Genomic DNA, 111,501 nt, shown 5'->3' with positions numbered 1-111,501 from the left:
GAATCGAGTATAGAGTTCGTTGACTTTACAATTAATATAAGCTTTATGGGCTAATTTCGACCAATAGACGATACTATTATAATTAAGAATATGGCACTATAGAAAATTATATTCACGTGGATCTTCGTTGTAGCGGCCTTTGCAGATGATGGAAAGCTCAACTGCGAGATTTGATCCACAAAACCTGAACGGAGCTTCCCAGTACGAACTATTAATAGCGATAGATCCAAGAATTAAGTCAATGCACAAGCTCAGTACCAAAATAATCAAATTGAACTTCATGATTTTCTGAAATAATACACAACATTATACGATGTGACTATAATATGTTAAAAACCTGTAGAATAAAATTAATACGTTTTTGATCTTGATTATTATTATTATCATTTGTAAATTCAATTTACTAAATTAATATCATTGATAAATTAAATACTAAAAATAATATTTTTTATCACACAAATATAGCATATCTTAATATTGCAATTTGTATGAAATTATCGAAGATTTTTGTTGTATCAAATTAAATTGCTGAAACCTAGTTTTTTAAAAATTAAGAATAAACTAACTAATAGGTAAGTAACAAAAAATATCATGCTAAGTATCAAAATATGAAAGCCTTTGTTGATAGGTACCTATTATTCATACTTGTATAATTTTTAGGCCGTTGGTAGGTTAATTTATTCGACGAATATTAGAAATATATTTCTACTGCATTCTGTTTATTTTAAGTTAGGTTAGGTTAGACTTCACATAAAATTTTTTAACGTTATTTAAAAATTGAAAACTAATTTAACTGTAATTTTCCATCAGAATTTACATAAGTACATACTAATTGAATATAAATCTTTATTTCTAAATAAATATATTATATGTTTTGTTTGTGAAAAATATTTACATACAACAATATAAGATATTTAACTATATAACTCAATAAATAAAAATATTTATTCAATATGTATCTTGAATTAATTTTATATTAAATTTTACCATTAAAATTACCTAACAATAAGACCAATAAGTAGTCTGTTGATAGTGTATAAGTATAACATACCTTGTTAGAGGTGCAATGTCCGTGTAGGATATAGTAGATAGTTTGATTTATCTGGTAGAAGAGTAACAATAATATTGGACGAACACTGCAGTTAAACTGAATTGTGATCATTCGTAGTATGGTGTAGTACTGAGTCCTGACGCAGCTCTCACTTAAATATATCAAGTTATTATAGATTGAGAAAGTAGTGAAAAGGAGGGGATTGGTAAAACCACACACCTGTATGTGGTGAAAAGGTACATTATTGGCTATAGGCCATGAGTTCCCAAAGTGAACTATCCCCCCCCTCCCTGTTGATGATTCTGAAATTCAAAGAGTCTGTGTCAGCAAACAAAATTGTGAGTGCATACAATATAAATAGAGGTCTATAAGAATTATTTAGTTAAAATTCACGTATCGTAATTTATTCGATAAACAGGTATGTGGCGATATATAACCTAACCTATCAATAAACAATTTTGTCGATAATAAGTAATGAGTCGCGATGGCAAATATTGAAGTGTTAAGGCAAGATTAAATTGCATGGTAAAGTTAAAGGCTCATACATATATTTTATTTACAGTGGAATTTATCAGGAATATCCATAGTTATATCTAGGGGGGGGAGGATTGGGACCAAGGTTCCCCAGAATTATTTTTGCCTACATCGCCGTTCAGATTAATATATTATTGTACTTATCATATTAAATTTGACGTGGTGAATGACAATATAATATTATATCCCTTAATAATATTATAGTATATACCATAAATATTATCACTTTTGTATTTATTTATCATAATTGTATTTCACGTCCGAACATAATAAATAATAGCTATCTATCATGCATCTGAGCAGTGTTTTAGTACTTTTTAGAGATTAAAAATCGAAAATTTTAAGTGTTTTTTTTCGTAATAATGAATGGGATAAAAAATATAAGGATATTCTAAAATTTGTAAGCATTGCTAGTTTTTAACTAAATTTCTAATGTTTTCGATGAATTTTTTTCTTTACCTAAAATAAGCAATTTGGCAAAATTCGCAAAAGTGGAAGTGGTTGGGGAGGTATGTGAGGTAGAGCTCCTCGTGAAATATTACATTAACAATTTTAGAGGGTCTTCAGCCACTTTCCACGAAATATTTGATCACCCTATGCCTATAGGATTATCACAAGAAAGTTTGTTTTAGTTTTTCTGCTATAATACCTCATGGAAAAAGGTTTCAGATCATTTGCCAATCTTATAAAAAAAAAAAGAATTGGAAATTATCGGTAGAGGATATTTAAGGTCAAACCTAACTAATTTAAAGCCAAATATTTAAAATGTTTAATCAATTCATTACATTCATTACTCTAATTAAAATTAAGGTATAAATAATACATTATTGCATTTGTAAATTTTAACATTGTTAAACTATTGAAAGTCTGATACCCGGATTTTGTGGTGTAAGAGTTATTAAGTAAATAATTAAATTCTATTATAGATAGATACTGCCTAGCTATGCAATACTGTTATCTGCAGTGAGTCTTATTAAAGCGTAGTGAATGTCTTATCCTCTTATCCTTACTTAATTTTTGTTACTATACGTTAGAATAGATTGTTTGTGTTTGCAACATGATTCGTGTACCTATTTATCTTGTGTTCTGGATCTGGATGATGTCGATTGTATTTTGTACAATATGCATGAAAGGGGTACTGTGTAGAGTAGTTTTATGTGTTCTTATGGTGCTATTATTATTCTCTCTTTGTATAATTTTTTTATCTATGATATTTTCATTGCTTAAATAAAAGTTATTTGTTGGAAACGAGTAGGTTATGCATTTTGGGAGTGCATTATAATATATAGTCTTACATTACGGAGGATAAATTATATGACATTCTTATTTTTTTTTTTTTTTTTAATTTTTTTCTATTGCGTCATATTGTAATGGTGTTGTGTAGTCTTTCCCATATCGTGTTGTTTCTTTATGCCCAAACATGGTCATAATTTAGAACGTAGACGGTGAAGAATGTTAATAGCTTACTGCGATGATGCGTCCATTTTGTATATTTGTTGTGATGTAATTGTTTAGGAATGTTGGTGGTTAAATATTTCTTATACAGGTACCTACTATGTTTTAATTGTGTTTGATTTTCTACACCTAAATATGTTTGTAATTATTGGTTTCATCATTTTATACTTCTATCTATTTAATTACAAAAGTACAGAGAATATTATCTACTTTTTAGTATAATACATGATAATAATCTTTTTATAGGCTATCTGTCTTGTATATTTTTATATTTTTAAAACATTATTATTTGTATAAGTAGCTACTAATTAAATAAAATTTTAAAAAAATAGAGGAACTCACTATCACTAACTCACTTCATCAAATAATGATTGAATTTTGATAGTTCTATGGATAATAAATAATTGTGCATGTTTCTGATTATGTAAATTTTTGTTTTTATGTATAATACATAAATATTGTAACTTTTAAACTTACTAGTTATTAGTATTTAAAGTACCTATCTATAGAAAGAATTCAAAATAATTATATTGTGATGCATATTCCGTGCAGAAAAATCAAGCATTATTAAAATACTATACCATAGATTATTAAATTATCAATTATTTGACCATTAATCACTACATGATCGCACATGAGTGTTACTAAATTGGCATAGCACATTACTCTGCCACTTGAAATCGTATGGAGCTTAACTATTTGATGTGGTGGTTACTCATATAGGTTTAAGTAGCTCAGTATGTTTTCAATCAAAATATTTCGTCCTTCCCACACAGCATTTTGAAAAGGTTATATTATTGTTTTTTTGTGAATTATTTAATTTGTTTGTATTTCTAACTCAGTGTCCACTCTGCTACTATATATATATAATAATATGCTGTATTATATAGATAAATATTTAATAATATAATACCATGTATATTGTATATAGTTTTGTGTCTCGCTAACCTAGTTAAACTGTTAAAGTTATGGAAATCGAATGGTCGGAAAAAATGTGTATAAAATTATTTAATATTAGTTTTTTACAGTAAATTTTCCTACAACCACTACATGAATTATTTTTTTGGAAACCTTGTCTATTTTGCAGTCAGTGCTAGGACTTATTTAAAAAAAACTCATATCAATAAATGAAAACTTAGACATACTAATGTTTTTATATTCTGAGAATGATTTGTTAAAATCTTTAGACTTAAATGGAGTGCCTATAATAGCTATTAAAGACAGTTAGCTTCAAGTAAAGCATGGAAAAAAAATATTTGATAAAATAGTTTTTGTTTTATGTATTAACTTTTGTTTGATATTTGTTGTAAATAAGTATATATATAATATATATATAATATATACTGTTAATAAATTTAAAAGTTACTATGAAAATTTGAATTAAAATTATTGAAATATGAAGTATTAATTTTTTACTTTTATTATATTACAATTTATTGGTAACCACCAAAATGTATAGACATAAATTATATTAATTTTATAATCTTATAATGCAATTGTCAGTTTGTGAAATATCTAGTTATAAAAATATATTCTCCTGTGAGCGTAATATTGGTAAGCGTATTTTACTTTGTAAAGTATTTTTTGTCAAAAGGACTCAAATGAAATTTCAGCCCCGGGGCCCAATATGTTCTTAATCCGGCCTTGGGTATGCATCATATTATTATCATATCTATTATATGATTTTGTGTAAAAAATTAGCACCACAAACCTAAGCAAACCAACATACCAAAACCATAAATTGTTTATAACGAATATATCTATAGGTATTTAGTATAGCGTTAGTGTGTTACATATTATAATAGCGGATCTGAACAAAGCTGTAATAAACCGTCGTCTTTATTAATTGTCTATAATCGACTATATATTATAAATATAAATATAATATGTTGTATATATACAATAATTTATAAATTAAAAATATGACTTCAATCGGTTAATAAGCTGTTCAAAAGTAACATATGAACACTAATAATAAGTCACTATAATAGAATAGGTAGGTACACTCAAAAATGATACCTATGTATTATAATAATATTATAAATAGGTAATTATTATAATTTAAAAACTGTTTTTTTATAATTTTCATTAAATAACATTTCTATTACTCAATAATGTATTTCAAAAATTGAATTTACCTGTATACAATATAATATAATATATTATACAATTACATAATAATCATTATTGCATGTATTTGCCTTTAAGTTTAAATACATTTTGAACAATTTAAAACAACATTTTGTTTGTCTAATAATTAATATAGTAAACCTATACTAATACTTTGGTGTACTATGTTATATTAATTATTATTTTTATTTATAATACTATATTGTTATAGTACTTTCTTTTTTGTTTCTAGCAAAACTCAGCACACAGCCCTATACTATAATAGCAGCTATTATAAAAATTATCATACATCCTCAATTATTATATAATATTTATAGGTATCGTCGTTGCCAGAACAAAACTATACGTATCTATAAAATTAAATTTTTAGGACTCAGGAGACACAAAAAGATTCAATGTATTTATATAGATGTACTACACTACTACAATACTACTTAATACCATATACCATATATTTTTGTCTATATTTTACATTTGATTTTTTATATCATCACTTGTCGAAAATTCAAAAATTACAACAATAATAATATTATTGCCACAAATAAAGCGTATTTAAACGTTTTTTTGAATCAGCCTGCAGCTTTTGTAAATAGTTTTTTTTTATAAGAGTAATAAATGAAAAAGTAAGTTTTTAATAATTTGATAAATACCATAAAACTAAAATGTTAATGTATCATTTAGTTATACCTGAACGACCGCATGTTTGACAATATTTTGTTTTTGTATTTGATTTAGTATGTGAATATTCATCTGTAAGAGACAATATTTTTAAATGAGTTAGTTTTAAAAAACTTCTAACAATAGGGGCAAAAACTTTAAAGGATTTAAAAATGTTTACAAAATAGTGTTTTAAATTAATTTCATAGTTGTTGGATTCAATTTGTATTTTAAAAAAACATTTGCATACTAATTTTTCATTGTAAATACATACTTATAGATGTACCAACTGATTGAGGGGCTAACGTGTTGGTCTGTAAATAATTTGTATCTGAAATAGTATAATAAAACAAAATTTCAAATAGATTTCGAAAAACATAATTTATTCAAAAAAATTACCATTTATTGTAATTTTTTCTTCATTAGCTTTTAATATTTTGAAAGAAGAAGAGGTTTTCGGGTATAATAACTTTTTTTCTGTCTATTGGACATTACAGAGGCATCAGATGATTCTGATGTTGACATTTCAAACTTTGAATGACTAGCATCTGAAATAATATGATAAAACAATATTTCAAATAAATTTTGAAAAGCAAAATTTAATCAAAGAAATTTCTATTTATAGTTTTTTTTTCATTGGTTGATGGTTTCAATCTTTTAAAAGAAGAAGAGTTTTTCGAGTGTAAGAACTTTTTTTTCTGTCTATTGGACATTTCAGAGGCATTAGATGCATCTGATGTTAACACATAAAACATTAAATCATTATTGCCTGAAATAATTTACATTAACATATTAAACCTAACATTTTGATGGTAAAATATTTATTTAATGTTTACATAATTAAGTTGAAAAAATTACCTTTGACTTTATGTATTTCAGTTGTAGAACATTGTTTACTAAAAGAAGGGATGTCTTTTAGGGACATTCCAAGCTCATCTCCGCTTAGTTTTGATGGATCGCTTTCACCTTCAGAACTATTTTCTTCTTCAATGGTACTACTCTGTATGACAGTATCAGAAAATGCTTTTTGCATATACTTGACACCCTGATCATAATTCCCTAAAATGTATATTCTTAATAAATAAAAATATATAGTACCTATTTGCTCATATTATAAAATATAGCCATTTTTTTGTGTGAATATTCATTTATGTATATTATTGTGTACCTATTTTATATACCAGTTGAAATACTTACGGGCTTCTTTTATTAGTGTAATTTCAAAGCTTTCCCATGACACCTTGTGAATTGATGACATTTTGCTCATTTGGTCAATTTTGTTGTACAGTAGAGTCCCGCTAATCCGGACATCCGGATAATCCGTACAATTTATGTTTCGTATTTAGTACTCATGTATAATATATATATTCGGGAATACCCATAATTAAGATATGGTTTAAACTTATCGTTTCGATTAGGTACATATGTATTGTGATATTATTTCATGTATAATATATATATTCGGGAATAGGTACCCATAATTAAGATAAGTATATTTATTGTGTTATTATTTATAGTGTTTATAATGAGTAAGTTAAAAAAAAACGTCATTTCGTTTAATCTGGATTTTCGATAATCCGGAGAGAGTTGTTGTGAACTGATTTGATTATTATTTTATTATCATTATTATTATTATCATTAGTATGATTATTATTATTATCAATAGAGAGATTATGACTTTTACTTTATGTAGTGTAAAGTGTTCATAATGTAATAAGAAATACAGTGTGCGTTTTTCATATGATTTATAAAATATAATGTGTTTATATTTTTATCCAAATCCATCTTGAATAATAAAAACAAATAAAACATGGCGCAGTCAAGAGGATAATAAATGACACCAATTGTTTCAATAAGTGTAATAATATTAATAAGATCATGGAGTTTAGACCACCTAAAGAGATGTCTTTTGTCGACAACATTTCTGAACAATGGAAAGAGTGGTATCAACAGTTCAATATTTTTCTAATAGCATCGGGTAAAAGTAATGAAACCGACGAGAGGAAAATAAATATCCTATTAAATCTTATTGGCACACAATGTATTAAAATTTATAACAATTTCAAGAAACCTAAAAAGACAACGGATATCACGTATGATAATGTCGTTAAGTGGTTCAGTGAATACTGTGAACCTAGGAAAAATATAATATTCCAAAGGTACAAATTTGGTAGTTGCGTACAAAAAGAAGGGCAAACATTTGATGATTTTGTGACAGAACTGAAGACATTATCATCATTATGTGAATTTAAAGAAGAAGATAATATGATACGTGACCGGATTGTATTTGGTATCAGAGATGCAGAAACCAAAAACAAATTGCTGAGCTTGGACAACCTAACACTGGACAAAGCAAGACGTTATGCAGAACCAGAGAAGTAACGGATAAGGAAATACAAGAAATGACAATGGATTTGGCAAACATTCATTATATGGGCAAAGAACAGAAGACTTGGACAAAAAATAAAGGTGGTAAGTCTATGATTAAGAGTAATAAAAATGTTGTTAAAAAAGAAAATAATAATGTTTAATAGAGATGTATAAGACAGAACTACGCTATGATTGTAAAAAGTGTGGTACAAATCATAAACCAAGAAGTTGCCCAGCTTTTGGTAAAGAATGTAGAGTATGTAATAAATTAAATCATTATGAAATAGGATGTAAAAATAAAAATAAAAAAGTGTATAAGACATCTATAACTCAGGAGATAACTAATAATGAGAAAAATATGTTTGATGAGTTTTCTGTGAATGAAATTACTGAACAGGTATGCAATATAGAGGCTAATCAAAAAAGTTGGATTGAAGAAATTAAAATTGGAAATAAGTGGTTAAAATTTAAGCTTGATACGGGAAGTGATATAAACATTTTACCATATGATGAGTTTACTAAGATAAAGCCACAACCAAAATTAACTATTTCTAAGTATAACATTGAGGCTTATGGTGGTTTCAAAATAGATTCTATAGGTTCGTGTATAATTAATTGTTTATTTAAAAAATCTAATCTAAATTGCTCATTAGAATTTTTAGTTGTGAAAACTGAGAACAATAAAACTTCATGTCCAATTTTAGGACTACCAACTTGTGACAAAATAAATTTGATTAAAAGAGTTAATGAGTTAGAAGTAGATAACAAAAATGTCTTTATTAGTAAGAATATGGATGTATTCACAGGGTTGGGACAATTTCCAGATTTGTATAATTTAGAATTGATTGATAACTATCAGCCTAAAATTGTTCCTTATCGTAGAGTACCTATAGCAGTCAGAGACAGATATGAATTAAAATTAAAGTCATTGATTGATCAGGGAGTGGTGGACTATGTTAAAAGGCCAACGGATTGGACTAATCATGTGGTAGTAATAGAAAAACCAAACAAAACATTAAGAATTTGTTTAGATCCACAACACTTAAATAAAAATTTAAAGGATGAACAGTTCCCTATACCAACCTTAAACGAAATTGTTCCTAAGTTAAAAAATAAAAAAATTTTCACAGTTCTTGATTTAAAAGATGGTTTTTGGCAAATTGGGTTAACTGAGTCAAGCAGTAATCTATGTTCTTTTGCAAGTCCTTTGGGAACTTTAAAATTTAAAAAACTGCCATTTGGATTAAAAATAGCCCCATCAGTTTTTCAAAGATATAATACTAAATACTTTGGTGATATTAAGGGTCTTATAATATATTTTGATGATTTTATAATTGCTGCAGATACTAAACAAGAACATGACAAAATTTTAGAAGAGTTACTTAATCGAGCTAGAAAATATAATGTTAAATTTAATAAAGAAAAAATTCAGTACTGCAAAGATCAAGTGACATTTTTAGGTCATGTATTTGACCATAAAGGAATGTCGTTAAATCCATCTCGTATAGAGGCTATTAAAATTTAAAACCTCCTAACAATAAAAAAGAACTTCAAAGATTGTTAGGATTTATCAATTATGTAAGGAGCTTTATTCCACATTTTTCAGAGTTAACTGCCCCATTAAGGAACCTATTAAAAAAAGAGACTGAGTGGCAGTGGACAAATATGCTAGCTTTAAAACTCATTAAAGATAAATTAATGAATGCACCAGTGTTGTCTTCGTTTGATCCAAATAAAAGTATCACAATTCAGACCGATAGCTCTCAATCCGGTTTAGGATGTTGTTTATTACAAAATAAACAGCCAGTAGCATATGCGTCCCATAGTTTAACATCTAATGAAATACAGTGGGCACAAATAGAAAAAGTGATGGCAGCAATATTATTTGCATGTACTAAGTTTCATGAATATATTTATGGTAGACATGTATTAGTTCATAGTGATCATAAGCCATTAGTTTCGATTATGTTAAAAGATTTTGATAAAATTAAAAATAATCGTCTCAAAAGGATTAAAACTAAATTGGCTGTGTATGATATAGAAGTGCAATATTTACCGGGCAAACAAATGTTTATAGCTGATTATTTGTCCAGAGACTACATTGATAGCTGTAAAATAGATGATGAATCTATAAATGATTATGTTCATGTAATAAATACTAAAAATGTAGAATTTAGCAATGAAAAAATGGAAATGTTTAAAAAAGAAACAATGTCTGATCCGGTACTAGGTAAAGTTATGGATTATTATACATCTGATTGGCCACTTGATAAAACTAAACTTCCAAATTTAGATGAGCTTAGATATTTCTGGAATAAAAGAAATGATATAACTATAAATAATGGATTAGTATACATAAATGATAAAATAATAGTTCCATTTAATTTAAGAAAATTAATACTGAATATTTTACATGAAACTCATTTGGGTATTACTAAAACAATAAAGCGAGCCAAAAACTTTTATCATTGGCCAAATATGGCTAAAGATATTGAAAACTATATTAACAATTGTTACTTATGTGCCAAATATCAAAGGAAAAATAGTAATGAAATACTTAAAAATCATGAGTTACCTAAACGTTCATTTGAGAAAATTGGCATTGACATTGCTGATTTTGGTGGTAACTATTACTTGATAATTTTTGATTATTATTCACGGTGGTTAGAAATTCTAAAAATACATGATAAGTCTGTAAGTACAATTATTTCTACGCTTAAGCCAATATTCAGTAGATTTGGCATTCCAAATTATTGTGTTTCGGATAATGTTCCATTTAATAGCTCCATGTTTAAACAGTTTTCTATTGATTGGAATTTTAAAAGTATAACTACAAGTCCCAATTACCCTCAGAGTAATGGTTTAGCAGAAAAAGGGGTTGGCATAGCATAAGACTTTATGCGCAAATGTTTAGAGACAGGTCAAGATCTTGAATTGTATTTACTTAATTATAGGTCATCACCAGTTGCTGGACTGAAATATTCACCTGCTGAAATATTACGAAATAGAAACATTAAAACTAAACTACCTGTAAATGAAAAAACATTATTTCCAAAAATTCCTAATAATTTGTATAACCAAATGAAAGAGAACCAGCTGAAACAACAAAAATATTATAATAAAGGAAATCAATTGAAAGAAAAGGTATTTAAAATTGGAGATTATATACTATGGCTTAAGAATAATGTTTGGGAGGTTGGTGTAATCATTGGGAAGGCAAATACTCCTAGGTCATATATTATACAGGATGTGAAAGGGAGAAAATTCAGAAGGACTTCAGTACATTTGAGAATTAATAAAACTAATGTGATGATTGATTCGAATAAACAAAAAGAGATTGTGGTAAAGGGAAAAGGGCAAGTTGATATTAGAAAATCGAGATTTGGTCGTGTGATTAATAAACGAAAAAAATATCTAAATTAATTTAATTTGTTCTATTGTTTTTATTGTATTGTATAATTACCTTTACTTATTATTATTATTATTATGATTAATTGTATTGGTAAATTATGTTTGAGGAGCATTTGTATAATTCTCATTATTATTACTATTATTATTAATATTAAAAGATTCAGTCTTAATTATGTATCTAATTACTAAGTATTAATGTATAGCGTATTAGCTTATTAATTTTTTGTAGTCCCTAAGAAGGGAGATGTTGTGAACTGATTTGATTATTATTTTATTATCATTAGTATGATTATTATTATTATCAATAGAGAGATTATGACTTTTACTTTATGTAGTGTTCATAATGTAATAAGAAATACAGTGTACGTTTTTCATATGATTTATAAAATATAATGTGTTTATATTTTTATTCAAATCCATCTTGAATAATAAAAACAAATAAAACAGAGTCCGATCCCATCTAGTCCGGATTAGCGGGACTCTACTGTATTCATTTTTGTTAGGATATTTGCAGTAAAATGTATTATCTTCAAAATAAGTCCATGATATAGGTATTAAGTCAATGGTTGTTTTATCACATTTTTGGATTTTATTAAATTTTATTAAAACATGGGTTGTTTCTTTTTTAAAGTACATATTTGTAACAAAACTGCAATGTTTATTTTTTTATTTAATATTAGGTATATGTATATTTACAGTAAGCTTAGTTTGTTTTTTGATAAAAAAATTTTACTCCCATTTTCAAAGAGAACACATTTTTTTTTAATTTTATCAATTGAAATAATTATTTTTCTGTTACATAATCTACCCAATTTCATAATTCCAACATTTGTAGATTTACAATACATTTTCGATAAAACGTCTAGCCGTATTGCCGTCATTACTGTTTCCATATCCTGGTTTTGGTTTATCAATTATTAATCCAAGTTGATTTTTAAATTTTTCTCTTATATCTTTTTTGGCGGTTTCGACGACTTTTTTGTTTTCTATACCACGAGCTTGCCATGTTTTTAATGGTAATTTGTACGTGTAATAGACATTCGAAAAAACGAATCCAAGCGTGTAGCGTTGACATACCAAATTCTAATGCAGACTCACATATTATTTTTGCTGCTTTGCACTTTTCAATATTGTTGAAGTCTTTCGATGTTAAATTACATAAAAAAACATTTCATGGTTGATGTTGTTTCTGTCAATGAATTGCATATTTTACCATCAACCATTGTAAATAATAATTTGTGGTTTATTTCAATTATTCGGCCATCTATTTCGTATAATGTGGGTACTAATTCAGATATTTGACTTTCTATATAGTCTTTCTCTTTTTTAGCAAGGTCCGTTGTCTCATGAGCAAATTGAAATCTAATAGGACGACAATATCTTGTTGATGAAGACCTCAAATTGTTCCAAAGCACAATTTGTTGCTGTGATGGTAAATCAGGATCACCAAATATGAGCCTTAGAGGTACCAATGAAGACAAAAAAATACTTGCATCATTAGTGGAACTATTTATAAACTTTTGTTTATATTCTGAATGACCAGACGATCCGTCGAACCCCCACTTAGTAATTAAACATAATCTTTGCAAATTGTCTTGTCTTTAAATCACTTCATGTTGAGTTTGCATAAGGCGTAAAACTGTGTGATCTAATAATCCTTGCAGTTTTATATCAACTGTTGAATCAGTAACTGAAATTTATTGCCTTTTTGGATAACATTTTTTTTTGGCTTGTTGAATTTTTTTATATGATGGGAATCGTTTCTTATCTTTGTTTCTTATGATATTATATTAATACTTCGTAAGTTATGCTTCTATAAACATAGACAATGCTTCTTCTGGTGGCAACTCAATACGTTTTGACGTCTCCCATCGATTAAAAGCCTTTTTATAACGAGTAGCGCGTTTTGGCGTTGTACTGGTAACTTCTTTTACCAAATTTGCCGTATCAGTTTTACCTGATGCACGCAAACTCATATGTGCTGCATGACACAATTCATCGGTAGAAGATGAAGCTCTCAAATGTTGAGTTTTCATCCGCTTAGTTCTCTCTGATGCCGAGTCAAAACTAACTTTTGGTCTACCTACTCCAGAATTGCCAGAAGAAAGTTTATAATTTGGGAAACCTAGTGAAGTTTCTAACCAAACAGTGTTTTTAGTCTCAAATCTATTTTTCATCCTATAAGAATTTGACCACTTCTTTTTGAAATCAGATACGAAGTATGATATTTTTTTATGCAGTTCTGATATTTTAGACTCTAAAAAAAAATACAACTTGATCCTCCAATTTAGTTTCACCAGATTCATTCAATTTTTGAAATAAGAATTTACGAGTCAGAAAAATATCAGTACAGCCCGATCCTAAAATAATTAGGTATTAAAAATTAATTAAATTCATCAACTAATTCATTATTTTTATAAGTAAAAAAAAAAATGAATAAATATAACAAAAAATATTATTTTATGAAATTTTAATACGACTCCGACGTCAGAAGCCACTTAAACTAAATAGTGCAAATATGTGCAAAATTTTTTTCGTTGATACGATAGAATACTCTATTACCTATTATATTTCGCAAAAATCAAAGCTCGGAAAGAATCCTAGGTAAACTTAAACTTTATGACAATATTATGAAATCATAAAAGAAGTTTTAATGTAATTTACATATCCAATATAAAAACAAAAATAATTATGAGATTAACATAATATAACAAACCTGTTGCTTGTAACTCCATAATTGTTTGAAGTTTGTGCACATTAAAGTCACAAAGTTACAATAACAAAAGTTCAGTTTTTAATATTTGGTTTATATTGTAAAATTTCAATGATGCACTACCGGGACTAACTTTACGATTGTCGAAACTAAGTAAATTTAAGCATTGACACATGCATTAAACTAGTTTTAGATGGCAAATGAACTCCTCTACCAATTACATAAAATAATACGATAAGATAATTCGATTCGATAAAAGATATTTTTGCCAGCTAATGATGTCATTAGCCCCACTGTGCGTCTGTGTAATAGTGTAATGTACTTATGACGTGTAATATTGTAATATTTAAAATTGTAAATTGTAAAATTCAATTATTATAAATTGTTACTAGTATTGAGTCGTCACTACATTTTCGGTAAGTACCTACCTAACTACTTATTTAAAATTATTATCGTGCTCATATTATTATTATTATAATTTTATAAATTGTAATTTCGTACTAGAACTAACTCTATCTACATGAATTAGAATCAATAGAACAGTATAAAAATATTAAGTTAGGTATATAATACTTTTTATAAACAAATACCTAGGTATTAAATTTTGTATTATCCATATTGTTAATTCAAAGTAATAGGACGTATTTGTATAATATAGTTTCGGGCTAGTGTGGTAAATTTTCAGGGATGAAGTGACCAAATAGCATTAGGTATACCTATTACATTTGTATTAAATAAAAAGTTGTGAAAATTGTTTATTACCTATTTCATTTATCTTTAATTTTATAAAATATGTCTAATGAGTTTTAGTTGAATTGTTGTCTATGCTTTTTGATCCCAAAAATTATTTTGGTACCTTCAAAATAAAAAATACTTATAAAAGTTTAATAGTTTTGAAAATGCATGTATACATCAACAATTGCAGTAAGCACTTTAAAATTAATTAATTAGTCATTGCTAACTAAAAAAGTTAGAGTTGATCCTTTCCCCACCCCCTTTTATGTTATTTTTTTTTCATAACTTTTGGTATACTTTTATATAATATCGTTAAGTCACTTCTCCCTGAGACATAGTTAGGTAATTATAATCAAGATTATATTATATACATATATAATTAGGTACCTATCTAATTTTATTTAAAAGTATATTTAAACTATTAATTAATGTTATACAATGAAACAAATATACATAATATAATATTATATATGATTATTTAATATTAGATTGACTTTAAGGTGTAATTTGTATGTAGTTTACTAACTTTGGTGTAAGTATTTGTTATTATGTATACCTATTAATGAATATGTATAACATATTGTATTATTTATGATATGAAGAGTTGTGAGTTATGTGTTTATGATTCGAATGGTTTAATTTATATATATTGAAGGTATTAATTAGTTATAAATATATAATATATATTGACTTATTAATTATTTAATATCATGACTAATCCTAGTTGTACTTGAACATTTTATCCTATACCTTACATTATTTAATTTAGTTGCAATATGACTACTCCATATGAACGGTTGAAAAAACATCGTCAACTGAGACAGTTAACTGAAAATGCAGTATCATCTAATGATTCAACAGATGTTGAACTTGACAATTCTTACTCATCTGTAAATTCGGAATTAGAGGTTGATGATATTGAACATTATTATAGTGACCATTTATATAATGCTGAGAATATTGAAGACAGCTACCTCACAGATTCATCTGTTTATAACAGATCACCTTCGTCTTTTTTGTCATCATCGAACTCTGATGAAAGCTCTGATGAAGAGAATAACGAAGAAGTGCCTACTATTCGTGAAAAATTACAAAGTTGGGCAGTAAAATTTAGATCTAATCTTACAATTGAAACAATCGATAGCCTCTTAGATATTTTACATTCAGAAGATATTGATGGTTTACCAAAATCAGCAGTTACTTTATTACAAACTAAAACCGATAAAAATATCAAATTAATGATGAGCTCAAAGAACACTAATGGGTCATACGTATATTTTGGTTTAGAATCTGGGTTGAAAAGAATAATTACAAATGAGTTTACTGAGAACACTATAAGATTATTATTTAACATTGATGGTTTACCACTGTACAATAGTTCAAGCCAACAGTTTTGGGCGAACTTGGGGCTTATTCTACACAGTAAATATGAATCTCAACCCTTTATAGTAGCTGTGTCCAGTGGTAATTCTAAGCCACTAAATGCAGATGATTTTTAGAGGATTTTATCAAAGAGTTGAAAACTTTGATTGAAAATGGTATAATAATTAATTAACGGGTATTTAATGTAGAGATTGTCGGCTTCTCATGTGACACACCGGCTAGATCCTTTATTAAAAAATGTAAAGGCCATGGAGGATTTTATGCATGCGAACGGTGTGAAACTAGAGGTAAAACAAGAAATAAAAGAAGAATATATCCTAGTATAAATTCGAGACGTCGTACTAAGAGGTCTTTTAAAAACCAAACACAAGTTGAACATCATTTGGGAAGATCACCTCTTTTAGACATACCTAATTTTGATCCAGTCAAATCAGTATTTTTAGATTCCATGCATTTACTTTATCTTGGAGTCATGAAATGGATATTACAACAATTAATTGGTGCAAATAAAAGGGTTAATAGGAAATGCAAACTCTCTCGTCAAAACATAAGACATTTAAACTTAAAATTAAAACTACTAGGAAGATTTGTACCTAAAGAGTTCCAAAGAAAGAAATTCGATTTTGATGAATTTAGTCATTGGAAAGCCACACAGTTCCGCTTTTTCTCACTGTATTGTGGAGTACTTGTGTTTCGTAAAATGTTACCCAAACAAATATACCAACACTTTTTACACCTAGTAGTTGCTAGAATACTTTGTAATCTTGAATTATGTGTTGAATACACTAATTACGCAAGACAATTATTAGTAAAATTTTTTGAACTCCTTCAACATTTTTATGGTTCAGATTCACAAGTAATGAACAGCCATAACATAATTCACCTAGCTGATGACGTGGATCAAACAAAAACAAACCTGTGTAAATGTATAATATTGTTTATTTGTAGTTTTTGTATATAATATTTTATGTTCTATATTTAAGCAAAAAGTGCTAGGTATCTGATTTCTGTTTGTCCTAAACTGAAGTACTTCGGTATTTATATTACACTGAAAAAAATATTACTGTTCTTATTAACAAAACTGTTCAGTTAAAGTATAAATAGTGAGCGTTAATAAAAAATTGTGTCGATTATAAAACTAACCGGTTCGTATAATTCAGCAATTTGTTGTACGTACATATCAATTACTGTTAATATATTTTTGTTGTATATACTAGTAATATGTGTTATAGTAACTAATAATTGTGAACATAAATAAAGTTATGATCCGTACAGAATTTACAGTATCGTTTACAGTAATAGTTTGAATAGAACAATTATTTTTGAGTTGTTATTACAATATGGATTGTATTTTTTGGTTTAACACTACCTTATTGTGGTGTATATCATCGTCATGTATGACTCGTAATACTTACAAAACGTTTTGTTAGTCTAATATTTTACTTTTGTTCACACAACCGAAGTTAGTTCTATTCTAAGCAACGATTGTGGTAGATAACAAATTTTTGGTAATAACACCACACCATTTTAAAGCCACAACCAAATTGATATGTATCGTTAACAAATTCCAGTTAAAATTAAGTAATAACTGGGTTTTACCAGAGTGCTAGCACTATCACAGCTGCCGCCGCCGACGCCGACACCACCACCATCGCGATTCGCGAATCACCGATTCTTTATTTTATTTGACGCCTGACTGCCAAACTCTGTTAATTCTGTCATCATTATATTATAGTATATCGGTTTTTCTCGTTGAATTTTATAACTTTTTCTCAACTTTAATGATGTCCGATGATCTAGCAGACTTCTTAACAGCGTGGGACTGATCTCAATATATTGAAACGTTTTGAGGTAAGTTTTATTAACATACTTAAACTATATACCTAATACCATTGATTTTAGAATATACAGATAAGCGGTGATATAGGAATATTCAGCGACCACAATTTTGTTCACGACAGAGGTCGTTGTAGTATTCTTTTAGTATTTACCGTGAACATTTAATTATTTTTTTTGCCGTGCTGGCATAAAATCTTATCTACATTATACAACCGGAGACCGGTTATTAGGTACTTTGTTTCCTTTGAAACACAATCACATTCACCTTTACGTATTCACATAATATATAATATTACCAAAATAAATATTAATAAAATAAAGATTAAACTGTTTATTTTTATTTGTAATAATTCATTTAACATTTTTAAATTGTATGTAAACATCATAAATAATTGATTTATAATCAATTTGAAAAATAATTATTAAAATCAAGAAGTTACAAAGTTCAGTTAAATACGTCAAATTTACATAGAGGTACACTTAAAACTAAATATGACTCAGAATTTTTAATTTTGCTAATTTGATTTGATGAGTTGTAGTTGATAATGTTTTTGAAGTCCTAAAAATTTTACATATTAATAATTTTTCTAAAATAAAAACATAATGATCTGTGCACTTGTTATTCTCTTCGTCAATCCAATTTGATATTAATTCATCATTTTTCAAAACTGTTAATAAGTTCGATCTTAATTTTTTCTTATGTTGAAATTTCTCAAATATTGTTTCAAATATAGACAAAGTACGATCTATTACGTGATTTAATTGTTTTGACGGCGCCATGAGTCCTGTATGTTTTTCGATATCAGAATAATTTTTATGAATTAACAGTATTTGATTCTTGTCATTCAAACTTTTTTCTATTATTAGATTTATCTTACATTCGATACAATTAAATTTTTTTAAACATTTATAAGCCAGGTATCCTGAAAAATATGTCACTGAACAGTCTTCCAACGTTATAGCTTCATTAATTTTTTTCGTGTTACATTTTTCTGATATTACTTTGATTGTTGAAGAAGACGATGACGAGCAGTGCCGGATTAAGATCGACCGTAGCCCTAGGCAAACATTATTTTATAGCCCATTGAAAAAAAAAAAAAAACAACAAAATTGTAAAAATGTTTAGATTTATTTAATTATTTTAATTCACAATTTTTTTCTTGCTTTTTTAGAGCTGAAGTCATTTATAACATCATTTAAATCGATTGTATTTAATAATTCATTTTCAATATTCAAAAGAGCTAAAGCGTTTAACCTTTCCTCAGACATAGTAGATCTTAAGTAATTTTTTACCCGTTTTAAGACTGAAAATGACCGTTCCCCGGTACAATTTGCTACGGCTGTACTAAGAAACATTCTCAGGACTATATTTAAATTTGGAAAAACATCATCAAGCTCTTTACTTTTAATGTAAGATGACATTGTAAATGTTACTGAATTTTCAACCGATTTAAACAATTTTTCTTCTATTTTCATTAATTCTTTAAAATGAAGACACTCATCTAACAAAACATCTGAACTTTGAATATCTGCCGGAAATTCTTGAGCAATAGCTTATAATTTATCACAAAACGTTATTGATAATATTATAATACACATTATCGATTATCATATTAAATTATCAGTGATAAACACTCATCAATTACAATCATGAACTACTATAAAAAAGGTTAGGTTAGGTAAATTCATGATAACAATAAAGACCGTGGAACCACTGGTACCTACAAATCAAGGTTTTTAGCACGGTTTAATATAACCGTGGTTTATTGGTATAATTATTATCAATTATCTGTATCGTTATCGTAACTGCTGCACTGCTGCAGACGTAATCAAAAACCATATTTAAGATTAATTATTAATAAGATTTAAGACATTCGCCACAAACGCCCGGATAAACTGACACAGTGCCACTATGAAAAAAAATAGCCCCCTCTGACGGCCACTTTTATCTAGCCCTAGGCACGTGCCTACCCTGCCTATACGTTAATCCGGCACTGATGACGAGGATTCTGTGTCCGAACACGATTCTGACCCTTCATTAATGTTTTTTTCAGGTGTAATAACATCTTGTACTAAAGCAGGATCGTTTATGTTTTGACTATTTTCACAGTTAGTACCTTTTGAAGTTATTAAGGAAAACACGCATGTGCTTCTGAATGAAGTTCTGATTGTTCTCGCCGTAGGATTTTTATTATACCCGCCTTTCTGTCGGAAAATTGAAAAAAGGTTTTCTAGTGTATCCTGATTTAATCTATTTGTAAATAGGAACTGAATATTATTGTTTTTTTCTTCATCGTCAAAAAAACTCAAAACTCCGCTTATAGTTTGAGTGAATCCGCTAAAGCATGGTGGGCGAGTTACTTTGCCTTTACTATTGATTTTGAAAAGATCATTGAAATAATTTTTTGCATTTACTAGAAATTGTTTAACTACGCCGAAATTGGTTAATGCACAATTATATGGATTATCACTGAACAAATTTCTGCTGTTTAGACAGTCAAATAGATTATTCATGAACTCTATAAAATCTGCTGTATCGGATGCAGTTTTACTTTTCAATTCGGCTGTAGATATACATGTTCGTAAAGCAGATGCCACTGAGTGACTAACTAAAAATTTGAGTAGCCAATTTAACACTCAATTTTTGAAATGAGTTAGGGTGTATATGAGCCTCAGTTATTTTAAGAAGAGCGTTACTTTTTTTATTTTTTTTTGTCTATGTTATAAGTTGCTATGACATCATTAAAAGACATCATTTTTTCATTCTTTTTAAAAGTGTTTCCGATAAAATTATTTCTTACACTTTTAAGGAGATGAGGAGTGTCAAATAAAGAAATAATTTTATTTTCATTTACATAAAAATAGGGCTTATTTTCCGTAACATTTAACGATTTCAGGGCACTTTGGTTATTCGAACCTTGATCACAAATTATAACTTTGGGTGAAATACCAATATCAAAAAGTTCTTGCAATACATTTATAATTAGGTTTTTGAGAAGTGCATGTTTAACAGCAGAATGAGCAAGGAAATAAGAAACAGGGATTTTCCAGGGTGAATATATACCTCTTGCCATGAAGACTAAACAGCTATTTGCAGTATTACTTGTCCTTCCGTATCTACCCAGATCTTCGTAACCTTCTATAAAGTCGAAATGTTTAGAATACTCTAAAAATTCTTTTATTGACATTTCATCGAAAGAAATACTACAGGCTTTTTCTTTGTACTCCTTATACTCAAATTTTTTTTTTAAATGGCCGAGAAATATTTTATTGAAACCTGGTAAAAATTTGGATTGACCAATCCAACCTCGGACTGTCGACGGACCTGGTAGGTTAAGGTTCTGTAATCTTAAGAAATTATATGTTGCTGGTGATTTATAAAACATTGTTAATGCTAGATTTTTTTCCTCGGTGGTCCATTGGCGACGTTTATTTCTAAACTGCATTGTAACAATAGCTCTTGAATTATTGGATGGAAAATTATGTGAGGAAATTAAATTTTTAATTGGTTACGGTTTTTTAAATTATTTATTCTATTTTTCAATTTGGAAATGTGTTTTTTTTTTATTTTGCATTATATGTTTTTGATTAAATATTTTTTGTTTTAATTTTTTTTTCCTAGGAGTATCAACGTCCATATCATAATTTTGTTTTCTCTTTGGTGTAATAGGTCTAGGCATATCAATTATATCGGATATATTGGTTGTAGTATCTTTTGAAGGACTAGGAAATACTAGCTCAACACACTCTGTATTTCTGATTTATGTGTAATCTTTTGATTTTTCATATCTAATGGGAGTTGTAGGCGAAAATTCGGAAACAACTAGTCCAACACTCAAACTACTGCCTACAATAAAGTTAAACAATTTACGAAAATTAACGATATTTTTAATTTCAAATGTTTATAAATAACACTAAAAGAGTCAAAATATTTCTCCATGTATAGAAAATTATATTTAATTACAACAAAATAAGAAAATAGTACTCACCACTTGATGTTGGTTGGTCAATGTCATTATATTTATAAGGAATAGCTGATTTTATTAGTTTTTTTGAAACCTGGTTCATAAATGAATCTGGTGAAAAGTGCTCCTGGCATAAATACCGATTATAACACTTTTCATCATCAATCGAAAATAATTTTATGTTTCCTAAATTTAAAATTATATTTACTTAAAATATGTTCATAAAACTTATATGAATAATAATATTTACGTGTATACCTGAATTAATTTTACACGTTTCTAATCTATTGTCTTTTGGAAAACGATAAAATTTACAATTTGGAAATTTACTGGAGGATTTACCGCAGTTAAAATATTGGCACGTACTACCAGGCATTATAAGAACTTTAAATTAAAACTTAAGAGGACGCTACACCAAAAGCGAAACGCATACAACGGCCAAGAGAACGCGCTGTTAAGTGTTTTCGCGATGCGCAGGCACGCGACGTTTAAGCCACGCCCACTACTCGTAGTCAGCGGTCGGCCGAGTGCCGACAATAATTGACAATTGTGCTCATTCTGGAGCGATGTTTATTATTTTCTCAACCTTCGTCAGTGACGGAACTAGTAAATATACGGTGCATACTGCATACATGTATATTGTATAGTATATTAGAATATTACGTCGCATTGTCACTGTACAGTGTACGCGGCTTGTATTTATTGCATTATTTTAATACTTACTAGTTACTTCATAAAAGATATATTCAACACCGTAAATAATATCTAATTTATAACTGTAACCTAAACTTATATTACCTAAAATATTAGTTTTTTAGTAGGTTAATTAATTGAACATGTTATTTTACGTTATACTGCTACCACATAGGTTTATTTTTTAAATGATATTTTTGTGTATTTCTAAACATTATAATTTTTTACACATCAGGCATTGAGTCATCTGTATCTTACCTTTCTACCTATCTAACTTATAATAATTTGAAACCTACGATTTTCTATAATAACTAATAAAGTGAGTAATAACTAATAAGTAACAACAAAGATATGAAATATGAATAACGCATTCATTTAATAATATATTTATTAGTTTGTAATTAATAAATAATATAATGTATACCTAAACACTAGACAAGTAGCAAGGATAGTAGAATATTATTCCAAATGTATTTTTAAGAAAATCCCTGCTTTACTTTTTCATATCTTTTAATCTTATATTATATTACTAAATAGTAAAAATCTATAAAAAAAATAACTTATTTTTTATAATTTTTTTGATTTGTCATTTATATTGTACGTTTAAAATATGTAGTGTATTTTACACAGCATATCTCTAAATTTTGAGGAATATTTAAGGATAAACAACAATTCATTTATGTAGTTTTACTTTATTGTTTTTATTTTTTTTATTTTGAGCATTCAAAATATGTTCTGGCTCTCTTATGTCACTAATCAGCATCATTTTCCCATAAAGTGGATCTACAATTTCGGGCAACAAACATTCGAAATAAAATCTAAAATAATAAAATACGTAATATATGTTATTTATAACTTTATAAGTATACCTACCTTTATATGGCATATTATATTAGTATATAAAGTATATATAATAAGTATCCATTGTTGATAAATAATTAGATTATGATATATGTTTTTTATTACTTACATCTTCAACTTATTTAACATAGTACTTTCCCAAAATGTATTATCAAAATGAATGATTTGTATGTCTGTCCATTGGTTTGTATGAATTACAAAGTAACAAACAATTCGGCCTATAACTCAATTGTCCCATAATTTGGTAATAATAATAATTATGTTCCTTTTTTAGAACTATTTTACCAAAATCATCTATTTTAACTAATATTACCTAAATATTTAAATATAAGGTTTCTAGTGTATACTTTACATTATAATTTTTGTGTATACCTGGCACCTGCTACCAGGTATACTTTTTATGACAAGTTGTAGGTATAATTTTTTAAACATGATATCAAAGCAATCTATTATTTATAAGATCCTAACTTTCTACGTTCTATATCTAGTACCAAGGTACTAAATACTTATCTTACTTCATACTCTTATACCGACGATTTACGAATCACACAGATATACGATTCAAGCGTGCTTACCTATATAGAAGGGGATGCAAAAGTATATAAAATAATGTGAGTATATCTGAATATCATCAACTATATTTAAAAAAAAACTACATAAACATATATATATATATACTGTAGACGTGTAGACTTACCAGTTACCATATATGTAATAAGTATCTTTAAAATTTAAATAAATAAAAATATACGTTTCACATTTATCAAAAATATAGAATAATAATTGATGAGGATCACATATTTTTAAAATTATTATTAGTTGTGGTTATAATTTTAATAAGACGTTCGGGCTCTTTAATATCGGACTTCAACATTCTTATTGGATAAAGTGGTTGAATTATTTCAGGTAGCATACAATCCATATAAAACCTAAAGTTATAAACAAATTAAAAATGTACTTACTTAAAATATTATTAAGTTAGGTCAGTTAATAAATTACATTTTTAACTTTTCTGCCATATTAGAAGTCCAAAATTCTGGTTCATAATAAATTTTTTCTATTGTAATCCAATTACTGGTATATATTACAAAATAGCATAACTTTCTGCGGGTAATATGCAACTGGCCCATTACTTGATAATAATAAATATTATCTTTTTTAAGTTTTGTACAATTATCTACTATGTTACAATATGGCAACTATAAAGTTTAAAAAAATTACCTTATGAAATTGTAATACTACAGGCTTAGTATACGCAATGATTATAATAATATGTAAACAACATGACTTACTAATTTTTTGTTAATAGCATCTATTGCATTTGAAGTGTCTTTTGCAATATATGGACATTTAATTTCAATAATTGCCGTTTTACCAATCAAGCCATCTACATAATATTAAACCCGATATATTTTAAATTGTATATGTACATTAAATTATAAAACATAAATAATATAATATAATACCTAATATTCAAATATTTTACCTGGACTAGCTGCTAAGTATGGCTCATCAGGATCCACTATCAAACCACAAATTTGTATTTTTTCACCAATTATACATTCTGCTTTTTTACGAGCGATAGGCTCCGTATCTCTGCCGTATTGTAAATATTTGGATTGGACATTTCCAGAATAAAGTATATTGTACACGGTGTTTTTACAACTGGTATTAGAACGCATTTTACACACTTGTCCGAATCGAGAGGCAGTAATTCGTTTTTTGCGTTCATAGTACCACTTCTCACTATCGCTTTGATTTCTAGTATCTTCTTCAATTTTTTGAATATCTGCATTCTCCAAGGATGTAAGGAATTCTTTTTTTTTTTTTCAAAATCTTGAAGTGAATATTGGTTTGTTAGCGGCTGTGCCAAACCATAGTCAGCATCAGGACCGTCAGTACAAATAATTTTATTTTGTCTAGCTTCTGGGAATAACTGTCTTCTTTTTAAGGTGTTGGCTCTTATTCGCTCAGAATTTTTTATGAATCTTTTCCCAAATTTTCCTATAAAACAAAATAATTATTTTTAATGTAGATATCTTTTTAAAAATTTTAAAACTTTTTACTACAACACACCTGGACTACAGTTGGAGATCTTTTTGTGTATTTTTCTTAGATACTGTTTAGAGTTAAATGAAACTACGGCTGCTTCTACCCTAGTATTATAGCTTCTTTTACTCGAAAAATTTAATCTTTTACCAGCTATGTGTTTGTTTATTAAAGAATTAAATTGTTCGCACATGTTGTTATTTTTATTTTCTAACAAACTTTCGGCATTTAAAACAAGCCTTGATACATAGTTTTTTATTTCATTCATCATTCCAGAGCTTTCAGCCTCTGGTACTAAGTTTAAATCACTATTTTTCGATCCGTTACAAAAATAAGAATCACACTTTAGATGCTGACCAAGTCTATGATATGGAGCGTTAGCAATATCCCTTTGAATACCTACAAGTTAAAAATGATTCAATTTATAATAAATTGTAAAATATTTTCCACAAAATACCTTTTATCTTTTCTAATTTCGTTACTCCAATTGTATTTCTCCAATGTATAACTGCTTTTGTGATATCACCTCTAAATCGTAAAATATTCGATAAAATATATTTTCGAACACGGAGTGGGTATTTTGTGTTTCTAGCAATCACTGTAAGTTTGGTGGCATAGTTTCGCATCAAATGATTTCGGCACTCAATTTTTCTTATATGAAAATTGGGACCGTACGGCTGAATTTCATTTAAACGTTTAGTCACACTGCTGTCCCCATCACCTATTACATTTTTAAATGCCACAATTTTTTTATTTTCACCGAGTAATTTTTAAAAAAATTTTTACCTATTAAACAATTATACTTTAATCCATGCATTTCCTCGCTTTTCATAAATCCTTCAACCACGCCATCCGCCTCCATACTTGTTGAGGATTTTTTCCAATTGAGGAAGCATTGATGATCAGGTGCGACTTTTTTATTATTTTTCGATTTTTGGCAAATACAACAATATTTATTGCGTATTCCAACGAAAAGCACTTTTTAGATTTAAAACCAATTATCGTAGCCTAAATGAAATAAATAAGATTTGGTTTAATTATCATTATTACCAAACTATATATAAATATATTATAACTAGAACTAGAACTTCATGCTCCGGAAGAATATTAAAATATGCATGCGCATTTATGACCTAAAAATCAATTAAAACCAAAACTATTTAGTTATTGTTTAAATTTTAATTGACCTACTAAGTTAATAATGAAAAAATATAATAGATAGTAAATAATATTATATTGACAAACACCGATTAATTGATATCAGTTCGTATAAGATTTGTTTGTAATATTAGTTTGTATGTAGATAAAATAATATGCAAATATACCAAAATATGTACTAAAGGTAAGAAAAAACATTAAATATACAAACAAAATTACAGTTTTAATTACATATGCAGTATGAATGTAATTCTTTAAAACAAATTTATATATCAATAAGTTATGTTTTGAATGATTAATAAAAAAATATGCAAACTCTAGTCCTAATACTTACTGCTCCAGATAAGGCATCGTATTTTGTCCGATAGCTGCGTTTAGACCACTGCCCATCTGCAACAACTGTGATGACTGGTGTGCCATCTACGTTTATATCACCACACTCCAACGCCATTTTTTTTTTTTCCTCACCAGCTTTTTTTATTTCATCCCATGCTGTTGCATGCACAATATCAGCTACGTTTTCTTGTACTTTCGTATAACCACTAATCGATAACGATGGGATTTCAAGAAATGAAAACAATTCCGATAGCTGTGTGTGACCAATACCGATTGCTTGACAGCCGTGAACAGTTGCTTTATTAATTGGGACTTGTACTGTTTTTGAATTTTCAGTATAAAGTTTACTTTTGATGTTACACACTTTACATTTGAATGTTAAAATTGATTGAAATCCTATAAATGTTTCTTTCTGATACTCCATGTCAATAAATGAACAACTGAACCCACCACTGTGTACTTTTTGGATTTGATTGATAAAGTGCATAATATCAATAATTCTTCGGCCTGTTAAAGGTCTGTGAATTCAATAAAAAAAAGGCGGGTAAGTCGTGTATGTCGCTCTGCTGTACAGTAGGTTACAAGTGGGTTACTGTAATGGATGGAATTAAATTTGAATCCAATGATATTATATCATTGTATACGAAAAACGATTCTGAGCGAAGACGATTTATCTATCTAGGATATATTATAATAGATTATTAAAAATTTTCAAATCTTAGATATAAAAGGAAAATTTTTTATGAATTTATAGCTTAAAATAATTTCAGAATTTTCGTGATTTTAGATTCTGAACGAAGTGATGAATGTATTGATTTTACAATGATGTGTGTTTTTTTTTTTTTGTTTTTTTTTTTTTGTGTGTGTACAGCATAACTAGTCGAAATAATGCTTCGATTTCAAACTTTGGGGGTGGTTTCCGACGTAAAATTGAAGATCCTTGGTGCATTATAAAAGTCAAAAGTAAACATTTTCCAACAGTTTTCAAAAACATCGAGAAAAACAAAAAAAAATGACAGAAAAACGGGAATTTTTACGCAAAACCCGTTTTCGACCAAATCGATTTTTTTATATGGTTGTTATTCAAAAACAAAATCACAAATTTATTGAAAGTTTACATTGTAAAAACGTAGGTACTGCTGCCAATATAGGTCCTATATACAATAGCTTTAGTGAGTCCTTAGCATCTTTTTTGTTTTAAATGATTTTATTGCTTTTAAAAATATTTATTAGTCAATCATAAACAGTATATTATAAATTCTAGTGATAAAATTAGGTTTTTTGTACACACTTACTCAGCAGTTGTAGTATTTTCCGATGATAAACCATCTTCAGATGCAGTATAAATAACACTTAGGTTATGGTCAGAAACATTGTTGTTTCTACAATAATTATTAATTACATTATACACTACTATTATGCCCACATTAATTTATTTGTAAATACTTACTCAGTAATGTTTGTAAATACAGATGATAAACTATCTTCTGTAGATGCAGTGTTGAAGTCATTGTCGTTGCTAATATAATAGGTATTATAAAATAATATGTATAGGTGTGGTTATTATTAAAATTGTAAAAATTAGTTGTACATATACATTACATTAAAATCACCTATACCATAATGGTATTATTCACTAGGTATAAACTTACCAATTTAAAGGACACGATTCTTGGTTCTTTATTGAATCTACACTTATCGATGATACGTTTAGACTTCTTCTATTAGGTAAATCCACAGATGGAAAATCATTTATAAAATAACAAATAGTAATAATATAACGATAGAAATAATAATTATTCAATTAATTTAACTGTACTTACTCTGAAAATTCACTACTCTCTGGACTCGTTACGTCTTTATTACTAAATAATCATATATAATGGTTAAATAGTGATATTTTTAGTAATTTTTAATAAATTAATTATTTAACCATAAAAACCCTTAAAACAAATGACCATATATACATGAAATTTTCAACTTTTTTAGTTTTGTTTTTCTATAAATATCGATAAAAATTTATTTGTTGGGTAGAAAAGCTTGAAAATTTAATACAAGGCTTCTAACACATTGTAACAATAGCAGTTGAAAAATATTAAAAATACATAGGTATGATTTTTTTTATAAGCATTTAAAGTTCAAATTTTGACTAAATACGTAAAAATTACGGCAAGGTTCAAATTATCTTAGATAGAAATTCATAAAAGTTTTTCTTTTTAGATCTAAGATTTGAAAATTAAATACAAGGCTCCTAAAATATTTTTACAAAAGCAGTTGAAAAATAAAATAAATGCATGGTCACTTTTTTTTTGTTACAAGCATTCAAATTTTAATTTTGACAACATACGTAAAAATTGCGAAAATTCGCAAATCATTTTAAGCTAGAAATCCATAAAAAATTTTCTTTTTAAATCTAAGATTTGAAAATTTTTAATAATCTATAATATATCCTGCACAGATAAACCGTTTCCGCTCAGAATCGTTTTTCGTATACAATGATATAATATCATTGGATTGAAATTTAATTCCATCCATTACAGTAATCCACTTGTAACCTACTGTACTACAGACCTAAAAGCTTTTATAGGACTTATAATGGACAATTTCACAGTTCTCATCCTCCAACACATGTTGTTATTCAAATATTGAAAGACGAGATCAATTATACAATTGGTAAATAATGGAATAGTAAAGAAAATAGCTAAAAAGACTTAAATAGAATTCAAAATACAATAAAGAATTTATTATGATGAGTATAAAATCCATAAAAAATGTAATTCAATATTTAAAATTAGTAACCTATATAGATATCAAAAAATTTAAATTCAAGCATTTTTAAAAAATGTGTTTACGATAATTTTATTAAAATAGTAATTGACGATTTTGTTTATTTATTAATTACTTTTTTATTGTTTAGTTAGCCTCATTTTATTTATTATTTATTTTATATACGATAAAATTAGCAAATTTGACAACGTTGCATACAATTTCATACGCAATCGTGTTTCTTTATTATTTTTAAAGGTACTATTAATCCATCAACAAACATACGCAATCGTTTAGCCAAAAAGGACAAACGTACGCAATCATGTTCTACCCATCCACGACTTACCCGCTTTTTTTAAATTTTGTACTGAGTGGAGAATGTATTGATTTTACAATGAAATGTATGTTTTTATTTATATTTTTTTTTGTGTTAGCGTCATCACGTTTTGGAACAGTAATAAGTAATAGTACTCGAATTTCGACTTCAGTAACTTTTTTAAAAGGAAAGTGAATCTATAGTAGGCATTTTAGGGGTCAAAAGTAATTAATATTTTCAATAGTTTCAAAAGCGTTAGGAAAAAACCTCAAAAAAGTAATGATATAATATTTACGGGAATTTTTACGCAAAACCAGTTTACGACAATATTGATTTTTTTATTTATTGAATGTTCATACTGGAATTTTCTATAGTTGATAACATTTTCAAAACATTTCAAATCTTTTTAAGTTACTATAGATATTTGAAAATGTTTAGTTTCTTTTTTTTATAAATGACTATTTTATTCGTTGGGTAAAAAAGCTTCAAAATTTATTAAATGTATCCTAATATATTGCCACAATATGAGAGTTAAAAAATATTAAAAATTGCAGTCAAAATTTTTTATTATAAGCATCGAAAGTTCGAATTTTACAAAATACGCAAAAATCACAAACATTTATTTTGAGGTAGAAATTCACACAAATTAATCTTTTTAAATCTAAGATTTGAAAATTCAATTCAAGATTTGTCATAAGTTTGACTTCTTGTATCAAATAAAAAAATTCTACTTTAAAGTCAAATTAAATTTTTATATGAGTGTTTGAATTACAATATTGGATATTCACTCACATTGAATTTCTATTGTACCGATATTCTTATTTTGTTGTTATTCAAAAACGACTAACTGTAGAAACTTGAAATTTACACCATATATTTATTTTATCGATTCTTATACTTTATAAATTTTCAAAATATTTCAACTCTTTTTATTTATAGACGTTTTCAATTTTCATTTTTTTTTTTAGATTTTTATTCTATAAATGTCAATAAAATTGTATTTGTTTGGTCAAAAAGCCTGAAAATTTAATACAAGATTCCACATAAGTTAGTCTTACATTTATTCCAAAATTATTAAAATTATGAATACATTGCAGGCATCTGTGGTTGGAGGAGCCCTTATCCCTGGACCCCCCATTCAAAATCGTTTTTCGTAAAAGAGAATACATTATTTTATTTATTCAACGGCTAGAACCCAGGATATAATTATTTAATTTACTATATAATCGTTCAAACAAATAAATAATTTCTAATATACAATACTTTAAATACGAGTACTTACTTTATTTTTTGACATCGACGTATTGCAAGAGAACTAGTGTTTTTTCTTTTGGTCGATCTTTTACGTTTTAGCTTATTTTCCTTGTTTGCCATTATCAAAAAAACTAAAACTAATTACTCAAAATTCAAAACTATAATTCACTATAAGAAATTTGAAGACCACGACACAGAAATCCGGAAGATGTGATTACATTGAATAATCCAGGAGGAATGATTGTGTAATGTGATTCATAACTCATAAGTCATAAGTAATTCAAAAATAACTTTTATATTTATTTTTGAACAAATTATTAGAAATACAACTATTATAGGTACTATATCTATATAGTCTCATATTTTGACTTCCGCTATTAAAGTCGTAATGGACTAAAGTATAAGTACCTAATTACTTTTATTCAATTGTTATAATAGCCACGTATATAAAAATAAAAATAAATAAATACTAACACTACAAAATATTATTTTTTACCAGCAATATACCATCATAATTTAAATTTTGTAGTTTTTTATCGTGTATTTCGTGAGAAAATACGGAATTTTTTTTATAAGTGTAGACAATTTAATTATTGCAAATTATGCATACTTTAAGGGAGGTATCTACTATATCGGAAAATATAATAATTTTCGTAATTTCGTATTATAATATAAAATAATAATACAAATAACAGATGGTAGGTCGTAGGTGGAATGTCTTCAATCATCAATGCCAATTATTATAATAAAAATAAAAACAATTTTTAATACATTTATAGCGAGGTTATAATCTAATATAATAATAATGATATTTCGTAGCTAGTAGTCTATATTACAGTTCAGTATAATATTCTTGGAAGCATCCGATAACCATCAATCGACTGTCGTCGCGCGATAATAGACAGTCGTAGTGGAAATGTGGGGGAATATATTGTGGCCGTCGCCGGATAGCCGCAACGGCAGACAGGTAGCAGCACGTTACAGCAATGAAAAATAAAATTCAACAACGTAAACATGTTTACGGAAAACAAACAAAACAGCATAAAAAAACGATTTTAGAGCAAAAATACCTATTATGAGATTTAAAGAAAACAATATTTCGGAGACAACCTCATCGGGATTTTGTTTTATTTCAAATAAACAGCTTGCTGTAAAAGGCACAAAAACATTTTTTTTTCCATTTTTTAAACAACTATAACTTTTTTAATAATTCATATTTGAATAAACACCGATGAGGTTGTTTCCTAAATATTGTTTTCTATAAATTTCATTATAGGTATTTTTGCTATAAAACCATTTTTTGATGCCATTTCGTTTGTTTTTTGTAGACGTGTTTTTACCGCTGAAAATGACCAGTGTAGCGTCCTCTTAATTTAGTTATAAGAAATTTTTTTTTTAAATGTCAATAATTATAACAGAACAGTTGTTCAACTCAACTGTAGTACCTACTTTATAGCATTAATTTTATCTTAAATCATATACTAGTATAATATGACCTAAGGATTTTAGAATATACTATATTATAATATATATTCTAAAATCAATATTTTATAGATACCGTAACAAGTCACATGCGAATACTGTTGTACAGAGATTACGATAGCAATATAATTATATAATATTGTGATCGGCGATCGCCAGAGCCATCCGGAAAATACAGTATAATAACAATACAACGATAATACTATAATATTGGTCAAATTAACGGGCGCATGCGATAACAATGCAAGACATGAGTTTTCAAATATACATCATTACCCCGCGCCGCGAATAACCACTACCCTCTATTCATACTATGATGAGGAACACCACCTTTGCCGTCAGCGACTAGAGCGCTCTATTGCGGTCGCCGTCGCATAACTGGTCGCCACAATAATACACAGTACCGCAGTGTTGCCATATTTGAGGATTTTTCCTTTTTCTGGGGATTTTTGGTGTTGTTGGAGAAAACAGTGAGGATTTATCTACTTTTGAGGAAATCTGGAGATTTTTTCATAAATTTGTTAAATTAATAATTAATCTGAAGAATTTTGAATTTTTACACAGGTATGCAAGAATTTGAGTCGTCATAATATCAGCGCTAATTTCTTATCACCGGGCCGAGTTTTTATCACGTGACCAAATTGTCAAAATTCATATCTCACGAGTCACGAATCACAATATTATCAATTATCATTATCCTACTTAAATACTTAATAGTTAATACTTTCCCATTTTCTTTTTAGTCTTATTAGACGTACTTAGTACTAGTATTTACTACTTAATACTTAATAGTTTCCTACTTATTACTTAAATTGGATATTTTAGGGACTGTTTTAATATGTCATCGAGTGATGAAGATGCATCTAGAGGCTGGCCAAAAAAAAAACAATATGTTCATAAATACAGAAGTGCTTGGGAAAATATCCCAGAATTTAAATGCATCAGAAGCAGCAAGAAAGGAGAAAACTATTTCCACTGTATGGTTTGTGGGGATGACTATTTGGCAGGAAAATCTGCGCTGCAGAAACATATAAAGACCACGAAACATACCAAAAATGCCAAATCCCATGCTAATTTGATTCCAGCAAATAAAATGCCAAGAGTCCTACAAAAAAGTAGTATGGAAAAAAAAACCAAAAGTGCTGAGCTCAGAATTGCTATGTTTATAATAGAGCACAATATTGCGCATAGAACTTCTGATCATCTAGTAAGTCTTATCAAAACGATATGTTCAGATTGTTCCGAGCCCGACACCATAAAAAATATTAAATGTAATCGCACTAAAGCAACGGCACTAATTAATAATGCTGTGGGTTCCTATGGACAAGAAGAACTAGTAAAAAAGATGAATAATCAGTTATTTTCCATTTTAATAGATGAATCTACTGATAAATCATCTATTAAGAACTTGGCCATTATTGTCAGATTGATGGATTTAAAAAATTGTATTGTTCGTGACGAATTTTTTAGTTTAACTGAAATTGCTAATGGAACAGCACAAGGAATTTATGATGCAATTACACATGTCTTTGAAAAACATACCATAGCATACAAGACAAATATGGTTGGATTTGCCTCTGATGGGGCTAATACAATGTTTGGTTCTCACCATTCAGTGAAGACACTTCTACAGAACGACATACCAAATTTATTTGTTATGAAGTGCATATGTCACTCTTTAGCGCTATGTGCATCATACGCCTCAAATAAATTGCCTGATTCGGTAGAAAATTTAGTTAGGAACGTTTATACCTACTTTAAATATAGTTTTAAACGTCAGACTGAACTAAAAGAGTTTCAAGTGTTTGTGGAATTAAAGCCACATAAACTCTTGCAACCGTCACAAACAAGGTGGTTATCTCTACATTTATGTGTCAAAAGAATTTTGGAGCAGTATAGTGCTTTAAAATTATATTTTCAAGGACAACATTTAATTGAAAATAATGCAAACGAAATATTTTGTGAACTATCCAAAGTGACTAACCAATTGTATTTGCACTTTCTTGATTTTGTTCTACCTATTTTAATAAAATTAAATGTTGAGTTTCAAAGTGAAAAACCACAAATCCACAAACTGTATCAAAAAATGTCTTCAGCTTTTAAATCAATATTAGAATGTTACATAAAACCAGATTATTTGAACAACACGGATGTATCAAAATGCCAGTACAGGAATCCTATTCATTTTGTTCAAGTAGAAGAAATATATGTTGGTGGTAAATGTGCTGCTATTATTTCAGATGGAAAATTAACAAATAGTGAGAAAACATTATTTTATACAAATTGTCTAAATTTTTATGTGGAATGTGCATGCCAAATTTATAAGCGATTTCCGTTTAACTCCACCGAAGTATCGTGCCTAAAAATGTTACAGTTTCTGGAACCAAAACAAATTAAGAGTATTCCTTCAATTGGACCGGCTGTAAAATATTTTGAAGTAAGACTTAATATTGATTTAAATGATATTGACAGGGAATGGCGCCATTTAAGAAATTTAGACGTAGATTTTGATGTAGAAGTATGCGAGTTTTGGAAAAATATATCAAATATTAAGGACGGTGACGACAATACTACTTTTCCCTTACTCAATAAATTAGTGTCATTTGTTTTGATTTTACCTCATAGTAGCGCAACTGTTGAACGTCTTTTTAGTGTTATTAACTTAAATAAAACAAAGATTAGGAATAAACTATCAACAGATACTGTTACAGGAATTTTACATTGTAAAAATTTATTGAAAAATCAAGACAAATCATGTTTTAACTTTGATATTAACTCTGAAATAATAAATAAAATGAATAGCTCAATATATGATAAATAGAACTATTTTTTTTTATTAAATTCTTTTTTAAATTGAACACATTTATTAGCTTTTAAATAATGAATATGTTGTATACTTAAATATTTTAATTTGTTTTATTGTATTCTGCCTGACACAAACTGTGATGTAAATCAACTATATTTTATAGTGGGGATATCTGGGGATTATTGAGTGTAAATTTCGAGATTTATGACATTTTCATCTGACAACACTGCAGTACCGTTTATCTGTATATTCTAAAATCAATGCTAATACCTATGTCCTATAAAGTAGAAAATGTATATAAGTGGCTACATAACATAATACTCAAGGCAGTAACTGGAAATTAATTTCGGGGAGGTTGTAATAAAAAAATGTGTGTTATTTGATGTAAACGTATTATGTAAATTGTTTATTCTAGACTACAACATAATATAACACAAAAAAAAATCAGGTACAGCCTTGATTTTACATACACATGATAATAAGAATAACCTACTAAATAAGTTTATGGATTTCGAACTTTTTTTGTTTTACATAGTTAATGATATTGACATGAAGACTCTTCCATGTTTAACAGAAAATATGATTAAAGAACTGATTCCTGTAATAGGTCATCGAGCAAGATTTTTGTCAAATTTAGAACAGTGGAAATTAATTATTCAAGGATCAATGCCTAGTGTAAATAATTATGTACCTAATTAATATGTTTTTATTAAATTTTAATATAAAATCCGAAGTATGTACCTACTTAGGTGATGGATAGCTGTTTATAGGTAGAATACTTTACCGACACTGAAATGTCATTGACAATGACTCATTTTGTAATATAATAGTTTTTTAAAATTTCGTTTAAACTTAAAAAAATATTACCTAGGTACCTACCTACCTATATTAAATTATTCTTTTTATTTTAGATTAATGAATCATCATCTTTAGATATTAGAACTGATATTTTATTAGTTGATGACATTTCAAGTATACCTAGCCAAAGCACTTCAACTTCGACTTCAACTGTTGAGGTAAGAATGATGATTCAAATTATTTATACCCATTATATGTTGTTTAGAAATAGATATGTTATAATTTAAGGGGCTTAAAGCTAAAACAGCTTAATCCACAATATTGTTTTTTTTGGTGCAATATATAATATATAAGTCTTAATATGTTTGTAATTTCAATTTTTTAATCACTGGATTTGTAAAAAGTTATAAATTATAATTCCCTTAAACCTATATTAGATAGTGTTAATTAATACCACTTAATTAAACTTGCATGAGAATTACAAATGTTTATATGTTGTTTGAATTTATTTTCTTTCATAATGTTATACAATATTATAATATTAGTATACTCTAAAACAAACTCATTGATAATAATAACAACTAGGTAAATTTTTAAATAAATAAATTGTATGTAAAATTTTTGAACTATGTTCAAAATTAATGAAATAACTGACAATTTACTACCTAAAAACATTTTGTACCATAAAAAAAACAGCAAAAGTTGGGTATGTATTTTTTTATGTATATTTTGTATGTTCCTTATTTGCCTTTTATATACTATACCTAATACAAATGTTTAATATTTTTATTTTTTATATTATTATGTGTGTTAATTATTAATAAAAACCAGAATTTTAAATTATCATTATGGTGAATACACTCAATATATGAACACACTAAGGCATATAATTCCAGTCTCTAATTATTAATTATGCTGACCATAATTTTACCTGACATATATTTAAATAATATATTATTTTATTTTTTTTAGTCTATTGATCTCTCAAACGTTCCAAATCTCTCAAATCTCTCATCATCATCCAAACCTATAGTAAGTCAAATATAAATTTAATACACCAAATAGGCAATTTCAATGTCGTTATTATTTATCTATTTTCATATTTATGATACTATCAGCTGTTTATGGTATTTTAAGTGGCAACTACTACTTCTGACTTAAAATTCTAAATAAGATAACTTTGTTTTTTTATATTTCAGTGTTTTTTTTTAATCGACAGTTTATCAATTAAACTCGTTTAAAGTTATGAATAATAAAGTGTTTCTAAACTAAACTATTGATCAAATAAAATAATATTGAAAAAATAATTATCTTTTAATATATTAAGTCAAAAAGAGTGGTTGCCATTTAAGAAAGACATTTTTATATTTGTAATCAAATTAATTTTGTTTACAGAATTTATTAGATTATCTTCAAAGTACAAATGAAGGTAGATCTTTACTTGCAGCTTATCAAGAAACTGGACTCCTGGATAGTGTTGGTCGCAAACGCTTGTGCAATTTAGTTATTAATAACGAATTGAGTGCTGATGTTAATATAAGAGTTTCTTCATCCAGATTACAAGAACTCGCCTATGAAATTACAACTGTGTTCAACAAAGAAAGAACACCTACTTATTTTATACCATATTTGTCATATGGGCCTGGCCTTAAACGAGCCGCAAAAGGAAAACTTCTTGACTGTCTCAACAATAAAAGGAGAGAGTTTAGAAAATCAGGAATTATTAGATCATTGAAACGAAGTTCAACACCATCATCTGGACGTTCTTCTCCTCTTATTTTACCACCTGAAGCACTTCAGATTACTAATAATCAGTTGGATAATGACATTGCATCGGTTGAAGATAGCTTAAATTGGCTCCATAATTCTAGTGATCCTTGGTCACTATAGTTGAGCAACATTGGAATACAACTGCTATTACCCGTTTGAAACAACAACTGTCAACAAATGGGCTGTCCATTACTTCATATATGACTGAATATCCGGCTTTAAAGAAGCCATCAGGATATTTTCTTGTAAGTTTATAATTTTCATCTAAAATAATACAATTTTGTATCTAATTGATTATGATTTCAGATTTTCAAAGATTTTGATATTGCATATCCTGGGTTTTCTGATAAATTGTTTCAAAATCTGCCACTGTATAAGAACAAAATATTTAGCTTAACTGCAGAAAAAATTAAAAAAACCAAAGAACATTCAATTAATCAAATTCTTAAAGATTATGTTCAATTGGGAGCTGAATGTAAACCAAAAATTAAATTAAATTAAAAAATATAATGTTTGTAGTCCTTTTCTCTGTGAGTAGGATATTGTATAAAAAATAGATTTTTGATTTATTATTTAATTAATTATTGAAAGATTTTTTCTAGCCACATCACTGTATTTATGAATAACAAACATCATTTGTATTTACAGACAACGAAGAGGCATCAAACATATCAGCATTTCTCTGCATCCCTTTTTTAATTGGAGTTACAGTTTCTAGAAGTAAGAAGACAAAACTTCAATGGAAACCTTCAAAATTAGAAATGCGGGATGGATTCATAACTCACGTTCGAAGTAATGCAGAGATACAAGAAACTATATCACGTAAACAAGAAAAATTGTTAGGATTAGGTCATACACAGCAACCTTTTATTATTATAGTAGGTCCTACCTTAAGTGAAATTTCAAATTATTTTGTTGTGGTTGATGATGTATTTTATCAGCTAAACTCAATTATAGCTGCTGTCGATTGTTGCTTTAAAACAATAATAACATTTAACGCAGAGTATCCTGTAGAATGTGAAACCATTTGGTATTTCATTCAAAAGGGGTTTTATAATTTACACACTACATTTGATAAAAATTTTACTACTGTAAACACTTTTATGTCTGATATTGGAATTTCTTCTTAATAATATATTTTCTCATTATTTAAAAAATTCAGTTTTTATTTTTTCTAAATGCCTAAATGTTTTTTTATGTAAAAAGGAAACTAATGATATTAAAAGTCTTTTTTAACACTTTGAACTTCAACATTTAAACCATCAATTCAATTTTTATCAGTGTATTGAAGAAGAATGCTCAAGATCTTTTTATTTAAAAAATTCCTTCCGGAAACATTTGTCAAAACATTGTAACAATCTAACTGATTTAACACAGCCTTCTACATCTCATTCTATCATTGAGAGTTCCTCTGATTTAGATTTTATCTTTGATACTAATGTATCTGATCCTGTTACTTCAAATGAAGTTCAATGTAAACAATTTATTGCGCCTGACAAAATTTTAAATCAAATAATAATTAAATTCCTTTCTTCTTTGTACGCAAATCCTATTATTCCCAGAAATACTGTACAAATTGTAGTTGATGGTATAGAATCTGTTTTTTCAGAAGGTATTGCTGTTTGTATTGAAAGTTATGTTGATCAGATGATTTCTGAAGGTCAAATATCTGTTGAAAGTATAAGTATTTTCAACAATATTATTAAAATAATTAAAGACTCTTTAATAAATTTTAAAACAGAACACAAACGTTTTAGTAATTTTGCTACTCAAGGTACCTTTGTTGAACCAGAGGAAAAAGTTATAGGTCAAAGATTAAATAGTGTTAAGAAAGATGGCTTAACAATTTTAGAACCTTGCAACTGCACAGAACAGTTTATACCACTAAGGAGCGTCTTACAAAAATTTTTTTCGCTTGAAAACGTACTTATTGAAACCCTAGATTATAAAAAAATAATGGAAAATGATAGTGGTATCTTAACTAATTTCATTCAGGGTACCTATTGGAGAAGCAGAATTATTAACCACGATGGGCGAATAGTATTTCCCCTCTTTATGTATTTCGATGACTACGAAAGTGGAAATGTCCTAGGAAGCCATTGCAGTATACATAAACTAGGCGCAGTTTATGTAGCTGTACCATGTATTCCTCCTTATCGCTTGAAAACATTATCTAATATTTTTTTGGCCTTACTTTTTCACTCATCGGACAGAACACAATTCGGAAATAAAATAATCTTTAATCCTGTTATAGAAGAATTTAATTATTTGATGACTAATGGTGTAGATATAAATATTCCTCAATTTAAAGGAAAATTATATTTTGAATTGGATCTTATTTTAGGGGATAATCTTGGAATACATTCTATTACCGGTTTCACTGAAAGTTTTTCATCTAATTTATGTTGTCGAATTTGTACTGTGGCAAAGGCGGATATGAAAATTCAATGTTATGAAAATAAAAATCTTTTAAGACATTACGAGCAATATTTATTAGACTTAGAAAAAGATGACTTGCATGCCACAGGGCTAAAAGAGAAATGTATTTGGTTGGATATTAAAAATTTTAATTTGTTTGATCAAATAGGGGTAGATATCATGCATGATATGTTTGAGGGATGTGCAAAGTACATAATCAGTTTTATATTAGTATATTACATAAAAGAATTGAAACTTTTTTCATTAGAAAAATTAAATGATCGAATATATGGTTTTGATTTTGGACCAGAAAACAATAAACCTTGTTTGCTTAGTATTGACCATATTAACGCAGGAAAACTTAAGCAATCAGCATCTGAAATGATAACCTTGATTAGATACTTTGGTCTCCTTATTGGCGATTTTGTACCTATCGGTGAGCCAATTTGGGATCTATATTTAACTATGCGTAAAGTTGTAGACATTGTGTTATCAACTTCACTAGAAGAAAGTAGTTGTTCCTTACTAGAGACTTTAATAGGAGAAATGAATGAACTTTATATAAAATATAGTAAAAATACACTCAAACCAAAGTTTCATTTTCTTACACATTATCCATTAATAATAAAAAAATTTGGTCCTGTTGTCCACTTTTGGTCAATGAGATATGAAGCTAAACACAGAATATCAAAAATTTCTGCTAGGTCTTCTTTTAATAGACGCAATATTTGTATAACTTTGGCTATTAAGCATCAACTGCAATTAAATGACATATTTACCAAGGGGTTATTGTGTCATAGCCTTGTTATAGGTCCTAGTAAAATATTAAATTGCTCAAAATATAACTTAATTAAATCTGAATTCAATCTTAATACTGATGAACCATTAATTTGTATAAGTTGGGCTGAACTGAAAGGAACTCGATACAAAGTGAACAGTATTTTGACAAAAGACTTGGATGATGACAACCCACAATTTGTATCTGTTAAAGATATCTTTATGTATGGGTCTGACAAAATAATATTTTAGTGTAAATTGTTAAATACTGTAGGTTTTAATGAACATTTGCATGCTTTTGAAATAGAAATACCAGTTTCAAATATGTGTTTCATTTACCAGGATTCATTAATATCTCCCATACCAAACACTATGAATGTTACTCCAGATGGAGTAAGATATGTGACAGTTCGAGACCCATTATAATATTATGATTTGAAATTTCATTTGAATGATATATTTATTATTATTATTTATTGATATAATTTATTTATTTTATGGTTTGATGTACATATTTAAAGTTTGATACTCATGTATAAATGTATAATATGTAAAATCTTTATATATTTTTTTGACTTTGTGATTTTTCTACAGTATTATTAAAAGAGTAAGTATTTTAAATATGACCTAGTATTGATTGATTTAATTGTAATTAATAAACAACAATAATTTGTATAATATAGTATAATATACATTATAATAAATTGTAAACATTTTTATATTTATTTAAATAAAATACCTAGTTGTTATAAATATGACTTATTTATTAATTGTTAATTGTAATATAATATATGTATTATGTTTTATATATAGGTAAATATTATGTTTTAATGTTTTATATCTATGACATAAAAAGTTTGCTTCAATTACAAATGATTTTGTACAAGCATCTCAATAAATTTAGAAATGTTAACAAAACAAAAATGTTAAGCTTACCTACTAGAATAGTTCAGTACTAACAAAAAAGGTGAAGTATCAGTAACAAAATGATTTGCTGTAGATGAATTGTAATTGTGTACATAAAACAAAATGTATACTAATCATTGCAAACTTTTTCTGTTAACTCAACAGAATAGAAGGATGATATTCTGTAGTATTGAATACATGTTTAGTATACATAACTGAAAGTATTCAGTCACCTATACATAATTTTAGTTGTTAATACCGAATCAAGAATAGTACTGATTACAACATAATATAGTTTATCTAACCATTTACAGTCAACAAAATTACATTTGTGTACGCAACTAATAGTTATGTTGTCACTGAGGGAACTAAATTTCATGGTTATTGTTACCATATTTTGGTTAGATACTTTAACTTAGATTTAACTTGTTTTTAATAATTTATTTGTGTACTATGTGGTAAAATACTGTAAATAATAATGATAAGATCTAGTCTAACCTTTTCGTTATATTATAGTTATAGTTGTAGAAAATGGAACAAGACAAATTTGAAAAAGACACCACCCATGTCGTAGTACAATTCAGTGAAAAATCTAAAGACGGAAAAAAAATAATTGATCTTGTGCCCGTTGCATGGGTATATCAAAATGATAAACAATTATTTTGTAAATATCCCACAAGGAAAAAAGAATATAATAACTTAAATGAAATGTGTAAAACATCTGCTGCATATGGCTCATTTTGGAAAAGTTTTGAAGTTACTATTATTAAAGAAGCTGGTGAGTGATACAATTTACAACTATGTACTCAGTTATGTGGGTTTTAAAATAATTGTTACTGATTATCAGTATTCTGTATATTGTAGTCATAAATATTGTTCATTCTAATGTTTCAGGTAATTATAACCAGGGAATTAGAAGAATGGAAAAAGCATTTTCAGATAAAATGGTTCAAAGCAGTAATATAGAAGATTATAACAGTTCCGAAGAAGAAGAAGATAGCTTAAAATTAGATGCAGCTGAACTAAAAAAACATTTAAAAAATTTTCCTTCTTTTAATAAAAAGCGTGATGTTGATGATGTAGAATCAAATGGTTATTAATTTATTATAAATAATAATCTACACACACATATATATATATATATATATAGATATTAATTCATTAATATTAAATTATTGTTTATTTATGTTTAATGACGACAATTATAGTATCCATTCCAATGACCATATGCAACAAAACTTGGTATCTGATCATAGTACTTCATCAGGGTCATCAATTGCACACTCTTTTATTCGAAAAAAATCATTAAAGAGATCCAGAAGTAAGTACATAACTTACTATCACATACAACTTAAACTGAATTTATCTTATATTATATTAATATGGCACATAACATTGGCAGCTTATAGGGTTCACAATATGTTGTGCACAAATATTTTACCGCAGATGTATGATCTATAAGTAAATAACAAAAAATAACAGTTTGTTTTAGAACTTCCACATTGTTTGAAATTTCTTTTAAATTTGTTATTAGCCTACTTTATTTTTCATTTTCACCTTTTTCCAAGAGGTTATGTTAATTTAACTTAAGAAAAGAACATATTTTACAAAATTACATGATTAATATCTATTTAATGATAAATTATTATTTTAGACCATGCTACAAGTTCTAGTTCATCAACCACATCATCACCTACATCAACATATCAAAATTTGTCATCAGCAACTACTAAAATAATTAAACTTCAAAATAAAAAGAGACAGTCTCCCACAAATATTAAATTAAATGCACTTCATGGAAGCAACAATAAAAAAGGTACATAAATCTTGTGTATTTACATAGATTTAGTGAGTTTTATTAACTTGGCATGTTTCCAAATTAATCTTATACTAAACTGATCTGATTTTTTTTTTAGTTTAAAATGTTATCAATATTTTACTATTTATTGTTTTTAGCTCAAACTTCTTCAAACGTTAAAAAAATGAAACCATGCAGAACATGTGGTTGTACATGCTCTTCAGGTATATTTTCAGTTAAATTCCTAAGGTATTCTTATATAAAAAAAAACATTGATTATTCTGAAATTTACTATACCTACTTTTCAGTAATTAATAAAAAAAAAAAAAAAATGATTTGATTTTATTAATTACCAATTGCACATACCTAAATGTTTGTTTGTTATAGGTACATCAGCTTTAGAAACAGTCACCAAAGCTCATTTAGAGTCTACCAGAAGAAGTATAGAGTATAGAATAACACAATGCAAGATGAACAAATAAATGACATGCCCAAGATGAACTTGGAAGATTTTCAGGATTTTGATACACTGTTAAAAAGTGACCTTGAGCTAATAAAGAAACTGGTATAATTGCTTCTGAAATTAAAGATTCAATTAATTAATCTGTTATTTTATTTTTTAGAAATGTTTTATGACGATAAACATTAAAAGTGGCATAAAAGTAACAGAAAATTTAACTGCAGTTATACCGCGTATAATGTCTAAAGATGTCCAACTTTTGTTTAGTGCTTTTGGGAGAGAGACTAATGGTAGTAAAAAACTGAATTTTTCAGCAACCCAAACTTACAAATATTTACTAGGTATTTAATATTGTAAATATTTTTTTGTAAAATTATATATATTCTTTAATTTATTTTTGTATTTCAGAAGTCATTACTACCAAAGACCCGGGTTTAAAAATATAGATATAGAATATATCAAGCCAAATTAGCCGATGGTTTTCAGGTGCCAAAGACCGTGAAGGTGGGAAGAAGGAAAGGCAATATTACAAAATGATAAAATCCAGCAATAGTAATAATACAGAAAATAAAAATGAATAGAATTGTGAATAAATTAAGTTGTCATTAAATTACACATTAAAGATTATATTATACTCCCAGAAATAAAGAATAGTTTGATAACTAAGAGTATTTTATTGTTTAAGCTATGTGCATAAACATGCTAAGTTTATAATTTACTATGAATTTTATTCAACATTTTAATAGTTACTACAATCTTCTAATTTGATTATTATTTAGCATCCAGAATCTAGTTCAAAATACTGTTAATATACCCAATGGTCACAATAAATTTCTAATTTTAGGGATGATACTAGAAAATGTATTAATATAGTATTTATATTATATAGACTAATTTTATGAGAAAAGGTATAGGTATTACGTACCACCATACCAGACTTGTACCAGTTATGCACCATCATGTAAAATCAAACTATGTCAGTACTCAGTACTTATATGGCTACCACTAGAGTACTAGACTAGTACAGAATACTATTGTGCCTGTAAGGATAGTTTTTACTGCACCACTCTAATAGTATATTATACTGCACTAGTTATCTATGCAGTTTGTCAATGATTCATCAAGCCATTTTTTAATTGTATTATTATTTTTTAAGCGCTCAGTTAGTTGAAATTTTATTTTCTTTTTATGCAAATAGTTTTTATAATTGTTTTCAAAAATATTTAAAATTTTATTCACTACATTATTTAAGCTATTTGATGATGCTTTAAGTCCACTTTCATTATCAATTGAAGTATAATTTTTATTAAGAAGATGCAACTGCTTTTTATCATTTAAGTTTTTATCAACAAATAGTTCAAGTTGACATTGGTTACAATTAAATTTTTTCATACATTTATAGCCCAAATATCCTGCGAAATATGTTACAGAACAGTCTTCTAAAGTGACATAATTATTACTATCAGTATTATTTGAGTCCTCGTCAGATGAAAAAAAACAGAGAGATAAATTAGAATTACATTCTGTGTCGGAATCAGATGATAATTTCGAACTGTTAAAATTTATTTTATTCAGTGAACTAACTGGGTCAATTATAATTGGATTATCATCTTCTTGGGTTTCCTCACAATTTGTCGCTTTTGATGTACATAAAGAAAAAATTCAATTACTTCTTATGGAAGTTCTGATTGTTCTAGCTGTTGGGTTTTTGTTATAACCACCATTTTGTCGAAAAATACTAAAGATGTTTTCTAAAACATCCTGATTTAAACGATTAGTCATTAAAAATACAATATCATTAGATTTCTCTGCTTCAAAAAATTGCAATACACCTTTAATGGTCTGTGTAAGCCCTTTAAAATAGGGAGGTTGAGATAATTTTCCTTTTTTTAATTTTTTGTAAATTTGTGAAGTATTGTGAAGCTTCTATTAAAATTTTTTTTACAGTATCTAGATCAGTTAATGCACAGAGGTATGGATTATGGCTATATAAAGATTTACTATTTAGACAATCAAATAAATGATTAATAAACTCAATAAAATCTGCAGTATTTGATGAAGTGTTACTTTGAAGTTGTCCTGTTTGTATACAAGTTCAGATTGATGCGGCCATGGAATTGCTTAATAATTGTACTGCTAATTTAACACGCATTTTTTTGAAAAGAATTAGGGTAAATATGTGCATCTGTTATTTTGATGAGAGACTTACTTTTATGATTTTGTTTGTCCAACTCATATGTTTTTTTTATATCATCAAATGAGATTATTTTATTATCTTTTATATAACAAGCATTAATTAAATTATTTCTAATACTTTTAAGTAGATGAGGAACATCAAACAAAGAAAAAATTGTATTGTTGTTGATAAAAAAAAATGGATTATCTTCTGAAATATTTAATGATTTTAAAGTGCTTTGGTTGTTTGTGCCTTGATCGCAAACTATAATTTTGGGACATAACCCAACCTCAAATAACTTTTGTAAAACATAAATTATTAATTTTTTTAAAATTGTTTTGTCAACTCCAGAATGAACAAGAAGATATGCAATTGGAAATTTCCATGTAGAGCAGTGGTTAAACTGAGGGGGGACGAAGGAGGACTGAGTACCCCTTCTTATTTACGGTTAGATTATGCGTCCCCTTTAATTTAAGTCTCCAAAGTCTGGGGGGACGCTAAAAAAATAAATTTATTGTAAATTTAATAATATGTTGCATGTTAATTTTAATAATTTATTAAATTATTTATGCAGCCAAACACATTGATTAGATTTCGAATTTAAACATATTTTATTTCGCTCGAATAATCTCCACGTTCTGAAGATGGTTAAGTTTAGTGCGATAAGCGATTTTTAAATAATAAATTATTGTGTAGTAGTGTCACAGAATAGATTAAATAGTGTAGTGTGTTATCCATAATAGTGTGCGATTCCATGTGATATAATAATTATGGTTTAAATAAAATATTAAACTGAAAGAATATGAATAGTGATATTATTTATTATAAATTGTTTTTTTAATGAAATGTTTAAAACTAAAATGTAAATGTATTTTTTTTTTAATTTCGGGCAATGATTTTCAATTCATTTTTAACTTAGCAGGCATTATATATTTAAAATCATTTTTCATAGGAGAAAATTTACATACTATATTAACATAACATTTTTATGAACCATGGTGTATAAAAAAATCAAATTATATAGGTTCATACCTAGTAGGTTTCTTAAAAAAGTTTGGTTAGATATAGATTTTGGATGAAGAACTCGGGAACGCTCCTTAGTTTTTGGTAACGTTAGTCCCCCCTCAAAATTTTTCCCACTTTAACCACTGATGTAGAGTAAATACCTTGAGCCATAAATACTAAAACACAGTTGGCACTTTTATTGGTCCTCCCATAATGACCTAAATCTTCAAAACCTTCAATAAAATCAAATTCTTTGGAATATTCTATAAATTCTTTTATATACATTTCATCAAAACAAACAGTGCAAGCTTTTTCTTTATAATCAGATGACTCAAATTTTTTTTGTATATGACTGAAAAATAATTTACTAAAACCTGGTAAGAATTTTGATTGACCAATCCAACGACGAATAGTTGATGGCCCAGGTAAATTAACTTTTTGTGAACGTAAAAATTTATATGCTGTTGGTGATTTACAATATAAGTTTAAAGCTAATTTTTTTTCATTTAATGTCCACGGACGACTCCTATCTTTTAATTGCATCGTTACCATTGCCTTAGAATTAATTGATGGAAAGTTATGAATATTTATTGAATTCTTAGCATTATTATCCCTTTCCAGCCAAATGATAACTTTAGGAATCACGTACTTTTACGATTTATTATTATTTTTCAAAGACCTATTAATTATTATACTCTATGTTAAATCATAAGAATTTTTGTACTCATTCTAATGGTAACACTGGTTTTAGTCGTTGCTGACTGTTTATCAATTTAATAGCAATTGTTTATGTTCTAATCGTGAAACACGTTGTAGCAGGAACACATCGATTTATATCTTGTTATACGGTAAGTAAAATTGTATTATTGACTAAAAAAAAAATATTTTCGATTAGGAAATTAGTTTTTCTAACTAAATAACTTGATATTATTTGTGAATGTATTTCAATTGATTTACAGTGGCTTCGTAAAGGACATGATTCCGTCAGTAATCATTGGGATATAAATATTAATTGGATAATTATTGTTGTTTACCATGCATTCCCAGTGATTATTTTAGGAATCATGTAACATTTAATTAGTAATTGTTACAAAATATTTAATTTTTCAGTTTTTAGCTTATATATTTTTAAATAATGAGCCGTGGGTTAAATGATGATGATATTGTAAACCTTTTAAATGGGGATGTATCTGACATTGAAGAATTCGACGAGGGTGAAGACATTAACTATGAAAATTTAGATGAAATATTGTCAACAATTCCAAATGAATCTGATGTAATTTTATATTTATAACAAAATATTTTATGTAAAATATAATCAATGATTATTATTGACAGGTTAACAATAATGTAGAACTTTCCATCAATGAAAACCTAGATGAAGTTATACCAAATAATTTAGATTTATTAGAACAAATTTTAAATATTAATGAAATTGAAGATTTTGAATTATCTGAAACTGATCATTTAGATGATAAAATTATTCAAATACCCAAGTGGGAAAAGGTAAAATAAATTTATTTTAAATTTAATGTTTATAATTATAATATTGCATTAAATGTACCCTGGAATAATACAGAGAATATATGGAAAGGTAGTTTACCAGAACCTCCTGATAATATATTGTCTCCATTTGAATACTTCAAGTTATTTGTTGATAATGACATGATTTGTAACATATCTGAGCAAACAAATTTATACTCAGTTGAAAAATGTGTAGCTACTTCACCAGAAGAAATTGAACAATTCTTAGGAATCCAATTGTAATAATTATTTAGTTTTTTTTTTTTAATTTTACTTTTTAATTTATTATTTTTGTTTATGTATAGGTACATGAGTATTATAAAAATGCCATCATACAGAATGTTGTGTTTGCTGATTCTCTCGCTGGTTGTGCGCTTATGAAAGATCAATAAGCTGTGAAATGTGAAATTTTAATTATGATGGTCAAGCCGGCTATCACTACCTAATCTGAACTTTTTATTTTTTAATTTGTTATCGTTTTGTTTTTAGTCATTTCTAGTATTTCTACAATATTCTTACTGGGTTGTAAAAATAAATACAGATAATGCAAATAATGCAATGTATGTTTATAAATAAGACAATAATATTGTATATTAGTTATGTCTTATATTAAACATTTATTATTTTTATTGTGACGCGTTATAAATAAACTGCTACGGCCTACGAAAAATCACCATTTAACAATTTAATTTTAGGAGAGAGATGTTGACGATTTTTGATTGTGTTTTTCCAAATATAATTGTCAAACAATCTTGCAAGTCATAAACAGTTAGTAGTTAACAGTTGACACTCCATATTTTCGATAATTTCAAAAGTATTTTATTAGGTAATTGATTTATAAATATGAGACCGGGCTGTAAACAACGTTCCGTTGTTTGGGATCGTTATAAAAAACATACTGATAATAAGACTGTTACGTGTCAAATATGTAAAAAGGATTATAAGTATTATGGAAACACGACAAACTTAAAAGGTAGGTAATTAAAATTATAATATTTTATTAAGGGTTTACATAATTTTTAAACTAGGCACATGGAATTATCTATTTGTTTACCCTTTCTCTTTATAATTATTTCAAACACCTTAGTTTATTAATTTAAATAACTACATTTCACATATTTTATAGAAAATGTCTCTCCATACCCCGTGTGTTTACTTTAAAATACATTTAAAAAAGTATTCAACATATTTTTTTTATTGATAAAAAAACACAGGTAAAAATGTTTAAATGATTCAATATTATACAATTATATTATTATACTGAATTTTCACGACGATTAAAGATATATCTTTAATCATGATTCTCACATTAGTGCACTGTAGTACCTACTGTAGGTATGTTAATTAGTATAGGTAACATAATATTCTTTTAAATTTATCATTTATTTATTTAAATATATAAATATCGTCGATGATAAGCAATTTATTGGGAAATAAACCATGTTTCACTATAATGCTGTAATGTTGTTTTGTATTACTATTATTTATTTACCACTGTCTAATTATTATTATTTTATAAATGTATTTTCATTTTTATTTTTCGCCTTACTTTTTATTTTTTGTTCTAAAAATATTATACTTTTATTTAATGTACAGATGTGTCATCTTGCCCCACAATTTTTTTTTTAAGTTTTAATTATTCATCATAACACGCAGTTTATTATAGTTATCATAAATATATTCAAAATATAGGTAATAAAATGCAGTTTCTAAAGTGTAAAATTGATTTAGTAATTATACTTACGGTATTCTGAAAATCGTTACTTCAAATGAACCAAAAATGTTATCAAAACATTATATCAATTATATCAAAATGAAATATTTCATACTTCAAATCCTAATTATATTATGTATTTTAAAATATTAAGCATTAAGTATGATAAATACTAATTTCACAATTTTTGTATCTTTTTGAATTTATAATAGAACATTTAAAACGAATACACCCTACCAAACTCAATCAGATCACTCATAATGAAGATGATCCAGACTACCGAAAATACACTTAGTTCCTCAACTTCAGCAATTTCTCCTAATTTATCATCTCAACATTTAATTTCGTCGCAATTTTCTGAGCCACCTTCAAAACGGCCTCGTCAACTGAAACTCTTTGGTTCGACAAAAGTAAATGAACTTAGTGATTCTGAAATTAAGGCTATTAATAAATCTTTAATTAAAATGATTGTCGCTGATTATCAACCACTCTCTTTAGTAGAAAACATCGGATTTATTGAGTATACTAAAAAATTGCAACCACTTTATTCTATCCCTAGTAGAAAAGTATTAACTTCACAATTGTTGCCAAAAGAATATAATGTTATGCTCCTTAAAATAAAATCTATTGTCCAAAACGTAAATGATTTATCAGTAACGACAGATATGTGGACATCCAATTCCAATAAATCATATATAACAGTGACGTGCCATTTTATTTTTGACAACCAATTATATTCCATATAATATATTCATATAACCAGTAATTGCAACTAAAGGCGTTTCTGACAGACACATTGGTCAAAATATACACTATACTACAATATACTACACTTACAAATATTTTTAATGAGTGGAATACAGCAAATAAAATAATAACCGTGGGTATCAGACTATGGGTCAAATATTAAAAATGCAATAAACGAACACCTTCTTAAACACCATCACCCATGTGTGGCACACACATTAAACTTGAGTATAAATGAGGCAATAAATAGAAACTCTGATATAAATCAAATTTAAAAAAAATGTAGGACCATAGTAGGGCATTTCAAGCACAGCAGTAACGCCACTGAAAAACTCAAAGACTTTCAATTGCAAATGAACTTGCCTCTATTAAAAGTTAAGCAAGATGTGCCTACGAGATGGAATTCCAGTTTAATAATGATTGAAAGACTTGTAAACATTAAAGCCCCTCTACCTGCTGCTATGTCAACTCTACCTCAAGCTCCAAATTATTTAAATGCGCCCGAGTGGGAGATAATATTAGATTGTACCCATATTTTAAATCCATTTGAAATAATGACAACAGAATTATCAGGTGAAAAGTATCCAACATTAAGTGTGGTTATACCACTTATTAGAGGTCTTCAACATATTTTAAGAAACTTGAAAACAAAAACTGATATTGGGGATGTATTTAGAAATATGTTAATGGATATAGTCAGTAGACGGTTGGGCATTTTTGAAAAGAATAAAATTGTTGCAAAAGCAACATTCTTAGACCCACGATTCAAAAAAACTGCGTTTGGTTTACTTGAAAATGCTAGTAATGCGCAAAAAAATGGGTAAGCGAAGAATTAACAATGATGATTAGCACAAATAATGAAATGGAAAATGAAATGAATACAACTGAATCTACCACCACAGCGCACACATTAAATAGTACTAATAATGCAACTAAATCACTATGGGAGCATTTTGATAATAAAGTCGCTGAAGTCAGAACTACATCGAGTCCAAATGTAACTTCCACTTTGATAATACGTCAATATTTAGATATGCCACTTTTAGATCGTAAAAAAAATCCATTGGAATTTTGGAAACAGCATAAAGACACATTACCAGATTTGTATAATATGCAGCTGAAGTATTTGTGTATTCCAGCAACGTCTGTTCCATCTGAACGCGTATTCTCAAAAACAGGACTGATAACCAATGATCGCAGAAATCGGCTATCCCCAAAAAACTTAGATTACATCATATTTTTAAATAGTAATTTGAATTTGTTTTAAAATTTTTTTGTTTATTTTTATATTTTGTCCAGTTTTGTTCATTAAATATTTATTATTCTTATACTTTTTTTACTTACTATTACGAGCTGTTATAAAGTTATTTTATTAGCTAACTATTATTTTTAATTTGGAGGATTTTTAATAAATTTTATTTGAAACTTAAAATGCATTGTCAACATTTGCTGATTTGGTAGCTATACATATTTGTAATATATTTATAACGTTTCATTTAAAATATAATATAAAAAAAATGTGATAGAGTTTTTTCATAATTAAGATTTTACAGTATTTTAGACCAGCAGATTAATTTAAAATTTAGATAATAATTATTAAATAAAAAAAATGAAAATCTGTATTTTAATAAAAGCATCTATTAATAATAAATTATTAATACATCATGGTTATTATTATTCCTAAATTATAGTTAAGTTTTTAATTGAAAATATATCAACAAATATAAAAAGTAAAATTTAATTAATAAATTACTTACTAAAGTGTATTCATTGAGTAATTTTTTGATTCTCTCAATACGTAATAATAGTCAATTATTCTTATCATACGAATAAACAATTTTAATTTCGAGCGATTTTTCAGAGATTCTCTCGATTACTAATCATTCGATTATTCTTATCATAGGAAAAAACGATTTTAATTTCGAGTGATTTTTCGAGAGATCTCTCGATTATGAAAATGTCTCGATTACTAATCATTCGATATCGAAATCATTCGATTACGCCCATCACTACCTGAGGTAGTCTACCTCAAACCGGTATAGGAATATGTTAATATGTTATTCACCGTCAGTAGTAATAATATAAAATTAATTCATACAATGCTACCTACCGACAGCTATCATAATTAAAATTGTAGTCGCCGAAAATCCCTATAGCATAGTCTATCTGTATATTCTATAATCAATGGTACTATGTAGATTCGTTTTTCTTCTCCGCGGTAATTACACAATGTCCATACCGGAATGTTCCGATCAGAGGACACTGGTTTTACCGTAACGCATATGTTACACTGTCATTTGTTTTACACTTGTAAATTGTAACTCAATATTTTTGTTATATTAAAAATATTTTAAAATACGGTCTGCTAATGAGTAAGTGATAATAGTATAGTATATGCCAGTGGCGTAACAATAAAATTTGCCCCCCCCCCCCCCCACAAAAATAAAAATGGGCCCCTAAAATATTGTTTTATAGGTAGGTATATTAGTTTAAAAATATTAATCTGATAAATCACTTATTTTAATTACAATTGAACATAAACAGCAAATAATGCGTCATGCCGAGAAGACCATCTAGTTGGAAAAAGCCGTTATAATGTAGGATTTTTTTCTAATTTGCTACTACTACTTCTATTATTACGACTCGATAATGAATTTACATTTAAAAGAAGATCCCACCTTTTTATACTTGAACTAAAAAATGTATAAATTTGTTGTATACATAATATATATAATTATAGGTGTATATACGACAACGTGCAGCATTGATGATTCGAAACGGTGTAAAGTACAATATATTATGTATGTATATAAAGGTTCCTACAAAAGCAAAAACGACGGTAATTTAAATTTCACGAATTGTTTTTGGTATATTATAGAGGTAGGTGCATATTATGTCCTTTGAGCGTCGGATTACCGAGATTCCGCCGCGTTTCGATTGTGGCCCCCGTGCGCGTCGCCGTCGTCTTGCAATCGAACCGAACAAAAGGGTCGATATAATATGATATAATACGACGTGTAGAGTCGGTGCTTTACACAGCCGGCGTGCTCATAAAATATAAGTGGCTGTTGTGCGTTTTCATCAACTCCCGTAGTGCCGTATATAGGTATACCGTCGAGCAGTGCTTCAGTTGCGTACTGGAGCGTACAAAATTTTCCAATTTGATAACAAATGCGATTTGCAGCATTGCAACAAAAAAGATTATCAGTTTTATTGTGATGATGATATTATACATTCATCTGCACGTTAACATAAATCCCCATTGGTAAAAATAAAAAATGATATATATACCTATATAATATACATATAACTTTGAACCTTAAGAGGACGTGATTCCCGCATATGTTGTCTCCGTCTTACAAATGCGTAACATGGCAAATTTTACACTTGGCAGAAAACGTGTAGCTCTGATGTTAGTTTAAAATTTAGAATGAATTTACCTAGGGCTGGCGGTATATTCGGTATACCTACCGGTAATTACTGGTATTTAAAAAATCTCGATATCCGGTATTTTCGGTATTTCAGAATACCGGTATACCGTAATTTGGTAATTATCGTTGTTACCGAAAATACCATGCCACGGTAATACCGTAAATACCGAGATGTGGTAATTACCAAAAATACCAAAAGTTAAGGGAAAAACGGGAAATTTTACGTACAATCAGTTTTCGACAAAATCGATTTTGATTTTTGATGTAACTTTAAAACAAATTGCCATTGATACATGAAATTTTCACCGAATGTTTATATAAGTATATTCTATTTACTATGATATTTTCAAAAATGTTTGATTGAAGTTGAACTATTCATAGGTATATGCAATTTTAGATCATTATTAGTTTTTTTTTAAATTAAAATCGATAAAAATTTATTTTTTGAGTAGAAAATCTTGAAAATTTAATACAAGGCTCTTAACATGTTGTTACAATAGCAGTTGAAAAATAAAATAAATTCATAGTCACAATTTTTTTTTTATAAGCATTCAAATTTTGAATTTTGACAAAATACGGAAACATCATAAAAATTCGCAAATTATTTAAGATAGAAATTCATGAAAAATTTTCTTTTTAAATCTCAGATTTGAAAATTTAATACAAGATTCCTTACAAATTTGTCAATCTTTATCATAAAAAAAATATATCCACCGGAAATTCAAATTAAATTTTTATTAGCATTTGAATTTCTAATATTGACAAAAATTTGTCAATACCATGAATATTTGCGAATTATTTTGTAGTTCAAAATGTATAAAATTGTTTGTAATTATATCTAAGGTTAAAAAAATCGACACTAAGTTTTTTATAAGTTTTGCTTCAAATAGCCAATTTTCGGTATTTCAGAATACCGGTATACCGTGATTTGGTAATTACCGTTGTTACTGAAAATACCGTGCCACGGTAATACCGTAAATACCGAGGTGCGGTATTTACCAAAAATACCATACCTATGTAATTACCGAAAATACTGAGTTGTGTAATTACTGAAAATACCGAAATGCGGCAATTACCAAAAATACCGTACCTAGCCACTTAGCTCTTAGGACCTAGGTAATTACCGAAAATACAATACCTACCCACATTTATTTTTCATTATTTTTATGTAATCTGATAATTATAATGGCATAATGCCATAATACCTATTATATTATTATAATGAAAAAATAATAGACAGCTAAATAGCCGACTATAATTTGTTATTGAAGCCGTATAAATAAATAAATAAGAATGATTATGACATCACAAGCGCTACACCCGCATGCGAGATGTCATCATCATTCTTACACGTCAGCTGATCACGTCTTGTTCCGTTAGTTTAAAAATCGGTGTGGATAGACATCTAATTTTTTTTTCTTATTTATTTATATATTATTTTGCGACTACAGTGCGCCATTGGGAAGGGGGTGTAGGTGAGTTTTGGCAGAGTTTTCTATTGGGACACCCAGGGTTTCTGCCATGCCCCGGAGTGGGGGGATGGCGACACTTGTTTCCAGACACCGTGAATTGCCCGAAGAAAAATGCCGCCCGCTGGTCGAGGATCGAACCCGGTCCGGCTGAGCCACAGCCGACGCGTTAGACCGCTCGACCACCTCATCCCCCATCTATTTTGTATATTTTCAAACTATTTAAGAGTACGTAACAGTGGTATTTGTTGTCTCCGTCTTACCAGTGCGTAAAATGGCAAATTTACGCTCAGCAGAACACTTGTAGGTTGTAGCTCCTTTAGTTTAAAAATTACAGTGAATCGACCTATTATGAAATTTGATGGTAAGAACATTGATATTAGGAAAATAAGTCCCAGAAAAAATTATTTAAAAATAATATTTTTTAATAAATTAGTTTACATAAGACATAAAAAACATTATAATATGTTTTCTTTACAAATTTCACATTCACATAGATCGGAACATGATAGTAAAAATCAGTATTTTTATTATGTGTAGTTGAAAAGTGGTAGGTATTCAAAATATACGCAAGGTGAGTGGTGGAAAGGGGATATGGGGGGGGGGCTAAGCCTCTCACGGGTTTGTGTTGATTAATTGTGCACTTGGAACGCTGTTTTTAATTCGTTGGATTGAGCTCCTCTAATTAATTTTTCCCAATTCGAGCACTGACTATATTATAAAAATGATAAATGATTGAACACAAATAAAATAAGTTACCACTTATCACTTATCCAGACGGTCAGTGATGGAATACCGTCTATGATTGTCGATTGCCTGATTATAATAATTGTATTTATTCATTATTGTTATTTATATAATAAAATTTCAATAATTCATATTCCTATTTCTATAAAGTATAAAGGGCGCATAATCTATTCTCAGAAGCGTTTGTCGTAGTGTCGTCGTTGGTTACCGGCGACCGTACGAGACAGTCACTTTTTGGTGTGGTGGGAGAATTTGCGACCGCCGTCACAACGGCATGTAGGTGGCAGCACATTATGGCAATGAAATATCAAATCTAACGACGTAAACATCCTTAACATCCTGTCGAAAAACATACGAAAAGCAATTAAAAAGTGGTTTTAGAGTAAAATTAGAGTAGTAATACAAATACATAGCTCGATATTAAAGGCAAAAAACCTTTTTTTTACATTTTTTAAATAACTGTAACTTTTTTACTACTTAATATTTCGAAAAACACTGATGAGGTTCCCTCCTAAATATTGTTCTCTATAAATTTGATAATAAGTATTTTTACTCTAAAAGCACTTTTTAATGCCATTTCGTTTGTTTTTCGTAGACGTGTTATTACCGCCGATAATGACTAGTGTGACATCCTCTTAATGACCAGACTCGTATTCGAGGCGAATACTCGGGCGTGCAATGTGCGGCTCAAACACACATTAATGTAGGCCACCCAAAAGGTTCATTTCCGTGATGTTTAATATTTAAACACAACAGCAAGGGATGAAGTTACAAAATATTCAAAATTCTGGGCTTAAGAGTCATACTATACACCGCCGAAGAGTTTCGCTTGTATAAACAGATATATGTGTATATAATGTTTTATATTAAAATATTCCAATTTAGTTTTATATACGTCATAAGATAGTAAAATGATGTTTAAAAATCATAATTCAATTTGCTGTATCCAAATTAGCTTATTTAACCAACCTAATATGGTAAAATTGCTTCCTAAACCAACCGATGAACAAATTATTTTCTTTTTATTATATTACAATATTAATCAATCATACATATTATGATTTATTAAAATTGCATTTTGTGGTATAATTTTAGTTCTTTGTTCTTTAATTATTATTATTCTAACACAAACATTTACATGGAATGTAAACTACTAGTAAATGATATACAAAATAAATAAAAAAATAATAAGTCAGAAAATCATATAAAAAAATATAGATCTTATATTATTATTTGAGTTGGGTAATAAAAACTAATTTATAATTGTTAAATCTACATTTACTTTCTTATACAATATACCTACTAATTTAAGTATTTGATACATATAATATTATTATTATTTTATTTTGCACTATAAATTAAATTGCAATATGATGTTTAAAATTGAAAAATAATATGTAGGGATATCTATAGATAGTTCATTATATTGATAGTGTATCATATTAATAATTTAATAATTACAAAAGATTGAAATATATTTTTGAAGCTGCTATATCATGTTGGCAGTTGCTTGGTGTACTGGTTACTCATCCATTTGAAAATATGCCATTACTGGCCTCACTGAAAAATTGAAACAAATTATTAAATCCACTTTTAGTTTGTTGATTTGGGTACTATTTAAGTGTATTTATTTCTATGATTATATACATTGGATAGGTAATATTGAAATTATGGAACATTAGATGTCGATACGATGATACTCGGTTAGAGCCATTTGTAGATAATTTATTTCAACCTATTTGTGTGAAAAAATGTGATATCATCAATTCCACCAAACTATATTTTTATTAAGGTAATTTTATTATAAGCATCTAAATCTCTCCAGTACAAGAAGCTTTAAGTGCAGTAGGGCAGCATTTTATTAACACATCATTGGAAGGCATAAGCTAAATTGTTCATTCTAACTATATACTTAATGTATCATAACTAAATTTGAATTTGAATAAAACAGGCCAAAATTTATTTTGTTGGATCCGAGAACATACTTAATGGTATTTGAGTTAAAATGGAACAAGTAAAAATGTAGTTAGGTATCCTAAATTCTAGGACAAGGTGTCAAGGTAAAAGAATATTATCATTTTAAAGATTTAAAAAATGCAATTATTTTTACTATTAAAAATAAACTATATTGAACTGTGTTTATAAATAGTTATGTAAGAAATCACAATAACGTCTAAGTATCTAGTCCTATTTCAACAAATTCCAAGGAATTCAAATGCAATCCAAGACCCTTACAAGCCAACCATGACCTATTTAAAGTATGTAGGTACTTACGTAGATCCAAATAATAAGAAAAATAAATAACATAATATAATGTTTCCGGTTTTGGAGTTGTAGTTGTGGTTGTAGTTGTAGTTGTAGTTGTAGTTGTAGTTGTAGTTGTAGGCCTGGAATTTATGCATATTAATTAGTTAATGAAAAAATTATATAAGTAATTTGATAAGTAGTAGAATCTTAGATAAATACATTTCTATTAAACTAAGTTTGAACTTATTATTATTAAGTTTGTAACTTGTTTATGAAGTTATCCTAATTTTATTTTAATATAAATTTTGTTGAATGGTTAATTTAAGTTGACAGTTTTAGATATCTTATTTATGTTATTACATACAATTTCGGTTCAGGAAGGCAATAATGATCTTTCAAATATTTCCTGCTGCACGGAGTTATTTTACAACATTCATTAGCGATAGCCCTTTTAGATTTAAGCCGGTGATTACCTGAAAATAAAGGTAAATCATTAGCAAAGACAAACATTTTTTATTATATCCAACTAAATAGAATAGGCTTATAATAAGTTAACTTGATCATCAGATTACCAATTACCATATTTTTTTTTACATTTTATTAAATTTTAAATTGTTTTAATTACAAACTAAAATATACAAGGAGTAGCAAGGAAAAGGAAGATTAAAACATTTAGAACTCCTAAAATGTTTTCAAACATATTACAATCTGCATATACCAAAGGGGATATGTGAGTCTGGTCTTTATAAGACCTTGGTATAAGGTCTTTTTTAAATCTTAAAAAAAAGGTTTGCTTTTTAGTTCTTATTAGAGCATTACGAGAAAACATAATGTTTATTTCTTTAAATCTACATCAGCACAATATTACCATAATGATAAATCAAAATCTCTCAGTATCTTATTAGGCCTGCGCGATAGTCATTCGTTACACTCGATATTCGATAGTGTCAAAATAATCGATTATTTCGATTATTCGATAGATTTTGAAAACAAAATGTATATTCTTAGTTTTACGATATTATTTTATTCGCCATTTGTTCGATAGTGAATTGGATTGAAATAATCGATATTATCGATACGACTTATACCACCATGACTCCTGAGGCTAGAACCTTAACCACGGGGGAGGGGGGCATTGCAGTCTTTGAGAAAGATTTTAAATGATCTAACTAAATTATGAAATTTTTGTTTTATTTTTTCATAGGTACTTATAAAATGATAAGAAACACAAACCCCGATAATTAATTGTGTGTGATAGGTATCTAATTGTGTATTCTATACTCTATTCAAAATAAGACCGTGACCAGGCGGCCGAGTTGTGCGTATGGGCGTGGCTTTTGTTCTATAGTATTTTACAGGTAAAAATTATTTAGGTGTAAACTCGGCCTGGATAAAAATGTTTTTATATAATTTTCTTATAATATTTTTAAGAACCATTTAGCATTACCCAGAGGACACCATGAGTAGGCGATTCTCATTATCCTCCAAAAATTTTTTCATTTTCGTATTATTATTCATTGTATGAAAATCGTTTATAACTGTAAAATGTATTTATGTAAATTTGTAATTGTAAAAAGTGTAAAAATATAATGTATACATTTATTTTTTTAAGTTAAACGTATTCACTTACTGATATTTCCTTATTTTTTTTTATATTTCGTAAGTGTTCTTTCTAAGAGTTATCTTTTTTTTTTGGTGCATCTAGGCTGTTGATCAATTTAATGTACGTTTCTGTTTGTATTTCTTTTAATTTCGTCATGACGGAATGTATATTGGGGTGAGTGGAATTGAAACTTGAATTAAAATGAGCATGAAATTTATCGGTAAATATTATCGAAGATGCCGAGATTACAACCGACCTTTTTTATCACCTGAAATTTCCGGGCCGAGTTTACATCAAAAAAGGTAATCGCGGGCCCAGTTTACATTTGTCCGAATCGAGTATAGAGTTCGTTGACTTTACAATTAATATAAGCTTTATGGGCTAATTTCGACCAATAGACGATACTATTATAATTAAGAATATGGCACTATAGAAAATTATATTCACGTGGATCTTCGTTGTAGCGGCCTTTGCAGATGATGGAAAGCTCAACTGCGAGATTTGATCCACAAAACCTGAACGGAGCTTCCCAGTACGAACTATTAATAGCGATAGATCCAAGAATTAAGTCAATGCACAAGCTCAGTACCAAAATAATCAAATTGAACTTCATGATTTTCTGAAATAATACACAACATTATACGATGTGACTATAATATGTTAAAAACCTGTAGAATAAAATTAATACGTTTTTGATCTTGATTATTATTATTATCATTTGTAAATTCAATTTACTAAATTAATATCATTGATAAATTAAATACTAAAAATAATATTTTTTATCACACAAATATAGCATATCTTAATATTGCAATTTGTATGAAATTATCGAAGATTTTTGTTGTATCAAATTAAATTGCTGAAACCTAGTTTTTTAAAAATTAAGAATAAACTAACTAATAGGTAAGTAACAAAAAATATCATGCTAAGTATCAAAATATGAAAGCCTTTGTTGATAGGTACCTATTATTCATACTTGTATAATTTTTAGGCCGTTGGTAGGTTAATTTATTCGACGAATATTAGAAATATATTTCTACTGCATTCTGTTTATTTTAAGTTAGGTTAGGTTAGACTTCACATAAAATTTTTTAACGTTATTTAAAAATTGAAAACTAATTTAACTGTAATTTTCCATCAGAATTTACATAAGTACATACTAATTGAATATAAATCTTTATTTCTAAATAAATATATTATATGTTTTGTTTGTGAAAAATATTTACATACAACAATATAAGATATTTAACTATATAACTCAATAAATAAAAATATTTATTCAATATGTATCTTGAATTAATTTTATATTAAATTTTACCATTAAAATTACCTAACAATAAGACCAATAAGTAGTCTGTTGATAGTGTATAAGTATAACATACCTTGTTAGAGGTGCAATGTCCGTGTAGGATATAGTAGATAGTTTGATTTATCTGGTAGAAGAGTAACAATAATATTGGACGAACACTGCAGTTAAACTGAATTGTGATCATTCGTAGTATGGTGTAGTACTGAGTCCTGACGCAGCTCTCACTTAAATATATCAAGTTATTATAGATTGAGAAAGTAGTGAAAAGGAGGGGATTGGTAAAACCACACACCTGTATGTGGTGAAAAGGTACATTATTGGCTATAGGCCATGAGTTCCCAAAGTGAACTATCCCCCCCCTCCCTGTTGATGATTCTGAAATTCAAAGAGTCTGTGTCAGCAAACAAAATTGTGAGTGCATACAATATAAATAGAGGTCTATAAGAATTATTTAGTTAAAATTCACGTATCGTAATTTATTCGATAAACAGGTATGTGGCGATATATAACCTAACCTATCAATAAACAATTTTGTCGATAATAAGTAATGAGTCGCGATGGCAAATATTGAAGTGTTAAGGCAAGATTAAATTGCATGGTAAAGTTAAAGGCTCATACATATATTTTATTTACAGTGGAATTTATCAGGAATATCCATAGTTATATCTAGGGGGGGGGGGAGGATTGGGACCAAGGTTCCCCAGAATTATTTTTGCCTACATCGCCGTTCATATTTTCGATTGCGTCATATTGTAATGGTGTTGTGTAGTCTTTCCCATATCGTGTTGTTTCTTTATGCCCAAACATGGTCATAATTTAGAACGTAGACGGTGAAGAATGTTAATAGCTTACTGCGATGATGCGTCCATTTTGTATATTTGTTGTGATGTAATTGTTTAGGAATGTTGGTGGTTAAATATTTCTTATACAGGTACCTACTATGTTTTAATTGTGTTTGATTTTCTACACCTAAATATGTTTGTAATTATTGGTTTCATCATTTTATACTTCTATCTATTTAATTACAAAAGTACAGAGAATATTATCTACTTTTTAGTATAATACATGATAATAATCTTTTTATAGGCTATCTGTCTTGTATATTTTTATATTTTAAAAACATTATTATTTGTATAAGTAGCTACTAATTAAATAAAATTTTAAAAAAATAGAGGAACTCACTATCACTAACTCACTTAATCAAATAATGATTGAATTTTGATAGTTCTATGGATAATAAATAATTGTGCATGTTTCTGATTATGTAAATTTTTGTTTTTATGTATAATACATAAATATTGTAACTTTTAAACTTACTAGTTATTAGTATTTAAAGTATCTACCTATAGAAAGAATTCAAAATAATTATATTGTGATGCATATTCCGCGCAGAAAAATCAAGCATTATTAAAATACTATACCATAGATTATTAAATTATCAATTATTTGACCATTAATCACTACATGATCACGCATGAGTGTTACTAAATTGGCATAGCACATTCCTCTGCCACTTGAAATCGTATGGAGCTTAACTATTTGATGTGGTGGTCACTCATATAGGTTTAAGTAGCTCAGTATGTTTTCAATCAAAATATTTCGTCCTTCCCACACAGCATTTTGAAAAGGTTATATTATTGTTTTTTTGTGAATTATTTAATTTGTTTGTATTTCTAACTCAGTGTCTACTCTGCTACTATATATATATAATAATATGCTGTATTATATAGATAAATATTTAATAATATAATACCATGTATATTGTATATAGTTTTGTGTCTCGCTAACCTAGTTAAACTGTTAAAGTTATGGAAATCGAATGGTCGGAAAAAATGTGTATAAAATTATTTAATATTAGTTTTTTACAGTAAATTTTCTTACAACCACTACATGAATTATTTTTTTGGAAACCTTGTCTATTTTGCAGTCAGTGCTAGGACTTATTTAAAAAAAACTCATATCAATAAATGAAATACTAATGTTTTTATATTCTGAGAATGATTTGTTAAAATCTTTAGACTTAAATGGAGTGCCTATAATAGCTATTAAAGACAGTTAGCTTCAAGTAAAGCATGGAAAAAAAATATTTGATAAAATAGTTTTTGTTTTATGTATTAACTTTTGTTTGATATTTGTTGTAAATAAGTATATATATAATATATACTGTTAATAAATTTAAAAGTTACTATGGAAATTTGAATTAAAATTATTGAAATATGAAGTATTAATTTTTTACTTTTATTATATTACAATTTATTGGTAACCACCAACATTTATAGACATAAATTATATTAATTTTATAATCTTATAATGCAATTGTCAGTTTGTGAAATATCTAGTTATAAAAATATGTTCTCCTGTGAGCGTAATATTGGTAAGCGTATTTTATTTTGTAAAGTATTTTTTGTCAAAAGGACTCAAATGAAATTTCAGCCCCGGGGCCCAATATGTTCTTAATCCGGCCTTGGGTATGCATCATATTATTATCATATCTATTATATGATTTTGTGTAAAAAATTAGCACCACAAACCTAAGCAAACCAACATACCAAAACCATAAATTGTTTATAACGAATATATCTATAGGTATTTAGTATAGCGTTAGTGTGTTACATATTATAATAGCGGATCTGAACAAAGCTGTAATAAACCGTCATCTTTATTAATTGTCTATAATCGACTATATATTATAAATATAAATATAATATGTTGTATATATACAATAATTTATAAATTAAAAATATGACTTCAATCGGTTAATAAGCTGTTCAAAAGTAACATATGAACACTAATAATAAGTCACTATAATAGAATAGGTAGGTACACTCAAAAATGATACCTATGTATTATAATAATATTATAAATAGGTAATTATTATAATTTAAAAACTGTTTTTTTATAATTTTCATTAAATAACATTTCTATTACTCAATAATGTATTTCAAAAATTGAATTTACCTGTATACAATATAATATAATATATTATACAATTACATAATAATCATTATTGCATGTATTTGCCTTTAAGTTTAAATACATTTTGAACAATTTAAAACAACATTTTGTTTGTCTAATAATTAATATAGTAAATCTATACTAATACTTTGGTGTACTATGTTATATTAATTATTATTTTTATTTATAATACTATATTGTTATAGTACTTTCTTTTTTGTTTCTAGCAAAACTCAGCACACAGCCCTATACTATAATAGCAGCTATTATAAAAATTATCATACATCCTCAATTATTATATAATATTTATAGGTATCGTCGTTGCCAGAACAAAACTATACGTATCTATAAAATTAAATTTTTAGGACTCAGGAGACACAAAAAGATTCAATGTATTTATATAGATGTACTACACTACTACAATACTACTTAATACCATATACCATATATTTTTGTCTATATTTTACATTTGATTTTTTATATCATCACTTGTCGAAAATTCAAAAATTACAACAATAATAATATTATTGCCACAAATAAAGCGTATTTAAACGTTTTTTTGAATCAGCCTGCAGCTTTTGTAAATAGTTTTTTTTTATAAGAGTAATAAATGAAAAAGTAAGTTTTTAATAATTTGATAAATACCAAAAAACTAAAATGTTAATGTATCATTTAGTTATACCTGAACGACCGCATGTTTGACAATATTTTGTTTTTGTATTTGATTTAGTATGTGAATATTCATCTGTAAGAGACAATATTTTTAAATGAGTTAGTTTTAAAAAACTTCTAAATAGGGGCAAAAACTTTAAAAGATTTAAAAATGTTTACAAAATAGTGTTTTAAATTAATTTCATAGTTGTTGGATTCAATTTGTATTTAAAAAAAACATTTGCATACTAATTTTTCATTGTAAATACATACTAATAGATGTACCAACTGATTGAGGGGCTAACGTGTTGGTCTGTAAATAATTTGTATCTGAAATAGTATAATAAAACAAAATTTCAAATAGATTCGAAAAACATAATTTATTCAAAAAAATTACCATTTATTGTAATTTTTTCTTCATTAGCTTTTAATATTTTGAAAGAAGAAGAGGTTTTCGGGTATAATAACTTTTTTTCTGTCTATTGGACATTACAGAGGCATCAGATGATTCTGATGTTGACATTTCAAACTTTGAATGACTAGCATCTGAAATAATATGATAAAACAATATTTCAAATAAATTTTGAAAAGCAAAATTAATCAAAGAAATTTCTATTTATAGTTTTTTTTTCATTGGTTGATGGTTTCAATCTTTTAAAAGAAGAAGAGTTTTTCGAGTGTAAGAACTTTTTTTTCTGTCTATTGGACATTTCAGAGGCATTAGATGCATCTGATGTTAACACATACAACATTAAATCATTATTGCCTGAAATAATTTACATTAACATATTAAACCTAACATTTTGATGGTAAAATATTTATTTAATGTTTACATAATTAAGTTGAAAAAATTACCTTTGACTTTATGTATTTCAGTTGTAGAACATTGTTTACTAAAAGAAGGGATGTCTTTTAGGGACATTCCAAGCTCATCTCCGCTTAGTTTTGATGGATCGCTTTCACCTTCAGAACTATTTTCTTCTTCAATGGTACTACTCTGTATGACAGTATCAGAAAATGCTTTTTGCATATACTTAACACCCTGATCATAATTCCCTAAAATGTATATTCTTAATAAATAAAAATATATAGTACCTATTTGCTCATATTATAAAATATAGCCATTTTTTTGTGTGAATATTCATTTATGTATATTATTGTGTAGGTACCTATTTTATATACCAGTTGAAATACTTACGGGCTTCTTTTATTAGTGTAATTTCAAAGCTTTCCCATGACACCTTGTGAATTGATGACATTTTGCTCATTTGGTCAATTTTGTTGTACAGTAGAGTCCCGCTAATCCGGACATCCGGATAATCCGTACAATTTATGTTTCGTATTTAGTACTCATGTATAATATATATATTCGGGAATACCCATAATTAAGATATGGTTTAAACTTATCGTTTCGATTAGGTACATATGTATTGTGATATTATTTCATGTATAATATATATATTCGGGCATAGGTACCCATAATTAAGATAAGTATATTTATTGTGTTATTATTTATAGTGTTTATAATGAGTAAGTTAAAAAAAAAACGTCATTTCGTTTAATCCGGATTTTCGATAATCCGGAGAGAGTTGTTGTGAACTGATTTGATTATTATTTTATTATCATTATTATTATTATCATTAGTATGATTATTATTATTATCAATAGAGAGATTATGACTTTTACTTTATGTAGTGTTCATAATGTAATAAGAAATACAGTGTGCGTTTTTCATATGATTTATAAAATATAATGTGTTTATATTTTTATCCAAATCCATCTTGAATAATAAAAACAAATAAAACATGGCGCAGTCAAGAGGATAATAAATGAGACCAATTGTTTCAATAAGTGTAATAATATTAATAAGATCATGGAGTTTAGACCACCTAAAGAGATGTCTTTTGTCGACAACATTTCTGAACAATGGAAAGAGTGGTATCAACAGTTCAATATTTTTCTAATAGCATCGGGTAAAAGTAATGAAACCGACGAGAGGAAAATAAATATCCTATTAAATCTTATTGGCACACAAGGTATTAAAATTTATAACAATTTCAAGAAACCTAAAAAGACAACGGATATCACGTATGATAATGTCGTTAAGTGGTTCAGTGAATACTGTGAACCTAGGAAAAATATAATATTCCAAAGGTACAAATTTGGTAGTTGCGTACAAAAAGAAGGGCAAACATTTGATGATTTTGTGACAGAACTGAAGACATTATCATCATTATGTGAATTTAAAGAAGAAGATAATATGATACGTGACCGGATTGTATTTGGTATCAGAGATGCAGAAACCAAAAACAAATTGCTGAGCTTGGACAACCTAACACTGGACAAAGCAGAGACGTTATGCAGAACCAGAGAAGTAACGGATAAGGAAATACAAGAAATGACAATGGATTTGGCAAACATTCATTATATGGGCAAAGAACAGAAGACTTGGACAAAAAATAAAGGTGGTAAGTCTATGATTAAGAGTAATAAAAATGTTGTGTTAAAAAATAAAATAATAATGTTTAATAGAGTTAATAAGATGTATATGACAGAACTACGCTATGATTGTAAAAAGTGTGGTACAAATCATAAACCAAGAAGTTGCCCAGCTTTTGGTAAAGAATGTAGAGTATGTAATAAATTAAATCATTATGAAATAGGATGTAAAAATAAAAATAAAAAAGTGTATAAGACATCTATAACTCAGGAGATAACTAATAATGAGAAAAATATGTTTGATGAGTTTTCTGTGAATGAAATTACTGAACAGGTATGCAATATAGAGGCTAATCAAAAAAGTTGGATTGAAGAAATTAAAATTGGAAATAAGTGGTTAAAATTTAAGCTTGATACGGGAAGTGATATAAACATTTTACCATATGATGAGTTTACTAAGATAAAGCCACAACCAAAATTAACTATTTCTAAGTATAACATTGAGGCTTATGGTGGTTTCAAAATAGATTCTATAGGTTCGTGTATAATTAATTGTTTATTTAAAAAATCTAATCTAAATTGCTCATTAGAATTTTTAGTTGTGAAAACTGAGAACAATAAAACTTCATGTCCAATTTTAGGACTACCAACTTGTGACAAAATAAATTTGATTAAAAGAGTTAATGAGTTAGAAGTAGATAACAAAAATGTCTTTATTAGTAAGAATATGGATGTATTCACAGGGTTGGGACAATTTCCAGATTTGTATAATTTAGAATTGATTGATAACTATCAGCCTAAAATTGTTCCTTATCGTTGAGTACCTATAGCAGTCAGAGACAGATATGAATTAAAATTAAAGTCATTGATTGATCAGGGAGTGGTGGACTATGTTAAAAGGCCAACGGATTGGACTAATCATGTGGTAGTAATAGAAAAACCAAACAAAACATTAAGAATTTGTTTAGATCCACAACACTTAAATAAAAATTTAAAAGATGAACAGTTCCCTATACCAACCTTAAACGAAATTGTTCCTAAGTTAAAAAATTAAAAAATTTTCACAGTTCTTGATTTAAAAGATGGTTTTTGGCAAATTGGGTTAACTGAGTCAAGCAGTAATCTATGTTCTTTTGCAAGTCCTTTGGGAACTTTAAAATTTAAAAAACTGCCATTTGGATTAAAAATAGCCCCATCAGTTTTTCAAAGATATAATACTAAATACTTTGGTGATATTAAGGGTCTTATAATATATTTTGATGATTTTATAATTGCTGCAGATACTAAACAAGAACATGACAAAATTTTAGAAGAGTTACTTAATCGAGCTAGAAAATATAATGTTAAATTTAATAAAGAAAAAATTCAGTACTGCAAAGATCAAGTGACATTTTTAGGTCATGTATTTGACCATAAAGGAATGTCGTTAAATCCATCTCGTATAGAGGCTATTAAAAATTTAAAACCTCCCAACAATAAAAAAGAACTTCAAAGATTGTTAGGATTTATCAATTATGTAAGGAGCTTTATTCCACATTTTTCAGAGTTAACTGCCCCATTAAGGAACCTATTAAAAAAAGAGACTGAGTGGCAGTGGACAAATATGCTAGCTTTAAAACTCATTAAAGATAAATTAATGAATGCACCAGTGTTGTCTTCGTTTGATCCAAATAAAAGTATCACAATTCAGACCGATAGCTCTCAATCCGGTTTAGGATGTTGTTTATTACAAAATAAACAGCCAGTAGCATATGCGTCCCGTAGTTTAACATCTAATGAAATACAGTGGGCACAAATAGAAAAAGTGATGGCAGCAATATTATTTGCATGTACTAAGTTTCATGAATATATTTATGGTAGACATGTATTAGTTCATAGTGATCATAAGCCATTAGTTTCGATTATGTTAAAAGATTTTGATAAAATTAAAAATAATCGTCTCAAAAGGATTAAAACTAAATTGGCTGTGTATGATATAGAAGTGCAATATTTACCGGGCAAACAAATGTTTATAGCTGATTATTTGTCCAGAGACTACATTGATAGCTGTAAAATAGATGATGAATCTATAAATGATTATGTTCATGTAATAAATACTAAAAATGTAGAATTTAGCAATGAAAAAATGGAAATGTTTAAAAAAGAAACAATGTCTGATCCGGTACTAGGTAAAGTTATGGATTATTATACATCTGATTGGCCACTTGATAAAACTAAACTTCCAAATTTAGATGAGCTTAGATATTTCTGGAATGAAAGAAATGATATAACTATAAATAATGGATTAGTATACATAAATGATAAAATAATAGTTCCATTTAATTTAAGAAAATTAATACTGAATATTTTACATGAAACTCATTTGGGTATTACTAAAACAATAAAGCGAGCCAAAAACTTTTATCATTGGCCAAATATGGCTAAAGATATTGAAAACTATATTAACAATTGTTACTTATGTGCCAAATATCAAAGGAAAAATAGTAATGAAATACTTAAAAATCATGAGTTACCTAAACGTTCATTTGAGAAAATTGGCATTGACATTGCTGATTTTGGTGGTAACTATTACTTGATAATTTTTGATTATTATTCACGGTGGTTAGAAATTCTAAAAATACATGATAAGTCTGTAAGTACAATTATTTCTACGCTTAAGCCAATATTCAGTAGATTTGGCATTCCAAATTATTGTGTTTCGGATAATGTTCCATTTAATAGCTCCATGTTTAAACAGTTTTCTATTGATTGGAATTTTAAAAGTATAACTACAAGTCCCAATTACCCTCAGAGTAATGGTTTAGCAGAAAAAGGGGTTGGCATAGCAAAAGACTTTATGCGCAAATGTTTAGAGACAGGTCAAGATCTTGAATTGTATTTACTTAATTATAGGTCATCACCAGTTGCTGGACTGAAATATTCACCTGCTGAAATATTACGAAATAGAAACATTAAAACTAAACTACCTGTAAATGAAAAAACATTATTTCCAAAAATTCCTAATAATTTGTATAACCAAATGAAAGAGAACCAGCTGAAACAACAAAAATATTATAATAAAGGAAATCAATTGAAAGAAAAGGTATTTAAAATTGGAGATTATATACTATGGCTTAAGAATAATGTTTGGGAGGTTGGTGTAATCATTGGGAAGGCAAATACTCCTAGGTCATATATTATACAGGATGTGAAAGGGAGAAATTTCAGAAGGACTTCAGTACATTTGAGAATTAATAAAACTAATGTGATGATTGATTCGAATAAACAAAAAGAGATTGTGGTAAAGGGAAAAGGGCAAGCTGATATTAGAAAATCGAGATTTGGTCGTGTGATTAATAAACCAAAAAAATATCTAAATTAATTTAATTTGTTCTATTGTTTTTATTGTATTGTATAATTACCTTTACTTATTATTATTATTATTATTATTATTATTATGATTAATTGTATTGGTAAATTATGTTTGAGGAGCATTTGTATAATTCTCATTATTATTACTATTATTATTAATATTAAAAGATTCAGTCTTAATTATGTATCTAATTACTAAGTATTAATGTATAGCGTATTAGCTTATTAATTTTTTGTAGTCCCTAAGAAGGGAGATGTGAACTGATTTGATTATTATTTTATTATCATTATTATTATTATCATTAGTATGATTATTATTATTATCAATAGAGAGATTATGACTTTTACTTTATGTAGTGTTCATAATGTAATAAGAAATACAGTGTACGTTTTTCATATGATTTATAAAATATAATGTGTTTATATTTTTATTCAAATCCATCTTGAATAATAAAAACAAATAAAACAGAGTCCGATCCCATCTAGTCCGGATTAGCGGGACTCTACTGTATTCATTTTTGTTAGGATATATGCAGTAAAATGTATTATCTTCAAAATAAGTCCATGATATAGGTATTAAGTCAATGGTTGTTTTATCACATTTTTGGATTTTATTAAATTTTATTAAAACATGGGTTGTTTCTTTTTTAAAGTACATATTTGTAACAAAACTGCAATGTTTATTTTTTTATTTAATATTAGGTATATGTATATTTACAGTAAGCTTAGTTTGTTTTTTGATAAAAAAATTTTACTCCCATTTTCAAAGAGAACACATTTTTTTTTAATTTTATCAATTGAAATAATTATTTTTCTGTTACATAATCTACCCAATTTCATAATTCCAACATTTGTAGATTTACAATACATTTTCGAAAAAACGTCTAGCCGTATTGCCGTCATTACTGTTTCCATATCCTGGTTTTGGTTTATCAATTATTAATCCAAGTTGATTTTTAAATTTTTCTCTTATATCTTTTTTGGCGGTTTCGACGACTTTTTTGTTTTCTATACCACGAGCTTGCCATGTTTTTAATGGTAATTTGTACGTGTAATAGACATTCGAAAAAACGAATCCAAGCGTGTAGCGTTGACATACCAAATTCTAATGCAGACTCACATATTATTTTTGCTGCTTTGCACTTTTCAATATTGTTGAAGTCTTTCGATGTTAAATTACATAAAAAAACATTTCATGGTTGATGTTGTTTCTGTCAATGAATTGCATATTTTACCATCAACCATTGTAAATAATAATTTGTGGTTTATTTCAATTATTCGGCCATCTATTTCGTATAATGTGGGTACTAATTCAGATATTTGACTTTCTATATAGTCTTTCTCTTTTTTAGCAAGGTCCGTTGTCTCATGAGCAAATTGAAATCTAATAGGACGACAATATCTTGTTGATGAAGACCTCAAATTGTTCCAAAGCACAATTTGTTGCTGTGATGGTAAATCAGGATCACCAAATATGAGCCTTAGAGGTACCAATGAAGACAAAAAAATACTTGCATCATTAGTGGAACTATTTATAAACTTTTGTTTATATTCTGAATGACCAGACGATCCGTCGAACCCCCACTTAGTAATTAAACATAATCTTTGCAAATTGTCTTGTCTTTAAATCACTTCATGTTGAGTTTGCATAAGGCGTAAAACTGTGTGATCTAATAATCCTTGCAGTTTTATATCAACTGTTGAATCAGTAACTGAAATTTATTGCCTTTTTGGATAACATTTTTTTTTGGCTTGTTGAATTTTTTTATATGATGGGAATCGTTTCTTATCTTTGTTTCTTATGATATTATATTAATACTTCGTAAGTTATGCTTCTATAAACATAGACAATGCTTCTTCTGGTGGCAACTCAATACGTTTTGACGTCTCCCATCGATTAAAAGCCTTTTTATAACGAGTAGCGCGTTTTGGCGTTGTACTGGTAACTTCTTTTACCAAATTTGCCGTATCAGTTTTACCTGATGCACGCAAACTCATATGTGCTGCATGACACAATTCATCGGTAGAAGATGAAGCTCTCAAATGTTGAGTTTTCATCCGCTTAGTTCTCTCTGATGCCGAGTCAAAACTAACTTTTGGTCTACCTACTCCAGAATTGCCAGAAGAAAGTTTATAATTTGGGAAACCTAGTGAAGTTTCTAACCAAACAGTGTTTTTAGTCTCAAATCTATTTTTCATCCTATAAGAATTTGACCACTTCTTTTTGAAATCAGATACGAAGTATGATATTTTTTTATGCAGTTCTGATATTTTAGACTCTAAAAAAAAATACAACTTGATCCTCCAATTTAGTTTCACCAGATTCATTCAATTTTTGAAATAAGAATTTACGAGTCAGAAAAATATCAGTACAGCCCGATCCTAAAATAATTAGGTATTAAAAATTAATTAAATTCATCAACTAATTCATTATTTTTATAAGTAAAAAAAAAAATGAATAAATATAACAAAAAATATTATTTTATGAAATTTTAATACGACTCCGACGTCAGAAGCCACTTAAACTAAATAGTGCAAATATGTGCAAAATTTTTTTCGTTGATACGATAGAATACTCTATTACCTATTATATTTCGCAAAAATCAAAGCTCGGAAAGAATCCTAGGTAAACTTAAACTTTATGACAATATTATGAAATCATAAAAGAAGTTTTAATGTAATTTACATATCCAATATAAAAACAAAAATAATTATGAGATTAACATAATATAACAAACCTGTTGCTTGTAACTCCATAATTGTTTGAAGTTTGTGCACATTAAAGTCACAAAGTTACAATAACAAAAGTTCAGTTTTTAATATTTGGTTTATATTGTAAAATTTCAATGATGCACTACCGGGACTAACTTTACGATTGTCGAAACTAAGTAAATTTAAGCATTGACACATGCATTAAACTAGTTTTAGATGGCAAATGAACTCCTCTACCAATTACATAAAATAATACGATAAGATAATTCGATTCGATAAAAGATATTTTTGCCAGCTAATGATGTCATTAGCCCCACTGTGCGTCTGTGTAATAGTGTAATGTACTTATGACGTGTAATATTGTAATATTTAAAATTGTAAATTGTAAAATTCAATTATTATAAATTGTTACTAGTATTGAGTCGTCACTACATTTTCGGTAAGTACCTACCTAACTACTTATTTAAAATTATTATCGTGCTCATATTATTATTATTATAATTTTATAAATTGTAATTTCGTACTAGAACTAACTCTATCTACATGAATTAGAATCAATAGAACAGTATAAAAATATTAAGTTAGGTATATAATACTTTTTATAAACAAATACCTAGGTATTAAATTTTGTATTATCCATATTGTTAATTCAAAGTAATAGGACGTATTTGTATAATATAGTTTCGGGCTAGTGTGGTAAATTTTCACTTATTTAACATTATTACATTATAGAGAGCCTGGATAATACGAAATTATTACTAGTACCTAATATTATTTAGTAATTAATTTGTTACTTGGTATTTAAAAATGTATCTATGTACAATTGTATAAATTAATTAATACTTAGGTAAGCTTAAGATTAATATTTAACCTTGCTTGTGTATTAACTTTGTCGGCTTAAATCAAACGTTACTATAAGTTATAAGTGTAACTGTAGGTAGGTATAATATAATAGTTTTATAAAATTAAATTAATTTAAATCAATAATATATTAATAAATTTACTACTTAACAAGTACCTTGATAACTTTTAAATATATTATAATATACCTACATTATTGAAATGTGTAAATTCATAGGTAAGTAATATAATGCTGGGGATGAAGTGACCAAATAGCATTAGGTATACCTATTACATTTGTATTAAATAAAAAGTTGTGAAAATTGTTTATTACCTATTTCATTTATCTTTAATTTTATAAAATATGTCTATAGAGTTTTAGTTGAATTGTTGTCTATGCTTTTTGATCCCAAAAATTATTTTGGTACCTTCAAAATAAAAAATACTTATAAAAGTTTAATAGTTTTGAAAATGCATGTATACATCAACAATTGCAGTAAGCACTTTAAAATTAATTAATTAGTCATTGCTAACTAAAAAAGTTAGAGTTGATCCTTTCCCCACCCCCTTTTATGTTATTTTTTTTTCATAACTTTTGGTATACTTTTATATGATATCGTTAAGTCACTTCTCCCTGAGACATAGTTAGGTAATTATAATCAAGATTATATTATATACATATATAATTAGGTACCTATCTAATTTTATTTAAAAGTATATTTAAACTATTAATTAATGTTATACAATGAAACAAATATACATAATATAATATTATATATGATTATTTAATATTAGATTGACTTTAAGGTGTAATTTGTATGTAGTTTACTAACTTTGGTGAAAGTATTAGTTATTATGTATACCTATTAATGAATATGTATAACATATTGTATTATTTATGATATGAAGAGTTGTGAGTTATGTGTTTATGATTCGAATGGTTTAATTTATATATATTGAAGGTATTAATTAGTTATAAATATATAATATATATTGACTTATTAATTATTTAATATCATGACTAATCCTAGTTGTACTAGAACATTTTATCCTATACCTTACATTATTTAATTTAGTTGCAATATGACTACTCCATATGAACGGTTGAAAAAACATCGTCAACTGAGACAGTTAACTGAAAATGCAGTATCATCTAATGATTCAACAGATGTTGAACTTGACAATTCTTACTCATCTGTAAATTCGGAATTAGAGGTTGATGATATTGAACATTATTATAGTGACCATTTATATAATGCTGAGAATATTGAAGACAGCTACCTCACAGATTCATCTGTTTATAACAGATCACCTTCGTCTTTTTTGTCATCATCGAACTCTGATGAAAGCTCTGATGAAGAGAATAACGAAGAAGTGCCTACTATTCGTGAAAAATTACAAAGTTGGGCAGTAAAATTTAGATCTAATCTTACAATTGAAACAATCGATAGCCTCTTAGATATTTTACATTCAGAAGATATTGATGGTTTACCAAAATCAGCAGTTACTTTATTACAAACTAAAACCGATAAAAATATCAAATTAATGATGAGCTCAAAGAACACTAATGGGTCATACGTATATTTTGGTTTAGAATCTGGGTTGAAAAGAATAATTACAAATGAGTTTACTGAGAACACTATAAGATTATTATTTAACATTGATGGTTTACCACTGTACAATAGTTCAAGCCAACAGTTTTGGGCGAACTTGGGGCTTATTCTACACAGTAAATATGAATCTCAACCCTTTATAGTAGCTGTGTCCAGTGGTAATTCTAAGCCACTAAATGCAGATGATTTTTAGAGGATTTTATCAAAGAGTTGAAAACTTTGATTGAAAATGGTATAATAATTAATTAACGGGTATTTAATGTAGAGATTGTCGGCTTCTCATGTGACACACCGGCTAGATCCTTTATTAAAAAATGTAAAGGCCATGGAGGATTTTATGCATGCGAACGGTGTGAAACTAGAGGTAAAACAAGAAATAAAAGAAGAATATATCCTAGTATAAATTCGAGACGTCGTACTAAGAGGTCTTTTAAAAACCAAACACAAGTTGAACATCATTTGGGAAGATCACCTCTTTTAGACATACCTAATTTTGATCCAGTCAAATCAGTATTTTTAGATTCCATGCATTTACTTTATCTTGGAGTCATGAAATGGATATTACAACAATTAATTGGTGCAAATAAAAGGGTTAATAGGAAATGCAAACTCTCTCGTCAAAACATAAGACATTTAAACTTAAAATTAAAACTACTAGGAAGATTTGTACCTAAAGAGTTCCAAAGAAAGAAATTCGATTTTGATGAATTTAGTCATTCGAAAGCCACACAGTTCCGCTTTTTCTCGCTGTATTGTGGAGTACTTGTGTTTCGTAAAATGTTACCCAAACAAATATACCAACACTTTTTACACCTAGTAGTTGCTAGAATACTTTGTAATCTTGAATTATGTGTTGAATACACTAATTACGCAAGACAATTATTAGTAAAATTTTTTGAACTCCTTCAACATTTTTATGGTTCAGATTCACAAGTAATGAACAGCCATAACATAATTCACCTAGCTGATGACGTGGATCAAACAAAAACAAACCTGTATAAATGTATAATATTGTTTATTTGTAGTTTTTGTATATAATATTTTATGTTCTATATTTAAGCAAAAAGTGCTAGGTATCTGATTTCTGTTTGTCCTAAACTGAAGTACTTCGGTATTTATATTACACTGAAAAAAATATTACTGTTCTTATTAACAAAACTGTTCAGTTAAAGTATAAATAGTGAGCGTTAATAAAAAATTGTGTCGATTATAAAACTAACCGGTTCGTATAATTCAGCAATTTGTTGTACGTACATATCAATTACTGTTAATATATTTTTGTTGTATATACTAGTAATATGTGTTATAGTAACTAATAATTGTGAACATAAATAAAGTTATGATCCGTACAGAATTTACAGTATCGTGTACAGTAATAGTTTGAATAGAACAATTATTTTTGAGTTGTTATTACAATATGGATTGTATTTTTTGGTTTAACACTACCTTATTGTGGTGTATATCATCGTCATGTATGACTCGTAATACTTACAAAACGTTTTGTTAGTCTAATATTTTACTTTTGTTCACACAACCGAAGTTAGTTCTATTCTAAGCAACGATTGTGGTAGATAACAAATTTTTGGTAATAACACCACACCATTTTAAAGCCACAACCAAATTGATATGTATCGTTAACAAAGTCCAGTTAAAATTAAGTAATAACTGGGTTTTACCAGAGTGCTAGCACTATCACAGCTGCCGCCGCCGACGCCGACACCACCACCATCGCGATTCGCGAATCACCGATTCTTTATTTTATTTGACGCCTGACTGCCAAACTCTGTTAATTCTGTCATCATTATATTATAGTATATCGGTTTTTCTCGTTGAATTTTATAACTTTTTCTCAACTTTAATGATGTCCGATGATCTAGCAGACTTCTTAACAGCGTGGGACTGATCTCAATATATTGAAACGTTTTGAGGTAAGTTTTATTAACATACTTAAACTATATATACCTAATACCATTGATTTTAGAATATACAGATAAGCGGTGATATAGGAATATTCAGCGACCACAATTTTGTTCACGACAGAGGTCGTTGTAGTATTCTTTTAGTATTTACCGTGAACATTTAATTATTTTTTTTGCCGTGCTGGCATAAAATCTTATCTACATTATACAACCGGAGACCGGTTATTAAGTACTTTGTTTCCTTTGAAACACAATCACATTCACCTTTACGTATTCACATAATATATAATATTACCAAAATAAATATTAATAAAATAAAGATTAAACTGTTTATTTTTATTTGTAATAATTCATTTAACATTTTTAAATTGTATGTAAACATCATAAATAATTGATTTATAATCAATTTGAAAAATAATTATTAAAATCAAGAAGTTACAAAGTTCAGTTAAATACGTCAAATTTACATAGAGGTACACTTAAAACTAAATATGACTCAGAATTTTTAATTTTGCTAATTTGATTTGATGAGTTGTAGTTGAAAATGTTTTTGAAGTCCTAAAAATTTTACATATTAATAATTTTTCTAAAATAAAAACATAATGATCTGTGCACTTGTTATTCTCTTCGTCAATCCAATTTGATATTAATTCATCATTTTTCAAAACTGTTAATAAGTTCGATCTTAATTTTTTCTTATGTTGAAATTTCTCAAATATTGTTTCAAATATAGACAAAGTACGATCTATTACGTGATTTAATTGTTTTGACGGCGCCATGAGTCCTGTATGTTTTTCGATATCAGAATAATTTTTATGAATTAACAGTATTTGATTCTTGTCATTCAAACTTTTTTCTATTATTCGATTTATCTTACATTCGATACAATTAAATTTTTTTAAACATTTATAAGCCAGGTATCCTGAAAAATATGTCACTGAACAGTCTTCCAACGTTATAGCTTCATTAATTTTTTTCGTGTTACATTTTTCTGATATTACTTTGATTGTTGAAGAAGACGATGACGAGGATTCTGTGTCCGAACACGATTCTGACCCTTCATTAATGTTTTTTTCAGGTGTAATAACATCTTGTACTAAAGCAGGATCGTTTATGTTTTGACTATTTTCACAGTTAGTACCTTTTGAAGTTATTAAGGAAAACACGCATGTGCTTCTGAATGAAGTTCTGATTGTTCTCGCCGTAGGATTTTTATTATACCCGCCTTTCTGTCGGAAAATTGAAAAAAGGTTTTCTAGTGTATCCTGATTTAATCTATTTGTAAATAGGAACTGAATATTATTGTTTTTTTCTTCATCGTCAAAAAAACTCAAAACTCCGCTTATAGTTTGAGTGAATCCGCTAAAGCATGGTGGGCGAGTTACTTTGCCTTTACTATTGATTTTGAAAAGATCATTGAAATAATTTTTTGCATTTACTAGAAATTGTTTAACTACGCCGAAATTGGTTAATGCACAATTATATGGATTATCACTGAACAAATTTCTGCTGTTTAGACAGTCAAATAGATTATTCATGAACTCTATAAAATCTGCTGTATCGGATGCAGTTTTACTTTTCAATTCGGCTGTAGATATACATGTTCGTAAAGCAGATGCCACTGAGTGACTAAAAATTTGAGTAGCCAATTTAACACTCATTTTTTGAAATGAGTTAGGGTGTATATGAGCCTCAGTTATTTTAAGAAGAGCGTTACTTTTTTTATTTTTTTTGTCTATGTTATAAGTTGCTATGACATCATTAAAAGACATCATTTTTTCATTCTTTTTAAAAGTGTTTCCGATAAAATTATTTCTTACACTTTTAAGGAGATGAGGCGTGTCAAATAAAGAAATAATTTTATTTTCATTTACATAAAAATAGGGCTTATTTTCCGTAACATTTAACGATTTCAGGGCACTTTGGTTATTCGAACCTTGATCACAAATTATAACTTTGGGTGAAATACCAATATCAAAAAGTTCTTGCAATACATTTATAATTAGGTTTTTGAGAAGTGCATGTTTAACAGCAGAATGAGCAAGGAAATAAGAAACAGGGATTTTCCAGGGTGAATATATACCTCTTGCCATGAAGACTAAACAGCTATTTGCAGTATTACTTGTCCTTCCGTATCTACCCAGATCTTCGTAACCTTCTATAAAGTCGAAATCTTTAGAATACTCTAAAAATTCTTTTATTGACATTTCATCGAAAGAAATACTACAGGCTTTTTCTTTGTACTCCTTATACTCAAATTTTTTTTTTAAATGGCCGAGAAATATTTTATTGAAACCTGGTAAAAATTTGGATTGACCAATCCAACCTCGGACTGTCGACGGACCTGGTAGGTTAAGGTTCTGTAATCTTAAGAAATTATATGTTGCTGGTGATTTATAAAACATTGTTAATGCTAGATTTTTTTCCTCGGTGGTCCATTGGCGACGTTTATTTCTAAACTGCATTGTAACAATAGCTCTTGAATTATTGGATGGAAAATTATGTGAGGAAATTAAATTTTTTAATTGGTTACGGTTTTTTAAATTATTTATTCTATTTTTCAATTTGGAAATGTGTTTTTTTTTATTTTGCATTATATGTTTTTGATTAAATATTTTTTGTTTTAATTTTTTTTCCTAGGAGTATCAACGTCCATATCATAATTTTGTTTTCTCTTTGGTGTAATAGGACTAGGCATATCAATTATATCGGATATATTGGTTGTAGTATCTTTTGAAGGACTAGGAAATACTAGCTCAACACACTCTGTATTTCTGATTTATGTGTAATCTTTTGATTTTTCAAATCTAATGGGAGTTGTAGGCGAAAATTCGGAAACAACTAGTCCAACACTCAAACTACTGCCTACAATAAAGTTAAACAATTTACGAAAATTAACGATATTTTTAATTTCAAATGTTTATAAATAACACTAAAAGAGTCAAAATATTTCTCCGTGTATAGAAAATTATATTTAATTACAACAAAATAAGAAAATAGTACTCACCACTTGATGTTGGTTGGTCAATGCCATTATATTTATAAGGAATAGCTGATTTTATTAGTTTTTTTGAAACCTGGTTCATAAATGAATCTGGTGAAAAGTGCTCCTGGCATAAATACCGATTATAACACTTTTCATCATCAATCGAAAATAATTTTATGTTTCCTAAATTTAAAATTATATTTACTTAAAATATGTTCATAAAACTTATATGAATAATAATATTTACGTGTATACCTGAATTAATTTTCCACGTTTCTAATCTATTGTCTTTTGGAAAACGATAAAATTTACAATTTGGAAATTTACTGGAGGATTTACCGCAGTTAAAATATTGGCACGTACTACCAGGGGGCCAATTCTTGAAATCGTGATAAACTTTATCGCATGCGATAAAAATTTTATCGCATGAAAATAAATATTCGGTATTCTTGAATAGTGATAAGATTTTATTGATTAAAATGTATTCGATTATTTTATCTACTGTGATTAAACCAGTGACAAAAATTATCGAACAGTGAACACCACTGTCACCACTATCGACATTCGGCACCATCTTTCTGACCTTCGTTGAATTTTACAATAAAATAATTTATTTTTATAATTTATTAATTTTTAGATAATTCTGATGATTAATTATTCTTAATTATTATAGTTTTAACGCTTCTAACATTCAGTTTTTATTTGTGTGAAGTGTCTAAAATGGCAATGCACATAGGAATTGATGAACTATTCATCATACAAAATCTCTTTTTACAAGAGAACGCTGCTCAAAATAATAGACTACAGAGTAAAAGAGATACAGTCTTAGACCCTTTTCAATTTTCAGATCGGCTTTTTCTAAAAAATTTTAGATTGACTAAACATGTCGCAATTTATTTGATTGATATGTTGTCACCACACATTAAAGTAGGAAATCGTTCGTCGTCACTTGATGTAAAAACCAAAGTAATTAAAACTATATAATAATATACGTTTATAATTAGAAAATATATCTTAGTTAAATTATATTTTGGCAATTGTAAAATTTTTAGCCTATTTTTTATATTTTAGAATATATTTATTTAGAAGAAATCTAAACAATTCACTAAAAAATGGTGCATAATAGTTATTTATTGTTTAATATATACATATTTCTTATTATAACATTTGTAACTTGTGTACGAATTTGAATTATTTTAAATAAAAACTCATATTATTGGTATATCAAGTTTAAGGAACATATAAGGGTTTATATAATATTTTATGATTTTTTTAGATCATATTGGCATCATAATTTAAGATTTTAAGTACCTAAAATCTACTCATAATTTATAATTAATCTTATTCTATTGAAACATATTATGTTATGTAATTTTTAATTTATAGGTATTAATAGCGTTAAACTTTTTTGCAACGGGTTCTTATCAGTCACCAGTGGGTAACAGTCGTTTCATCTGTTTCCCAACCTACCGTTTCTCGTTGCATTGAAAAAGTTGTTCATGCATTAAATTGTGCCGAAATATATAATAGATGGGTTAAATTTCCATCTAATATAAATGAGTTGACCAAAGTTCGCAATGAGTAATAAAAATAATTAATTCTTATTCGTTCTACTTCTTATAGGTACTTTATTGACAATATCAAGGTTGAGAATATAACACAATTTTAAATTAAATTTCCTTATCTATAAAAATATAAAAATTCTTCTTTAAATTATTTCTAAAGAATGAAAAATAATACTTCTTATTACAAATAAAACAAATTAAAAATATATTTATTTTTTAATTCAATTTTAACTCATCTTTACTCAACCATGATAAATATATTAAATAGCACCTAGGTACATGATATTTAGGGATATTTATACTCTCTATATATTATTTTATAGTTTTTACAGGAAAACTGGATTCCCTGGAGTCATAGGGTGCATTGATTGTACACATGTGGCCATTGTACCCCCCTCTAAAAATTTAAACTTGAAGAAAATCAATATCCCGAGCATATATATGTTAATCGTAAAGGATACCATTCCATGAATGTTCAACTTGTAAATAATCTAGTTACAATTTAAAGTTCATTAATTACAATATTGTATAAATAAAATTGTCATTTTATTTTATTATATGTAATTAAGATTTGCGATTCAAATTTAAAAATATTGAATATAAATGCTTTGTTTCCTGGAAGCACTCATTACACACATGTTTGGAATAATAGTAATGTTTTACCAATTCTTAAACAATTACATGCACACAATTTCAATGATTTTTATTTGTTGGGTAAGTTATTTAGGTTCATAGAGCATAAATTATTACCTTTATCAATTGATCTTAAGAAATTTGTATCACAGATTATTTACATTAATTTAGGAGATTCGGGATACCCTTTAAGGCAGTGGTTACTTACTCCAATATCTAATCCAAGTATAGAGATTGAAGTACACTATAATAAAATACAAATGTCTGCTAGAAGTATAATTGAGCGTTGTAATGGTGTTTTAAAATCCCGTTTTAGGTTAGTTATTAAGTTATTAGCTTGTGAATATCATATTTTAATAGATATCTTGTACTATAGCCGCATTATATATTTTTTTAGATGCTTGATAAAAGACAGAACATTACACTATAAACCAGAAAAAGCAACAGCTATAATAAATTCTTGTGTCGTTCTGCATAATATGTGTATAACATTTAATGTCCCCGAGTACTTGGAAAACACAGATGATTTTGATTTTGGCATGTATCATGACCAAAATAATATAGAAGCTAATGTGTTAAATGATCGCAACAGAGAGTTAATATTAGGAAGACGTCAAAGGGAGAGAATATGTAGGCTTTTGCAAAATAGAAATATCAGAGAATAACCAAAACACTTCAAAATGTATAGTAATATTATTATTTAAACAATATAATTTCATATTCCTTTTAATACTTTATAATATATTATTATATTATCTACTTATATATTATGAATAAACTTACTCAATAAACATGGACTAGATACATATTGCAAAGTTCAGTAAATTAGTTTTAATATATTTTAACAAATTAAAGTATATGATAAATATTAAAAATAAACACAATTTTTTTTTTAAACTACTTGCTTATATTTTATGAACTGAAATTCAATTGAATTCAGTTTTATTTTTATTCATTACTTTTTACATTAAAGTGTGACATCAATAATGTGTTTATGCTACTTAAAAGAGCATTGTTATTTTCCATAAGCTTTAATTTTTTTGAATAATATTCTGTCTTCATTTCTATTTTTTTAGCAGTGAGATCCGCTATACGGTTTGCCACATCTTGACTTTCTAGTAATCTTTGTGTAGTTGATCTTTCTTTATATTTAAAAAAAATATATTTAATTAGTTATTTAGGTTTATATTATTATTAAGGTATTAATAATATTTTTTATACAACAAATAAATAGAGCTTCGTTTAAATTTAAAATGTGAATAATACCATTTTAAATGTCAAATTATTACTAAAAAAAAAATTATTAAGAATTAAATAAATTAAGATTATATATAATCATCATTGAATCAATTACTATTTTTATATTACAAATTATATAATTATTACATAGGTTAGGTTAATAATTATTTAACTAACTTCATTTGAAATAATATTATGTAAATTTTTTAATAGGCTGAACGCTGAAGTCTATTCTACGATTAATTTTATATTTTTTTTAACTAAAATCATACTTAATTTAGGTGCAGTTTTGGATGTATCTAATTCTTTATCAAATTGTTGCATTCCTGTTTCACAATTTGAAGATACTGAAAATTAATTTATAGATATATATTTGATTATGTTGACTATTTATATTAAATGTTTACATACATTCCTTTTCTTCATTCTCAATATAGACTGGTAAAGTATCAATATGAATGTTTTCCTTATCTAAATATATACTGAGTAGTAGTATAGGTTTTCTCATTGCCCTTATATAGTAGTATATATTAATTTTACCTATTTCTTCTTGAATCAAACTTGAACTACATTGTGCCTTACTATTTTCAATGGATGAAAAATCAAAATTTACTAGTGATTCTAAAGAAGATGTGTGACCACTGACAGCAACTTGGCTTAATAAAGGTAATATATCCATTTGAGCATCGGATAATGTAATATCACACGGTGGTCCACCTCCTGTCCCACGATTAAATTTTTTTATAGTAGCAGCTTTTGTTTTAGCTGTAGCTCTTGTATCCTGCCATGCCTAAAAAAATTTAGTTACTTATCTATTAAATCAACAAAATTTAACTATTTATAAAAATATGTCTACCTTTTTCCATTTATCAAAACTTTTTTCTGCGCCGGGTAATGCATTTAATTCATCAGCAATTAGTTGCCATCTTTCTTTCAAGATTTTATAAGTGAAATTTGACGATAACTTGCCAGCGACGAGTTGTGGATCATTTGATACAAGTTCAATTAAGCGCTTCATTTGCAATTTTGTAGGTCTCGATTTAGTCATTGTATTTGTGCATATAATATTTGCAGAATTAATATAAATATTAAATAATCATATACAATGGTTAAAGAAAAACATTTAGTGACAAATGCTATATACTACGTCGAATATAATTATTTGTTGGTAATGAATAAAAATACTATTTTTAAATATATTGATAAAAATAAAATATAAAAACAAAATTGAACAATGATAAAGATAATGAAGTTTTATAAATAGGAATAACAGATAACCATTGTTACCGAAATGGTTTATGTGATATAAAATATTGAATTCGATAAATGATAAAATTTTATCACAAGACGTTCAAGAATACCAACATTTTTCGAAATCGACAAAATTTAGTCACGGCCGATAAAATCGATAATTTTATCGAATGTGACAAACATGTCGCATAATTCAAGAATTGGCCCCCAGGCATTATAAGAACTTTAAATTAAAACTTAAGAGGACGCTACACCAAAAACGAAACGCATACAACGGCCAAGAGAACGCGCTGTTAAGTGTTTTCGCGATGCGCAGGCACGCGACGTTTAAGCCACGCCCACTACTCGTAGTCAGCGGTCGGCCGAGTGCCGACAATAATTGACAATTGTGCTCATTCTGGAGCGATGTTTATTATTTTCTCAACCTTCGTCAGTGACGGAACTAGTAAATATACGGTGCATACTGCATACATGTATATTGTATAGTATATTAGAATATTACGTCGCATTGTCACTGTACAGTGTACGCGGCTTGTATTTATTGCATTATTTTAATACTTACTAGTTACTTCATAAAAGATATATTTTTATCGTGTATTTCGTGAGAAAATACGGAATTTTTTTTATAAGTGTAGACAATTTAATTATTGCAAATTATGCATACTTTAAGGGAGGTATCTACTTTATCGGAAAATATAATAATTTTCGTAATTTCGTATTATAATATAAAATAATAATACAAATAACAGATGGTAGGTCGTAGGTGGAATGTCTTCAATCATCAATGCCAATTATTATAATAAAAATAAAAACAATTTTTAATACATTTATAGCGAGGTTATAATCTAATATAATAATAATGATATTTCGTAGCTAGTAGTCTATATTACAGTTCAGTATAATATTCTTGGAAGCATCCGATAACCATCAATTCACTGTCGTCGCGCGATAATAGACAGTCGTAGTGGAAATGTGGGGGAATATATTGTGGCCGTCGCCGGATAGCCGCAACGGCAGACAGGTAGCAGCACGTTACAGCAATGAAAAATAAAATTCAACAACGTAAACATGTTTACGGAAAACAAACAAAACAGCATAAAAAAACGATTTTAGAGCAAAAATACCTATTATGAGATTTAAAGAAAACAATATTTCGGAGACAACCTCATCGGGATTTTGTTTTATTTCAAATAAACAGCTTGCTGTAAAAGGCACAAAAACATTTTTTTTTCCATTTTTTAAACAACTATAACTTTTTTAATAATTCATATTTGAATAAACACCGATGAGGTTGTTTCCTAAATATTGTTTTCTATAAATTTCATTATAGGTATTTTTGCTATAAAACCATTTTTTGATGCCATTTCGTTTGTTTTTTGTAGACGTGTTTTTACCGCTGAAAATGACCAGTGTAGCGTCCTCTTAATTTAGTTATAAGAAATTTTTTTTTTAAATGTCAATAATTATAACAGAACAGTTGTTCAACTCAACTGTAGTACCTACTTTATAGCATTAATTTTATCTTAAATCATATACTAGTATAATATGACCTAAGGATTTTAGAATATACTATATTATAATATATATTCTAAAATCAATATTTTATAGATACCGTAACAAGTCACATGCGAATACTGTTGTACAGAGATTACGATAGCAATATAATTATATAATATTGTGATCGGCGATCGCCAGAGCCATCCGGAAAATACAGTATAATAACAATACAACGATAATACTATAATATTGGTCAAATTAACGGGCGCATGCGATAACAATGCAAGACATGAGTTTTCAAATATACATCATTACCCCGCGCCGCGAATAACCACTTCCCTCTATTCATACTATAATGAGGAACACCACCTTTGCCGTCAGCGACTAGAGCGCTCTATTGCGGTCGCCGTCGCATAACTGGTCGCCACAATAATACACAGTACCGTTTATCTGTATATTCTAAAATCAATGCTAATACCTATGTCCTATAAAGTAGAAAATGTATATAAGTGGCTACATAACATAATACTCAAGGCAGTAACTGGAAATTAATTTCGGGGAGGTTGTAATAAAAAAATGTGTGTTATTTGATGTAAACGTATTATGTAAATTGTTTATTCTAGACTACAACATAATATAACACAAAAAAAAATCAGGTACAGCCTTGATTTTACATACACATGATAATAAGAATAACCTACTAAATAAGTTTATGTATTTCGAACTTTTTTTGTTTTACATAGTTAATGATATTGACATGAAGACTCTTCCATGTTTAACAGAAAATATGATTAAAGAACTGATTCCTGTAATAGGTCATCGAGCAAGATTTTTGTCAAATTTAGAACAGTGGAAATTAATTATTCAAGGATCAATGCCTAGTGTAAATAATTATGTACCTAATTAATATGTTTTTATTAAATTTTAATATAAAATCCGAAGTATGTACCTACTTAGGTGATGGATAGCTGTTTATAGGTAGAATACTTTACCGACACTGAAATGTCATTGACAATGACTCATTTTGTAATATAATAGTTTTTTAAAATTTCGTTTAAACTTAAAAAAATATTACCTAGGTACCTACCTACCTATATTAAATTATTCTTTTTATTTTAGATTAATGAATCATCATCTTTAGATATTAGAACTGATATTTTATTAGTTGATGACATTTCAAGTATACCTAGCCAAAGCACTTCGACTTCAACTGTTGAGGTAAGAATGATGATTCAAATTATTTATACCCATTATATGTTGTTTAGAAATAGATATGTTATAATTTAAGGGGCTTAAAGCTAAAACAGCTTAATCCACAATATTGTTTTTTTTGGTGCAATATATAATATATAAGTCTTAATATGTTTGTAATTTCAATTTTTTAATCACTGGATTTGTAAAAAGTTATAAATTATAATTCCCTTTAACCTATATTAGATAGTGTTAATTAATACCACTTAATTAAACTTGCATGAGAATTACAAATGTTTATATATACAGTATTTTATATGTTGTTTGAATTTATTTTCTTTCATAATGTTATACAATATTATAATATTAGTATACTCTAAAACAAACTCATTGATAATAATAACAACTAGGTAAATTTTTAAATAAATAAATTGTATGTAAAATTTTTGAACTATGTTCAAAATTAATGAAATAACTGACAATTTACTACCTAAAAACATTTTGTACCATAAAAAAAACAGCAAAAGTTGGGTATGTATTTTTTTATGTATATTTTGTATGTTCCTTATTTGCCTTTTATATACTATACCTAATACAAATGTTTAATATTTTTATTTTTTATATTATTATGTATGTTAATTATTAATAAAAACCAGAATTTTAAATTATCATTATGGTGAATACACTCAATATATGAACACACTAAGGCATATAATTCCAGTCTCTAATTATTAATTATGCTGACCATAATTTTACCTGACATATATTTAAATAATATATAATTTTATTTTTTTTAGTCTATTGATCTCTCAAACGTTCCAAATCTCTCAAATCTCTCATCATCATCCAAACCTATAGTAAGTCAAATATAAATTTAATACACCAAATAGGCAATTTCAATGTCGTTATTATTTATCTATTTTCATATTTATGATACTATCGGCTGTTTATGGTATTTTAAGTGGCAACTACTACTTCTGACTTAAAATTCTAAATAAGATAACTTTGTTTTTTTATATTTCAGTGTTTTTTTTTAATCGACAGTTTATCAATTAAACTCGTTTAAAGTTATGAATAATAAAGTGTTTCTAAACTAAACTATTGATCAAATAAAATAATATTGAAAAAATAATTATCTTTTAATATATTAAGTCAAAAAGAGTGGTTGCCATTTAAGAAAGACATTTTTATATTTGTAATCAAATTAATTTTGTTTACAGAATTTATTAGATTATCTTCAAAGTACAAATGAAGGTAGATCTTTACTTGCAGCTTATCAAGAATCTGGACTCCTGGATAGTGTTGGTCGCAAACGCTTGTGCAATTTAGTTATTAATAACGAATTGAGTGCTGATGTTAATATAAGAGTTTCTTCATCCAGATTACAAGAACTCGCCTATGAAATTACAACTGTGTTCAACAAAGAAAGAACACCTACTTATTTTATACCATATTTGTCATATGGGCCTGGCCTTAAACGAGCCGCAAAAGGAAAACTTCTTGACTGTCTCAACAATAAAAGGAGAGAGTTTAGAAAATCAGGAATTATTAGATCATTGAAACGAAGTTCAACACCATCATCTGGACGTTCTTCTCCTCTTATTTTACCACCTGAAGCACTTCAGATTACTAATAATCAGTTGGATAATGACATTGCATCGGTTGAAGATAGCTTAAATTGGCTCCATAATTCTAGTGATCCTTGGTCACTAGTTGAGCAACATTGGAATACAACTGCTATTACCCGTTTGAAACAACAACTGTCAACAAATGGGCTGTCCATTACTTCATATATGACTGAATATCCGGCTTTAAAGAAGCCATCAGGATATTTTCTTGTAAGTTTATAATTTTCATCTAAAATAATACAATTTTGTATCTAATTGATTATGATTTCAGATTTTCAAAGATTTTGATATTGCATATCCTGGGTTTTCTGATAAATTGTTTCAAAATCTGCCACTGTATAAGAACAAAATATTTAGCTTAACTGCAGAAAAAAATTAAAAAAACCAAAGAACATTCAATTAATCAAATTCTTAAAGATTATGTTCAATTGGGAGCTGAAGGTAAACCAAAAATTAAATTAAATTAAAAAATATAATGTTTGTAGTCCTTTTCTCTGTGAGTAGTATATTGTATAAAAAATAGATTTTTGATTTATTATTTAATTAATTATTGAAAGATTTTTTCTAGCCACATCACTGTATTTATGAATAACAAACATCATTTGTATTTACAGACAACGAAGAGGCATCAAACATATCAGCATTTCTCTGCATCCCTTTTTTAATTGGAGTTACAGTTTCTAGAAGTAAGAAGACAAAACTTCAATGGAAACCTTCAAAATTAGAAATGCGGGATGGATTCATAACTCACGTTCGAAGTAATGCAGAGATACAAGAAACTATATCACGTAAACAAGAAAAATTGTTAGGATTAGGTCATACACAGCAACCTTTTATTATTATAGTAGGTCCTACCTTAAGTGAAATTTCAAATTATTTTGTTGTGGTTGATGATGCATTTTATCAGCTAAACTCAATTATAGCTGCTGTCGATTGTTGCTTTAAAACAATAATAACATTTAACGCAGAGTATCCTGTAGAATGTGAAACCATTTGGTATTTCATTCAAAAGGGGTTTTATAATTTACACACTACATTTGATAAAAATTTTACTACTGTAAACACTTTTATGTCTGATATTGGAATTTCTTCTTAATAATATATTTTCTCATTATTTAAAAAATTCAGTTTTTATTTTTTCTAAATGCCTAAATGTTTTTTTATGTAAAAAGGAAACTAATGATATTAAAAGTCTTTTTTAACACTTTGAACTTCAACATTTAAACCATCAATTCAATTTTTATCAGTGTATTGAAGAAGAATGCTCAAGATCTTTTTATTTAAAAAATTCCTTCCGGAAACATTTGTCAAAACATTGTAACAATCTAACTGATTTAACACAGCCTTCTACATCTCATTCTATCATTGAGAGTTCCTCTGATTTAGATTTTATCTTTGATACTAATGTATCTGATCCTGTTACTTCAAATGAAGTTCAATGTAAACAATTTATTGCGCCTGACAAAATTTTAAATCAAATAATAATTAAATTCCTTTCTTCTTTGTACGCAAATCCTATTATTCCCAGAAATACTGTACAAATTGTAGTTGATGGTATAGAATCTGTTTTTTCAGAAGGTATTGCTGTTTGTATTGAAAGTTATGTTGATCAGATGATTTCTGAAGGTCAAATATCTGTTGAAAGTATAAGTATTTTCAACAATATTATTAAAATAATTAAAGACTCTTTAATAAATTTTAAAACAGAACACAAACGTTTTAGTAATTTTGCTACTCAAGGTACCTTTGTTGAACCAGAGGAAAAAGTTATAGGTCAAAGATTAAATAGTGTTAAGAAAGATGGCTTAACAATTTTAGAACCTTGCAACTGCACAGAACAGTTTATACCACTAAGGAGCGTCTTACAAAAATTTTTTTCGCTTGAAAACGTACTTATTGAAACCCTAGATTATAAAAAAATAATGGAAAATGATAGTGGTATCTTAACTAATTTCATTCAGGGTACCTATTGGAGAAGCAGAATTATTAACCACGATGGGCGAATAGTATTTCCCCTCTTTATGTATTTCGATGACTACGAAAGTGGAAATGTCCTAGGAAGCCATTGCAGTATACATAAACTAGGCGCAGTTTATGTAGCTGTACCATGTATTCCTCCTTATCGCTTGAAAACATTATCTAATATTTTTTTGGCCTTACTTTTTCACTCATCGGACAGAACACAATTCGGAAATAAAATAATCTTTAATCCTGTTATAGAAGAATTTAATTATTTGATGACTAATGGTGTAGATATAAATATTCCTCAATTTAAAGGAAAATTATATTTTGAATTGGATCTTATTTTAGGGGATAATCTTGGAATACATTCTATTACCGGTTTCACTGAAAGTTTTTCATCTAATTTATGTTGTCGAATTTGTACTGTGGCAAAGGCGGATATGAAAATTCAATGTTATGAAAATAAAAATCTTTTAAGACATTACGAGCAATATTTATTAGACTTAGAAAAAGATGACTTGCATGCCACAGGGCTAAAAGAGAAATGTATTTGGTTGGATATTAAAAATTTTAATTTGTTTGATCAAATAGGGGTAGATATCATGCATGATATGTTTGAGGGATGTGCAAAGTACATAATCAGTTTTATATTAGTATATTACATAAAAGAATTGAAACTTTTTTCATTAGAAAAATTAAATGATCGAATATATGGTTTTGATTTTGGACCAGAAAACAATAAACCTTGTTTGCTTAGTATTGACCATATTAACGCAGGAAAACTTAAGCAATCAGCATCTGAAATGATAACCTTGATTAGATACTTTGGTCTCCTTATTGGCGATTTTGTACCTATCGGTGAGCCAATTTGGGATCTATATTTAACTATGCGTAAAGTTGTAGACATTGTGTTATCAACTTCACTAGAAGAAAGTAGTTGTTCCTTACTAGAGACTTTAATAGGAGAAATGAATGAACTTTATATAAAATATAGTAAAAATACACTCAAACCAAAGTTTCATTTTCTTACACATTATCCATTAATAATAAAAAAATTTGGTCCTGTTGTCCACTTTTGGTCAATGAGATATGAAGCTAAACACAGAATATCAAAAATTTCTGCTAGGTCTTCTTTTAATAGACGCAATATTTGTATAACTTTGGCTATTAAGCATCAACTGCAATTAAATGACATATTTACCAAGGGGTTATTGTGTCATAGCCTTGTTATAGGTCCTAGTAAAATATTAAATTGCTCAAAATATAACTTAATTAAATCTGAATTCAATCTTAATACTGATGAACCATTAATTCGTATAAGTTGGGCTGAACTGAAAGGAACTCGATACAAAGTGAACAGTATTTTGACAAAAGACTTGGATGATGACAACCCACAATTTGTATCTGTTAAAGATATCTTTATGTATGGGTCTGACAAAATAATATTTTAGTGTAAATTGTTAAATACTGTAGGTTTTAATGAACATTTGCATGCTTTTGAAATAGAAATACCAGTTTCAAATATGTGTTTCATTTACCAGGATTCATTAATATCTCCCATACCAAACACTATGAATGTTACTCCAGATGGAGTAAGATATGTGACAGTTCGAGACCCATTATAATATTATGATTTGAAATTTCATTTGAATGATATATTTATTATTATTATTTATTGATATAATTTATTTATTTTATGGTTTGATGTACATATTTAAAGTTTGATACTCATGTATAAATGTATAATATGTAAAATCTTTATATATTTTTTTGACTTTGTGATTTTTCTACAGTATTATTAAAAGAGTAAGTATTTTAAATATGACCTAGTATTGATTGATTTAATTGTAATTAATAAACAACAATAATTTGTATAATATAGTATAATATACATTATAATAAATTGTAAACATTTTTATATTTATTTAAATAAAATACCTAGTTGTTATAAATATGACTTATTTATTAATTGTTAACACGTTCGTGGTCACTTACTGCTATAGCAGTAATTTTAATTTTTTTCAATTCTTTTGTAATGGGTCAATACTGCTATAGCAGTAATTTACAAAACTAACGAAATCGGGCATTACTGCTCATGCAGTACTATTTTCAATAGTATTAAATGAAACTAGATATGTGACTGACCTGTTATGATCAGTCATAGGTTTGGGCACAAATAAATAAACAATTCTATTTTTATATTTCTCGTTGGTATTTTGTTCGAATTTTATCATGTTATATTTAATTATTTTTATCGGTTTATATGTTGTTTGAACACAATTATACAATATATTTTCACATGTCTTTAGTTGGCCGTGGTCTATTGCGTGTGTAGCGTACTCGTGTTCGTGTTTTCGTATTATATTTTTCTACATTTGCGTACATAGTGTTTATTCACATACAATATTTTGGTGTTATAAAAATGAATCGTTCCAAACAAGATATAGAAGAATTTTTGAATGAAAGTTTAGAATTTGATTCCGACACTACTGAACTGTACGATTCAGATGCGGACCCCGAATATTTACCGAAAGTAATCGACAAAACAATTTATACAGGTAATAATGATAATATTATTTCTGCTGGCCCATCGCGTACACTGTCATTGTCAAGTTCTTCATTAGATGACGAATCGGCTTCAGAAAGTTCGAGTGATAGTGGTAATGATGATGAGCCAGACACTGATTTTTGGGTAGAAACGTATGTAGATATTCCAGACTTCAATTTTTGTAGAGATAATGTTGGAATACAATTTGAAATTAATGATAGTGCACGTTATAACCCGATTGAAATTTTCAAACAATTTTGGACCAACGAAATTATTGATATAATTGTACGTTCTATTAATAATTATGGTGAAAAAATTAAAGTAAAAGATCGTCCTCACAAAAAAGGTAGCAGGTCAACACACTTTCAGCAAACTTGTTCGCAAGAAGTTCAAAATTTTTTGGGTTTGTGTCTTCTTGGTGGTTCTATAAAATTTTCGGTCGTAAGAGATATGTTTTCAGACAACCCATTGTATTATCATCCAATTGTGCGTCATATTATGTCAGGAAGAAGGTTTGAACAATTATTAAGATGTTTTAGTGTTGAGTATGCAAGTGATAATCCATTAGTTGGTCCCATGAAGAAAGTTTATCCTGTATTTGATATGCTTATACAAAAGTTCCAAAGCTTATATTTTCCTGATGAAAATTTATCTCTCGATGAGTCTTTACTTCTACATCGTGGTCGGTTGAAATGGCGACAATATATTAAAAACAAAAAAGCCAAATATGGAATTAAGTTCTACGAACTTTGCTCACATGACGGATATGTTTTAAATATTGATATGTATAAAGGTAAAAATACGCCATCAACAGTTATTGAACCTAACCTTGAAGGTTTTACAACAAAAGTTGACAGTATTGTTTTTCATCTGATGAAACCGTATTTAAATAAAGGGCATAGCCTTTATATGGATAATTTTTACAATAGTGTCACCTTATCAAATTTATTGCTTGAAAAAAAAACTCACTCGACGGGAACATTAAGAAGCAACCGCAAAGGAAATCCCAAGGAAGTGACTGCCAAAAAATTAAAACGTGGTGAATATGTATGGAGACGGAATAAGAATGTATACGTGTCAAAGTGGAAAGACAAAAGAGACGTGCTCTGTATTACAACTAAAAATCACCCAAAAATCGTATCTACAACAAATAGATATGGTCTCGAAAAAAATAAACCAATAGAGATAAAGGACTACAATGATTTTATGAGTGGTATAGATCGTTCAGATCAGATGGTAAGCTATTACTCGTGTCCCAGAAAAACCGCTAGATGGTATAAAAAGGTGCTATTTCATTTGCTCGATATATCCACCTGGAATTCATATTTTATTTTTAACAAAAAGTTTGGTGTAACAAACGTTACCTTTAAGCAATTCCGTGATTTACTCATAAAAAATTTAATTGGTCTTCCAATCGAAACTACCGCAGCAGAACTTTTCAAAAACAAAAAAAGCAAAAAAGTAGCACCTGAAAATAATCATTACTCAGAAAAAATACCTCCTCCACCAAATTTTAAAAGAGAAACATACTTTAAAAACTGTAAGCAGTGCTATAAGACGAAAATAAGGAAACAAACATCATTCCAATGCAAAAGTTGTGGTAAACCTTTATGCCCTGGTAAATGTTTTGAAGAATGGCACAAGAATAATATTATATAATATATATTATAATGTATTTTTTCTCATAAAATGTATAAAATCTTTTCAAAAAGTAGTTGCATATATTGTAAACAACTAATTATTAATAATAAAAATATATTCTGATAAGTTATAAAATAGGTTTTGTTATAATTTCAATATTAGTATTTTTGTAATGCTAAATAAATTATTACTGCTCTAGCAGTAATGACCTATGGCGTAAAAAATTTATACGTGATAGGTCATTACTGCTATGGCAGTACTAAAATATTACTGCTATAGCAGTAATATAAAAGTGATTCTCTAAGGTAGGTACTTAAATAATATTAAAATGTGAAGTGACCACGAACGTGTTAATTGTAATATAATATATGTATTATGTTTTATATATAGGTAAATATTATGTTTTAATGTTTTATATCTATGACATAAAAAGTTTGCTTCAATTACAAATGATTTTGTACAAGCATCTCAATAAATTTAGAAATGTTAACAAAACAAAAATGTTAAGCTTACCTACTAGAATAGTTCAGTACTAACAAAAAAGGTGAAGTATCAGTAACAAAATGATTTGCTGTAGATGAATTGTAATTGTGTACATAAAACAAAATGTATACTAATCATTGCAAACTTTTTCTGTTAACTCAACAGAATAGAAGGATGATATTCTGTAGTATTGAATACATGTTTAGTATACATAACTGAAAGTATTCAGTCACCTATACATAATTTTAGTTGTTAATACCGAATCAAGAATAGTACTGATTACAACATAATATAGTTTATCTAACCATTTACAGTCAACAAAATTACATTTGTGTACGCAACTAATAGTTATGTTGTCACTGAGGGAACTAAATTTCATGGTTATTGTTACCATATTTTGGTTAGATACTTTAACTTAGATTTAACTTGTTTTTAATAATTTATTTGTGTACTATGTGGTAAAATACTGTAAATAATAATAATAAGATCTAGTCTAACCTTTTCGTTATATTATAGTTATAGTTGTAGAAAATGGAACAAGACAAATTTGAAAAAGACACCACCCATGTCGTAGTACAATTCAGTGAAAAATCTAAAGACGGAAAAAAAATAATTGATCTTGTGCCCGTTGCATGGGTATATCAAAATGATAAAAAACTATTTTGTAAATATCCCACAAGGAAAAAAGAATATAATAACTTAAATGAAATGTGTAAAACATCTGCTGCATATGGCTCATTTTGGAAAAGTTTTGAAGTTACTATTATTAAAGAAGCTGGTGAGTGATACAATTTACAACTATGTACTCAGTTATGTGGGTTTTAAAATAATTGTTACTGATTATCAGTATTCTGTATATTGTAGTCATAAATATTGTTCATTCTAATGTTTCAGGTAATTATAACCAGGGAATTAGAAGAATGGAAAAAGCATTTTCAGATAAAATGGTTCAAAGCAGTAATATAGAAAATTATAACAGTTCCGAAGAAGAAGAAGATAGCTTAAAATTAGATGCAGCTGAACTAAAAAAACATTTAAAAAATTTTCCTTCTTTTAATAAAAAGCGTGATGTTGATGATGTAGAATCAAATGGTTATTAATTTATTATAAATAATAATCTACACACACATATATATATATATATATATATATATATATATATATATATATATATAGATATTAATTCATTAATATTAAATTATTGTTTATTTATGTTTAATGACGACAATTATAGTATCCATTCCAATGACCATATGCAACAAAACTTGGTATCTGATCATAGTACTTCATCAGGGTCATCAATTGCACACTCTTTTATTCGAAAAAAATCATTAAAGAGATCCAGAAGTAAGTACATAACTTACTATCACATACAACTTAAACTGAATTTATCTTATATTATATTAATATGGCACATAACATTGGCAGCTTATAGGGTTCACAATATATTGTGCACAAATATTTTACCGCAGATGTATGATCTATAAGTAAATAACAAAAAATAACAGTTTGTTTTAGAACTTCCACATTGTTTGAAATTTCTTTTAAATTTGTTATTAGCCTACTTTATTTTTCATTTTCACCTTTTTCCAAGAGGTTATGTTAATTTAACTTAAGAAAAGAACATATTTTACAAAATTACATGATTAATATCTATTTAATGATAAATTATTATTTTAGACCATGCTACAAGTTCTAGTTCATCAACCACATCATCACCTACATCAACATATCAAAATTTGTCATCAGCAACTACTAAAATAATTAAACTTCAAAATAAAAAGATACAGTCTCCCACAAATATTAAATTAAATGCACTTCATGGAAGCAACAATAAAAAAGGTACATAAATCTTGTGTATTTACATAGATTTAGTGAGTTTTATTAACTTGGCATGTTTCCAAATTAATCTTATACTAAACTGATCTGATTTTTTTTTTAGTTTAAAATGTTATCAATATTTTACTATTTATTGTTTTTAGCTCAAACTTCTTCAAACGTTAAAAAAATGAAACCATGCAGAACATGTGGTTGTACATGCTCTTCAGGTATATTTTCAGTTAAATTCCTAAGGTATTCTTATATAAAAAAAAACATTGATTATTCTGAAATTTACTATACCTACTTTTCAGTAATTAATAAAAAAAAAAAAAAAAATGATTTGATTTTATTAATTACCAATTGCACATACCTAAATGTTTGTTTGTTATAGGTACATCAGCTTTAGAAACAGTCACCAAAGCTCATTTAGAGTCTACCAGAAGAAGTATAGAGTATAGAATAACACAATGCAAGATGAACAAATAAATGACATGCCCAAGATGAACTTGGAAGATTTTCAGGATTTTGATACACTGTTAAAAAGTGACCTTGAGCTAATAAAGAAACTGGTATAATTGCTTCTGAAATTAAAGATTCAATTAATTAATCTGTTATTTTATTTTTTAGAAATGTTTTATGACGATAAACATTAAAAGTGGCATGAAAGTAACAGAAAATTTAACTGCAGTTATACCGCGTATAATGTCTAAAGATGTCCAACTTTTGTTTAGTGCTTTTGGGAGAGAGACTAATGGTAGTAAAAAACTGAATTTTTCAGCAACCCAAACTTACAAATATTTACTAGGTATTTAATATTGTAAATATTTTTTTGTAAAATTATATATATTCTTTAATTTATTTTTGTATTTCAGAAGTCATTACTACCAAAGACCCGGGTTTAAAAATATAGATATAGAATATATCAAGCCAAATTAGCCGATGGTTTTCAGGTGCCAAAGACCGTGAAGGTGGGAAGAAGGAAAGGCAATATTACAAAATGATAAAATCCAGCAATAGTAATAATACAGAAAATAAAAATGAATAGAATTGTGAATAAATTAAGTTGTCATTAAATTACACATTAAAGATTATATTATACTCCCAGAAATAAAGAATAGTTTGATAACTAAGAGTATTTTATTGTTTAAGCTATGTGCATAAACATGCTAAATTTATAATTTACTATGAATTTTATTCAACATTTTAATAGTTACTACAATCTTCTAATTTGATTATTATTTAGCATCCAGAATCTAGTTCAAAATACTGTTAATATACCCAATGGTCACAATAAATTTCTAATTTTAGGGATGATACTAGAAAATGTATTAATATAGTATTTATATTATATAGACTAATTTTATGAGAAAAGGTATAGGTATTACGTACCACCATACCAGACTTGTACCAGTTATGCACCATCATGTAAAATCAAACTATGTCAGTACTCAGTACTTATATGGCTACCACTAGAGTACTAGACTAGTACAGAATACTATTGTGCCTGTAAGGATAGTTTTTACTGCACCACTCTAACGCTATGTCCTAATTGAATCCGGGCAATGCGGTGCGTGCGTTGCGTGCGGTGCGGAGAAAAAACAAACCAGGTATGATAAGTACGGATGTCCTAATACGACCGCAAAAGTATGCGGTGCGGTAAAACTACCCGCACCGCACCGCACGCAATATTTTATAATCAAACAAGTTTGATTTTATCTGTTGCGGTGACGGCGGGCAAGATATCTACAATATACCAACTTGCATTTGAATGTACACTGCACACTGTAGTTATACACTGCACATCGCAAGTCATGGAGAGTCTTATTTCAGAAGTTCAAAAAAGGCGTATTTTATGGGATAAGTTCCATAAGCAATTTAAAGATAGAATCAAAGTTGATCGAGAGTGGGAAGCTGTAGGGAAAGAATTATGTATGCCAAGTAAGTAAAAAAATATGTTTTATTATAAATTTACGGCGTGTACTGTCTAGTACTTTAGTCATTTTAAATATCATAGTTAATTATAATAAGTAGTTAAAATATTTTAATAAAACACGGTCATAACAATTATTTCATTAAAATAACTATATAATGCATGTAAAGTATAAATATGGAGAGAAATATACTGTAATAAAATTGTGTTTTTAGAATTATTTTTCCTAAGCACATCCTGCTGACAATATTTATATTTTATTTTTTTCAAAAAATGAAGTGAATATATTTCTAATATTTTCTGCAAATCGAGATGATCTATTATTGGCTTTATTTCTTCGCACCATTAGTAATGTATTCGGTTGTTCTTCATTCAAACTTGTTTGTCTCGCAGTATCTTTTTCGCGGTCTATTATAATATTATGTAAAATGCATATTGCTTTCACTATATGATCAGCGTTTTCCACTTTGGTTTCTATACTTTTTTGCAAAATCCTAAATTTTGCAGATGCAATACCGAAGGCACATTCAATTGTCATTCGAGCCCGCGACAATCTATAATTGTAATATTCTTTATTTACGTCGTCCAATTGCTTGCGTGGATAAGGTCGCATTAAATAACTTCGTAGAGGAAAAGCTTCATCTCCTACGAAAACAAATGGTGCCACATTATTTGAATTTGGTAAACATCTTGGTTTAGGTAACTTTAATGAATTATTGTCTATTCGAATATGTACATTAGAATTGGAAAATACGCCACCATCACTGTCTTTTCCATAAGCACCTATGTCAACCATAATAAACTTATAATTCGCATCAGCTATGGCCATTAAAACTATGGAAAAAAATTGTTTATAATTATAAAACATGCTTCCAGAATTTTTTGGACACTTTAACCGTATGTGCTTTCCATCAATGCTCCCAACACAATGGGGAAAGTTCCATTTGTCGTAAAAATCTTGAGCGATGTTTTCAAAATCATTTATACTTGGAGTAGGCATATGTATTTCCTGGGAACATTTCCAAATAGCTCGACATACTTCAATTACAATTGATGAAACAGTTGTCTTGGAAATTCTAAACGAAAACGCAATTTGTCTAAAAGCAGTACCAGTAGCTAAGTACCTGAAAAAAATTAAAACGCCATTAATATTTTATTATTTTTAGTTTGATCATAAAAAAGATCAATAGTTAGTAAATACTATTTATACTACTTATAATAATTTTCAGTCGCATATACTACTGTGATAGTTAAAACTTAAAATTAAAATTTAATATTAAATTTAAATGTGTATAAAATATTATAGCATAGCAGGTAATCCCGTTATGTAAGTTTCTACTCGAACAAAAATACACCGATATGTAATATGTAATTTCCTACATGGCGATAAAATGCAATGAATTACTATCTACTATCTAGACTTATCTTTATTACTGTAGTGTTAACATCAGATCGAGTAATATTAGTAATATTTATGTGATTCGCCACATTACGTCTTATGATACGATAAATAGTAAGGACAATAATAATTTATAAACGCATTGGCGCTGGCTTTTTTTCTTTCGCTCTAATGACGGGATAACATATTTATTTTATGATAAAAATAATAAAAAATTTTAAAAAAAGTGGTAAACATTTTTTTTTTTTAATTTTTAGAAGAAGAAGCTAAAAAAAATGGAGAAATTTGAGAGATCAATTTCTGAAAGAAATAAAAAAAATACCAAAAGGTGCATCTGGTAGTGGTCAGGAGTTTGCAGCACATTATAATGGAAGATGGTCATATTTCCAATTATTGCTTTTTTTGAGAGACTCTGTACAATCTAGAACTACAAGTGGTAATATTTCGGAGAGCGATGAATTAAATGACGATTTAATTCATAATGATGAGTTTGAGTTTGATACAGACGATCAGAATATTTCAAATATTTGCGTTGATGAAAATATAAGTTCTTTAACTCCAAATCGTCCAACAAAAAAAATCGATCAGAATATTTCAAATATTTGCGTTGATGAAAATATAAGTTCTTTAACTCCAAATCGTCCAACAAAAAAAAAACAAAAAATTGACACAAAATCTTCATTTGAAAATGAACTATTAAAGTTGGAAGCTAAAAAAGTTGCTGCTATATTAGAACCACAAGCCCCTGAAGATGAAGATCTATTATTTTTTAAATCATTGATTCCGTACATGAAACAGTTACATCCACTGCAAAAATTAAGATTTAGGAGTACAATACAAGACACATTATTACGAGAAATATCCTCACAACAATTTTCTAATGATCAAAATATGACAAATTACTATACAAATCCACCATCTTCATCGTCTACGTCTGATTCAAATAATTCAAACAATATTAATTATTTTTAAATTATAAAATAAATGTAAGGACTAAGTATTAATATATTACTATTATTTATAATATAACTTTAAAATTAAAACAATTGTACAAAAATAATTCAATCATTATAAGCAATTATATCTACTTATTTAAAATTAAAATAATTACCTTAATGTTACGAGTAATCTTTCCTCCACTGAAATTGGTTTCTTAAAATTAGTTGTACTGTGTGAACACTCTATTTCAATTAAATTTAGAATGTAGTCGAACGTTTGTGGTATCATTCTAGTGTACGATCTAAATAACGTTTCGTCTTCACGTAATTTTGGATAAAGATGATAAAATTCACCAAAAATAAAACGATCTTTATAAACAGTATTGACATTATTTCTTTTATTTAGTTTTTTTAAACGTATATATTTTAACCACAAGTTTTCGGAAAGTAATAACTTTCGTTGTGTATCCGTTAGTGGCATATTTACAACTGTCAAAGAAATAAAAGTTTACCCGCCTATCGTAGCGATAAAGTAGTATTTAATTTTGCCACATTAAAAATTACACGCAGCGGTTTGCGGTGCGGGCGATAGACGCAACGCACGCACCGCATTGCCCGGATTCAATTAGGACATAGCGTAATAGTATATTATACTGCACTAGTTATCTATGCAGTTTGTCAATGATTCATCAAGCCATTTTTTAATTGTATTATTATTTTTTAAGCGCTCAGTTAGTTGAAATTTTATTTTCTTTTTATGCAAATAGTTTTTATAATTGTTTTCAAAAATATTTAAAATTTTATTCACTACATTATTTAAGCTATTTGATGATGCTTTAAGTCCACTTTCATTATCAATTGAAGTATAATTTTTATTAAGAAGATGCAACTGCTTTTTATCATTTAAGTTTTTATCAACAAATAGTTCAAGTTGACATTGGTTACAATTAAATTTTTTCATACATTTATAGCCCAAATATCCTGCGAAATATGTTACAGAACAGTCTTCTAAAGTGACATAATTATTACTATCAGTATTATTTGAGTCCTCGTCAGATGAAAAAAAACAGAGAGATAAATTAGAATTACATTCTGTGTCGGAATCAGATGATAATTTCGAACTGTTAAAATTTATTTTATTCAGTGAACTAACTGGGTCAATTATAATTGGATTATCATCTTCTTGGGTTTCCTCACAATTTGTCGCTTTTGATGTACATAAAGAAAAAATTCAATTACTTCTTATGGAAGTTCTGATTGTTCTAGCTGTTGGGTTTTTGTTATAACCACCATTTTGTCGAAAAATACTAAAGATGTTTTCTAAAACATCCTGATTTAAACGATTAGTCATTAAAAATACAATATCATTAGATTTCTCTGCTTCAAAAAATTGCAATACACCTTTAATGGTCTGTGTAAGCCCTTTAAAATAGGGAGGTTGAGATAATTTTCCTTTTTTTAATTTTTTGTAAATTTGTGAAGTATTGTGAAGCTTCTATTAAAATTTTTTTTACAGTATCTAGATCAGTTAATGCACAGAGGTATGGATTATGGCTATATAAAGATTTACTATTTAGACAATCAAATAAATGATTAATAAACTCAATAAAATCTGCAGTATTTGATGAAGTGTTACTTTGAAGTTGTCCTGTTTGTATACAAGTTCAGATTGATGCGGCCATGGAATTGCTTAATAATTGTACTGCTAATTTAACACGCATTTTTTTGAAAAGAATTAGGGTAAATATGTGCATCTGTTATTTTGATGAGAGACTTACTTTTATGATTTTGTTTGTCCAACTCATATGTTTTTTTTATATCATCAAATGAGATTATTTTATTATCTTTTATATAACAAGCATTAATTAAATTATTTCTAATACTTTTAAGTAGATGAGGAACATCAAACAAAGAAAAAATTGTATTGTTGTTGATAAAAAAAAATGGATTATCTTCTGAAATATTTAATGATTTTAAAGTGCTTTGGTTGTTTGTGCCTTGATCGCAAACTATAATTTTGGGACATAACCCAACCTCAAATAACTTTTGTAAAACATAAATTATTAATTTTTTTTAAATTGTTTTGTCAACTCCAGAATGAACAAGAAGATATGCAATTGGAAATTTCCATGTAGAGCAGTGGTTAAACTGAGGGGGGACGAAGGAGGACTGAGTACCCCTTCTTATTTACGGTTAGATTATGCGTCCCCTTTAATTTAAGTCTCCAAAGTCTGGGGGGACGCTAAAAAAATAAATTTATTGTAAATTTAATAATATGTTGCATGTTAATTTTAATAATTTATTAAATTATTTATGCAGCCAAACACATTGATTAGATTTCGAATTTAAACATATTTTATTTCGCTCGAATAATCTCCACGTTCTGAAGATGGTTAAGTTTAGTGCGATAAGCGATTTTTAAATAATAAATTATTGTGTAGTAGTGTCACAGAATAGATTAAATAGTGTAGTGTGTTATTCATAATAGTGTGCGATTCCATGTGATATAATAATTATGGTTTAAATAAAATATTAAACTGAAAGAATATGAATAGTGATATTATTTATTATAAATTGTTTTTTTAATGAAATGTTTAAAACTAAAATGTAAATGTATTTTTTTTTTAATTTCGGGCAATGATTTTCAATTCATTTTTAACTTAGCAGGCATTATATATTTAAAATCATTTTTCATAGGAGAAAATTTACATACTATATTAACATAACATTTTTATGAACCATGGTGTATAAAAAAATCAAATTATATAGGTTCATACCTAGTAGGTTTCTTAAAAAAGTTTGGTTAGATATAGATTTTGGATGAAGAACTCGGGAACGCTCCTTAGTTTTTGGTAACGTTAGTCCCCCCTCAAAATTTTTCCCACTTTAACCACTGATGTAGAGTAAATACCTTGAGCCATAAATACTAAAACACAGTTGGCACTTTTATTGGTCCTCCCATAATGACCTAAATCTTCAAAACCTTCAATAAAATCAAATTCTTTGGAATATTCTATAAATTCTTTTATATACATTTCATCAAAACAAACAGTGCAAGCTTTTTCTTTATAATCAGATGACTCAAATTTTTTTTGTATATGACTGAAAAATAATTTACTAAAACCTGGTAAGAATTTTGATTGACCAATCCAACGACGAATAGTTGATGGCCCAGGTAAATTAACTTTTTGTGAACGTAAAAATTTATATGCTGTTGGTGATTTACAATATAAGTTTAAAGCTAATTTTTTTTCATTTAATGTCCACGGACGACTCCTATCTTTTAATTGCATCGTTACCATTGCCTTAGAATTAATTGATGGAAAGTTATGAATATTTATTGAATTCTTAGCATTATTATCCCTTTCCAGCCAAATGATAACTTTAGGAATCACGTACTTTTACGATTTATTATTATTTTTCAAAGACCTATTAATTATTATACTCTATGTTAAATCATAAGAATTTTTGTACTCATTCTAATGGTAACACTGGTTTTAGTCGTTGCTGACTGTTTATCAATTTAATAGCAATTGTTTATGTTCTAATCGTGAAACACGTTGTAGCAGGAACACATCGATTTATATCTTGTTATACGGTAAGTAAAATTGTATTATTGACTAAAAAAAAAATATTTTCGATTAGGAAATTAGTTTTTCTAACTAAATAACTTGATATTATTTGTGAATGTATTTCAATTGATTTACAGTGGCTTCGTAAAGGACATGATTCCGTCAGTAATCATTGGGATATAAATATTAATTGGATAATTATTGTTGTTTACCATGCATTCCCAGTGATTATTTTAGGAATCATGTAACATTTAATTAGTAATTGTTACAAAATATTTAATTTTTCAGTTTTTAGCTTATATATTTTTAAATAATGAACCGTGGGTTAAATGATGATGATATTGTAAACCTTTTAAATGGGGATGTATCTGACATTGAAGAATTCGACGAGGGTGAAGACATTAACTATGAAAATTTAGATGAAATATTGTCAACAATTCCAAATGAATCTGATGTAATTTTATATTTATAACAAAATATTTTATGTAAAATATAATCAATGATTATTATTGACAGGTTAACAATAATGTAGAACTTTCCATCAATGAAAACCTAGATGAAGTTATACCAAATAATTTAGATTTATTAGAACAAATTTTAAATATTAATGAAATTGAAGATTTTGAATTATCTGAAACTGATCATTTAGATGATAAAATTATTCAAATACCCAAGTGGGAAAAGGTAAAATAAATTTATTTTAAATTTAATGTTTATAATTATAATATTGCATTAAATGTACCCTGGAATAATACAGAGAATATATGGAAAGGTAGTTTACCAGAACCTCCTGATAATATATTGTCTCCATTTGAATACTTCAAGTTATTTGTTGATAATGACATGATTTGTAACATATCTGAGCAAACAAATTTATACTCAGTTGAAAAATGTGGAAAATGTGTAGCTACTTCACCAGAAGAAATTGAACAATTCTTAGGAATCCAATTGTAATAATTATTTAGTTTTTTTTTTTTTAATTTTACTTTTTAATTTATTATTTTTGTTTATGTATAGGTACATGAGTATTATAAAAATGCCATCATACAGAATGTTGTGTTTGCTGATTCTCTCGCTGGTTGTGCGCTTATGAAAGATCAATAAGGTGTGAAATGTGAAATTTTAATTATGATGGTCAAGCCGGCTATCACTACCTAATCTGAACTTTTTATTTTTTAATTTGTTATCGTTTTGTTTTTAGTCATTTCTAGTATTTCTACAATATTCTTACTGGGTTGTAAAAATAAATACAGATAATGCAAATAATGCAATGTATGTTTATAAATAAGACAATAATATTGTATATTAGTTATGTCTTATATTAAACATTTATTATTTTTATTGTGACGCGTTATAAATAAACTGCTACGGCCTACGAAAAATCACCATTTAACAATTTAATTTTAGGAGAGAGATGTTGACGATTTTTGATTGTGTTTTTCCAAATATAATTGTCAAACAATCTTGCAAGTCATAAACAGTTAGTAGTTAACAGTTGACACTCCATATTTTCGATAATTTCAAAAGTATTTTATTAGGTAATTGATTTATAAATATGAGACCGGGCTGTAAACAACGTTCCGTTGTTTGGGATCGTTATAAAAAACATACTGATAATAAGACTGTTACGTGTCAAATATGTAAAAAGGATTATAAGTATTATGGAAACACGACAAACTTAAAAGGTAGGTAATTAAAATTATAATATTTTATTAAGGGTTTACATAATTTTTAAACTAGGCACATGGAATTATCTATTTGTTTACCCTTTCTCTTTATAATTATTTCAAACACCTTAGTTTATTAATTTAAATAACTACATTTCACATATTTTATAGAAAATGTCTCTCCATACTCCGTGTGTTTACTTTAAAATACATTTAAAAAAGTATTCAACATATTTTTTTTATTGATAAAAAAACACAGGTAAAAATGTTTAAATGATTCAATATTATACAATTATATTATTATACTGAATTTTCACGACGATTAAAGATATATCTTTAATCATGATTCTCACATTAGTGCACTGTAGTACCTACTGTAGGTATGTTAATTAGTATAGGTAACATAATATTCTTTTAAATTTATCATTTATTTATTTAAATATATAAATATCGTCGATGATAAGCAATTTATTGGGAAATAAACCATGTTTCACTATAATGCTGTAATGTTGTTTTGTATTACTATTATTTATTTACCACTGTCTAATTATTATTATTTTATAAATGTATTTTCATTTTTATTTTTCGCCTTACTTTTTATTTTTTGTTCTAAAAATATTATACTTTTATTTAATGTACAGATGTGTCATCTTGCCCCACAATTTTTTTTTTAAGTTTTAATTATTCATCATAACACGCAGTTTATTATAGTTATCATAAATATATTCAAAATATAGATAATAAAATGCAGTTTCTAAAGTGTAAAATTGATTTAGTAATTATACTTACGGTATTCGGAAAATCGTTACTTCAAATGAACCAAAAATGTTATCAAAACATTATATCAATTATATCAAAATGAAATATTTCATACTTCAAATCCTAATTATATTATGTATTTTAAAATATTAAGCATTAAGTATGATAAATACTAATTTCACAATTTTTGTATCTTTTTGAATTTATAATAGAACATTTAAAACGAATACACCCTACCAAACTCAATCAGATCACTCATAATGAAGATGATCCAGACTACCGAAAATACACTTAGTTCCTCAACTTCAGCAATTTCTCCTAATTTATCATCTCAACATTTAATTTCGTCGCAATTTTCTGAGCCACCTTCAAAACGGCCTCGTCAACTGAAACTCTTTGGTTCGACAAAAGTAAATGAACTTAGTGATTCTGAAATTAAGGCTATTAATAAATCTTTAATTAAAATGATTGTCGCTGATTATCAACCACTCTCTTTAGTAGAAAACATCGGATTTATTGAGTATACTAAAAAATTGCAACCACTTTATTCTATCCCTAGTAGAAAAGTATTAACTTCACAATTGTTGCCAAAAGAATATAATGTTATGCTCCTTAAAATAAAATCTATTGTCCAAAACGTAAATGATTTATCAGTAACGACAGATATGTGGACATCCAATTCCAATAAATCATATATAACAGTGACGTGCCATTTTATTTTTGACAACCAATTATATTCCATATAATATATTCATATAACCAGTAATTGCAACTAAAGGCGTTTCTGACAGACACATTGGTCAAAATATACACTATACTACAATATACTACACTTACAAATATTTTTAATGAGTGGAATACAGCAAATAAAATAATAACCGTGGGTATCAGACTATGGGTCAAATATTAAAAATGCAATAAACGAACACCTTCTTAAACACCATCACCCATGTGTGGCACACACATTAAACTTGAGTATAAATGAGGCAATAAATAGAAACTCTGATATAAATCAAATTTAAAAAAAATGTAGGACCATAGTAGGGCATTTCAAGCACAGCAGTAACGCCACTGAAAAACTCAAAGACTTTCAATTGCAAATGAACTTGCCTCTATTAAAAGTTAAGCAAGATGTGCCTACGAGATGGAATTCCAGTTTAATAATGATTGAAAGACTTGTAAACATTAAAGCCCCTCTACCTGCTGCTATGTCAACTCTACCTCAAGCTCCAAATTATTTAAATGCGCCCGAGTGGGAGATAATATTAGATTGTACCCATATTTTAAATCCATTTGAAATAATGACAACAGAATTATCAGGTGAAAAGTATCCAACATTAAGTGTGGTTATACCACTTATTAGAGGTCTTCAACATATTTTAAGAAACTTGAAAACAAAAACTGACATTGGGGATGTATTTAGAAATATGTTAATGGATATAGTCAGT

General features: G+C 27.6%; 8 protein-coding genes, 1 long non-coding RNA gene and 8 pseudogenes across 9 annotated transcripts; 10 read left to right on the top strand and 7 right to left on the bottom strand.

Annotated features, from left to right (window-relative positions):
* Positions 1 to 5,669: 5,669 nt before the first annotated feature.
* On the bottom strand, positions 5,670 to 7,393 carry LOC149061583 (uncharacterized). Its single transcript, XM_089217972.1, has 5 exons — positions 7,025 to 7,393; positions 6,686 to 6,886; positions 6,227 to 6,375; positions 6,102 to 6,158; positions 5,670 to 5,920 (listed from the first exon to the last, which is right to left on the bottom strand). The coding sequence occupies exons 1-3, from the start codon at positions 7,092 to 7,094 to the stop codon at positions 6,257 to 6,259; spliced, it is 390 nt and encodes a 129-aa protein (XP_089074098.1). The 5' UTR covers positions 7,095 to 7,393; the 3' UTR covers positions 5,670 to 5,920; positions 6,102 to 6,158; positions 6,227 to 6,256.
* Positions 7,394 to 7,705: 312 nt separating this feature from the next.
* LOC149061582 (uncharacterized) lies at positions 7,706 to 8,209 on the top strand. Its single transcript, XM_089215038.1, has one exon. The coding sequence runs from the start codon at positions 7,706 to 7,708 to the stop codon at positions 8,207 to 8,209; it is 504 nt and encodes a 167-aa protein (XP_089071164.1).
* An 8,088-nt stretch (positions 8,210 to 16,297) lies between these two features.
* On the top strand, positions 16,298 to 17,532 carry LOC149061581 (uncharacterized; annotated as a pseudogene).
* Positions 17,533 to 24,590: 7,058 nt separating this feature from the next.
* Positions 24,591 to 25,585, bottom strand: LOC149061580 (uncharacterized). The gene is made up of 4 exons (XM_089216717.1): positions 25,284 to 25,585; positions 25,090 to 25,184; positions 24,797 to 24,996; positions 24,591 to 24,726 (listed from the first exon to the last, which is right to left on the bottom strand). Exons 1-4 carry the CDS (start codon positions 25,477 to 25,479, stop codon positions 24,591 to 24,593), a joined length of 627 nt encoding a protein of 208 aa, XP_089072843.1. The 5' UTR covers positions 25,480 to 25,585.
* Positions 25,586 to 25,862: 277 nt separating this feature from the next.
* Positions 25,863 to 27,866, bottom strand: LOC149061579 (uncharacterized; the record flags this gene model as incomplete). The annotated part of the gene is made up of 4 exons (XM_089215037.1): positions 25,863 to 26,245; positions 26,304 to 26,374; positions 26,575 to 26,824; positions 27,317 to 27,866. Coding segments are annotated over 4 exons (1,254 nt in total), but the record flags the coding sequence as incomplete, so codon positions are not given.
* A 6,130-nt stretch (positions 27,867 to 33,996) lies between these two features.
* LOC149061578 (protein ZBED8L-like) lies at positions 33,997 to 36,150 on the top strand. Its single transcript, XM_089215036.1, has 2 exons — positions 33,997 to 35,881; positions 36,128 to 36,150. Exons 1-2 carry the CDS (start codon positions 33,997 to 33,999, stop codon positions 36,148 to 36,150), a joined length of 1,908 nt encoding a protein of 635 aa, XP_089071162.1.
* Positions 36,151 to 36,513: 363 nt separating this feature from the next.
* LOC149061577 (uncharacterized) lies at positions 36,514 to 39,662 on the top strand (annotated as a pseudogene).
* A 3,502-nt stretch (positions 39,663 to 43,164) lies between these two features.
* LOC149061576 (uncharacterized) lies at positions 43,165 to 45,472 on the top strand (annotated as a pseudogene).
* Positions 45,473 to 49,207: 3,735 nt separating this feature from the next.
* Positions 49,208 to 49,839, top strand: LOC149061575 (uncharacterized; annotated as a pseudogene).
* Positions 49,840 to 59,086: 9,247 nt separating this feature from the next.
* Positions 59,087 to 63,226, bottom strand: LOC149061574 (uncharacterized). Its single transcript, XM_089217192.1, has 5 exons — positions 62,937 to 63,226; positions 62,002 to 62,173; positions 60,316 to 60,424; positions 59,979 to 60,091; positions 59,087 to 59,264 (listed from the first exon to the last, which is right to left on the bottom strand). The coding sequence occupies exons 1-5, from the start codon at positions 63,045 to 63,047 to the stop codon at positions 59,227 to 59,229; spliced, it is 543 nt and encodes a 180-aa protein (XP_089073318.1). The 5' UTR covers positions 63,048 to 63,226; the 3' UTR covers positions 59,087 to 59,226.
* A 3,167-nt stretch (positions 63,227 to 66,393) lies between these two features.
* LOC149061573 (uncharacterized) lies at positions 66,394 to 67,011 on the bottom strand. The gene is made up of 3 exons (XR_016189695.1): positions 66,867 to 67,011; positions 66,743 to 66,799; positions 66,394 to 66,563 (listed from the first exon to the last, which is right to left on the bottom strand). It is a non-coding gene; the product is annotated as an uncharacterized LOC149061573 (long non-coding RNA).
* Positions 67,012 to 67,065: 54 nt separating this feature from the next.
* On the bottom strand, positions 67,066 to 67,989 carry LOC149061572 (uncharacterized). Its single transcript, XM_089215034.1, has 3 exons — positions 67,668 to 67,989; positions 67,325 to 67,525; positions 67,066 to 67,235 (listed from the first exon to the last, which is right to left on the bottom strand). Exons 1-3 carry the CDS (start codon positions 67,735 to 67,737, stop codon positions 67,066 to 67,068), a joined length of 441 nt encoding a protein of 146 aa, XP_089071160.1. The 5' UTR covers positions 67,738 to 67,989.
* A 9,370-nt stretch (positions 67,990 to 77,359) lies between these two features.
* Positions 77,360 to 79,507, top strand: LOC149061571 (uncharacterized; annotated as a pseudogene).
* A 5,820-nt stretch (positions 79,508 to 85,327) lies between these two features.
* On the bottom strand, positions 85,328 to 87,209 carry LOC149061570 (uncharacterized). Its single transcript, XM_089215032.1, has 5 exons — positions 86,623 to 87,209; positions 86,307 to 86,556; positions 86,178 to 86,237; positions 86,039 to 86,113; positions 85,328 to 85,669 (listed from the first exon to the last, which is right to left on the bottom strand). The coding sequence occupies exons 1-5, from the start codon at positions 86,812 to 86,814 to the stop codon at positions 85,476 to 85,478; spliced, it is 771 nt and encodes a 256-aa protein (XP_089071158.1). The 5' UTR covers positions 86,815 to 87,209; the 3' UTR covers positions 85,328 to 85,475.
* Positions 87,210 to 89,271: 2,062 nt separating this feature from the next.
* LOC149061569 (uncharacterized) lies at positions 89,272 to 92,450 on the top strand (annotated as a pseudogene).
* Positions 92,451 to 98,498: 6,048 nt separating this feature from the next.
* Positions 98,499 to 100,833, top strand: LOC149061568 (uncharacterized; annotated as a pseudogene).
* A 7,098-nt stretch (positions 100,834 to 107,931) lies between these two features.
* Positions 107,932 to 108,720, top strand: LOC149061567 (uncharacterized; annotated as a pseudogene).
* The last annotated feature ends 2,781 nt before the right edge of the window (positions 108,721 to 111,501 follow it).

The sequence above is a fragment of the Diuraphis noxia genome, unplaced genomic scaffold, assembly GCF_037042655.1.
Source record: "Diuraphis noxia isolate RWA-SAM2 unplaced genomic scaffold, SU_Dnox_SAM2 contig0001, whole genome shotgun sequence".
Lineage (NCBI taxonomy): Eukaryota > Metazoa > Arthropoda > Insecta > Hemiptera > Aphididae > Diuraphis > Diuraphis noxia.
This window is presented reverse-complemented; position numbering and strand designations above follow the sequence as displayed.

What these genes read in the sequence shown, in the direction of transcription:
- LOC149061583 (XM_089217972.1), bottom strand. Translation starts at nt 7,094, where the DNA reads ATGAGCAAAATGTCATCAATTCACAAGGTGTCATGGGAAAGCTTTGAA. An exon ending in TACACTAATAAAAGAAGCCC is followed by an intron (nt 6,887 to 7,024) that starts GTAAGTATTTCA and finishes TATACATTTTAG; the next exon opens with GGAATTATGATCAGGGTGTC. An exon ending in TGAAATACATAAAGTCAAAG is followed by an intron (nt 6,376 to 6,685) that starts GTAATTTTTTCA and finishes ATATTATTTCAG; the next exon opens with ATGCTAGTCATTCAAAGTTT.
- LOC149061582 (XM_089215038.1), top strand. Translation starts at nt 7,706, where the DNA reads ATGGAGTTTAGACCACCTAAAGAGATGTCTTTTGTCGACAACATTTCT.
- LOC149061580 (XM_089216717.1), bottom strand. Translation starts at nt 25,479, where the DNA reads ATGCGTTCTAATACCAGTTGTAAAAACACCGTGTACAATATACTTTAT. An exon ending in ATGCTATTAACAAAAAATTA is followed by an intron (nt 24,997 to 25,089) that starts GTAAGTCATGTT and finishes TAAACTTTATAG; the next exon opens with TTGCCATATTGTAACATAGT. An exon ending in ATGGCAGAAAAGTTAAAAAT is followed by an intron (nt 24,727 to 24,796) that starts GTAATTTATTAA and finishes TTATAACTTTAG; the next exon opens with GTTTTATATGGATTGTATGC.
- LOC149061578 (XM_089215036.1), top strand. Translation starts at nt 33,997, where the DNA reads ATGTCATCGAGTGATGAAGATGCATCTAGAGGCTGGCCAAAAAAAAAA. An exon ending in TGTTACAGGAATTTTACATT is followed by an intron (nt 35,882 to 36,127) that starts GTAAAAATTTAT and finishes TATATTTTATAG; the next exon opens with TGGGGATATCTGGGGATTAT.
- LOC149061574 (XM_089217192.1), bottom strand. Translation starts at nt 63,047, where the DNA reads ATGATCACAATTCAGTTTAACTGCAGTGTTCGTCCAATATTATTGTTA. An exon ending in CCGCTACAACGAAGATCCAC is followed by an intron (nt 60,425 to 62,001) that starts GTGAATATAATT and finishes CTTTATTTTCAG; the next exon opens with GTAATCACCGGCTTAAATCT. An exon ending in TTCTTATTATTTGGATCTAC is followed by an intron (nt 59,265 to 59,978) that starts GTAAGTACCTAC and finishes TCAATTTTTCAG; the next exon opens with TGAGGCCAGTAATGGCATAT.
- LOC149061572 (XM_089215034.1), bottom strand. Translation starts at nt 67,737, where the DNA reads ATGAGCAAAATGTCATCAATTCACAAGGTGTCATGGGAAAGCTTTGAA. An exon ending in TACACTAATAAAAGAAGCCC is followed by an intron (nt 67,526 to 67,667) that starts GTAAGTATTTCA and finishes TATACATTTTAG; the next exon opens with GGAATTATGATCAGGGTGTT. An exon ending in TGAAATACATAAAGTCAAAG is followed by an intron (nt 67,236 to 67,324) that starts GTAATTTTTTCA and finishes AAATTATTTCAG; the next exon opens with GCAATAATGATTTAATGTTG.
- LOC149061570 (XM_089215032.1), bottom strand. Translation starts at nt 86,814, where the DNA reads ATGACTAAATCGAGACCTACAAAATTGCAAATGAAGCGCTTAATTGAA. An exon ending in TTTGATTCAAGAAGAAATAG is followed by an intron (nt 86,238 to 86,306) that starts GTAAAATTAATA and finishes GTATATATTTAG; the next exon opens with ATAAGGAAAACATTCATATT. An exon ending in TGAGAATGAAGAAAAGGAAT is followed by an intron (nt 86,114 to 86,177) that starts GTATGTAAACAT and finishes ATTAATTTTCAG; the next exon opens with TATCTTCAAATTGTGAAACA.